The sequence below is a fragment of the Scyliorhinus torazame genome, chromosome 14 (genome assembly GCF_047496885.1).
Source record: "Scyliorhinus torazame isolate Kashiwa2021f chromosome 14, sScyTor2.1, whole genome shotgun sequence".
In the NCBI taxonomy this organism is placed as follows: Eukaryota; Metazoa; Chordata; class Chondrichthyes; order Carcharhiniformes; family Scyliorhinidae; genus Scyliorhinus; species Scyliorhinus torazame.
In genome coordinates this window covers 194,125,071-194,269,249 of record NC_092720.1, presented here as the reverse complement: position 1 = coordinate 194,269,249, position 144,179 = coordinate 194,125,071, and the positions used below count along the sequence as shown (strand labels likewise).

At 44.3% G+C, this 144,179-nt stretch overlaps 1 long non-coding RNA gene across 1 annotated transcript; it reads left to right on the top strand.

Annotated features, from left to right (window-relative positions):
* Positions 1 to 27,860: 27,860 nt before the first annotated feature.
* Positions 27,861 to 130,299, top strand: LOC140389397 (uncharacterized). The gene is made up of 5 exons (XR_011934376.1): positions 27,861 to 27,889; positions 29,950 to 29,976; positions 31,287 to 31,304; positions 113,281 to 113,316; positions 130,277 to 130,299. It is a non-coding gene; the product is annotated as an uncharacterized lncRNA (long non-coding RNA).
* Positions 130,300 to 144,179: the final 13,880 nt, after the last annotated feature.

Below are 144,179 nucleotides of genomic sequence, written 5' to 3'. Positions count from 1 at the left end.
TCTCAAATTTTCCTTCAATTGCTCTGTAATCCAATTACCATAAATAATGCACAAAATGTTCTTCTGATTCTAGTCTGAATCAATAGTATTCGCTTTTATTATCTGGTTACTCGTTTTTGCATGTCCTTCCAATATTTTCACAAAATCAAATCTGTTTGATTTTTTTCTTCTGTTCATTCAGTTTCTCATTCTATTGTTTCGTTTAATTTCCCTAATATACGTTTCACTTGTTTGTTAAAACTATCAATTTTGCATGCATATTTTGTAAGTCCAAAGTATTAAAAATCTTCGTTCCTGCACTGTACAGTTGGCCGTATCATTTTCCACACCCCTCTTTCTTCAACTCTTTTTCCCGTTATTCCCTAATTCTTGGCCAAAGAATATTTTAGTCTTCAATTATGTAGTCTCTTGATCTGGGAAGGACACTAATCCGGGATTCCTGTTTTTGGAATAGTTAAAACTCCGAATATTAATTCATAATGTACATTATCATATAATATGTTAACCATGTTTACCACTATCAGTCCATTATTGCGTCCCACGGTTGCCTCTGGACACTTAAATCGATCCTTTGTCTACCAAATTCCTGCCATTTTACAGTTCTCACCGTCTATTAATTTATGGTGATGTAACCCATGGGACTGTGTTTCATGCATTCAGCCATCTAAGCATCATGAACTACAACGAGCCTTAGTTTTCTCTTTACAAGAGTGAACACATGGTAGTCAGACCACTCCTCATCACAGACTGTACTCCGCTTTTGGCAGCTCCTTCCTATCAGGTTCGCGCAAGCTGACGGTTTATTCGGGGTCCTTGTTATCGCCGTCATTCCTGTGGTTAAAAAGGCACGTGGTCCATCGAATTCCTTGCTACAAACATCAAGATCACATCTATTAGGGGCTGGTTTAGCTCACTGGGCTAAATCGCTGACTTTTAAAGCAGACCAAGCCAAGGCAGGCCAGCAGCACGGTTCAATTCCCGTACTAGCCTCCCCGAACAGGCGCCGGAATGTGGCCACTAGGGGCTTTTTACAGTAACTTCATTGAAGCCTACTCGTGACAATAAGCGATTTTCATTTCATTTTCGTACTTACATTGTCAATCTTGGTAGCCAATCGGCCATTTTGTCATTTTGTCTTCTTTGCTTCGATCGTGAAGGACGAATTAACTCCAGGTTCGCTATTGTTTTTCAAACATGAGGGCATAATGTGACATCCCCATCGTGATTTTACCTTTCAGCACCTTCTTGTCAAAATATGATTTGCGGCCCTTGTGTTTCTATCCATTTCAACCACAACGGCCAGATGGGCGGCTTGGATTTTTCCATCAATTGTAGTGCACCCTTTTCATGGCGGCAGCTATCAATTCTGTCCCTAAAATTTCCAATCCTACAAGGATTCCACTACGGTCTTGCTGCGCACAGTCAGCAGGACATCAGGTGTAAAGGCTGTTGAGGGGGATACAGTGTTCCGTATTATTTTTCGGATAAACGGCAGAACCACTTTCCAAGTAACGTTACTTTGTTGGACAGTTTTCCGCAACATGCAGTTCAAAGTTCTGTTCAATCTTTCCACTATGCCGCTGGACTATAGGGGTAGGCTGTATGGATTTGCTGTTTATTCCGAATAGATGGATTGAATTCTACAGGACGTGAGCAGTGAAATTAATTCTTTGGTCTTCGTCATTGCTACGGGAAGGCAACATCTGGTGACCACATTGCCTTTACTTTTGCTATGTTCATGCTGGTAAGGAATATTTTAATCTATTTACTGAATTATCAATCATGATTAAAATGTATTTGTGTCCGACCTTACATGCTGGCAAGTGGCCCATATAGTTTATTTGTAAATTTGTCCGTGACGTATTTACCAACATGCTGTGTCTACGCTCTCCTTTTTTAATATTGCGGGCTTCATTCTTTGGGGAACAAACCAGACATTTTTCCACATAATGCTTTATGTCTCCATCTACTTTGGGCCACCGACATAAACTTTTAATTCTTCCCGTAGTTTTATTTACTCCCTGGTGTCCCTTGACACCGTGTTAGATATTCTGGTTGCAATCCTGGGTCAGCACCAAATGCCATCCGTCGTTCAGGACAAAACCGACATTTATCTCTCTGTTATCTCTCCATTTGTTACAAAATGCCGGAAACACCTCATTCCTGATTTGTTGCAAATCCTCCTTTACTGTCTGCGGCTCTACCAGGTTCTCAGTCTTAGTCTAATTAACTGTAATGGTGTTAATTTGTTCGTTGATTTGACATTGCCAATAATTCCCTTTGGTGGAATCCTGTTTGTCCAAGCCATAAATTCTAATGTTCGCTCCGGGTGATGATTCATGGTTGTGCTTCCACATTGTAATCCTGTATTTCTGTAACTGCGCTGGTTGAATTAAGTTCTTCATAGTGGTGCATATAGCAAAGCCTCCTGTCTGCTGATAAAAAGCCTCTTCCCTCTAACAGGGGCAGAAATGATCAGTCAAACAGCTGTTCATGTACATGCTATCTGAGCTTATGTCCACTGGTGGGGAAAATGTATCCGGTGACTCACCACATAACCAACTGCTGCTAATTCGGCAGATGGGCACTCATTTTGTCTGATAGTTTTAATGTCGCCTCTAGTAATGGTGTGCCTTGGTGATCTTCCACATAGATAGCAAAAACTGTGTTCCGAATGTTGTCCTGCACCATGGAGCAGCCGTCCCCAACAACAGTAGGGTGGGGGGCGCCCGGGCTTTGCCCCCATGGCTTCCCCCCCTTTTGATTTGGAACGAAATGGTGCGTTGGGATGGTTCCCTTTCAAGGCCTGAGATGTTTGCTGTTTCCTCTTCGTAATTGAGAATGTCTGCACTAAGGTATGTGTTCTGGTTTTCGTAACTGTAATGATAACGTTTTGGAGCTCTGGTGTCGATCCAGCTCTACGGTTCTTGCTTACTGTCCCGTATTTAATGCACCCATCTAGTAACAGCTGCAATGCCGTATGTTTCCTGAGAATACTTAAAATGTATAATCCGAAAATGTATGCAAAATACTGGACTGTTCAAAAAACTGTTAACAGATACCGTTCACAAACGGATCCGTTGTTACAGGCATAATTTCGCAGTGTGCCTGTTTACGGAACTGTGCTGCTTCTGCACATTGGGTCCTGGGCCTAGTATCTCAATTTCTCCTACCATTCGATCAGAGTTGTGTTTGCGACTTGCAAGTGCCTTAATATGATGATTAATAATTTATAGTGCTTGTGGGTCATCCATCAGAGCGGAGGGACAGACCCACAACTCTCCAGAAGGAAATATTCGCTCGAGGAATGGCTGCTGTGGGAGCCCCAGGTAGGCTTCTCTCACAATCTCCATTTGCCAAATACAAAAATCAAAGAATTTACAGTGCAGAAGAAAGGAGGCTATTCGGCCCATCAAATCTGCATCGGCTCTTGGAAAGTGCACCCCATTTTTGCCCACGGCCGCAGCCTGTCCCAGTAATCCAGCAACCCCAACTAAGGGACATTAAGAGAAGTTTATCATGGCCAATTCACCTAATCTGCACATCTTTGGATTGTGGGAAGAAAACCGGAGCACCAGGTGGAAACCCACGCAGGCACAAAGGAAATGTGTCGACTCCGCACAGACAGTGACCCAAGCCAATAATCGAACCTTGGAGCCTGGAGCTGTGAAACAACTGTGCTAACCACTGTGCTACCTTGCTGCCCATATATTACATTTTCCCATCAGGTTGGAACCAAAATATATGTTCTTCTTCATCATATAGATTTAGTAGAAAGCAAACTAAACCTCATAATCTGGATTCCAGTGGGGCGGTCTCCATTCTTTGCTATGAGTGGCCGGTTAATTAATTCAAAATTATGTATTTTTCTGTGCGTCAGGGTAGGTGTTCGATTTTGGGAGTTTTTAGGTTGATGCGGAAACCTGCAGTCTCGCACGGGAATTCGGTGGGGCGGCCTCCTACCTTACCTTCCATTGGGGTTCGTCCCCAACATCTCACCTGGCATGACACACCCAAATCGGATACGCATCACACCATCACACATTGGCTTCCTTCCGAGAATTCCGAATTAATTTTGTTTGTCAGCACTGCGACGGCGGCCATTGGAGTATTTCGCCGGCCCTGCATCTGTGGGCCCTCTAATTGAAGGGTAATCAGCAGACTGTGCCCTAACCGCTGCTTTGCTGATGCTGGCGTGGTTTCTGACATGTCCGGCAATAGTGTGTAATACGGCCACAGTTCTAACATCTTATCCCCGGACTACGTCCTTGTCCTCTCGAATTTTTGCCCTGGTTCGATCCCGCTAATAGACTCGAAAAAGTAAGCATGATTCAGGTGTGGTAAATCCTTCCAATATATTTCTTTGGGAGATCTGAAACGGCCGGGACACCAGTTCTGCATTATCCCCCAGGTAACGAGTCAGGCAAAACGTATCTCGGATCACAAACCACGAGAGCACAGGTTATCTACACTTTTAACATGCTCTCTCAATCCGCTTTGCTCCTGTCACTATTCTGTAGCTTGGCTTCTTCCTAACAAATAATGTTTATTTAAGACCCTCACACTTTCCACAATGACACAATTATCCTTAATGCCTTAATTTACTTGGACTCTCCCATGACCTTTAGTTTTGGTAACAGTGCACGCTTCCAGAGATTTGCTGGCCAAATACTCCTTCACCCTAAAGGGGAAGACCTCATGGCTTTCAATTCCTTCCCCGTGATAACTGCTAATGCCAGCAGTTTGGATTCATATGGGAAATTCATATCAGCCATCTCGCCACGAGCCCTCAAATAGCTTCTTAATGTGAGTGTTAAAAACTGCACTAGGTCATTTTAATTTTAATTTCAAGGATAATATGGTCACCATTACGAATTCACAGAATATTATAAAATGATTATACTAATTATACTTAAAGTTATATAAAATGTGTTCTTAATATAAGTGTGAAGCCATAATTACCATTTGTAAAGGGTATGCATCGTGAATTCATAACATCAATGTATTGCATTTATCACAGTTTATACCATGACATTCTGCATGGCTTCCTACATATCTTTTAGTTAATACATAGCATCAGATAATAACAACCCGCTAAATCTTGTGGCATTACAAGTTTACGAAAAACCAGAGTAATAAATGGAAAGTAACACTTTTGTAACACTTATCAAAAAGATTATGATGTTAATATCTATGATTCTACTTCAGGTCTCGTCTGTCGCAATCCTCTAATTGCTGTTTCTGTTGCAGCAAAACTGCAACAATCCAAATGCCTTGGACGATTAACACTGCTGTTATAATTGTCTGTCCTCTGTTAACCTGGTATCTGGCTTTAAATCAATGGCACAGTAAGAAGTCTGACAACACCAGGCTAAAATCCAACAGGGTTATTTGGAATCACGAGCTTTCGTAGCATAGTTCCTTCATAAAAGGAGTGAAGGATTTACACTATAAAAGCTCGCGATTCCAAATAAACCTGTTGGAATTTCACCTGGTGTTGAAAGCCTTCTTACTCTGCCCACTCTAGTCCAAAGTGTGCGTCTCCATATCATTAAATCAATTGGTTCACAGACAGCATTTTGGTTTAATGAAGGCCTACTTGCAGCTCAGCCACTGAGCTGACACGTACCCTGCAAACGTTACATGTTCTGTTATCTGAAGCGGAGGCCCTGTCCCTTGCCTCTGGGTAAGATGCACTGCCAAACAAACAAATCATGCTGAGGCAAAAGTTAATGTATTTCCTGTCAGAAAGGCACAATTATTATTGGAAGCAATGGAACAAGAACTGATCATGAGCAGGGGCCAAAGTCAGATTGCCATGAGCTATTCCTGTGAGTCAGCATTACAGAAAAGGTGGAGGGGCGGCGGACAGCCTGGTTAGGTCATATCGGGTTTGCATGTTGTAGCACCATCGATCACACACGAGGCGAGACGTAGAGAACTTCAATCGAGGCTTTATTGAGAAGACTTGTTCAGACTTGTTCACCAGCAGCTCAGTCACATAATGCAGCTGCGGGGAGTAAACCGTGTTCTTATACTCTGCCTATCTGGGTGGAGCCCAGTAGGCGGCAGATCCAATCGGGGCCCAGCATCTGTCCTCCAATTGCTCCTCGGCATTCATGGTGTACCGTATTACCCCTAATACATACCACCACACATGTCTTGTACAAAATGAAGTTCAGCTAAAGTAACAGTCCGTTCTGTTGCGACCTGTACAATAGGGAAGAACAATCAAAAATGGAGTAAAACGCAAATTCTGAATAATTCACCTGTTTCTGATTTCTACTCCCGTTTCCTTCGTGGAGTGGAGGATTTTCACTTCCCTTCCTATTATTCACCCCACTTCTACCTTAAGTTTCATTTGTCCATACTGTTCCTGGATTGTTCTTGAGCTGATACATTCTTCCCCAGTCTGTACTGTGCTGGTCAGTTTGCCCACAGTTTGTTGTGCTTTCCCAATTTCATTAATCTCCTCATTCCAACCTGTTTGAAGTGCTCCAATAGCCACGTTTCTGTGAGGGCTGCGGCGGCCGGGTTAACGGCCTCGCACGCCTTGTTTTTCTCTTCAGCAGAATGTGACGTTGAAATTCGAGTCCATCGGGAAATGAACAAGCCTAGATTTTTCGCGTCCAATCTGGTCCGTATACCTAGTTACAATTTAGCAACGGAAGTGGAATTTTCCACTTTATTTTGCCTGCACTTGTTTAGAGTTTCTACCTGATTGGCCCCATTGTATCCCACAGCTGTTAGTAAAGTCCCTTTAATTTCCTTGAGCGTCCCCCTCGATGTTCTGAGGGTCTGGTGAGGCTAAGCGAACAGCCAAACCTAAACACATCACAAAGGGTTTATTCTTCTGATCTACAACTGAACCGTGAAGAACCCTCTGATGATGCACATAATATCATTTTAAGATTAACCATATTACGGGAGATTTTTTTTGCTACGTTTGATACTGGACCACTACATGTGGCGTATAATAACGTCTACGCCCGGTCAGTCCTTTTACGGATTACATGGGAATTGTTTCTCCCTGCTTTGCGGAGGGAATTGGGCTTTGATGTTCAATCCGCGAAGGCGAACAGTCAGGACACTTGCCTTCATTCCGATCGCCATAATCTTGCGTATCTTCGTCCAGTTGACCCCCATCTACTTCACCTTCGTCCATATTCTCTGATTCTCCAACTCTCAGGGTGCACATCAGATTCCTGAGCATCTAGAGTTGCAACTTCAACTTATCTATCTCATACTGGTATTTCAAATGGTCAATGTTTTGATTTCGGAAAGTTTTACACGTTTGATATAACACTTTTACAGTTGCTTGTGAATCTTTAAACTTTCAATTTCTTTCTGAACGAAACTTCGTTCACAAACAACTCATTCACTTTTTACATAAGGTTTCGTAGTTCCCCTTTGGATTTGATTCACACATACCAAATGCATCTAATTAGTTTGCAGCTCTGTGGTCATTTATCCTGATGTATTAAATAATTCTAATTCAGCAGCTTTCAATTCATGTCTTAAATTTTCTACCTCCATTTCTTTGACACTTAATTCTCGGCTGCCAATGAGTATTATAATGGCGGTCTGGCATTTTAACGCGCATGTTCCTTACTCTGAGTGGGCCCCTTCCCACTGCCCGACGGGTCTCAGGCGTTTAATTATTTCCCAACACTATTAATTTGAGCCATTTACTCTTTCGGTATTACATGAGTGCCGTTTCCGATTCTGGACGGGTCTCAATTATTTCTCAGAACTCAGTTAATCAACACGGCAATTGATCGTTTCAGACAACAGCCGCAAAAAAGGCTGAGAGGAAGAGAAGAGAGTGTCTCTCCTTAGTCCTTTCAAACCTATTCCAAGATATCTTTATCGCTAACGTCCAAACCATTTCTCCTCGTCTGTGCACTTGACGTTTGCTTAACAACCCTCAAAGCTTTTTTTGGATGTTAATTCTGACTATTAACTGTTAAAACCTTAATATTTTCCAAAACAATTTGCCTGCAACATCGGTGGTTCGAGCACACTCCCAAAACCCATATGTACCAATTATATCCTCGCCATCCCATTGGGTTCAGTGCCCTCTTAATTCAAGCTATAGGCGGCTAACTGAGATCTTAACTCTGGACCGACAGCGGTTTATTTAGTTCGTGCCGACAGAAGCGATGCTACAACTATTGCTGCCTCTATTGACATCAACTTGGGAAACCATCAATTCAGTCATAATTTTGATTGTGCTCAAAAGAAACTTGATTGTTTACAGTTGTATCTAAGTCAGTAATACGTCTCACAACAGGACAACGCAGAATCGCCGAACAGAAACAGATAGCCAAGTTCTGCACGCATGAGTACGGCCACAAACGCACCTTGGATTCATTGCGCACTACATTCACCCCCCTCCCATCATCGTCCCTGTGCTGTGCTTGCGAAATTCTACCAACTGTCCTGCCTTGAGGCAATTCACACTTCTTTAAACTGTGATTATCCCTCTCTCCAGTCGCACCGTCTGGACATGTGAAGACCCAATTACCTGCAAAGACTCGCATACAAAGCATCATCGTGCATCTTTGAATTTGACTATATAAGTGCTGTGGAACCCACCTCTTCATTTTCTGAGACAAGAGCTGCGCTCCGAAAGCTAGTGATTCGAAACAAAGCTGTTGGACTTTACCCTTGTGTTGTAAGAATTCTTACTCTGCCCACCCCCATCCAAAGTCGGTATCTCCACATCGTATCTAACTCAGTAAGGCATTAGACGTGCGCTTATTGAACGGTTAGATACCTTTCAAGGCTCAACTTCAATTTAAAATACTACCGGATGGAGAAAACAGGCGAGGCCCGCTCTGGAAGTTTTTTTTTATTGCTCTCTGAGTTTCAAACGCAGGCCTCTTCACCGCGAATTTGGTCCCGATTGTTATCATTGTTGAATTCGCGGAAGTTTAATTCTTTTTATGAGGTTTCAGCGGTTTTTTTTACACAATCCTATACAACGAACGCATCAGTTGCCCCAGGAGATTCTTGTTTTTACTGCATGACTACAAAGTGTTATCAGTGAAGAGACAAGATATACAAGTTAGTGTTTCCACTTTTCCTCAAAACAATAATTTGCTGAGCTGCAGCTTTTCACGCACAATCTGTTAGGCACGTTTACCATCATGCCTCATGGCGCAACATTAGCTATTTCTCTGTCTCATAATAAGCATCAACTGCTGAATCAGAAAAGTACAATTTATATTTCTCACAAGAAATGTGATAAGTTCTGTAAACGGATGGAGTGATATCAGTGATGGCCTTTGTGGAACCTATCAGCTTTTCATTGCATTAATTAACGGCGGAGAACAAAGTTACGGTCCAATGTAGCATCCAAGAAATACATTTTGCCCAGACATTTACAGAATTTTTTTTTTTTAGCGAAATTAGAGGAACCCCAGCAACCCTCTCTCACTTTCGCTCCTTATGAATGTCAGCATTCGTATTACGAATCAGCGATCTTTAAAGCAGCGTCGAGAAACTGGGATTAAATGACGCAGGATTAAAATGTTTGCTGCCCTTGGCCACATTTATTCAAGCTTAATTTTGCGTAACCCATACGAGTGAAGATTAGTGAATATATTGTTATAAACTATCTACAGTGCACTGGCTTTATTGTGAAATAGTCGGCAAGAAAGATTGCGTCCATAGAAATAACGGGAAGAAGGATGAGAGACGTGCACCTCTCGTTGGATATTTCGAAACCAGATTACACTTTCTCGTCAAATCACTGATTTGCAGTAGTCACCATGTCATGCAGAGTACAGACGCTCCAAGGAACTGCAATGTGATGATGACCATCTAATCTGTTTCAATGATGTTGATTTAGGGACAGCTATGCAAGATAGGAGGGGAAATGGCCATTAGCTCCACCGAAACTGCTCCGAAAAGCATTGTGAAAATGGTTGATCAAGCAACTTACTGACCTGTACCCAACTTACCCATATAATTTGATATTTTGGGCCCAAAGAGCTAAGTCCAACTCTCCTTGTAAACAAGCACAGTTTCTGCCTCCGCTGTAGCGAATGCCACAGTCCCCCACTCTTTGTGTGAAGATATGTCTCCTCAACTCAGTCCTAAATGATCTAACTCATATCCTCAGGCTGTGACCTCTGGTGCTGGAGCCCCCGCCATCTGTGTTACGACAACCTGGGCTCAATTCCAGTCCCACTTGAGGTCAATTCCAGTCCCACTTGACCGGGAGTCACAACGCAATTAAAATCTTCTTTTAATTCTCAGGAAATAACCGAACTTTGCTCTTCAGCTGCACAATGACTACAGCCTTCAGGTTTGTAAATATAAACATATAAACACAATCAGTGTTTCTTAATAACAATAACTATAATTCCTTTGGCAGGAAATGCAAGTGATTAACAATGATCTAATTATTATTCTCCATTCCTTAACTCATCCAGCTCCTACACACACATGAGACAAACACGCCAACAGTGGGAAGGGGGTTGAAAGAAAAAAGAAGAAGAAAAAAAGGCGAGAGATTTATGGACGTCTTCCAGGTTGATTATTTTGTTCTATGCCTTCAGTTAGTGAGATATTTGCTTTCAGTTTTCCATGAATTTCAGTCTAGATTTGTCATGATTTCAAAATGTCTTTGAAGATTCAGAAAGCGCAGCCACACAAACGTTTTGGAGAGAGAGCGAGTAACTCAAATGTTCTTCTCTCGGTTTCCGGGATAGCACTGAATGCCTCCCACCTGAATGAAGCCAACCACGGCCTGCTGCTGGACAGAATCCTGGCTTTGGCAGGTTCATCGACCACCATTCAACCAATTGAACAGAATCCTTCCGATTTCTGTGGTGCCAGAATGTGTAGGTGCTTCTGCTGAAAATCTACATCTTCACATGACCGTGTACTATTCTGCATCTATTGAGTTCCTCACTTTCTTTCTTCGACTTTGAGGTGTATATATCATTTGTATGTAAATGGATCAATTAATAATAACACAAAGTAAAGTAAATGGGAATCAACACGAAGATCCCTTACATCTGTCTATTGTTGTTCGAATTTTATAGAGTTCTACGTCATCCGTCATCATTCTGTCAAACTCCAAAGAATGTAGCGCTAACTGAGGCAACCTGTCCGCAGATGTCTGTCACGCATTCAAGGAATCAGTCAGGTAAAATTTTATTGCACGTCCCCCTATCACGAGGGATAACTTCCCAGCTCTTCTCTTTTTGTTAAAAATAAATTTAGAGTATCCAATTGTTTTTTTTTTCCATTTAAGGGGAAATTTAGAGAGGCCAAGCTACCTAACCTGCACATCTTTGTATTTTGGAGTGAAACCTACGCAGACACGGGGAGAATGTGCAAACTCCACACGGACAGTGACGCAGGGCCGGGATTCGAACCCGGGTCCTCAGCCCGCAGTGCCACTGCGCCACGTGCTGCCCCAGCTTTCTTCTTTGTGGCATCATGGAATTATGAATTTACAGCTGAGAACACAGGTGTGGCTTCGGTTTCATTTCTATTCGTAACTTAAGCCGTATGCATTCCGACAGCATAGAGTTTGAAAGTCAGTGAGAAGCTTTCTTCACCTAGTTTCAAAGAAGACTCGCACTAGATTCCACTGTAAAATGAGGACGACACATTTCTACGGCCAACATTTGGAATCATAGAATTTATCGTGCAGAAGGAGGCCATTCCGCCCAGCGAATCTGCACCGGCTCTTGGAAAGAGCACCCATCCCAAGGTCAATACCCCCACACTATCCCCATAACCCAGTAACCCCACCCAACACTAAGGGCAATTTTGGACACTAAGGGCAATTTATCATCGCCAATCCACCTAACCTGCACATCTTTGCACGATTGTAACGTGACATGCACTAATTAAAATCATTAATTTCTAATTCAGAACCGCACATAATAAAACGATCTCTTCAGCAAAGAAGCACACATAACTTCCTTTAAAAATACTCCTCGGCATTCTAACCATCACCTCTTTCGGACATTACTGAGAAATATTGCGTGATTTCACCTTCTTAGGTTGTTCCCCGGCGTTGTGGATGACTTGGTGCCACAGCGAAAATGATTTATCGAGTAACTGTTGAGTCCAGAGTGCGACCTATAGCCTCTCTTATAGTTTCAGGCACGCGGCCTTTGGAGGACAGGGTCTGTGAGTGCTGAGGTTGACACACAGGGTGGATCGGGGCCCGGGTTAACCAGGACTCCTTTCACTTTTGACGCTTGGCTTCACCTTGTTCTCAGCGAATAACCCCATAGTGTTCAATTCTTTACTGGACGATATTGTTGAGGAAAAGCAACGGAATCATTTTGCAAATAAGGAGCATTCGTTCCACTTTTCTTGTGCCAGATCCTTAAAGAGCTCTTTCCCCTTTTATTTTTCCATAAACCAGAAACATGTCTGGTTTTCACTCCACTATGCACGTTGGCAATTGTTGGGAATGCGGAGCAGATCTTACAGTTATGGAGATGCCTCGTTTTTAATGTTTCATTAAACTAGACCTTCACTCACTGGCAAAATAACAAATCAACGCAAACCTTCACAAGTAAATGCTTTGAAGAGGCCTGTCAATTTATGGCAGTGCGTGAATTGTGAATCACTACCATGCCAATGAATATAAACCACAAACAGGGGCTGGAGATAGTTTTGAACATAATTGAAGATTTTCAGAAATATAACTTCGGGTAGCATGATGAATGAAAATACCGAACCGATTTCGCAGAATTCAGTAGATTAGTTAATAACACTTGCCTGTTACGCTTACATTTCCAGAGCCCACTAATTATGGAGAAGGAACAGGCTTTGAATTTGAATTGATACCCCCACCTCAAAGAGATATACCCCGGGATTGAACTGATTAAACATGTCAAAAGATGGGCTGGCTATCTGGGTAATCACTGCACCGATTCCGTCCAATGATCCCATTGGAGAAAATAAGGAAATAACATATTTTTGAGTTCAGTTAATAATAAAGATTACAGGACGGGTGCTGTTTCATGGCTTCAGAATATGGGAGCTCGTAGATAAACCTGGAGTCTATGATAACCGCGTTGATAGTAAATTCCTGCAGCATTTTCTATGAGCAATAATGGAGCATTTTGATAAGCTGGAGGGCGAGTTGCCGATACCGGGCTGCTAGAAATGTACCTCGAAAATCCGGACCAGAAAGCAGTCATATCCTTTTGTTAGCACCACCTTATTTGCGTTCTGGTGGTGCAGGTGGGTACAACTTCAATATGGACAGATAAGAGTTTGAGATTGTGAGAGTGAAAGAACATTGCCCCTTGCGAGAGAGCTGAATATTTAGGCTCTTGCCGGAGCCTACAGCGAGGTCTGGAGATCGAATCATCAGGATGACCATGGGCAATGATAAAGGAAACAATTCAATATTGGAATTTTAAAGAAAATTTAGTGGTTGTGGCCTACAGTCTGAGTGGGCAGCCACCCTTCTCTGCAGCTGCGAATATGAATCCAGAAAGCGGTGTCTCCTGCAATCTGCAATGCTGCAAGATTTGTCGGCCGACTGGAGGAAAATAAAAAGTTGGAGGGGAAGGTTTCAGTTGTTGAGGTTGACGTAGGCAACGAAGATATGGGTCCGATTAGAAAACAACTTCTACGGAGACGGAAAGGAGTAGGCAATGATAATAATAATAATCTTCATTATTGTCACAAGTAGGCTTATATTAACATTGCAATGATGTTACTGCGAATATCCCCTACTCGCCAAATTCCGGCGGCTGTTCGGGTACACTGAGGGACAATTTAGAATGTCCAATTCACCGAACGAGCGCGTCTTTCGGGACTTGTGGTCGGAAACCAGAGGAAACTGACACAGGCACAGCGGGAACGTAGAGACTTCGCATAGACAGTGAACCAAGCGAGAATCTAACCTGGAACCCTGGCGCTGTGAAGTAACACTGCCAACAACTGTGCTACCGTGCTGCAATGGTTTTACCAAAGTGAATATGAAGCGTGATAATTCCTAGATTATTATGCGACCTTTGTCCAAATTGTTATAGGACAATTGTGATTATACAAATAAATGCGTGTACAAATGACTGGCGTGGTGAAAATGGTTTTCGGTTGGTGGGACATTGTTGGGAAAATTGGAGGTGGTACTATTTTGACGCACTTAATGTGAAGGTTGATTCGGATAGTCATATAACTAGAGAATTGGAACGTTATGGGTCTGAGGAAAGAGGGTATATGGAGGGGCGACTGAGTTATCTGAAGAAAAATTACAATTCAGAAGAGTACGGTAACAATAAATGTTATGATAACAACATCTGCCAGAGAAGGAAGTGAATTTCGCAGCAGCTTTATCAAATTGACTGGCGTGCTCAGCAATTTCAGTGCATTGGTGACATTCAGCCGCATTGTGTTGCGTCTGGAATCACATTTTGGCCAAACTAGTGTAAGACGGCAAATGGACGCCCCTAAAGGCCACGAGAAAACATGATTAAATTTCGGACATTTGACGAGGTTGTGCAGACACCAACAGATTTGATTTTAATACCATGTTTATGCAATTGTTCTAAATTCCACCAGATGCAATTTTGTAATTGGAATCCCTGCCTCCAAAATATCAGCCTTGCCGTTTGCATTTGCAAAACTGTGAAATTGCCATTACTCCACTGGCTTCACCTATCTTGTGAACGACCGCTGCTTGGATGACAGGGAAATAACTAGATTTTGCATGTTGGAGTCGAGTAAATTCGCAGTGAATTGAATGGAAAAAAACGATCATATGTATTGCTGCCATAAAAAACATTTGATGTGTCCGCTTTGTGGTTACAAAATAATACAAACTGGAGTTACAGAAAATTGACATTATACATTATGCATACGTCGTGGGCGATTGAGACTGTTCCTCTCACCCAATCATGAAAAACTAAAATTGACTTTGTTCGTTTCGGAGTAAACGTTTCTCAGCAGCAGTGTACAGATGGCAACATGCCTAGAAAATGTTGAGGTGTGGTGGATGGATGTGGGCTGCGCCTGGCGACTGGTGGTTTGGTACTTTTGGAAGATGGTGCACAGAATCCCCAGAAGAACAGTGACAATGAAAATCAAAGCCAGTTGTCTGATACTGAAGCAAACAGAGATGGATGAGATCTACTGACATTTCATGCCCTCACCTTTTGTTTTCAATTCAATTTTTAAAATGCTTATGTTTCAAAACAGGCACCAGGGCAAAGAGACAAGAACTAAATGATGGTGAGGAAAATGGTCTCATTCCACGTACATGGATATTAATTATGGATCTGTTGTCACAACATCCTGGCACACTGAGTGATCAATTACATCCCCAGTTGACCCGGAATTCCAACACCGGTGAAGCAAGGTATTATTTAACACAGCCGAGATCCTTGGATGAACCAATAAAATAGTCAACAGATTATAACTTGAACTCTCGTAACATTTTATTATGTACATAATACAATTAAATGGAGAGAAAATGTAACCGAATATCTAATATCCTTTTCCCATCCTTCTTCCCTAACTACTCTCACTCCCTCTATGCACACAGAGACAAACAGCACAAATGGGAGGTTGTGGTAGTAAGGGAAATAAAATATTAGTAAAATAAAAGGATATGGATCCTTGTTGAGCTGGGATAATTTCGAGTTAGTGTCATCCTGAGGATAATCTTTCATTTCAGCAATTCTTCCTTCGAGGCTTGCAATGGGTTACTCAGGCAAGGTTGCCGACCTGCTTTGAAGACTCAACTTCATTTCAACTTCACAGCAAAGGATGTGTCCGGCATTCACTGATTATCGAACAATAAATCAGTTATTTTACTTCATCAAGGAGGAGAGAGAGAGCTCTACTTTCACTTCCAATACCTCAAAGTGTCTGCATTGTTCTCGAAGACAGCATCACGTAGGAACCAATGACTGACTGTTGTCAGGTCGAAAACTGTACCTGGTCACCCCACCGTTTCCCTGCTTAAATATCAATTCTACTCTCTCAACACCTGATTTTCTAAAATCTATTGGGTACCCCGAGCATGGCGTCTCCACTTCAAAACAAAACTTTGGGGAAAGTGTCCCGAAAGAACGATGCTTCAAGTTGTTATGCTCTGCTTAAAGACACATTCCTATTGTAGGTCCATGGACTGAAATTATAAAATAACATTAAAAAATGACACCAAAGGAAATAAACAGAGCGTGCTTTTAAATACCACTCCTTTTCAGGAAAGGCATTTAATTTTAAAGAGGTCTCATTGCAGGTCATTGGACACAAACACAAAAACAGACAGCCATTTATCATTCCTTTCCCCTTGCATACTTTGCCGAATTATGTCACTTTTCAACGCTTAAACTCCTAAAAATGTATCTTCAATTATATGTTCCCTTCCAGGACTATGAACATTTTAATTTGCACGTCTGCAACAATAAACTCCAACGAAAAAATCTTGCATTCCTAGTTTTAACTTTTTCCACAATTGCAAGCGGACGATGGTCAGTATGGACTGGGATTTGCTTATTATCATGGAGGACAGAGACATCAAACTGCTGTAGGGCTGTTAGCAATGCTCATGTTTCCTTATCACAGCTGGAGTACTTTCTTTGCACAGACTTACTTTATTTGAAATATATCCCCTCGGCCTCTCAATTCCTGACAAGTCGTCCTGTGGTAACACTGCCCCAACTCGCAGGTCGCTGAGAGCCTTGGCTTTTTAAAGTGTTTGGAAAATAATCAGGGGCGACCAACATGAGTGCATTTACCAATATGGTCCTCAGTATCTCAAAAAACGTTTGGGCGTTTTGTGGACCGCGGCATTCTTGTTTTTTTTTTTGCAATACATTAACCAAACGTATCACTATGGAACTAAAGTTAGGTACACATTTTCTATTACATCCACACACGCCTGGCTACATCATAATCTCCCGTTACGTTTTGGGAATGGGAACATCTTGTAACACTCTTACCATGGCAGTTCTGGACAGGGCTCCTTTCTGTCCAGCAACGTGCCCTTGGTAGGTCACTTTTGCTTTCGAAACTTGCTTTTGGACAAACTGCTGACGAAATCGGCTAACTACAGTTGTTTTAATAACTCATCCAATCACCCTACATGGCCCTTCCATATCTGACTGTTAACTATCGCATCGTCCGAATATACGTCGCACTTGCGTACCCTACCCATTATATGATGCATGGGTCGAGTCTTAAATACAAACGGCATCATCTAACACTGAAACATTCCCTTGTAGTCACATGGGCAAATATCACTTTAACGTTGACATGTAAGGCATGAAAAGAACCTGTCAGTAGCCTGCAGCATTTCTAAATTCAAAGGCATGAGATTCTGACTAGCAAAGAACAAACAAAAGTACAACAAAGGAAAAGGCACATCGCCCCTCCAAGCCTGTGCCAACCAAGCTCCTCATCAGTCCTAACCTATCTACACTTCCGGGGTATATAACCCTCTATTCTCATCCTATCATGTGCTTGTGAAGACGCCCCTTAAACGTCACGACCAAACCTGTCTCCAGCACATCCTCTGTCAGCGAGTTCCAGGCACCAAGTACCCTCTGTGTAAAACACTTCCCTCGCACATCTCCTCTAAACATTGCCCTCGCACCTTAAACCTGTGTCCCCTAGTAATTAACTCTTACAACTTGGGGACAAAACAAACTTCTGACTATCAATTCTGTCCATTCCCTTCATAACTTTGTAGACTTCCATCACGTCGCCTCTAAACCTCGGTCCTTACAGTGAGAACAATCCAAGTTTATCCAACCTCTCCTCACAGCCAATGCTTACCATACCAGGTAACATCCTGGTAAACCGTTTCTTTACCCTCTCCAATGCTTCCACAATCTTCTGGTAGGGCGGTAACAATATTGGACACGAAATTCCAAGTGTGGTCTACCAGTCGATTCTGTCCCCAATCTTGGGAACCGAACAGGAATCCATCTTGGTGATGGCATTGTCATTCTGGTAGTTTTACAGAAACGGGTTGTTTCATCCGGCTTAGATATTAACGTGACCAGTGACCTTCAACTACCAGGCTCAATTAAATGAATAGCCAGCATGTATTGCATTTCCACTTCGGTCTGGACTAGTTTACGTGGGTCATGTCGATATGAATACTGTTGGATTGGGTTGCAGTCCCCCACCTTTACATAATGTCCAGTTACTGTAGTACACCTGGTGTGGCGCTACCAATCTTGTGCTACTTCTGCAGCATCCTTACGAAATATTTCAGTTGCTCTTTTTCTAACTATGTAAACTCATATCTAACTGCGCTCGTATTACTGTATTTGCTAGTCGTACCTCAAGAGTCTCCTTCTGTGAACTTTCGATCACTTCCTCTACCGCATTCTTACCCTCTCTGTCTTCTATTAAATCTGCCAGCTGACAAATTGATTCTTTCCCATCTGTTTCCCTCCGATGATATTTGTTCAACATAGCTACTTGGCATAATTTTTCCTTCTTCTGATGGTGGAGATCTATTATGTTACTCACCTTATTCCGTCTCCTTACTACCTTACAGGGGCTGGTGCATTTGACTTTCAGCAATTGCCTCTGAATAAGCGACAATACAGACAACTCATCTCGAGCTTGAAATGTTCTGGACCTGATACGTTTATCTGCAAAATTGTCATTCAATCACCGAAACATGTTCATGGTCTTGGGCAGCCTGAGAATTTCCCGAGAGCTGTTCCAGAATGAGGATTCCTCTTTTTATTCATGAAAATTCGATTACATCAACATTCGTGGACGCCATTCAAGGCCATCGACCAATTCAAATAGGATAACCCCAGTATATTGATTCAGAGAATCCCTGATATGGAGATGCTGGCGTTGGACTGGGATGAGCACAGTACGAAGTCTTACAACGCCAGGTTATAGTCCAACAGGTTTGTTTCGATGTCACTAGCTTTCGGAGCGCTGCTCCTTCCTCAGGTGAAGAGAATCTCCGGTGGCAACTCGGAAAACATCGAATTCTTCCAGCCAGGAGACTAATGGTAATAGATAAGAAACAAGGTTTTAAAAATGTTAGGGTATAACTCCAAAGCTCCCTAGTTCTGTGGGTGAAACTCGCTTTCAGTTGTTTTATAATAAAACTATGAATTATGCCCTGGAAACTTTGTGACATAAAGTTAGGACCCTCTTCAGATTGCATCCTGTTGGTAGTCCATAGATTGTGAACAACTGCGCCAGCGTTTCCATGCTACAGTAGTAGTATTTTGTTCTGAGAAGATAAAGTTTCCGGAAATCAGTTGATCATATCCATGAGTGTAAGAATGTACTAGTGCCATGAATTCATTTAAAGCAATGGTCCTACACAATCTACCAATGCCCAACTAAACATTTGGTAAAATACAGGGTGGAACACTGAGCGCGGCACGGTAGCACAATGTTTTGCACTGATACCTCACATAGCCAAGGACAGAGGTTCAATTACAGCCTTGGATGACTGTCGGTGTGGAGCTTGCCCATTCTCCCCATGTCTGCGTGTGTTTCCTCCGAGTACTCGCGTTTCCTCCCACAGTACAATGATGTATAGGTTAGGCGGATTCGCCATGCTAAATTGCCCCTTCGTGTTCAAACCCTGCTGGGGTTGCTGGTTGACGAGGATAGGGTGGAGGCGTGTTCTTAAATAGGTTATCATTCCAATGGCTGGTGCAGACGCAATGGGCAAATGACTGTAGGGATTCTATGAATCCGTATTGCAATATTCACATTGTTGACGATGTAATTGCATGCTGCATTTATCGATTGTCCGACAAGTATGACATGTTCCACAGATTTGCATGACATCAGTATGCTGCCCTTGCATTGAAAAATGTCTGCTGATTGAGGACAGATTTTCCCAGATTCCCACTATCCGCCATTGTACCTCATGAAGAATCATCAGTATTTCCTCATGATATGTAGACGGCACTAGTATCTTATCAACAACCATCCTTTCGTCGTCCACGGGTCCATTAGAATGTTTGCACTTACTCAGCAGAACTTTATTCTGAACGTTATAGCACCCTGAAACCCGTTCAACTTCAACTCCTGTGAGCGCTGACTCGAACTCTATGTAACTTTCGGTCGACCTCCTGGGCCTACACTAATCATGTCATGCCAAGAACCTTCTCGCAAACATCACCATCATCAAGGACATATTAGGCTTTGCTGTCATGCAATGATTTTGGGCCTTCAATCTATGGTTGTGTATTTTTTTCCAACCATTGCACTGATCACAACACGGGGACGGTAAAGTGTCTTGAATTTGTTCCTACAACTGTTCCTTATCTTCACTCGCTCTCCTGCGTATTCATGGTGAAGCGACAACTTTTACTCCTGCCAAATAATTTGTAAAAAGTAAGTCTATTCCATCTACTGGTTACGTCGTTGCCACTCTGACAACTACTGGATGTCATAATATCACACTATATTCGTATGTTATACAAGGAACTGGGCTATAATCTTCACTTACCACATTTGCTATCACTTTAGCTTTCATTGAACTCTCTGGAGGGAAGGTATCATCTCTTCAGTAAAGGAACATGAGTAGTCAATGCGCCCGTTAACATAGTTATGGGGTTGTCTACATCATTGAAGGGAAATTGTGTGATCTTCCCTGTGGACAGAAACCTGCATATCCCCCAGCTACCGCATTGCCAGACTTGCTCCCATAGTAGTGATTACCTCAAGTCTCATCCTTCTAGCTAGAACAGCAGTCTGCAATAGGCTTCACTTACGGTTACTTTTAAGAATCCTGCTTAGCAACCACAAAACCTCGATGGAACTTCCTTGTAACTTCTAACATGTAGAACCAACATGTCCCTCTTTATTAAAATGGTAACACATAGACATCCTTATCTCACCTCCACTTTCAGTGACTTCCTTCTGGTTGTGAAAAGGAGATCTCAGAGCGTGCCCTGATATCTGTATCTTGCCTTAGCTACCTGCTTTTGTTTTATCCTCCCATTTTCTGCCGTTTTCAAAATTAGGGGGGTGATGGAACAAAGGTTCCGATTTCTGCATTAGACAAAATAATTAGCCATTAGCGCTGCTTGTTCAGCGGTCGTAAACATTTGGTCATTAAAGTGGATTCTTCTGACAGAAGAGAGTAAATTCTGAAATCCTTCCAAGAAAATATTTTCTGTTAGAGGCTCATTGGTAGTTTCAACTCACAATCCTCGTACCCACCAATGTAAATTCTTCTGCTTTATACATTCGAAAGCAGCTGAATAAAAGCAAATTACTGCGGATTCTGGAATCCAAAGAGAAAATGCTGGACAATCTCAATACTTTGACGAAGTGTCGCCTGGACTAGAAACTTTAGATCGTTTCTCTCCCTACGGATGGTGCGAGGCCGGCTCAGATTTTCCAGCATTTTCTCTTTGGTTCCAAGTTCAACTTCTGTCTGCCCCAGCAGCTTCTGTGAATTCCGAACCATTTGCACAGATGGGTCCATAACGAATGCATAATCACCCAGAATAGTAAATTTACCATAGCAGCACTCAAACTATATTATATTGAAACTTTCCAGTCAATTCGTGAACGTTAAAATTTTATAAATGGTGCCTCGTCGTTTGTGAACCAGTTTACAACCAGAAGTGCAAGATAAGGATGCAAAAATAATAAGTTTTACTTGGAAGATTTCTCACATATTGTTCTCTGAGGGTTATATAATGGTATTGTAACATTTCTCTGTTCACATTTCACAGTCGTTGTCTTGTGTCCGACACAACAGAAATGTCATTGTACGCCTGAATATCAATTTGTGTGATCAAAACAATCCTACTGGTTGGATCATTACATGGCGATTTGTAGGTTAGGGCCACACATTCTGTTTTTCAATGTAATTATTCCGGTTCCATTCCAGGTGAACTGTGCGAAAGCTCCTTGATTTTAAAATTGCGCAAGGATTTATCTTTGGTGAATAAATTTGCTTCTTTGCATTAGTTCCGGTTATTCTCTAGTCAGTGGTCTTTTCTTTGATATTTTGCATTTGACTATTATTATTACTTGTATACATATCGATTCTTTCATTTTGTCCCTTCCGCCGCACACCACACCCCCCTCCGTCCCAGACCTACACATAGCCCATTCGTTAATTACATTCCATTTTAGGTAATTAGTTTTAGTTCTAGCACATGGAATGCCTACCGATATCAATTTATTGCAGTATTGTTTGTGAATATAATGTCATTGCTCTACATCTGAGCCGACGAAGATTGTCCTGAACTATTCCTTACAATGCACAGATTGCAAGATGTGTTGACGAAATAAGTATATTTGATTGCTTACATGTTATTCTTTCCTACCAGTGAAATGCATTTGGAATTCACTCAGAAGTTGTTTCAATGCAACAAACGATCGCGTTGCATTCTCTTTCAGATTTGGGACGCCTCCGGACACAACTCCGTAACGTATTGGTTTGAATTTATTATATTTTGCTTGGTGTTCTCAGAAGCTCCTGCGATATATGTCAGTCTGACTGTTTAAGCGTACTGTCTGAAAAATATTAAATCAGCCTATGCTCTCCGATGAAACTTTACCAGTTTTCCCATGGTCACCAGTGCGTCTTTTATTCATACATTGATTACGTAATCGTCCTTTGCCGAAAAGTAATTTGCATATTGTCGACTTTGGAGGATTTATCATTTTTCGTGCTAATGAAAGCTTCCGATGATTTTGTTTGATAACAGCAATATATGACACATATGCAAACAGTTGATGCTTATTCTCATTGACAAATCCATCATGTTTCACGGGAGAATGAGTTACTTTTGGTGAGATTCTGATTTGAATCTGTATTGTGATACAAAACTTATTGGTCATGCTGCGATGATTTGCGAAATTTCGAACTAGAGCAGGAGTACGTTATTCGGACCCGAACCCCTGCTGAACTATTCGATAGGATCCTCGCTGATCTGATTGGAACTTCAGCTCAATGTTCTCGCCTGTCCTTCTCAACCTTTGACACCTTGCTGGTCAATAATTTACCAGCTTCGTCTGTATATTCAATTCCCATATTCGTGCCACCTATTGATTAAGAGAGGTCCAAAAGTTCGAAAATGCTTCGAGAAAAAAATCTCATCTCTGCCCTGAATGGATGATCTCATATTTTAATCAGATACAATTTTTCTATATTCGGCTCGCAATTCGTCCTGTGACGAGCTCTCATGATAGCCTGTGGTTCACTGGCGTCACGTGTTACCCTTCCAAAACTTAACAGATACAATCCCCGCATATACAACCCTCATCATAAAAAAACGAGGAAAATCGAGGTGTCAGTCAATAAAGTTTCTCTGCACTGATCCAAGACATTTACATATATTTATTAATAAGGAGACCAGTACTGTGCAGAAACAGCAGATTTGGTAACAGCAACCGTCAGTACAAGTGACGATCAATCACTGACTTTTGTACTTAATAACTCTCCCATTAATGGATAACATTCTGTCAGCTGCCATAATCATTTGCTCTAACACCTACGAATCATCAGTGAAACATCAGTGCCCCTGAACCTCATTTCTTCACTGTCTTACAATTTTAACTGTAGTTCACTGGCGTCACGTGTTACCCTTCCAAAACTTAACAGATACAATTCCCGCATATCCGACCCTCATCATAAAAGAACGAGGAAAATCCAGGCATTGCTGCAAAAGCCTCAGTACTCAACACCGACAACTGTCAATCTCCAGACGCAATTCTGCAACTCACCCGCTTCATTCTGGATCACAACGACCTCCTCAGAAGACAAACATGGGACACAACCGACAGAATACCCTTCGTCGTCCAGTACTTCCCCGGAGCGGAAAAACTACGTCATCTTCTTCACAGCCTTCAACACGTCATTGATGACGATGAACATCTTGCCAAGGTCATCCCCACACCCCCACTACCTGCCTTCAAACAACCGCGCAACCTCAAACGAACCATTATTTGCAGCAAGCTACCCAGTCTTCAGAACAGTGACCACGACACCACACAACCCTGCCATGGCAATCTCTGCAAGACGTGCCAGATCATCGACATGGATACCACTATTACACATGAGAACACCACCCACCAGGTACGCGGTACATACTCGTGCGACTCGGCCAACGTTGTCTACCTCATACGCTGCAGGAAAGGATGTCCCGAAGCGTGGTACATTGGCGAGACCATGCAGACGCTGCGACAACGAATGAACGGACATCGCATAACAATCACCAGGCAGGAGTGTTCCCTTCCAGTCGGGGAACACTTGAGCAGTCAAAGGCATCAGCCTCTGATCTCCGGGTAAGCGTTCTCCAAGGCGGCCTTCAGGACGCGCGACAACGCAGAATCGCCGAGCAGAAACTTATAGCCAAGTTCCACACACATGAGTGCAGCCTCAACCGGGACCTGGGATTCATGTCGCATTACATTCATCCCTCACCATCTGGCCTGCGAAATCCTACCAACTGTCCTGGCTTGATACAATTCACACCTCTTTAACCTGGGGTTACCCCATCTCTGGATCTGTAACGATTTAATCACCTGCTAATGGTCGCATTCCTAGCATTGTTTGGCATCTTTGAATTTGTATGTTTCTGGAACATACCTGTTCATTCACCTGAGGAAGGAGAAGCGCTCCGAAAGCTAGTGACATCGAAACAAACCTGTTGGACGTTAACCTGGTGTTGTAAGACTTCGTACTGTGCTCACCCCAGTCCAACGCCGGCATCTCCACATCATTACAATTTTAAAGAATTGAAAAAATATTTTTGGACAATACTGCATTCTTGAACACTATACTTCATTTGCCAGTCTTTGCCCACCGCTTTATCTTTTCTATATGTATGTGTGCCTCTTAACAGCTTACTGTCCTCTCCATATCCGTGTGTTTAACAAATTAAGCAACTGTAACTTTGAATACTTCAGCCAAGTAATGTATGTAAGTTGTCAATAGCTCAAACAACTTCAGTGCCATAACGTTTCTTACAGCTTACTAATTTCAGAAAGGCACATTTATGCTGAATTTCCGTTTACTGTTGCTAGCCAATTTTCTGACCATGTCAGTATGTTACCCCAGAGACTAATAACTTTCACTTTCTGCAGTAGCCTTGCAGCACTTTATTAAATGCCTTTCGAAAATCTGTGCAGTATACCCAACGTTTTCCCTTCTTAAATGCATATGTAGCTTCTTCAAAGTACTCCAATACGTTGGTTGAACATACCATCCCTTCCAAGAAGTCATATTGACTTTTCCAGATTACCTAATTTATTCGCCAAATTCCTGCTGAAACGTTTCTTATAAGAACTTCTATCTGTGGCAGATATTAAGCTAACTGGTCTATAAAGCAAATGATTTAATTCACCTTGATGTTTGCGTGAAGGAGTGGTATTCGCTATTATCCAATCTGAAAGAGCCTTGCTGAATTAGGGACCTTGTTTTGCAAAATTAAAGCTATGCATACATGATCCCACTAGCCGCTTCGCTTGAGACCCATGGTTGACGTCCATGAAGATCCAAGAACCTGACAGCTAGCAACTTAGACAATTTTCTCAACACTAGTTCCCTGCCCACTGTAATTTTCCTGATAACCTCTGTCTGTATTGCAACTGTTTGTACGATGTTACTTTTACGTGCTGTGTTGCAGATCGACGCCAAATACGTGTGCAATTGAACTGCCATATATGTTTTTGAAATTATAAAACCGGCAGTTATTTTCTAACGAAGGATTTTGAAGAAAGTTAGGGCCACATATGTATCAGTTCTTTATAACGATACTTTCGAAGCATATATTTTGCTTTCACCAGCACCCGCCCCCAACCTTTGTGACACAGCTCCCACATATACAGACAGCGGGAAGTAAATCAATAAATGTTTTTATAAATTCAATGTACAATGTTTTAATATCGTGATATATTTTTGATCTATTAGTTGAGAAATCGATTCAAATTAAAGGTACTGAATCTAGAACACATTCACTTATTTGTATTAAATGTGCCTGAGTTTTTCAACTCGATGGAAACGTCAGAAATTTCGATTAGAAAAACGAACCACCTTCTGATATTTTCCAGCGTTTGATAACGTAACGGCAATTTTCTTCATTCGTAGCCCATATTACACAAACATAATCTGGCACTGCGTGCATCCTGATGCGGAAACACGTAATGTATAGATTTATACAACCTTGCACGAAATGAAACGCTTGCGAAAGTTGCGTGAATCGGAAGGTTTCATACTATCTGTTGAAGAATACAATGGATTCTACAAAACGCGGTCTCTATGTGATATATTCATACTACATAATTTCACATGTTAAGAGCTAGTCAAATATACTGTTATCGAAAAAGCTTCGAAAAAATCTACTGCTCATTCATTATAATACTCACATGTTGCGAAAAAATACTGCTTCTGTATTTCACTGAAAATCAATCCCTGCAGATGATAACAACTGGTGATTCTATTAACAGTCACAATTTTCCAGAAGAAGCAATTTCATTTCTTATTGCCGCGTTGACCAATGGTATCAATCCCATATTGACTACTGGATCAGTCAGAGAATTCCGTGACAAAAGAAAATTCTTGACCTGAACAACACATTACATCTCCGCATACACAATCGACAAAATACAGTTTAGGGATTCAGGCCTACATATATATATTAATGTTTATGTTTCAGACAAGTACAGGTCGGTAGTATTCCATACGACCCCCATGCATTTGTGCTACATTTATTCAGATGTATTTACTTAAAATCCCCATAAAATACGTAATCCATCCACATATAAACCAGTCTCACCAAAGATGCATTCATGGTGCTCCTTCAGAAAATAAGGTACACAGTTATATGACAGAATGCTTGTTATGGGGTAATGGGATACTTGTTAGGGCACCCCAGGAAGCCAGAAAAGGCACCGGAAGTGAAATACAGTGTCAACGAGACAAATTATGATGTTTCATCTGTACAATTTTATTGAGTTCTTCACGATTTATATTCGTTTCGAGAAATACCTGTGTAAGCTCTCGAAACAATAGAAAGCCTGAATTTAGCATCTTTCCAGATGAAAGGAAAGCATATCCTGCTTCAGGTTTGATTTGCATACTGTTAAGTGAGGTCCCAATTTTCGACATATGTGAGACCCTTGTGCATACAGTTCTGGAAACAAGACAGACTGATCATTGAAGGCAGCTCCGTGGATAGTTTTACGAAGTGTTTCAGAATAAGGCTGCCAATATATTGCCATTGATTAATTGCGCAACCCAATGATTGGTTTACAAGCCGATGGCCTGTGCAAAAGTGCAGGGTAATATGTATTGTAATAATGGTTGAATAAACCTCAGCCGTGACGAACAGCCTGATTTCATCAGCGCTGTAAATTCTTGCACATATAAATATTCCCTAAAATAGTTCCACAGAATGAAACAAACTGAACCAGATGTATCAGTTTGGTGAATAAATGTCATTCTGAAAGTGAAAACGTATTACTTAGCAGCTAGTGTAGTCTGCAGAACCCAGGCTAGCACATGGAAACAATCTTTAATTTGTACAAAATTATCTCCTGGGACCAAATGACGCCAATGCAAATGAGGTGAAAGGGATATTTTAAAATCACAGTTGCACAACTGTTAAGGAAATTATGCTTTTAAAAAATTAACCATAAGGGCACCCATATATAGCAGAGAATTATGCAGTATATCTGATGTCTCCCGATTTTCATTATTTGCCTCCACATCTATACGTTTAATTAAGTCGGGAATCAAAAATGCATAATAGCGTATAAATATATTAATCAACTGAGAGCTGTAACGTTATGTCAGGGCTGGCCTTATAAAACCAAATACCTGGAATATTGAAATATCTTCTATCACCCACTTTGGATACTGACCATCTATACTGATTTGCGTTTTTTTACGTTTTAGAATTAGAGAAGAAAATTTATAAGTTAGGTAAGGGAAATAGTTTTAAAATAATTGCTCCAGTGTTGTCTTCTAAAGTTGTTGGCCAGACTGTCCTGAAAAGTTACACCGTAAAATGAGAAGAACTAATTAAAGCACGTTCGAGATGTAACGTCTGAATTACGATCAGATACTCATGTGTGGCTGATAAATGCAAAATAGCAAATGATGATGATGAAGACGATTATCATTTTTAGTATTATTTCATGGTATGTTAAATGGGCGATTCTAGCAAGTCAACCAATTTTTGCATATCCTGAATTTCCAAAGGTAAGGTGCATGCGAGCTGCTTTCATGACCTGGAAGACGTAAACCGTCAGTGGTTGTCGAAACAGGGTTTCCGCATTTTTATTCAGCGACAGTGAAAGAACGGCGACACCATTCCATGCCAATATTGTGCGTGTGTGAGAGGAAAACATACAGGTGGTGGTGTCCACGAGCATCGCTTGTTACTTCACTGCTTGGCGGTTCATCTCTGGTTCGGTAGGTGCCATAACGTCTCAGTGAGTAGCAGCAATGCATTTTATATATGGCACACAATGCTTTATGCTGTGTGAAGGAGGGAGTCGACTTTTAAAATAGGAGATGCAGTGCTTATCGCGTGGAATGTGCTGCCGTCAGTAGTGGCCAGCTTCATGGAGTCACAACTTTCCAGGCAAGCAAAGAAAATTCCATCACAGTCCGGAAGTGTGACTTGAAGTTGGATAACTGACATTGGGGACACAAGCGGTGAGTCACTAGGCTCAGGTGTGCCTGTGTACTACGTGTTCTTGTAAACAAGGCATATACATGAAATATCCAGTTAACCGTCCGGTCAACGTTAACCACCATGGTTTATATTTGGGGCGTTCAATGACAGCAATTTCACTGGAGATCAAAGAAAGATGTTTACATACTGTCCTGCTGAAGATATTAAATTCCTAGCATAACTGTAGCGCGCATGTCAGTTGCAAAGCTGGCTTATGCTCACAGAGCTCTATGCCGTGTTGAGCAGGTACACGGACTGATTTTGCATCTGACCAGTTGTGAATATTACAGGGCATCGTTCAGTTATAAGGAAGCTTCCAGACATCTGACTTGACACCGAAAAGAGCGTCCTTGAAGCAGCAGTTGAAGATGCATGAAACTTGGAGACAACTGGTGGAAATCCAACACGGATGCTCTGGAATCCAAATCATTCGCCAATAACCATCATAACCATCTAACTTGTTCGCGCTATGACTACAGACAATTGGAAGTTGTTTCACCACACCTATTGACTTAAATGTTGCCGAGGCTCTTGATGCTACACTGCATGAAATGTCGCCTTGATGTCACGGACATTTAATATCAGCTCGAATTTTGAGATCATCTTCTCTGTCCATATTTCCCTGAAGCTTTTGAGATTTAGTTACTGTGTTCGGTCCCAAAACCAATGGTCCGTGATCAACTGATGGTTCTCGTTGTGGTGATAGATACTTCTGTTGTCAACACTTTCCATCTCTTTGCTGATGATCTCGACAAGGCGAATTGAATAACAAGAGATGTTCATGTTTTTTATGAATTCTTTTCACTTTAAACTCCACTGCCTTTTGCAGAAAAAAATATTCCACATAGATTGATGTTTCGGCTTGTTATCCGTGCAAATAACCGTCCAATTTACTTTCAGTTGTTTGGAAATTGGAAACGTAATCAACATGGCCCTCGATATTACCGGGCGTATTACGTTTCGAAGCAGCCCAAGGATGAACATCACCATATAGTTTTGAGAAGTCTTCAGATTTCAAATAAAGCCACGCTATCTGTATAGAAGCATCGTGCTCACTCCAGATGTCAAATCGAAAAGCGATTTCTTTTCATTTGAAATTCCTCATCTGCGAAATAGCTGTCAAATGTGCATTTGAAGGAGCACAACTAGCCATTGTGATGAAGCTTCAGCATGGAACAAGCTTAATATTTTGTAATTAGGTCAAAACAATGTCCTTTTTCTCCTTCGATCAACATAACTTCAATTAATTATTTATTTTGTCGCTTTTGTCATTTAAAGCTTATACTGGGTTATTATTTTGCAGAGAACAAATTAAGAGAAAACGAAGGAGGTAACGTAATACATAATAACTTTAATCGTTAATTTATAGAGCCGGGGGGAAATCGATTCACATTAATACAAGACCACCAAAATTTAGAATCTCAAAGCAAGAGAAGACCGGAACATCGCCATGACGGTGATCTGCCACCTGTCTTTTGGTTTGCATAAGCTTCGACCATCTGCTCTGTGATATGGGAGCCGAGAGACAGATAAGTAAAATAAGTAGGAAGAGCATCTATATTCATAAATATGGTTTTTTTTATTAAAGAGGAAAATTACTGTGGCCAATCAACCGACCCTGCCCATCTTTGGGGTGTTGAGATGAGACCCACAGTAACACGGATAGAATGTTCAAATACACGCGGACAGTGACCCGGGGACTGAATAGAACCCGGGTTCTGTGAGCCGTGAGACAGCAGTGCTATGCACTGCTCCACCTTGCTGCCCTGATTCGTAAATATGTATGCTTCCTGCAGGTTCAAGGAGCAGGACTGTCTCTCCCATTTCCCCTGGTCGCTGCCTCTATGACTCGCTCCACAATTCCCTACGACCTCCTGTTCATTACCTCTTCGATGCATCGGAGATAGAAACGTATGGTCAAAACCTTGACCATCTTTATACTCTGCTGATTCCATATTTCCCGAAGAAGAGAAACAGACTTTTAATGCATTCTCATCATCAGTGGCCCGGTTTTATTCAGTAAATTAATTTATTCAACTGCTTCACTCAGCCTGACTGTGTTCCCAATAATCAACACCTGACCATAAAGCTGGACAGCAGTGTCGAGGAATTTGATCACGTCAAAACATAATGACGGGGAACATAGATGCAGTAAATGGCGAAAACCTAAACGTGAGCCGTATCTGAATGACACTGAGCGCTTTTGAAATGAATTATATGCAGTAAATTTAATGCTGTACCTAGTCACCTCAAATGACACCAAGTTCAGGTTTTGCGATTCCAACCACGAACCCTGAAATTACTGCAAGCATGTTAATATAATTTACGGAACAGGGGTAACTGAGGAGGAGCCCCTGAGGTTAGCCCTGCGGCGGGGGGAGGGGGAGGAGTCCGCGGAAGAAACCCTCAACGTTTCATGGTAAAGGAAAAATGCTGTAGCAGATATTAACTAAAGGAAACTAGCAAGTTAGTTGGTGTATTGTTGTTGGATATGCTGAGTACACTTATTTGCGCGTCCCCCACACTTGGCAAATAGAGCAGATGATAATACTGTCCTGCCAGAGAAGAGGTCTAGCGTGAAAAATATAATATTGATGTCAATGTATTTTCATCGCATTAACATAATATTTATTTTTACAGCACACCCTGTACGGAAAGGTAAGGATGTGTTGAAATAAGAAAGCATAATGCTTTGAACTTCGTTCAAACACTGGGGAAATTTGCGCTGAAATTTAACGGTGCCTGTGCATAATGATTGGAAGTTGGTACAACGGTTAAACGTAAGACAGATTGTTGGACTTATGTTTTTACGTCGTTAGGATATTTTTCTTTTCGTTTACAACAAGGACCTGATGTTTTCTGACAAGCCAGAAGTTTTGAGTGTGATTATCGAAGAGGCATATATATTTGAGCCAGGGAGTGTGCGGACATATCTGCAAGCTGGCTGGGCTCTGACCATCTCCCAAGAGTTTCGATGACTTGACAACATGCGTAAACCAGAGAAGATGCTGCAGGACGGATGAGAAAATTGACCACAGGACCATACGAGCGATGCTGCCGAAGTGACGCAAGCGTGAGAGGTGGGGTACAAGAATTAACGTTTCTTTTCAGTCAACAGTCTGTACTGATCGGGTTTCCAGGCTGGTCCCATACGTGAAAACAGATCTGGAGAGTTTGAGAGGAAACAGAGTTGGAACAAAGGTATTGTGGCCTTGGTGGATGCCATCTTCATAAGCGGTAAAACGAAATGGTCTCTGCGGGTTGACTATGAACAACTGGAAATTACATTTGGAAGCAGGGCTATAAAACGATTCACCTATAGATCACTGGTTGAGCTATGAGTAAATCAGCATCGGATCAATTATATTGGAGAAAGGACTGTCAGAACCGTATATTGGTGCCGTTGAAATGAAATAGAATGTATTGGACATTGATGCGGGCCTTGGAAAAAAAGGGAACTTACCCGCTGCGTCGGACTTCATGTAGGGGGCAATCAGCACGTTGGCGAATCCTTTAAGTTCGGTTATATCGAGGTTGATAAACTAAATGTAGGAGAGGAAGGTCATGGAAACGTGTACAATTACATAAAAATATCTCTTTATTTTCCAATACGTGGTACCGATACGGACAATCACACAGATTGTGAACGCAATTACAAGTGTCAACAGAAACTCAGAAATTGGGTTAAGGGTTACGTCCGCCGGCAGGCAGTGATGGCAATGAAAATGCGTATAAATGTTTCAATATATTCACCAAATATAAATGCTCAAGCGACAGAATCACTCTCGGAAAAGAACACATCATTCGTGAAACTAACGAACTTAAATATAATGCCATACTAAAAGATGAAACCTGCGCTCTGTGAACATTACTGGCAAGTCAGATAGTTGGTTGATGGACGCACACAGAGACAAATGTATATAAGAGAATAAACTCAGTGCTGGCCATCTAGTTAATGATACTGTAGATTTAACAAAAGGTACAATGAAACGGCGCTTGCTTGGGAACTATATATTTTGTCAGTCATCACTGTAGGAGACGGAAGATAAATACAATTACAGAAACACTTGTAAATCAAGAGGTGCAATGGGTAGGTGAACTAAGAACAAGCACCTTCAACAGAAAAAAAGATTGTAATTCACATTTCCCGAGCAAAAGGCTTAGGAGACTCGGGGATCTGTTTGATGCCATTCTTTGCACTTCAGATGAGCCCTGCAGAAATATTAGTTGCGTGGTTTGAAACAAATCTAAGTTCCTCTGTTCTGGAAAGGTTTCGTCAGATTGGAAAATAGCGTATATAATGCCTGTGTTCACACAGAGAAGGATAATGAAAGCAGGAAACTATGTGCTGCTTAGCCTAATAGATACCAGGTACAAATGTTTTAATCTATTACGAAGGAGTCTGTATCAGGGCACTTGAACATTCTTAACGCGATCACTTATATTCCACATGGTTTTCTCGTTCAGGAAATTTCAGAAAACATGAATGAAGCAGAACACGCATTTGTTTTCATTCGCGAGGCCAAAAATCCAATGTGTGCCCGAAAACTTGGCATTTCCACGGTGATGTTAAATCGACTATGATGACGTCTGGAGAATTCCCGATGTCATCATCCTGGATCGTGAAAGAACGCTGGGCGGACGTGCTCGACTGTGAACATATCACCGATGTCAGTCAATTGGCCAAATGGCTTATTAAGAGAGTGAACATCAACTTTAAGAGGCCCAGCAATTTCTACAGTCAGCGCAGGGTTAACGGGACAGTGTGATTATCAGCTTTCAAATCCAGTGTTGGACATTATGCTCAGGAGTAAAGGGAAAGTGAGGGACAAAGGGTTCAAAGTTGTTGGATGAAGGTGGGAGCTCTGCTTCACCCGTGAATCATCTTGGAAAGTCCTCGTGGGACGTATGGGATAAAATTATTGTCTACGTTTTTTACAGACGGGTCTCAAAATGATAAAGACGGAATTTCAGCAAAGCAGATGGGGATAGCATTGGGATTGTCAATTCAGGCAGTGTGTCTTCCATGAGAGGAATCGAGCCGGTCGGACGCATAATCATAAAATCTTCAGACAAGATCAAACAGCAAAACCTTCAGATGTTGAACATTAGCCAGACTTGTAAGGGAGAAAGGACAAATACAGACGCCATAACCCCACTGGGATAGTTAACAGAGATCTATACATTTATCTTGATATAGCGGCAGGGAAGTTACGAAGAAGGGCTCACCAATCAAGCAAGAGGAATCCTTATTCTGCGAGTTGTGGGCATAAGATCTAATCACACTGTGTACGTTCATACAGAATCCCACGTCCATTGGTCGCCCTCCATTTCGATGCCTCATCACCCTCCCAAGGTTCTCTTAGTGATGGGTGTGGTGTGCCATATTCCACAATACACATACTGCCCAATCATCAGAAAAATGACGGAAGGGATAATGTAAAGTGCTATTAAACGACACTTGCTGGGGCATAACCTGCACACTGAGGCTCAGTTCGGATAATGCCACAGTGACTGAGGCTCTGACTTCATTATAGCCTGGTGCAAATGTAGACCGAACAACTAAAATGCAGAGGTCAGGTGTGGGTGTCTACCCTTGTCATCAATGCCTCAATTGACAGATTTTGGCGTCAAGTAAACCGAGAAAAACGTGAGTTAATAGGTATCACGCTAGCAAGTCAATTGGTTGGAGTTACACATAGATTAGTGGTAAGAGGCAAATCATCTTAGCTCCAGGATGTTTTGCAATACCTCCTCGGGGTACGGTCCTTCAGTCAGTCATCTTCAGCTCCTTCCTCACTGACCCTTCGATCATAATATCTGAATTCTAGAGGTTCCTTGATTACTGACTAATGTTCAGCACAATTCGCCACTCTTCCCATACTAAAGCAGTTGCCATGCATTTTTCGAGTAGCAGCAGCGATACGAATTTAATAAGATACATTGGATGAGATTTGTTCAGGAACGTGTAGAAATCTGTATACTATTACACTCGAAAATGCAGACAAGGGTCAAGCCTGGAATTGTGTTCAGATATTTTATTGAAAGTCTTGAAACAAATGGGAGAAAAGGTTTGCCTATACTTCGCGCAAAGAGTCAGCCAGCATCACCTCGGCTTCGAAACACGGGAACCGAATTTATATCCACTTTTGTCCCGTTGTACGGTACCTCCCATACCTTCTATCATTCTGTAGCCTTGCCTATTGCCAGTAAGTAGTTCATAATGCAAGTATTTATTATCCCAAATCTTTACGAAGTGCCCTGTGAGCTTTGTAATTGAATGCAGGTCACATCCCCAGACATTTGCTAGCCTGAGACTGCTTCACCCGAGATGCGATGCAGTGATAGCTTCCAGGCCCTGCAACAGACGGTCAACAGCCTGTATTCCTATTCTCATCAGTTCGGAATTACAACCCACAGTTAATAGGCATGCACGTCCACCTGCAATGACAGAACTCACGGCGCCAGCAGGAGCAGCCTCACCCCTCCCCCTCCCGCCTTCTGAGATTGGATTCACAAAGGCGTCCTTTAAAATACATGCTGCCTGTTGTAATTGTTAATTTAAGGCCGAAGACCAGGCTAAATTTACATGACGAACAAATTAATCACCTACCAGAAGTTTACTCCTTCAGAGGAATGGGAGCATTCAGATTTGGTATCAGCAAAATGAATAGCTGAAAGGGGACAGCAGGCGCCATGGAGGGGAGAGATCGAGGGCAGAATCACTCAGCAGCTGTTCAAGAAGCAGAGGTTATTGAATGTGAGACCCTGGACATTTTCACAGTAGCCTTGTTCGCGGCGCTAGGCCTTTGTTTTTACCTTTAAGACAAAATAAGGTTTAGTTAACGTTCGTGGCTTTAAGCATACATTATAATACTGGTATGAGAAGATTACAATACAAAGTATACTTAAGGTTATACAGAGTGGGTATAATAAAACTAGTGTTGCAACAGTCACAGTTTATAATGTGACATTCTAAAGCAGTTTCGTTACATTTAATTAATATACAGTCTTAAATTATAACGATCTAAATAATTGTATTATTATCCATACTCTTTACAACATATGTTTTTAAAAAATTCATGTACGGGATGGGAGCGTCGCTGGTTACGCCAGCATGTTTTGCCGATCCCTACCTACTCTTCAGAAGGTGGTGGTGAGTTGCCTTGTTGCAGTCCTTGATGTGCAAATGCACGCACTGTTCCGTGATAGAGAGTTCCAGGATGTTGCTCCGTCAACAGTAAAGGAACTGCGATAGAATTTCAAATTAGTGTTGTAAGTGACTTCGAGGGGTATCTCCAGGTGCTAGGGTTCCCAAGTATCTGTTGGCTGCCCTTGGCTTTCTAGATGGTCGTGGTCGTGGGTTTGGAAGGCGTTGTCGACGGTGCCTTGGTAAGTTAATCCAGTGCACTCATTCTTCATCGGTGGTGAAGGATTTGATGCTTGTGGGAGGAGAAACAATCATGTTCTGGATGGTGTTGAGCACATTGACTGTGTTTGGAGCTGCACTTATCCAGGCACGATGGAGCGGATTCCTTTACACTCTTGACTTGTGCTCCGTAGATGCTGGACATGCATTGGAGGTCAGGAGGTGAGCTAACCGCCGTAGGTCTACTAGACTTTGATCTGCTCTAGTAGCCACAGCATTAATACGGTTGGTCCAGTTCAGTTTCTGATCAGTGGTAACCCCCGGGATGTTGAGGGTATGTAATTCAGCGATGATAATGCCATTGAATGCCTAGGGGAAGTGGTTAGATCCTCTCTTGCAGGAGATGGTCATTGCTTGGCACGTGAGTGGTGCGAATGTAGCTTGCCACTTATCAGTCCAAGCCTGGATATTATTCAGATCTTGCCACATTTGGACATGGACTTCTTCTTTACCTGAGAAGTCACGCGCGAATGGAGTTGAACACTGTGCAGATACACTTCTTCTGACCTTGTGATGGACACAAGGTTAGATTAAATATCTCGCTGTGTCACGTATGAAATAGGCTCAGCCATAATGAGATTCTGTGCTTCTTCCCTGGATACCTCCCCTCCATGGCGGCTGATGTCCCTTATCAGTATTTCATTTTACAGATACCAAACCTGAATGGTCACAAACCCTTGAAGGAGTAAACTTCTGGTTCGTGATTACTTTGTTCTTAATGTATGTTTAGCCTGGACTTCGGCCTTAAATTAACAATTATGTATTTTGGTGGCAAAATACATGGCAGCATGTATTTTGATGGACGCCTTTGTGGATCCAAACTCTTAAGGGGGGCGGGGGTGAGGCTGCTCCTGCTGGCGCAGTGAGTTCTGTCATTGCAGGTGGAGGTGGAAGCCTAGTAACTGTGGGTTCTAATTACTGTACGTCTGAGCAACTGTTCTTGAAGCAGAGGTAAATGAAGTCTCTGTCAATAAGGTCATGAGTTACTTCTGAAGCCTAATGGGACAAATGTCTGCAAACAAGATGCATTATCAAATGGCCCTGTGTTAGGCCTTGAGGTGCGCAGGTCGAATATGGATGACATCTCATAGATTATCATAGATTATCATAGAATTTACAGTGCAGAAGGGGGCCATTCGGCCCATCGAGTCTGCACCGGCTCTTGGAAAGAGCACCCTATCCCCATAACAGTTTCTATTCTGATGTGATGTCCAGTATCGAGTCTATTCTGCGCAGTCCAAAATGGAGCAAACCCAGATCTAGATTCCTTCAGTCCCCCATTTCCTCTCCAAACACTTGACCATAAGCTTGTTTTAAGCAGTACCCAGGAGGAGGTATACATAGCGGTATCAGAGTGGCGATCCAGGGCGCTGGGCCTCACAGTCATTGGCGGAGTGATTAAAATTATGTCCGTGCGTGAACCAGAATCCGGGTAGCAACAATGATCTCAAGGGGTTGCAGTGAGTAGAGAGGTCACCAGAAACAAGTAAACATAAAAATGGGCGCCACGATGGCGCAGTGTTTAGGGCTGCTGCCTCCCAGTGCCGGGGGCCGGATACAGGTCAGGCCTTATGCGACTTTATGGAGTTGGCACATTGACCCCGTGTCTGCGCGGTTTTTTCCGGGTGCTACGGACCTCCCCAGTCTAAAATGTGCTTATTAGGTCCATTTACTATACTCAATTACTGGCTGGCGTACACGGTTGCGGGCGAGGGATGGGTCTCGGGCGGGTGCTCTTTCAGAGGTTCGGTGCCGACTCGATGGACCGAATGCCCTCCTCCTGCACTGTACTTATTCTCTTAAGCTATGATTTGCACACAGAGGATGGACCAATTATCGCAGCAGTAAAACCTGCCGCTGTCCATTGTCGATGTCGGCATGCACAATCCGACGGCAACCGCGGGCTTTGTTGCACAAAACACTGGTTTGTGGAGTGCATGTGCGATTCGTTCACTTGACTTTGGGGTGCAGATAATGTTTCGTGCACCCCGATATCGACTTCTGCGCACAACGAGGTGGATGAGTAGTGAAGACCCCGTAAATGTGAAAAGGATGCAGCGAGCATACTTGAGGATGGTGAGCTGGCCACGAGCTATGCACCCGTCCACTCGGTTTATGCCATGACTCCCTTTTTGCCCAAACCCTCAAGCAACATGCGCTTACACGATAGCATCAAATGCTAGCTGTTCCAGGTTGACTGGTCAGCGCTGGGGCAGGCGGCTGGGGGCTAACTTATGTTAAATTGCATTTTATTACATATTCTACTGTCAATTTAGTGCGATTTCTGAATAATTAGATTGATACCCCTTGCTCTATAAAAATCCTCTTCAAATCAACTAATTCAATATTGTTCAAAATAACAACTTCGATGGACCTGATATATTCTCCAGCTCTCCATTTATCTTTATCCATCTTGTGGATACTTTCACCACCTTTATTTCCGACCAGGCTATTAATTAATCCAATGCAAATGACTTCACCTTTCACATTCATTTTATTCATTCTTGACAGCTTTCAGTGTGCTTGGTTCGATCCCAATTGTTGTAAAATCTGTTTCTCTATGGAGTACGTTTCGGTGCCTTGATAATTTTGAAACCTGTGGTTTCACTCTATTTGCCCCATGAAACATTCAATGCTCAGTATTTTGGCAATAATGCGCATGCATGCGGCCTGTGCTTCAGTGCACTTTGGCAAGGAATTTTAAACACTTCAAAGAGTGTAGTTTGTGCTGGTTACTGAACACAGACAAGGACACAAGCGTTACAAAGCGAAAGTATATCAATTTACTTGTCTCCTCTAGCGTGTCCCCTTGAATTGTCCCCAGTATTCTAATTCCCATTTGCGGGTTGAATTTCCGGTCGCTATTGCCAAACCTCAATTATTTAATTCTATGCCCATCACGAGCCCTCGAGAATTGTTTGCAGTCCAAAACTGAAAAATGTCTATTTGCAGAAACAGGTGATTGCTTGTTCTTCGTCGTAAATTACATTTGTTTTCTGAAGGTAACTTGATAAATTAGATTGCTTTGAACATCTCTGAATTTCCCAAATACACACAACAGTGCAGTTGTTTCCTTTCAGATTTTCATTACTCTCTACTTCAACGCTTCTCGAAAATATGCTTTGTCTTTGTGTCCATGGTATTCATCTAATCGTTGTGTGTGTTTACCCTTGTCTTCTTAAAATCCCTTCAAATGTCTTTCTTTCCAGCATCGTTCTCGTTAACCATCAAATAGATTCCACTTTTAATTTCATCCCGCCTGATGTAACTACTGCCCATCCTGGTCTATGCTCTTTATCCACTTCTCCGCAACCTGTCGACAGGCAGTGTCATAATGAGCTCCTCGAATGCCGCTTCCTCTGCCCTATTCACTTCCTCAACTCTCCGCAAGCCATTCTAGCCTTCGAGATAATTTTCAATCTTCAGATATTATGAATCTGTACAAGGGGCGTTCTGAATGGATTTTCTATATCGAGCAGCAACTGTTGATTGTTTGTCGGAGTAATAGACTAGAGGTCGCATATAATCACAACTTTGTTAGGTCAGCACGGCGATGTCGTTATTCGCATTATTATGGTCATGGGCAGCACGCAAGCACAGTGGTTAGCATTGTTGCTTCACAGCTCCAGGGTCCCAGGGTAGATTCTCGGCTTGGGCCACTGTCTGTGCGGAGTCTGCATGTTCTCCCTGTGTTTGCGTAGGTTACCACCGTGTGTTCCGGATTCATCACACAAGTCCGAAAAGACGTGCTGTTAGATGAATTGGACATTCTGAATTCTCCCTCAGTGTACCCGAACAGGCGCCGGAATGTGGCGACCAGGGGCTTTTCTAATAACTTCATTGCAGTGTTAAAGTAAGCCTGCTTCTGTCAATAAAAATTATCATTATATATGTGGAAGGGAACAAGTCAATTGTCGTATCACGAATGCCGGCACCGTGGTTCGCAAGTGTGAAAAGGCTGGTGAATGCAACCTCATACTACTCCATGCATTCTGTCTCGTATAACGTCTCACTAAAATTCCCACTCCCCGCCCCCTTTCACAGTTATAGTAAAAAAGGCAAACTATTGCAAAATATTGAAAGTATTACAAAGGGGCCAGCACGGTAGTTAGCCTTGCCGCCTCACAGTGTCAGTGACTCGGGTTCAACACAGATTTTATGTGACTGTGTGAAGAATTCGCTTTCTCCCCGTGTCTACGTGGGTTCCCCCAGTGCTCCCGTTACATTACACAATCCAAAGATGTGTAGATTAGTTGTTTTTAATGTGATCAATTGCCCCTTAATATCTAAGGATGTGTAGGTTAGGTGGGTTTATGGGAATAGAGTGGGTGATTGGGCATGGGTAGGATGCTGTTTCACAAGGCCGCTGATGACCGAATGGGCAAAATGGCCTTCTGCTGCACTGTAGTGATTCTATGTCGCTCTGATTCAATGAAATTCATTCTGAAATTCCGAAAGCTACTCTAAAAGGTTTTCTACTTGCAGTGATCTGTGAAATAAAACACAAAAAGATCCATTCTATTTTGGACCAAATAGATTAATTAATATGAACATATCTGACAATTCAAAGTTATCGTTTTGTAATTCCCACCTCGTGCAAAAATATAATTCTGAATACAACCTCATCTGGTAACGAGCAGGGGTTAATTTTCGGCTAGTTTGTGAATGGATGGACAAAACGTTTTCAACTGGACGTCATTAGGTCACGTCCTCTCGTTTACTCGACCGAACCAGAAAATCCATCCGGACCCGTTTGTTTAATATTCTCTCTGTTAGCCATTTCTGTTTCTCAGAACTTTTTCTTTCTTTATTGTTGTGTCAGCAGTGTCAGGAATAATTTTATTTGTATCTGACAAGAAGTTTTAGCACAAGGTCAATCCAACATAGAATTGGCCATAATCATTTTAGATATCGCAAATTGCAATCAACGATATTGAATTAAACTGATTTCATTTGTATCAGGTTTAAAATTCCCACATGCTTATCCTGGATGCATGCCTCTGGTTTGAAAAAAAAACACGACTTCAGGTTTTGTCAACTGTTTGACGTGAATCCCTTGAACTATAATCCAAATATCCCAATTTCAGATAGGAAACATTAATACCTGAAACAGCCACAGACGGATATCACTGATAGACAAACAGAAAAAAATATCAAATACTTTAAAACAATAAACAAAATTAACTTTATCCGTGCCATTGTAAATGCAAAGCAAACTTTCAGAGAATCTAGAATTATAAACAGCAGACAAAGTTATTTCCCCAGAGAGATGGTCGATGGAAGTGGGGATTATCATAGATTATCATAAAATTTAAAGTGCAGAAGATGGTCGACAGTTTTAAGTTCCTGGGATCACCATCACAAATAGTCCGTCCCAGTCAACCCACCTTGATGCAACAGTGACGAAAGCCCAACAACGTCTCCATTTCCGCCTGAATCTAAAGAAATTTGGCATGTCTGCATCGACACTCACAAACTTAAACAGATGTGCGATAGAGAGCATCCTATCCAGCTGTATGGCAACTGCTTGGTCCAAGATCGCAAGAAACTGCAGAGTGTGGTGAACTCATCCCAACGCATCACCCAAGCTTGCCAGACGCACATTGATTCTGTATACACCTCCCGCTGCCTCAGGAAGGCAGACAGCATTATCAGACCCTGGCATTGCCTTCTTCCAGACCCTTCCATCGGGCAGAACGTACAGAAGTCTGAAGACGCGCACATCCAGTCATAGGAAGAGTTTCTTACCCACAGCTAAAGACTCCTCAACGACTCCGCCCTCGGACTGATGTGTTCCCTGTCAGACACCATTCACGACGCCCTATGCTGCTCTTGCTCATGTATTTGCTTTGCCTGGCACCGTGTTCCGCATTGTAACCGATCACCGTTTGTCGCTCTACCATTTGTCAATGTTCTTTGTTGATTATTCTTTTGTCTACTATGTATGTACTGTGTACGTTCCCTCGGCCGCAGAAAAAATACCTTTCATTATACTTCGGTACATGTGACAATAAATCAAATCAATTAAGAAGAACCTTAACCAACGTTGTCCAAAAACAATAGGAACACAAGTATATGAACATCCCCATAAAACAAACGGAACACACCATTCCAATGCTTGTAAATTTCAAACAAGTATTCATCCGACGTCACTGGATGCTATTGCTTTTTAAAAGACAAAGCACTGCAAGATCACATTCTGTTAGCTAAAATAATAAACAAGACCTTCCATTCTTCTTTACTTTAAGACTTACATTAATTCTTTCATACATTATGTTTCCTTGTTTAATTTAAGCCAATCTCCAATAACTCATTTAATTGGCTAACCAATTGTGTTCAACGCCACAACGTCGGGAAACCGCCGTGCTGCAGGCGCAACGCAGAATTTCGACAGCGGAGAATGCCGAGCCTGTTGGCTAACGGGGCGGGAATGGGGTGGGGCAGGGGTGCGGTGATTTCATAGCTACATTTGTTTCAAATTCTTCAAGTGCGTGCTTATAATTTGCACTGGTGTTACTGAGTTACCATAAATCCAGTTAAACCTTATATAAATTAACATACACGAATACATAAACACAATTTTGCAGGCGATTTGGAACATGTCAACTGTCTTCTGAAATGCTTAATTTTCCTTCAGAGGGGACAGCGGTCACGAAACTTGGCAGGGCATGCTTCCCTTCACATAATTTATTCAATTAATTGTCCGCGAGTTTCTGTACTCTATCCTTTCTTGCGCGATACTGATCTCAATTTCAGATATTTCAGTGTTTAAGAGAAATCTTACAGTATTCTTTACACTCCAATGTTTGATAGATTCTTAATCACTTATTGTCACAAGTAGGCTTCAATGAAGTTCCTGTGAAAAGCCCCTAGTTGCCACATTCCACCGCCTGTTCGGCGAGGCCGGTACGGGAATTGAATCGGCGCTGCTGGCATTGTTCTGCATAACAAGTCAGCTGTTTACCCCACTGTGCTAAATCAGCCCCTGCTGCCAAACTGCGAGCTATCTCAGCTTGACGCCGAACAGTATGTAAGGATTGTTTCACATGAGTCTGAATTTGGTTTTCACATCAATTACTATTTTATTTTATCATGCTTTTGTGATAATATTCACAGTGAAGAGCGTGTTTGAGTTTCGTGTTCTTCCTTAATTGTTCATCCAGCAGCGTGTTGCAATTCAGCCTCCCTTTCCATTTTATGAAGTGGATTGCTTTTGGACAAGGTAAACGGTTCCAGTTCGGTAAATAATCCCTATGACTTGAGGATACCACAGACGCGAGTCTCGACGCTGTGCATGGGTCTAATTACTTGTCCCCGAGTGACGGGTGTCCCACTTTATTTGAAGCAACCGGCCCCATCTGACGTACCCAACTACAATGCAAAGCAACCCCAAATTTCGATTTTTGTTCGTCACTTTGTTTCTGCCACCAATTAACCTGACCTATAACTGGCTCAGTTTCTTTCCAATCAAGCTGTAACATAGGAAATTGGAGTTTTACGTCCTTCTTTTGAATATTTTGGATCACAGCTTTCAAATCAATAAGTTCCCAGATCCACTTTTCGCCCTTTAGTGACACAATTGGAAAATAATTACACCAAATCAATTATCACTACACCCTTGCCAGGTGTCGGGGCGGCTCCCTGTCCGCCCATGCCAACCTCAAACCGGGTCAGAGGATTTGTCGTTGTCGTGATATCATGGTTGTGTTTTAATTCGCCGACTGACTACCAGGAGTCTTACTCGTATACAAGGGAATGTTACAATCAGCTGACACCTCAAACTGCCGAGAGGAAATATAAGAGAGAGGCTGTGGTGCATGATTTCAGTCTTTTTTCATCTGTTCTCTTGTATATATGTTACCAAGCTTTATGTCAATAAATCGTTTATAGCTTTAACTACAAGTGATATTGTAGTAAATAAGGCCATCGGACAAAAACAGTACATGGTGCCAGGGCTCTAAGTTATTAACCGCTGAGAAAAAACTATCAGCCTGCAACAGAGATTTGAAGATTTTTCAGCCTGTAAGAATTTAACAACAGAGCTGTTCACGCCACGAAAGAGTCTCAGCCTAAATGGTAACGTGACAGCAACTGGCGAGGGGTTAATCAACAGGGCAGCACGGTAGCACAAGTGGGTAGCACTGTGGCTTCACAGCGCCAGTGTCCCAGGTTCGATTCCCCGTTGCATCACTATCTGTGCAGAGTCTGCACGTTCTACCCGTGTCTGCGTGGGTTTCCTCCGGGTGCTCCGGTTTCCTCCCACAGTCGAAAAACGTGCAGGTAAGGTAGAATGTGCAAACTCTACACGGACAGTTACCGGAGGGCAGGATTAAACCCGTGCCCTCGGTGCCGTGAGGCAGCGGTGTTAAGTACTAGGTCAGTGTGCTGCCACTTAGATCATATTTCATAACACTGGTATCGGAAGATTACAATATAAGTTATACTTCAGGTTATTCACAGTGAGTATAATATGCATGTGTAGCAATTGTCACTGTTTACAATGTGACATTCTAAAGCAGTCTCGTCATAGTTTACTTAATATATAGTCCTGAATAATAATGATGTAAAGAATTGTACCAGTGCCCACACTTTTACGAAGTCTGTGTGATCACACATGACAGACTTACTTTTGAGAAAAGCTCACCCATAATGAGCATATGTGATTCTCCCTCGCCCCCCTTCCCAGGCGCCTGCATTCTCCTATCAGTCATTCTTTCTGCTGATACCTAATATGAATGGTCCCATTCAATCGAAGGAATGCACCTCAAGTGATTGCTTCATCCTTCATGTAAAGTTAGTATGGTATTAGGTCTGAAATGAATAAGCATCACATGCATCATTTACTGTTAAATAACGCCTTTATGAATCCACTAGAAGCAGTTACTGCCTGGATAGCGAGTTTTTTTCTTGCAGGTGGAGGGCGATGTCTGTTAACAATGGCTTTTTTTGGCTGCAACCACCAATTTTCCTCCTGCCATTACCGCTGCACAGGAGATGCTATATAACGGGCCCTCCACTCATCCCTGGAGCATTTCGGCAAAATGGACCGCTATGTCAGACTACTGTTCATTGTCTACAGCTCCGCCTTCATCATGATAACGCTAGCCAAGCTCATATCCAAACTCCAAAACCTAGGATTCCTCCCTCTGCAACTGGATCCTCTACTTAATGGCCCATATACCACAATCAGAAAGGAGAAACAACGGCACCTGCTTCATGATATTCGTCAATGCCGGGACACCGTAAGGCTGCGTACTTAGTCCCCTACAATACTCCTTATACGAACACGATTGTGTCACAGACTTCGCGTTCAACATCTACAGGTTTGCAGATGACACGAGCGTGGTAGGTTGGATCTCAAACAACGATGAATCAGAGTGCAGGAGGAAGATAAAGAACTTAGTGGAATGGTGCAATGTCAAAAATCTCTACGTCAATGTTCGCAAAACTATGGAGCTGGTCATCGACTTCAGGAAGCAAATTGTCGTACATGCCCCTTTCTGCATCAAAGTTGTCCTGGGGAGGTAGTTGACAGCTTCAAATTTCTGGATATAGACATCACCAACAATCGGTCCTGGCGCACCAAGTCGACGGTGGGAGCAAGAAAGCGCAACGCCGCATATACTTGCCAAGAAATTAAGCAAATTCGGTATGCCCACGGCAATCGGACCAATTTTTAAGTTCTGCCATAGAAAGCATCCTATTTGACTGCATTGCAGCTTCTGACAACTGCTCAAACCAAGACGGTAAGAAGCTACTGTGAGTCGTGAACACAGCTCAATCCATCAAGCGAACCCTCCTCCCATCCATTGGCTATCTCTGAACCTCCCGCTGCCTTGGGAACGTCGTCTCCCACCCGTATTATTGTCTCGTCCAACCTCTTCAGTCGGGCAGAATCTACAAATATTTGAGAACACGCAAGCACCAATGAATTAAGCCTCTTCCCGCTTTTGCCAGTCTCTTTATTGGCCCTGTTATGGGCTGAAATAGTCGTTCTCCGGACCTTCTGTAGAACTATAGCACTATATTCCATATGCTTCACCCAATGTCGATGTCTATTTCCATAATGTAGTTATGGTATGTCCTATGTTGTTCCTGGATGGATCGACCTGCCTGGAATGTAGGCGTAAGGATACTTTCCACTGCACCATGGTACGCAGTTAACCTAAATACATATACTGACCCATAGAGTAATTGAAACAGCAGTAATGATGTTTCTGCCAAAAAAGACATGAGTTATTGCCCAAGGCGAATGGTACCAATGTTCATAAAACTAGAAGCATTATCAAATTACCCTGATTTTTGTCTGGGAGTTCGCAGCTCATAAAGAAGGAACGCTCTATAAATTGCATCTATTGTATTGTGGTATCCAAGACGGAGTCTTTTCTGTTCTGAGAAATCCAAAATAGGGAATATCTATTCGTAATCTTTCACTTGGGACGGCTATCAAAAGGAAGTGTGAGATGCATGATTCACAGGAGCGTTAGTGGCTTCTTGATTTAACCTGCTGTGACTCTCCTGTTATTACCGACAGCTTACCAAGACGATTGGAAGATCAGTGAAATATACAGAAGCTAATTTCTGGAGTCGACAAATGTGAGAGTAGCAGGCAGCCAAATATACAGAATGCAGAAGGATCAAAGGCGAGAAATGCTGCCATAAGCATCAGAAGCAACTCCGGTCAATTCAGAGCGAACAGCCTGGAAACAGTTTCTACCTCGCACTATAATAATTTCACCTAGCATCCAACAAGTCCCGTTTACGTCTAAACTCTTCTGGGTCTTCGAGCAAGGCAATGGAGAAACCTTCGTACATTCAGTTGAAGTATCTCCGCTGGACTTGGAACAGATATTTCAAAGGCTTGCTCGTCTCCCCTTTGCTGTGTGGCAACTATAAGTAGGGTTTGGCTGATAAATTGATTGCACTTAAATATGGCTTGGTGAAAGAAGAAGTCTTCCACAGGTACCGAAATACGTCCTGTTAGATAACTTGGACATTTTCAATTCTCTGTCCCCTCGAAAAGGCGCCGGAATATGTGGCGACGAAGGGCTTTTCACAGTAACTTCATTGTAGTGTTAATGTAAGCCTGCTTGTGATAATAAACATTTTAATTATTTTTATTAAGGCGTTCTGGGATCATAGATATATTTCATAAAAGGAAACAATCTGCATCCGTGTTAGTAGTTCATAAAGTTAATTGTCTGTGTGTAGGATATCCATGTCCCTGTGTTTGTTTATTTTCCTTAATTGAATAGACAGTGTTTAATAATGCCTGCACGGCTACTGGGCCGTTTATTCTCACTGCGGTTTTGTTTGACTCCTCTCACCATTCCAGAAACAAAACTATACACGCCAACGACTCAGTGTTCAAAGTTGGGACACCTTGCAGGTAACATCAGCGAGGTTCGTGACACAGAACATGTCAAAATGCTGGACAATAAGTAGGTTCGAGCTGACAAGTGTAAATGAGCATCTTCAAGAAGGTAAAATATAACAATCGCGCCATTACATTCAAAGGTGATACCAGCGTTCAATACCCACCACTATTAACATAATGTGGGATACCATTGACAAAAAGCTGAACTGACTGGGTAAATCATCTCCGGACTACACAAAGCTCGTACAAGCTGTGGCGTTTAATAGACCACGTTCCACTTGCCTGGATGGGTGCAGTTCCAATAATGCTCAAGCAGCTCGACAATTACCAATTCCGCTCGACATGTGACTGCCACAAGCCTTAACACCCTCCACCACCAACGGAATTCGAGGACAGTATGCGCCATGTGCAAAACGCCCTGCAACAAATCTCCAAATGTCCTTCAGCAGTGCCACCCTAGCCGACGGCGGCTAACTTCGAGAAGGACAATGGCGACAGGAACCAGTGAGCACCTCCAGCTGGTAGCTTCTCTCCATTGAACGCAGTATGCTCATTTGGAAACTGATATCACTGTTCCTTCACTGCCAATTGGTCAAAATCCTGGAATCCTCCCGACCAGCACTGAACCTCAGGGGCTTGATCGGTTCAGGAAGGCAACTCACCACCACCTTTTTCCAGGGTAATTTGGAATGGGAAATTAATTCTGTCCGAGCCAGGGCCGCCCAAATCCTGTAAACGAGTTAAAACTATGCGAATACTGCCTTCTCGAAGTAGAAGCCACCTAGGTCCCAGAGTGTTATTTCGTACCATATGTAACAATAATGCAGAAGAGCAGAGGCGTACAGATGAAGATGGGTGGTGCGCAAAAATTTGGTTCTGCATCCTAAATCTCGGCACGAAATTCGAAATATTTACAACGCCCAGCGGAAGGGTGGACATCTGCGTGCCATAAGATTTTATCTTGTATCAGTTGTCCATTTGACAGGAGAGCCTGAAGTCCGACGTATACGACGTCTAAAAACCTGTCATGCCAACCAAGTTGTATGAAAGCGCCGGGGTGTTATTAACCAACCCCGCGCCAGAACAACCCAAAATTTGCTGTGCCTTTCATGTGAATGTTGATAGATTATTTGGGTGAACTGCTCAAAATAAAGGACAGTTAAAATCAACTCATAACGTTAATGAATCTAGGCATCAGGATCTCTGCAGCTATTCTTCTCCATAAAGTCACTGCCAAGGAAGTGACTGGAGGACGCCCTCACGTCTTCAGCTGGTCCAATTGCCGAAAGAGATCCAATTGCTCTGCAGTCCGATCTACTCCATAGAGTTATGTGCTTCTTAGTTTTAACCCATCAGAAGACCTAACATATCACGCCACGTTCGAGGCGGCCGTCGGCTGATATCAATACACTTTTAAAACCATATTTAGGGATTAGTCGACGGAAGATTCGTAAGACTTGAGTAAAAGCGCCGGTTTCCTGCTTTTAGCTACCAGGGACTCACTCAACTTGTCAATTCGATTCATCTCTTTAAAACCAATTCGCATGCAGGAGTTGCGGAGCTCGTTAATAAAGATTAAACATAAATTCCTGCAACCCACTAAAGCCTCCCTCATGTTGACAAATTTCTCCAGCTTGCGGAGAGTGCGTTTAGATATAAATGCTTTGACTGAAGGTCATTTTCAATAATCTCAATAGATTACCAAAATACAAGCAGTCCGATGTGGGCAGGTTGGTAATCTTCTCACTGGTGAGCATGAACTAATGCTGTTGCCTGAACTATTTCTTAGCTGGTTCAATGGTCTATAACTGTGCGCAAAAAATACACAGAAGTTATGACCGTCAAATGCACCCCAGATATAAGTAAAAACACTAGTGTGCCATACGCATTCTATTAGAGAAGACACACTTGTGCTCATTTGCGGAAGTTGGGAGGTACCGAGGACAAGCTGGAGGTCCATGCAGAGCCGTGGGGACTGGAGGGGCAATTTGTTAAACCCTCACACCCCAAGCAGGCAAAGGAGGTGGCCTTGAAATGTCAATTTCGTCCACTTGGCCGAGGAACAGAAACAAAGAAATACAATACTGCTGGAAAGATATTTGGGGCAGTTAGCGACTCGCCTGAGGTAATGCCCGTGCAGTCCACAGCCTGACCTGAGACACACGCCATCAATAAAAAAAACAGCTGGACACGTTGAGCCCTTCAACGCTGGCTCAAATCCGAAAGGGAATCCAGGGCACGATAAACAATGACATAATTGAGACCAAACAGAATAGCTGGAGCTGTATTATTGTTATAGTCCCGACGCCATAAGTGCCAAAATCTAAACGTCGAATAGGCAGTTGAGCCTACCATTTCTCATCTGGAAGGTAACAGAAGAAAGTGCAGTGTCCACTTTTAAAACTGCCTGGCCCTCAACTGCACCAATAAGAACTAGAATATTGGAGCTTCTGTATTTTTGCTCCTTGCTCTTATCAAAACGCCTTTTCCTACAGTGGAGATTTTTCTTGTCTTCTGTAAACTAAGATCATACTGCAACAGCTGCTACACGTTAAAATAATACGCTATTCATATTTTGATTCGGTTCTGTGTCCTCACGTGAAACAATGACATGTTTCCCCCTGGCATTGCCTTGTAACCCTTTTTTCCATTGTCCTTCTTCGTCTGACTAAATTTCGATTACTCAATTGTTTTTTTTTCAATTATGGGGCAATTTGGAATGGCCAATCCACCTCCACTGCACACATTTTGCGGTTGTCGGGGTTGAACGGTTTAATGAGTAGGTGCATCGCAAAAGGACCGGGTGGATCGCGCGAAAATACTTTCCTTCATTGTTTTCTGTGCAAAGGAAATCTACCCTCTTAGTTAAACCTATCTTGCGTGATTTATACAAGTATGGATCACGCCAAACCGTAAAATGTGGGGAAATGTGCCAACACTTGCAACGGGGATAATTAGAATCAAAAATACCTCCTTAATGGAACTGTAGACCTGCCATCCGCTATTATCTAAAAGATAAAGATAGTATCCAGCTTAAAGGACAATCATGAAATGTGCGATAATAGATGGCAAGTCCGATGATTCGAACGAATATTGAAAAGATAAAAATAACGAAAACATTGGTAAGGACAGCAAATTTCAATTATGAGTCCAAGCTAGCAAAACTATTAATGTATACAATAGAAATATATAACATCTAAATAGGTGATTTTTGGTCCTTTAGCAAGTTAGTCTGGGGAAAGAACACTGAACATTATTGAGACAGCAGATTAATTCAACACGCATTAAGCTTCGGTCTTCACGAGAACGGGCATATGGAACATCCCATAAATAATTAAAAATCTGGAAATGGAATCGGAGGTGGAAATCAAGAGAAAGAAAATCACCAGCGAAATGCCAGTGAGAAGATTCTTGGAGCTTCTGGATGTCAACTCCCCGGGGCCTGATTAATTTCATCCAAGAGTCTAAATATAAATGGAAAAGAAATTGGTTTTAATTGAAAAACATCCTAGATTCGTAAACCCTCAATCAAAAGTAGTGCAAGAGAAACTTGGACTTTAAAACTAGGGAGGTGCGCACAAAAGTGAGCAATCGGAGGTGGGAGCTCATAAATATCTGCTGCCACTTGTGCCCGTGCTGAAACTCAGTGGATGGACCAGTTTGGGAAAATATAGGGTTGCATCGGATGAATTTGGTAAATGATTGTTTTATCGATATATCATTGTTTCTGTGTTTTCATAGTTATTCTCATTGCGTTTTAACAACAATAGTAACAGTGCATAAAGTAGCGTTCATTACCGCAATAACTTAATAAAAATGTTCTTGGAAGAGAAAGATAAAGCACAGGGAATGACAAAGAGAGGCAGGAGGAATAAGGAGAAGAAAGAAAGGCTAAACAAATGAAAAATACTGAGGGGCAGCACGCCCTGATGGACGGAAAGAACAGGTTTAGAGTACATATCATGCCCACAGACGGAACTGTAGATGTCAATATTTTTATCAGTTGTTTGAAGAGTGGATAAAAGTTAGTCCCACTCCTCTCGATAAAACGCTTTATCCACATCCATAGTTTTCAGCTGCTTGCGTATAAATATTACTAAATATATGCTACTAAGCACTGATGAAAACCTACCTTACATTAGAGGTTTGCCTGCCCTGCGTGAAATCTGTCTGGTCCAGAGAGAACATAGATGGAAAGGTATGCAGCAAATAGTGGTCTAGGGTGTTACCTGGTATATTGGCATCCCTATTTAAAAGGAAATAGGCCTTTATAAAACACTTGGCAGAGTGCCTTACCCCACATTCAGAGAGCAAAGATGTTGCACATAGCGGAGGAGAAAGTGTCATAGAGGGAAAACATGAATTAAACAGTTCAATAGTAAAATAAGCAGTTATGAATAGATTAAATATAAATTATTAAATATAATTCGATCAAAAAAACATCTGGCCCTGGTGCCTTAGTACGTTGCCGTATTTAATGACGGACAGTATTTGACTTTGGAAATAAATGCTCCTGCCGCATTAATAATGTCAGACGTTAGATATGCAGTGTCAGTGTTATTACAAAAGGAAAGTGGACTAAATCAGGATCTGAAAAGAGTTGGTGATATAACGATTTGAAAAGCCCCAAGTTGCTTGTATTGCAGCCACATGTCATGTTCAGAGAATATACAACGGGATTTAAGTAAATGATTTTTGTTTTGTTTCTGAGCGAGAGGTTCAAATGCTGTCTTCCAACCGCAAAATGCTTTGTGGAATGCTCGGCCACGTGGATGCTGCTCGTCCACTCAGATATTCCTGTTAATTAATTGGGGCAATTTTGAGGTGGTGGGTGAGGCACGGGGTTGGGGGGGGGGGGGGGGGAGGAAACTGTTGTGGAGGACAGCCTGCAAACGGCGTCCCAGAAGATAGTCGCAATGAAAGAAGACGGTATTGACTTTCAGAGAGTAAAGGGGCGGAACAGAGATCAGAATGCCAAAGACGTTGCCATTGTAAAGCAGGGTTGTTGTTTACTGCAAATGTGGAACAAAGCACAGTTTCTAGCCCGGTCAGCAGACTCACGGCAGCTCCATTCTGGAGGAAGTTGTTGATACAGTGGATCGAAAACAGATACAGTGGTACCATGTGCAACGTATTGCGTAGGGTTGGCACTTTTATCAGCAGCGAAGAGCGAAAGTTCAAGGCGGCGGTGTTAGAAGAGTTCAGGACGTTTATTCATCGCTGGAGATTTCGGCGGGAGCGGTGCGCAAAGGGACTTCTGGGAGGTAAGTTTTTACTTTAAAAGCACTTACCTGGTCCCGTTTCTGTTCTTCCTTTTCTGTTTTATTTTGTTATATATTTTTTATAATATAAGGCGGGAACCGGAAGTTCGACCCGCGGACTTCTGGGAAGCCCCCCCCCCCCCACCAACCAATAAATTCTGGTGGAGAGGAAACCAGAGACACTAAACGTGTAGTGTCTCCCACCCACCCTCCTCCTGTAACCTAATAATAAGACCCATTGGTGTGAGGTAAGTGCCATATTATTATTATATATATATTTTTTTAGTTATTTATTAACTAGATCTTGGTTGGAAGTTAGAGGGATGGCAGGGAAGGGAGTGCAATGTTCCTCCTGCAGGATGTTTGAGGTGAGGGATGCCGTTAGTGTCCGTGCTGATTTTACCTGCAGGAAGTGCAGCCATCTCCAGCTCCTCCAAGACCGAGTTAGGGAACTGGAGCTGGAGTTGGATGAACTTCGGATCATTCGGGAGGCAGAAGGCGGTCATAGATAGCAGCTTCAGGGAATTAGTTACACCAAAGATTGGCGATAGATGGGTAACTGTAAGAGGGACTGGAAAGAAGCAGTCAGTGCAGGGATCCCCTGCGGTCGTTCCCCTGAGTAACAAGTATACCGCTTTGGATACTTGTGTGGGGGGGGGGCTTACCAGGGATAAGCCATGGGGTACGGGCCTCAGGCACGGAGTCTGTCCCTGTTGCTCTGAAGGGAAGGGGGAGAGGAGCAGAGCATTAGTAATTGGGGACTCGATAGTCAGGGGCACAGATAGGAGATTTTGTGGGAGCGAGAGAGACTCACGTTTGGTATGTTGCCTCCCAGATGCAAGGGTACGCGATGTCTTGGATCGTGTTTTCCGGGTCCTTAAGGGGGACGGGGAGCAGCCCCAAGTCGTGGTCCACATTGGCACTAACGACATAGGTAGGAAAGGGGACAAGGATGTCATGCAGGCTTTCAGGGAGCTCGGGTGGAAGCTCAGAACGAGAACAAACAGAGTTGTTGTCTCTGGGTTGTTGCCCGTGCCACGTTATAATGAGATGGGGAATAGGATGAGAGAGCAATTAAACACGTGGCTACAGGGATAGTGCAGGCGGGAGGGATTCAGATTTCTGGATAACTGGTGCTCTTTCTGGGGAAGGTGGGACCTCTACAGACAGGATGGTCTGCATCTGAAACTGAGGGGCACAAATATCCTGGGGGCCGGTGCGGGGGGAGATTTGTTAGTGCTCTTTGGGGGGGGGGGGGGATTAAACTAATACAGCAGGGGCATGGGAACCTGGATTGTAGTTTTAGGGTACAAGAGATTGAGAGTATAGAGGTCAGGGGCACAGAATTGACTTCGCAGGAGAGGGCCAGTGTTCAGGTAGGTGGTTTAAAGTGTGTCTACTTCAATGCCAGGAGTATACGAAATAAGGTAGGGGAACTGGCAGCATGGGTTGGTACCTGGGACTTCGATGTTGTGGCCATTTCAGAGACATGGATAAAGCAGGGACAGGAATGGTTGTTGCAGGTTCCGTGGTTTAGGTGTTTTAGTAAGCTCAGAGATGGAGGCAAAAGAGGGGGAGGTGTGGCGCTGCTAGTCAAGAACAGTATTACGGTGGCAGAGAGGATGCTAGATGGGGACTCTTCTTCCAAGGTAGTATGGGCTGAGGTTAGAAACAGGAAAGGAGAGGTCACCCTGTTGGGAGTTTTCTATAGGCCTCCAAATAGCTCTAGGGATGTAGAGGAAAGGATGGCGAAGATGATTCTGGATAAGAGCGAAACTAACAGGGTAGTTATTATGGGAGACTTAACTTTCCAAATATTGACTGGAAAAGATATAGTTCGAGTACATTCGATGAGTCATTTTTTGTACAATGTGTGCAGGAGTGTTTCCTGACACAATATGTTGACAGGCCAACAAGAGGAGAGGCCACATTGGATTTGGTTTTGGGTAATGAACCAGGCCAGGTGTTAGATTTGGAGGTAGGTGAGCACTTTGGGGACAGTGACCACAATTCGGTGACGTTTACGTTAATGATGGAAAGGGATAAGTACACCCCGCAGGGCAAGAGTTATAGCTGGGGGAAGGGCAATTATGATGCCATTAGACATGACTTGGGGGGGGGGGGGGAGGGACAGGTTGGAGAAGTAGGCTGCAAGTGTTGGGCACACTGGATATGTGGAGCTTGTTTAAGGAACAGCTACTGCGTGTTCTTGATAAGTACGTACCGGTCAGGCAGGGAGGAAGGCGTCGAGCGAGGGAACCATGGTTTACCAAAGAAGTGGAATCTCTTGTTAAGAGGAAGAAGGAGGCCTATGTGAAAATGAGGAGTGAAGTTTCAGTTGGGGCGCTAGATAGTTACAAGGTAGCGAGGATGGATCTAAAGAGAGAGCTAAGACGAGCAAGGAGGGGACATGAGAAGTATTTGGCAGTTAGGATCAAGGAAAACCCAAAAGCTTTCTATAGGTATGTCAGGAATAAAAGAATGAATAGGGTAAGAGTAGGGCCAGTCAAGGACAAGAATGGGAAGGTGTGTGTGGAGTCTGCAGAGACAGGCAAGACACTAAATGAATATTTTTCGTCAGTATTCACTCAGGAAAAAGAGAATGTTGTGGAGGAGAATGCTGAGATCCAGGCTATTAGAATAGATGACATTGAGGTACGTAGGGAAGAGGTGTTGGAAATTCTGGACAGGCTGAAAGTAGATAAGTCCCCGGGGCCTGATGAGATTTATCCTAGGATTATCGGGGAAGCCAGGGAAGAGATTGCTGGGCCTTTGGCTTTGATTTTTATGTCATCATTGGCTTCAGGAATAGTGCCAGAGGACTGGAGGATAGCAAATGTGGTCCCTTTGTTCAAGATGGGGAGTAGAGACAACCCCGGCAAATATAGACCGGTGAGCCTCACGTCTGTTGTGGGTAATGTCTTGGAGGGGATTATAAGAGACAAGATTTATAATCATCTAGATAGGAATAATATGATTAGGGATAGTCAGCATGGCTTTGTGAAAGGGAGGTCATGCCTCACCAACCTTATCGAGTTCTTTGAGACGGTGACTGAAGAGGTAGATGAGGGTAGAGCAGTTGATGTGGTGTATATGGATTTCAGTAAAGCGTTTCATAATGTTCTCCACGGTAGACTATTGCAGAAAATACGGAGGCTGGGGATTGAGGGTGATTTAGAGATGTGGATCAGGAATTGGCTAGCTGAAAGAAGACAGAGGGTGGTGGTTGATGGGAAATGTTTAGAATGGAGTTCAGTTACAAGTGGGGTGCCATAAGGATCTGTTCTGGAGCCGTTGCGGTTTGTCATTTTTATCAATGACCTAGAGGAGGGCGCAGAAGGGTGGGTGAGGAAATTTGCAGACGGCATTAAAGTCGGTGGTGTTGTCGACAGTGCGGAAGGATGTAGCAGGTTACAGAGGGACATAGATAAGCTGCAGAGCTGGGCTGAGAGGTGGCAAATGTAGTTTAATGTAGAGAAGTGTGAGGTAATTCATTTTGGAAGGAATAACAGGAATGCAGAATATTTGGCTAATGGTAAAGTTCTTGGAAGTGTGGATGAGCAGAGGGATCTCGGTGTCCATGTACATAGGTCCCTGAAAGTTGCCACCCATGATGATATGGTTGTGAAGAAGGCCTATGGAGTGTTAGCCTTTATTGGTAGAGGGATTGAGTTCCGGAGTCATGAGGTCATGTTGCAGCTGTACAAAACTCTGGTACGGCCGCATTTGGAGTATTGCGTACAGTCCTGGTTACCGCATTATAGGAAGGACGTGGAAGCTTTGGAGCGGGTGCAGAGGAGATTTACCAGGATGTTGCCTGGTATGGAGGGAAAATCTTCTGAGGAAAGGCTTATGGACTTGAGGTTGTTTTCATTCGAGAGAAGAAGGTTAAGAGGAGACTTAATAGAGGCATACAAAATGATCAGGGGGTTAGATAGGGTGGACAGTGAGAGCCTTCTCCCGCGGATGGAAATGGCTAGCGAGAGGGGACATAGCCTTAAACTGAGGGGTAATAGACAGAGGACAGAGGTCAGAGGTAGGTTATTTACACAAAGAGTGGTGAGGCCGTGGAATGCCCTACCTGCAACAGTAGTGAACTCGCCAACATTGAGGGCATTTAAAATTTTATTGGCTAAGCATATGGATGATAATGGCATCGTGTCGGTGAAATGGCTTTTGTTTTTCGACTTCCCATGTCGGTGCAACATCGTGGGCCGAAGGGCCTATACTGCCCTCTATCGGTCTATGTTCTATGTCTATTCTGACCGGGGGGGGGGGGAGGGGGGGGGGACAGTGTGAGATGAATGTAGCAAAGCATTTAAAAACAATGAACCAGAGTTTCCATATGTATTTTAAAGGGACGGGAGGAGTCAGGCGAGTTCATCTTCTCCAGAATCGGGATTCAGCTCTGGAAGAAATGGAAACGGCAATTGAAATGAATCCATTGCATGATTTTGACCTCACTGAGTAGATTCAATTTGTTTTTTTAAAATCCAATACTAGCTGTCAATCGGGAAGCTTAAGTGTGAGCGGAACTTGATGCAATTCGAAGCAAGTTGATCCATCTGTAGGAAATGAGATCTGCCAAGTCTCCAGGTGTTGATGGATTTCGTCCTTAGTTCTCGAACGAAATGACTAATATGGTAATACGTGGTTTGACGAATGTGTTGATATGCGTAAAGCATGTTTGTATATTATCTTATCATAGCATTTACAGTGCAGAAGGAGGCCATTCGGCCCATCGAGTCTGCACCGGCTCTCGGAAAGAGCACCCTACCCAAAGTCAAGACTTCCACCCTATCCCCATAACCCAGTAACCCCACACAACACTAAGGGCAATTTTGGACACTAAGGGCAATTTATCATGGCCAATCCACCTAACCTGCACATCTTTGGACTGTGGGAGGAAACCGGAGCACCCGGAGGAAACCCACGCACACACGGGGAGGATGTGCAGACTCCGCACAGACAGTATCCCAAGCCGGGAATCGAACCTGAGACCCTGGAGCTGTGAAGCAATTGTGCTATCCACAATGCTACCGTGCTGCCCTTAATGCACGACCTCCGACCACTTCATGGCATTGCAATCCCATCAGGTGACCTTGTGATCTGGGTGTTGGGAGTCGGTCTTGCTGGAGGAGAGACGTGATGGCAATAGGTCCACAACAGTTGATTAGTGTTCATCATTTACTATTTTATGTATCCGAGTTATTTTATCACGCAGTGGTTGTACATTAAAATATTTTAAACTACAGGTTCCGCACTTCAACATTCACTTCGGGCAGTCTACAAAACATGACATTGTACCAGGATGGATGATTTAACAAGAATTGAAGATTCTGTCCGAACAAACACGAACCACTGATGCTAAATTTACAGGGGCTGTTTAGCACAGGGCTAAATCGCTGGCTTTGAAAGCAGACCAAGGCAGGCCAGCAGCACGGTTCAATTCCCGTAACAGCATCGCGGAGCAGTCGCCGGAATGTGGCGACTATGGGGTTTTCACAGTAACTTCATTGAAGCCGACTTGTGACAATAAGCGATTTTCATTTCATTTTTTCACAGGATAAGGAAGGAACCATATATTTGCGAATGACCTTGCACGCTACCATCCTCTGGTGCTCAATGTGCATTAAAATTTCAAAGTCTGGAAAGTAAGCTATTAAAGCACTTCAGCAGCTTTGGTTACCGGTAATATAGATGACAATTGGAGGGTATTTAAGCAACAGTTTAAACTTTATGTTGCAGCCCTTGGTTTGCAGGCAGAGCCCGATGAGAGGCATATCATGTTTCTGCTCACTGTAGCAGGTCCCCAAGCAATTGAAATCTTTAGCACTTTGCATTCGAAAAATAGGCTGAAAGCAAAAGCTTCGACCAAGTGCTTAAACAATTCAATCAGCATTGCTCCCCGAAAAAAAGCGAAAACTTCGGTCGCTGTATACTCCGTACACATATCCAGAACGCAGGAGAGGCATTCAACAGCTACCTCACTGACTTTGGATTGGAAGTGCAATCGTGCAATTTCAGAACACTCCAGCCATCAATGATATGAGACCGGATAGTTTTTGGAATCTCTGTTAATAAAGTGCGTGAGCAGCTTCTGCGGTAAACAGACATGTAACTTGAAAGTGTGATTCAAATATGTCATGCTAGTAAGCATGCTACAAAACAGCTCAACACGTTGAATCTCCGAAATGTTGGTGCGAAGGCAGAAGATGCAGCATCTGCTATTAGTGTGGTGACGCAACTGAATACGAAAGTGCTCCCAGTGCGGTCGGCCATTTTGAGTGGCTCACCCAATCACCCATTTTGTGTCTGCGATGTGCCAAATTGCATATGACACGGCAATACCCTACTTATGGAACAAAATGTGCCATCTGTAATGGCAGGACTCATTTTGCAACATAATGTTATAAATAAAAAGGACATAACCAAAAAAGAATATTAGTGCTATTGATGTGGTGTGTCAAAAGAACATATTGGGCGGGATTCTCCTATCCCACCCTGGGTTGGCGAATCGGAGCGGGGGGGGGGGGGGGCGTGAATCCTGCTAGCCGCTCCGACTTGTCTGCTGCTTCTCCGGTGATCGGATAATCGGTGTCAATCCCGCCGCCACGGTCGCTGCAGCGCCGGACGGGGGCCGTTGAAAGCAGCCAGCGCACAGCGATTCTGTGCGCTCGGGTCGAGTGCGCGCCGCGTTCCACCGAGCCCTGCTGGCGTCGTTTTCATATTTCCCTCCCCGGCGGGACCTTGGCGTTCTGACTGCCGGCGCCGTCCTGGTTCGGGGCGGAGGGCGAGGGGAGCCGTCTCCGGGGGCGGGAGTGGGGCGGCGCGGGGGGGGGGGGGGGGGGGGGTTGGGGTGGGGTGTCTCCACGGTGGCAAGGCCCGCGATCGGGGGCAACCGATCAGTGGGCGCCTCATTTCGGAGTGAGGCTATGTTCCTCCGCGCCAGGCCCCTGTAGTGCTCTGCCATATCTTCATGGTGCCAGCGCAGAGACTCCGGTGGCGCGCATGAACAGACCCGCGCCGGCCATGGCACGCATGCGCAGACCCGTGCCGGCCATAGCGCGGGCATGCGCGGACCAGCACCTTCCGAGCCGGTCCAGACTTTGGCGCAGAGCAGCGCACAACACTCCGGCACTGTTCTAGATCCCTGGAGGCCCACTGACGCCGGCATTGCTCGTGCCGCTTTTGACGCTGGCGTCAACACTTGGCCGGGGTTTCACAGAATCCCGGCCATTATTTGTAGATGGGATGTCCAGCCAAGACAAGGAGACTCAAGTTGTATCAAGTACAAAATATATTCGTACCAATCTGCAGCAATAGTAAATTGAAGGCGGTTACTCATAAAGACAAATGGACGGTGCCATTAAAGATAAATGGCACAGTGATAACAATCAAGCTCAGCACTTTTGCGAAGGCCAACCTCATCAACCTGCCTGATGTAAACAAGCTGCAAGTTCAACCGATATTAATTACCAGAAATATATTATCAAGAGATTATGATGTGAATTAAAACTCGACAATCTTTAATTGGACTGGGGCATGTGAAGAGGCACTGCTCATCCCATAAGTCCACAGTGCACTTAATGCTGCACACGCTCTCATCCCTCAGGAGGCTCATATAGAATGATTTCACTGAAGGTTTCCAAGGCTTTGGAACGTTACATTACATGTACAAGATTCAATTGAAGGAAGAAGGAAGATACAAAGCATATGAACCATGCTCCGAGACGTATGCTGACCCCATTTGGGGATAAACTAAACGCATAGCTGAGGGAATGACTGCGTTTGGGTGTCATTTAGCGTATTGAAGCCACTATAAATGGGGTTAGTTCCATGGTTTGTGTAAATAAACGTAATGCGGTCCTAACAATCTGCATTGATCCGAAGATTTTAATTTCAATATTCAAAAGGAACACTACCCTACACTGAAAAGGGAGGAGATAACTTGTGAAATGGCAGGAGCACCCTGCTTCAGTAAATTAGACATGTCACAAGGCTTCTTGACAATTGAAGCTCGATAAAGGAAGCACACAAATGTGCATATTCAACACAACCTTCGGGAGGTATTATACGAGTGACATTTGGCATCGTCTCGGCTTCAGCGATATTTCATCATGTGTATGCCCGTGTGTAAGTGGATAATTCAATTATTTGGGCGTCGACCCGTTAATAACATGATAAGCGACTTCTAAGCGAGCATTACGAAAAACGGCTTCATGTTAAACAGGGCGGAATGTCAAATCGGGGTGCATAGCATCACCCCACTGGTAGTCACACTGTCCGCACAAAGGTTTTCAGCCCAAATAAGACAAGATAAGGTGCATAAGTATGAATTCCGAGAAGGGAATTGGTAAGCTGCCATATCAGAGGTGTTAAATTGATATGAGTATGGATAGACGATTGACCAACTGGCTTAAAACAGCGAGTATGGGCAACTGGGTATTATTTTCCAATTGAGAGAATGGACCTCAAGGCGTTCGTAGGGATTGCTGAATTATCAAATTGAAAAGAAAAATTGAATCATTCACTTGGGTGACGAAAGCGAATACATGGTGCCGACATTTGTGAATGACTGAAATGTACCTGGGAATGCATTTTGTGATGTACACAAGTTCGTTGCAGACGGTAAGATTGTCTGTGTGAAACATATCTACCAGATGGAGCATGTTGTGGGAAAAATTGAAGATCACTCGAGCAGGAAGAATTAATTAAACGCTAGGGTATCACTGATACCTCCTGCCGAATTACGAGTGACAGAGCGATTTGGGAGTTCGCGTCACGTGCCACAAAAGATGTTTATGCAGGTACAGCATCTAGTTAAGAACGCAAAGGAATTTAATGTTGTGGGCTGGATTCCTTGGTCCCCAGCCGCGTGCTTGTCAGCCTGTTCTGTTGACTAGTGACGAGATTCTATCATCCCGCCATTGTAGAACGGAATTTTCCATTGAAATCAATCCACGTCGCCGCGAATCCCATTGGTTTGACTGTGCTAAAATGAAAAAAAAAGTGAATCGGAGCGACTGGCGAATCCTGCCCAGAGTCCAGTCATAGTTCGCTTTTTAAATACTTGCCACTATTATCGGAGAAACATGAGGATTCATTTTCTCTCTCATCGGATTTTAAGTGCATGGAGGGGGTGAGGCCATTGACTTTTGTGAGTACAAAGTTGCGAGACCTGTACTTGGTAAAATAATCTAACAATTTCATGGGTAGATAAAATTGTGAATTTCAAAACACAAACAAATGAGCAATAATCTGATTTTACAATGAACCAGGCTCGAAATGACGAATGACCCACTGCAGCAGATTCTTGAAAGAGAAAAGAGAACAAAGAAAAGTAGAGCACAGGAAAAGGCCCGTCGGCCCTCAACGCCTGTGCCAATCATTGTGCCATAACTAAAAAAAAAAATCTGCTCTTGCTCGGTCGTTTCATTCTATTTCTTCCCTATCCATATACTCGTCCAGGTGTCTCTTACATTTCTTAATGCGCCTAATACCACCAGATTCTCTGGCACCGTATTCAAGACTGAAACCACACCCTGTCAGCAAAACGTACCCCACACATCTCCCTTGAGCTTTCACCGTCTCAACTTGAACCTGTGCCACATTGCTTTTGACACTTCTACCCTCTCTATGCCTCTCAAAGTTTGGAGCCCTTTATGAGGTCTTCCCTCAGCCTCATCCTTCCAGTGAACATGATCATAGTGGGCAGCACGGTAGTATAGTGGTTAGTATAATTGCTTCACAGCTCCAGGGTCCCAGGTTGAATTCCCGGCTTGGGTCACTGTCTGTGCGGAGTCTGCACGTTCTCCCCGTGTGTGCATGGGTTTCCTCCGGGTGCACCGGTTTCCTCCCACAGTCCAAATATGTGCAGGTTAGGTGGATTGGTCATGCTAAATTGCCCTTAGATTCCAAAATTACCCTTAGTGTTGGGTGGGGTTACTGGGTTATGGGGATAGGGTGGAGGTTTGGGTAGGGTGCTCTTTCCAAGAGCCGGTGCAGACTCGATGGTCCGAATGGCATCCTTCTGCACTGTAAATTCTATGACCTATGATAGCTTATGCAACGTCTGTTAGCCAACACTCTCGAGACCAGGCCAGATCCTGGTTGTCCTTCTTTGCACTCTTTCCAAAGCTTCCACGTCCTTCTGATAATGTGGTGACCAGAAATGCACATAATACTCCAAATGCGGCCTACCCAAGGTTGTATATTGCTACACCATAGTTTCTCAACTCCTGTACTGCTGATGAAGGCAACCATGCCATATGCCTTCTTAATCACCTTCCGTTTGGTCCTTTGTTCATACGTTTACGTTATCATGGTGTATTTGGAATGCAACTACATTTTTCAAAGAGAAAAAAAGTGGAAAGCAGAACACTGGGAGCCAGTGAGCTGAATATCCGTCTTGGGGATAATGCTAAAAGGTATTATTGTGTAAGTCTACTAGGGCATTTAGTCAAAATCAAGGCTATCAGGGAGTCATCGTGGTTTTGTGGAGCGTCGTCGAATAGGCTTTATGGCATGTATTGAAGGTCTTTCAGGGAGTAACTGGCACCATGGATAAAGAGGAACAAATACAACTTTCTACTTGAATTTCCAGAATATATTTGCGACGGTGCCACATGAACGTGTATTGCAGGGGGAAAAACCCTTGTCATGTGTGGTAATTTGTTTACCTAGGAGATTGACTAGGGAACATAAAAAATAGATTGGGCATCGGTCCGTATTTTCTGATATTTCAGATGTACTTCATAGTTTGCCACATGGAGCACTGGCAGCGCATCAATTGTTTGAAATTGACATCAATTAGTGGGGTGGAGGGACTGAAGTTGACACTGCTAAATGTGCTGCTGATACAAAGATAGGCAAGAAAATACTTTTCAGGTGATATGGAATATATGAAGTCATATGCACAGGTTAAGCGAAAAGCAAAGAGCTGGACGGCGGGATGGCACAGTGGTTACTACAGCTGCCTCACAGTGCCAGGGACCCTTGTTCAATCCTGGCCTTGGTTGACTAGGTCTCGAGTTTACCTTTTACCAGTGAGTCTGTGTGTGCTTGCTCTGGTTTACTCCCACAGTCTAAAGGTCTGCAGAATAGGTGGATTGGGGCTAAATTGGCCCCAAATGGAGTTACACGATTTCTGGGGTCCGACGGGAGAATTGATCTAGGTAGGATGCCCTTTCAGATACGCTGCTGACTCGATGGGTCGTATAGACTTGTTCTGCACAGTGAACATGCTTTGGTTCTGATAAATAAGCAAATTATGGGAAAAATGGAAACTCTATATTTTGATGGGGCGAGTAAAAAAGGAGCACATTGTGTAATGCTGCGGATTTCAGACTTCCACGATGGAGAATGATCTGGGTTGTCTGGTGCATGAAACACTATCTCCAGTGGACACAGTTAGCAACTAATTCAATAATATGCAAAGAGTGCAGAAGTAGACCGGTCATGTTGCAGTTTCAGAAGGCATTACTGTGATGACATTGTATTACTCTGTACAGTATTGGTTTCTTATTCCAAGGAAAAATGCGGATGTCCTGCAAAGAGGTGAGAGAAGATTCAAGACAGAAATGCGTCGGAGTGGATGGTTGTCTTAAGAAGAAAGATTGCATTGGCCACTTATATATCCTCTCCAGTTGAGAAGATGTAGAGCTGACCTGACTGTGATTCTCCGACCCGCCAGCCGCGGTTTCTCGGCCGCCTGCCATTACCTGACAGTGGAAATGTATCTTCCCGTCGATTGCTGATGGGATTCCCCATTGTGACCACCACATGGCTCTACGATACCGGCTGGAGGATGTGAGCTGCTGGTAGAAACATGAATCACACGACTCAAGAATTCTGGCCACAGGATGGCGGCACAAAATAAATGAATTAACGACAGACTTTGAGGTAATTGGGTATTATCTGATAGCCATTTCGAAGACGTGTTTATAACGAGATCACCGTTGCGAACTAAGTATTCAGGGCTGTTAGACTTATCATAAGGAGAGCTCACAAGGCGCGTATGGAAGCTAAACTTCCATTAACTTAGATTAACTTATAGAGGATGACTAATTAATATAAACAGACAGGTTCGATAAGAGGGACATTTTGATGATCATAACCTTCTAATGAATAGAGAGTCATCGTCATTGCAATGGAAGATCATACTCCAATAGTGGCAAGGATAGTGGATTGAAACCCCACTATTCTAGTATATTTTGGAAGACTTTGGGTGGAAAGAACACTTCCCTCCACGTTTGATTGCACGAATAAATTAGGATTTGGCATTTAATAACAAACTGTATTGTTAACACAATATTAAATTCATGTGAGAGTACCTTAAATAAATGAGTGTTTAAGAAATGTAACTTTAAGAAATGGGTGTTTATCAGTGATGGCAGAGTGTGGGCGGATATGGGCTGTCTGTCAACTTTTTACTTTCGTCATAGGCTGTTTGCTTCAGTGTGTGTTTTAATTTCGTGTTCAGTGTTGGAGCTGAAGCCAGACAGAGCAGGAGTATTGTTGATCTCACATACATGAAAAGACTATCTCTTGATCATTTGGTGAATTCAGAATTACAAATGTTCTCAGCAGTGAATGTAAACCTAATGTGCTTCTGTTAAAAGGTGTTTATTTTGTCTCCTGGATGTTGTTTTGGAGATTATTAAGGATTACTCAGTGTGTATTTTTTGGGGGTTGTATTTGAATTGATGGTTGCTAAGACGTTCACTGTATGTTTTAAAGAAGATTAACTTGAGTTCATACAATAAGCATGTTTTGCTTTAAAAAATACTTTTCAATTTCTGCTGTACCACACCTGTAGAGTGGGCCGTGTGGTCACCGTGTCAAAATCTATTAAACGTTGTGGGTCAGGTGAACTCCATGATACACTTTGGGGTTCTCTGAACCCTGGCCCATAACAAATTGGGGGCTCGTCCGGGATAAATGTCTATCTATTGGATTGGCTTAGTGAACTTAAAGACAGTGAGGGGTGAGCATATTGTGGTTGCTTATCAGGTGTGGTATTCTAGTTTAAGTGGGGAGTGTGTTGTGGACAATGGCTCCTTCAGAAGCTCTGAATTCTTTGGGGGTGGAGACGGTCACACGCAGTACCTTACGGACAGAGACTAAAAACAGACTGTTAGATTTGGCAAAAACATTGGAGTTAACATTCCTGGCAAAATTAGGAACGATGAGGTAATTATGGCGGTGGCTAAGCATTTAAAGTTGCCTGAGATACAGTTTGACTCATTGGAAATGGCAAAAAATGCAATTACAACTTAAACAAATGGAACATGAGAAAGAATGAAAGCAGCTTGAATACGAAAGAGAGGAAAAACAAAGCCAGAGAGAGGAAAAAGAAAAGGAGCGAGAAGAACGAGAAAAGAAAGTATACCCCGAGCAGAACAAAAAGAAAGAGAAAGGGAGATACAGATCAGGGATAATGATGAAGAGAATTCATAGAATCTTCAGTGCAGAAGGAGGCCATTCGGCCCATCGAGTCTGCACCGGTTCTTGGGAAGAGCACCCTACCCAAGGGCAAACGTCCACCCTATCCCCATAACCCAGCAACCCCAAGCAACACTAACGGCAATTTCGGACTTTAAGAGCAATTTATCATGGCCAATCCACCTAACCTGCATATCTTTGGACTGTGACAGTCAGTTAAAATTGGCAGACGTAAAGAGACACGTACAGTTGGATGATAGTGATGATAGTGAGAAAGAGCACCAAAGTCGAAGGCTTAGTGCGCATCTTTTGAAATATGTCCACGCATTGACTAGGTTTGACGAGAAGCAGTTGGAAGCTTTTCCATTTCATTTGAGAAGGTGGCTAAACAAATTAAATGGCCACAGAACATGTGGGTATTACTGATTCAAACAAAGTTGATAGTTAGTGCTGGTGAACTTTTTCCATCAGTAGCAGAGGAGATATCTGGGACGTATGAGGAGGTGAAAAAATCCATATTAGTTGCATACGATCTAGTGCCTGAAGCCAACAGACAAAGGTTTAGAAATTTAAGGAAAGAACTTGGTCAAACATACATGTAGTTTGAAAGGCTCAAACAGAGTAATTGTAATAGTGCATTTGAAAATAGACCAAACGTATGATGCTCTCAGAGAAATTATACTTTTGGAGGAGTTTAAAAATTCAATTCCTGATGTAGTGAGAACTCATGTGGAAGAACAGAGGTTTAAAACTGGGAGAGTGGCAGCAGAAATGGCAGATGATTATGAATTAGTTAAAAAATCAAAGCTTCGTTTCCGACATCAGATTCAGCCTGCGAGGAATATAAACTGGGGACATGAGAAATACTCAAGTGGTAAAGGTAAAGATGATCTGATGGGAGACAATATGGAGACTGTACCTTCGATTAAAAAATAAATCCAGGTGTGTGGAATAGAAAGGAAGAGTTTCAAATAGTTTTACTGCAATAAACTAGGCCATGTGAAGTCACAGTGAGGTGGTTGAAGAAAAGCACTGGACAGGCTTATGTGGTAAAACAGTATACGACATTGGGGTTTGTTAAAGTGGTCGAGGAAAGCCCAAGTGAAGTGAAGGATGTGGAAAAGAGTGTCTAGCCTGATCAAGTGGTAATTGATAAGACGGTGCCAGATCTCTTGAAAGAATGTACTTGTGCAGGAAAATTTTACTCATGTGTATCAGGAGGAGCAGGTAAAGAAGTCATAATTTTAAGAGATACGGGAGCTAGTCAATCTTTAATGGTAAGATACACAAATAATATGCCAGTGACTGATGGAAATGAGGCTGTGACAGGTGGGACCTTGAAGTGATTGTTATCACTAAGGAGAGAGTGATGGGCAAGCTAATGGGGCTAAAGGTAGACAATTCTCCTGGCCCTGAAGGAATGCATCGCATAGTGCTAAAAGAGGTGGCTAGGGAAATTGCAAATGCACAAGTGATAATTTACCAAAATTCACTAGACTCTGGCGTGGTCCCTGTGGGTTGGAAATTCGCAAACGTGACATCACTGTTTACAAAAGGGGCAAGGCAGAAAACGGGTAATTATAGGCCAGTTAGCTTAACTTCGGTAGAAGTGAAGATGCTGGAATCCATCATCAAGGAAGAAATAGCGAGGCATCTGGATCGCAATTGTCCCATTGGGCGGACGCAGCATAGGTTCATTAAGGGTTGGTCGCGTCTAACTAATGTAGTGGAATTTTTTTGAAGACATTACCAGTGCGGTAGATAACGGGGAGGCAATGGATGTGGTATATCTGTATTTCCAGAAAGTCTTTGACAAGGTGCCACACAAAAGGCTGCTGCATACGATAAAGATGCATGGCATTAAGGGTAAAGTAGTAGCACGGATAGAGGATTGGTTCGTAAATAGAAAGCAAAGAGTGGGGATTACTGGGTTTTATCTGGTTTGTAATCAGTAGCTAGTGGTCTCCCGCAGGGATCAGTGATGGGCCCACAATTGTTCACAATTTACATAGATGATTTCGAGTTAGGGACCAAGTGCAATGTGTCCAAGTTTGCAGACGATACTAAGATGAGTGGCAAAGCAAAAAGTACAGAGCATACCGGAAGTCTGCAGTGGGATTTGGATCGGTTAACTGAATGGACTAGGGTCTGGAAGATGGAACACATCATTGACAAATGTGAGGTTGTCCATTATGATAGGAATAACAGCGACAGGGATTATTATTGACATTGTAAAATATTAAAACATGCTGCTGTGCAGAGAGACTTGGGTGTGCTCGTGCTTGAGTCGCAAAAAGTTGGTTTACAGGTGCAACAGGTGATTAAGAAGGCAAATGGAGTTTTGTCCTTAATTGCAAGAGAAATGGAGATTAAGACGAGGGAGGTTATGCTGCAATTGTATAAGGTGTTAGTGAGGCCACACCTGGAGTATTGTGATCCGTTTTGATCTCCTTAACCGAGAAAGGACGTACTGGCGCTGGAGGGTGTGCAGAGGAGATTCACTAGGTTAATCCCAGAGTTGAGGGGGTCGGATTCCGAGGAGAGGTTGAGACTCCTGGGACTGTGCTCGTTGGAATTTAGAAGGATGCGGGGGCGGGGGGAACTTATAGAAACATAAACATTTATAAAGGGAATAGATAGGATAGATGCGGGCATGTTGTTTCCACTGGCGGGTGAAAACAGAACTAGGAGGCATAGCCTCAAAATAAGGGGAAGTGGATTTAGGACTGAGCTTAGGGGGAACGTCTTCACCCAAAGGGTTGTGAATCTATGGAATTCGTTGCCCAGTGAATCAGTTGAGGCTCCTTCATTAAATGTTTTCAAGATAAAGATAGATAGTTTTTGAAGAATAAAGGGATCAAGGGTTCAGGCCGGAAAGTGTAGCTGAGTCCACAAAAGATCAGCCATTATCTCATTGAATGTCGGAACAGGCTCGAGGGGCCAGATGGTATACTCCTGCTGCTAGTTCTTATGTTATATTTTTTTGTTTATGAGGTGTTATGTAGATTGGGAAGAATGTTGCCAGAAAAGGTGGTAATACGTAGAATTCAGGGTGAGAGGAGTAGTGTTCCATTATATAAGTTCAGGTTGGAAAGTCCAGTGAAGAGTGGTGAAGTGGTACTAGGAGTAAAAGAGGAACTCTCTTGTCAAGGCATAGTTTATCTTGGATAATGATGTAGATGGATCACAGGTGGGAGGGATGCCTACTGTGGTTGATAAGCCAGTTGAAGGTCAGACAACTGAAGTGTTGAAGGACGAATATCCTGGGATTTTTCTGGAGTGTGTAGTCACAAGGTCGCAAAGTCACAGGTTAAGGCAAGAGGAGGAATGAGAGAGTGAAGATAACGTTGAAGTGCAATTATCAGAACCGATATTTTTATCAAATGGTTGGAAAAGAACAGGTGGAGGATGAGGCGGATAATTTTAGTTCAGGAAAATTGGCAGAGTTACAACATAAAGATATAGAAATAAACGGGATCTATCGGAAAGCATACACGGAAGAGGAATCTTAGTGAATACCTGAGTGTTATTACCATCAAAGTAATTTCTTGATGAGAAAATGGAGACCTTTACATAGGCAGGCTGATGAAAAGTGGGCAGAGGTTCATCAAGTATAGAAAGGAGGTGTTGCGAGTTGCACGTGAGGTACCAGTGGGAGGTCTATTGGGAATAAGGAAAAGTCAAGCTGAAATACAAAAACGTTTTAATTGGCCTGGTCTACGTAAAAATGTAGTTACATTTTGTCAATCATGTCACACATGTCAAGTGATAGGGAAACCTCAAGCAGTGATAAAACCAGCGTCCTTAATACCAATTCCAGCATTTGAGGAACATTTTACACGAGTCCTAATTGATCGCGTAGGACTGCTTCCGAAAACGAAAAGTGGGAATCAGTATCTTTTGACGTCAATGGATGTGTCTACTCGGTTTCCGGAGGCCATTCCAGTAAGTAATCTTACATCTAAAAAGATAGTGGAGGAATTACTTAAATTCTTTACTAGATATAGACTACCCACAGAAATACAATCGGATCAAGAATCAATTTTACCTCCAGGTTGTTCAAATGAGGTATGGATACCTTAGGAATAAAACAATTTAAATCAGCTGCTTACCATCCAGAATCGCAGGGAGCGTTAGAAAGGTGAAATGAAATGAAATGAAAATGAAAGGTGGCATCAGACATGAGAGACAATGTTGAGGGCTTATTGTCAAGATGATCCATAAGATTTGGATAAAGGAATTCCATTCGTAATGTTTGCAATTCGGGATGCACATAAAGAGTCAACCAAATTCAGTCATTTTGAACTAAATTTGGTCATGAGGTAAGAGGACCGCTTAAATTGATGAAGGAAAAATTGCTGAGTGAGGAATCAGAAATTACATTATTGGACTACGTCTCAAATTTTAGGGAACGATTAAATAGAGCAGGTGAATTGGCGGACAGCAGGTAGAAGTTGCACAAAATATGATGAAACGTGGATTGGAGAAGAAATCCAAAGTTCGTAGTTTTCCAGTGAAGATAACGTTTTAGTCTTGTTACCAGTGGTAGTTGAACCTTTGAAAGCAAGGTTTTGTGGACCTTATCAGATTGAAAGGAAATTAAGTGAGATGAATTATGTGGTTAAAAACACCAGATGGTGTGTCATTTGAATATGCTTAAAATATACTTTGAAAGGGAAGGAGAGAAAAAGGAGTTTTTATGATTCCAACTCAAAGTGAGGAACCAAATCCAGATGACTGTGAATTTGACACACCTCAAATTAAATTGGAAAACGAGGATGTTCTTCAAAATTGGGAGAAACTGTTGAGTTACCTTCCAGAGGAAAAACGGACTGACCTGAAAGTGTTCTTGATATCACATGGGCAAGTTTCTGGAGATAAATTGGGAAGTACTGAAATGGTTATACATTATGTAGATGCGGGAAATGGTGTTCCAATCAAACAACATCCATACAGCCTTAACCTTTTAGAATTCGCACAGGCTGACAAAGAGATTGCGCGTGTGCTTAAAAATTGCACAACTGAGGTGGGTTGCAGGCAATGGAGCTCACCCATAGTGATGGTACCTAAACCAGACGGTACCGAACGGTTGTGTGTGGACTACAGAAAGCTTAATGCTGTTACAATAACTGACTCTTATCCTATCCCACATTTGGAGGATTGCATTGAGAAAGTGGGACAATCAGCTTTTATTACGAAACTGGATTTATTTAAAGGTTACTGGCAGGTGCCTTTATCCGAAAGGGTGAAGGAGATTTCACATTTTGTGACTCCAGATGGTATATACCAATTAAAATTTAAGCCACATTTCAACGGTTAACTAACAAAGTCGTTTCAGGATTACCCGATGCAGTATACATCGACGATCTGGTCATTTTCAGCCAGAAATGGAAAGAACAGTTAAAACAACTGATGGAGTGATTTGATCGATCATTTATGAAAAATCTTTCTGGTGTGGTTGCTCCACTGACAGACTTGCTGAAGAAGCGTAACAAATGTCAGGGGGCAGCACAGTGGCGCAGTGGGTTAGCACTGTTGCCTCACGGCGCTGAAGTCCCAGGTTCGATCCCGGCTCTGGGTCACTGTCCGTGTGGAGTTTGCACGTTGCCTCCGTATTTGCGTGGGTTTCGCCCCCACAATCTAAAAATATGTGCAAGGTAGGTGGATTGGCCACACTAAACTGCCACCTAATTGGAAAAAAATGAATTGGGTATGCTAAATTTATTTTAAATATATATATATCAGGCGACAGCGGACCTTTAACAGGCATTTGACTGCCTGAAAGTTGTGATAACCAATGCTCCTGTGTTGGAGATTTACAAGGGACTCTGTGATCCGATTGAACTAAAATATCTGACTTTAAAGAGAAATGCCGAGGCGTAGAGAAATGGACGGATCGTGCAGTGACCTTCTTGGTCAAAGAGACTGTCAATCAAGATGGATTTCAGTTGGACGAAGAACAACAAAAATGGACTATATTAGTGTCCCTGTTCGCGTGTGTTTTTTTTAAACAAAAAAGTATATTTACTGTGTGCATTTCTTGAAGGATGGTGAAAAGGTGAAAAATGAAACCATCTTGAAGTTGTGGGTTTATTTTTTTTCTTGGGGGGGGGGAGTTATCATGTGAGAGTACCTTTAAGAAATGGATGTTTATCAGTGATGGCAGAGAATGGATGGAGCTGGGCTGTCTGTCAGCTTTTTGCTTTCGTTTTATGCTGTTTGTTGCAGGGTCTGTTTTCGTTTCGTTGGAGCTGAAGCCAGACAGAGCAGATGTATTGTTGATCTCTCTTTCATGGAAATACTATCTCTTGATCATTTGGTGAATACAGAATTACAAATGTTCTCAGTCGTGAAAGCAAACCTATTGTGCTTCTCTTTAAAGGTGTTCCTTTTGTCTTTTGGATGTTGTTTGGGAAGATATTATGGATTACTTAGTGTTGTATTCTTTGGGGTTTTTATTTGAGTTGATAGTTGCTGAGATGTTCACTGTATGTTTTAAAAAGGTTAACTTGAGTTCATCGAATAAACACTGTTTTGCTTTAAAAAAATACTTTTCCATTTCTGCTGTACCTCGCCTGTGGGCCGTGTGCTCCCTATACCATAATCTATTAAAAGTTGTGGGCCAGGTGAACTCCATGATCCGCTTTGGGGTTCTCTAAACCCTGGCCTATACCACTCTGCGATTACACCGGAAAATACCTTATAACGACACGTAATCAATGCTACTCAATGCAGTGAACACAATATATTTCATTACACTCTCTATTACCAATTACAAGACAAGAAAAAAACCACATTCAGCTCTCAATCCAGCCTACACCATCATGGCACAGGTTAATACTTGCTTTCCAGCATAATTGTGTTTCCTGTTAGAACCCCTCCAGAGTCTGGCTGTGTGCCTTCAAAACTCTGTTCCACCTGTTTGTTTCAGCACCCACCTTGTCCACAGACAAGTCTACACGACATAAAGTAACATTAATCTTGGTTAGCTATTGTATTGTGAGAACAAAATACTTTAGGTGTGGTCTAAAGGATAGGCAGAGCAGAACTCATCTCAAAAGCATTCTTAAAATGTCTGAACACCTTAGGTCCCCACAGCAATATCAACATCAGACCAATCGTAAAACACATCGACCATGAATGAGTTCCAGGATTTCTACTCTGGTCAATTTCACCGCTGGCTCCAAAATTCGTTCTGGTCTTGCAAAATAAGATTCTTTTTAACATATTAGTACTGCAGTCAAACATACACGTATCAACCTTTTTAACGATTAAGTAGCCAAATGGCTATGATGCATGAGACCATAAGACCAGAACACATACGATATTCAATCTTGGCAGAGATTTCTCTGATCCCCATTTTCGTGCCTTCTCCCCATAACTCCGGATACCCGTATATTCAAGAACCTATCTATCTCTTTCTTAAAGACAGTTAGAGATTTGGGCACCACAGCCTTCTGCGCCAGAGTACCCATATATTCACCACACTCTGGCTGAAGAAATTGCTCCTCATCTCTGTTTTGCATGAACGCCCCATTAGTCTGAGATTTGCCCTCTTGTTCTAGTCTATCCAGGTCTCGCAGTAACAGGTAAGTTTCAACTAGATTCCCCCCTCATCATTTAAACTCCAACCAGTAAAGACCCAGAATCTTTCAACCCTTCCACATACGACAAGCCCTTCAGTCCAGGGATCAGTCTTGTGAACTTCCTCTGAACCATTTCCAAGGTCAGCGCATTCTTCCTTCGATACGGGGCCCAAAACTGCTCACAGTAGTCCAAATGGGGTCTGACCAGAGCCTTGTACAGACACGGAAGTACATCCATGATCTTATATTTTAGCCCTCTCTACAGGAATGCTAACATTGCACTGTTCATCCTAACTGCCGACTGAACCTGCACGTTAACCTTAAGATAATCTTGAACAACGACTCCCAAGTCCCTTTGTGCTTCTGATTTCCTACGCATTTCCCAATTTAGAGAATAGTCTATGCCTCCATTCCTCCTTCCGTAAACTCACTTCTTATTCAAGCTGCCACTTATTTGTCCACTCTCGTAGCCTATCCAAATTCCTCCACAGCCTATTGCTCCCTGAATACTACCTGTCCCGCTGTAGATCTTTGTAGCATCTGAAATTTTAGCAGCAGTGCCTTGAGTTATTTCTTCCAGGGCATTAATATATACTGTGAAAATCTGTGGTCCCAGCACGCACCCCTGAGGCGCACCACTAGTCACCGGTTGCCATACTGAAAAAGACACCTTTCTCCCTACTCTCTCTTCCTTCTGTCAGTCAGCAAATCCTCTGCCCATGCCAGTATCTTACCCTTAGAACCAAGGGCTCTTAGTTGGTTTTACAGTCTCCTATGTGGCACTTGTCAAAGGCCTTCTGGAAATCTAAATGAATCATGTCGACGGGTTCTCCTTTCTCTAAATGCCATGCCCACCACGGTCACGTCCTTAATAATGCACTCTAAAATCCTACAAATGCCTGAAGTCAGACTAACCGAACTATTACTTCCTGTCTTCTGCCTTCCACACTTCTTTAACAGTTTTACTCGCCACGTTCCAGTCCTCTCGGACCCTACCTTCCCCCCGTGATTCGTGAAAGATCACCATAAATTCCTCCACAATCTCCTCAGTTGTCTACCTGTTTTAGATCCCGGGGTGCAGTACATCCAGTCCAGGTGATTTATTATGCTTCAGACCCTTCAATCTTCCCAGAACTGTTTATTTCCTGACAGCCACTGCACTCACCTCTTATCCAGATTGTCCTGGAGCTCTAGCATCCGATTGGTATATTCCACAGTGAAGACTGATGCAAATAGCTATCCAGTTCCTCTGTCATTTCTTTATTTCCTATTATTACTGCTCCAGCCAAATTTTGCAGTTGTGCAATGTCTATTTTTTCCTCTCTCTTACCATTTATATATTGATTAAAAAGTAGCTGAAGTCCTTCATTCGTCACACTGTGATCAGTCATGGGGCATGTTAATTATATTTCTTGGAGTAATGAGTGTACTATTACGAAGTTTGGGTTGACAAAAAACAGGTATGAAGACAAGCGGTAAGACTGACACAAATAGTATACAAAGGGAAGTAGACTGGACATGATAATAGGCAAAATTTTGCAGACGGAACATGATGAAGGAAGTTGTGAAACTATGCCTTTTGGGTGGAGTATAAATGAAAAGGACTGTAGAAATCTGCAACATAGCGTGATTTGTTGGTTCTCGTTCAGAAATCACAAAACGCAAGAACACATGTTCAGCATATTATAGGGAAGGCAAGTCGAATCTTGGCCTTCATAAAAATCAATGAAGCAGGAAAATAGACAAGTGTTGATAATAATATGGAAGACACTAGTTATACCACACCTTGGATAATGTGAACAGTTGTGGGCCCCTAATCGATGCAAATAGAAGGTGGCTCACGAGATTGTCCATGGACGGTTCAGTCGGTTGATTCCGAATATGGAAAGAGTTTAGAAGTTATATTTTGAATTAATCAAAGTCAATTTTATTGAGATATGTAGGTTTTACAGTGGACTCGGAAGGTCAAATGCAGATAGGTTGTTTCACTTGTTGGAGAGTCTCGGGCCAGAGGGAAGCATCTCATGGGGATTCGCCCTGTATTTCAGGCAGGGAATAAGATGTGTTGTTTCGTTCAGAGGATAGCGAATCTGTGATATCTGTCATCACATAGGAATGTGTACGTTTGGACGTTATGGGCCGCATTGCGGCACAGTGGTTAGCACTGATGACTCACAGCGACTGAAACTTGGTTTCAATTCCAACCTTAAGTTACTGTCTGTGTGGAGTATCACATTCCGTGTCTGCATGCATTTCCTCCAGGTGCTCCGGGTTCCTGCCAGAGCCCAAATATGTGCAGTTCAGGTGGGTTGGCCATGCCAAATTATGCCTTAGCCCGCAAATTTGCGCACGTTAGGTGGGGCTACGGGGAAATGGCGGGGGAGTGGGCAGGAGGGGTCGGCTCAGATATTATGCGCCGAATCGCCCCTTCTGTACTGCAGGAATTATATGGCATGTTCAAGGCTACGAAAGACATATTTTCAAAGATCAATGGTTGTGGGGATCACGAGGAAAAATATACTTGGCGGTTAACATACCAGATCAGTCATGATCTCAGTGAATAGCGGTGAAGACTCCATGGGCCACAGGTCCTAATTCTGCGCCTACATTTGTTGATCTGAGTGTCTCATGACCTTGTTTCGCATCATCCAATGAGCGATTGATTTTCCATGAGGCAGGGCTGCCGGCAAGCATTGTTAACCAGCGAATAACGGGTCAAAACGCTGTGTGCGTTAAGGGTACTTTTGGTCAATTGAATTAATAGATGGAGAGTTAATACTGTATGTCAATTGTACGGTCCGAACGCACCCACCCGCCAGTCTGTGGAGTGATCAGATTCCTACCTTCATACCCTAATTTTTTTCTTCCATTTGTGGTGCAGATTCAGAAAGAAAAGACTATAATAGGAAATAAACCCTCCTCGGAATAATAATGTTCTTTCTTTCGCCTGTGCTTGTTCTCTTCCATTTATTCCCTTTTTATGTACCATCTTGCTTAATTTGCTGCCATTTTCAACTTTCCATTGTGTCCAGAATATGCACATGCAATATTTGAAGATATTGTAAAAGTCATCGGCTCCTCTCTTAATGAAATGCCTTAATATCGCGAAACGCCACTGCTTCAGTTCAATGCCTTTATTTCCAAGCCAATTTATTTCATGCGATTTGTGACTTCAGATTAAATTCTTAACTACTGATGCTTTTCTTCAATTTCCCTAAGAGTGACAATTGGAGTAGATAATCAGTGCATAATTTTGAACAACTGTTTTTATCTACCAGTTGATACAGTGACCTACAGCCGAGTTGGACAATCGAGTCATCCTCAGATTAGAAACGTTGATGCAATCCATGTGGGGGAAATGCGATCTTGTAAATTAGATTTAAATGAGGCAGAACAATATGCTCTGGGTCCAAAATTACATTCACAATGCGATTGCCACTGCACTCCAGGCCAGTTGAGAAAGGCGATGCCGACCTGCTGCGTTGGCCGCTTTAATACAGAGCATCAGGCTCGGAGTAAGTAATGCCACACCAGACATTTGCGTGCCAAAAACACGGTACATTAGAAATTCCTGTTTTTATTTGCACGTTGACAATTGACGGAGAATATATATATGATAACTTGAGAACACTAAGTAGGTTGTTGAAAGGGTTGTTTGAAAGAAGGAACTTCTTAATATATGTTTTAAATAATAGCAGTAACTCAGAAGAAAAATGCTAATAGTAAGACGTACAACATCGTGGGCCGAAGGGCCTGTTCTGTGCTGTATTTTCTATGTTCTATGTTCTAAGACGTACGTAAACATCGGGTCCAGTAAAATAGATCGTCATTACAGGGCATCTCTTGCAGGTTGAAGAATCAGCCCACAGGTCACACGGGCTCAGCAGCTGCAACCGATGCCAGTAAAAGCAATTACATATGAAAAAGCTGTACGCACAACTCGTGGTCAAAATCACATACCGTATCGCACAAAGGGTCGGCACGTGCCCAAGTGGTTAGTATTGCTGCCTCCGGTGCTGATGACCCGGGTTCGAATCCTGGCCCTGGGTCACTGTCCGTGTGGAGTTTGCACAGTCTCCCCGTGCCTGCGTGTGTTTCACCCCCACAACCCCAAGATGTGCAGGTTAGGTGGATTGGATACGTTAAATTTCACCTGAGCTGGAAAACAAAAAGAATTGGGGACTGTACATTTATTTTTGAAAGGAATAGGAGAAAAATCGGAAGCATTGTGGATGCAGTCGTGGGTCGGTCACGATGGGATCGGGATGGTTGAATGGTTCGAAGGTGCGTTTGATAGGTCGATAACGCATGGGTCGGGCCTAATTTGGATTGGGAGAAGGAGTTGGGTTACCAGTGACGTCTGTGTTATAATCATGGGGATTCTGGACATTAGTCGGGCAAATTAAGGAAGACGGCAGGTGGAAGGACAGACTGTGCGGTACAGACAGTTCGGGTGGTTAAGAGTGTAATAGGAGTTATGATGGGTTTCTGGGACGACGGGAATGTTGTCGGGGCTGTTGGTCAGCTCGGACGAGATATGGAATTCTACGTTACGCGCAGATATTTGCCACCGTGGTGATAAGCGGATGGTGCCTGATTTTTGGATATTAGTCACAGTGCTGCGATAGTCTCTGGAGCACGAGAAAATCTGCAAGGTGGAGTGGCAGTAATTCTGTGTTTTCTTCGAGGGATATTCGGGTGGATATGTTTATGTATGTATACAGTCAAAAGTCAGCCTTAATGAAGATGTTTCAAAGAAGAAGTAGTGACTTGTGTGTCTCGGAGTGATGGCGACTGGCGTCGTCAGGGACTGACTGTGAGATTACGCAGCATTCCCGGTGAATGGGGGTATTCGTGTCATCACACGTGTGTTAGGGGATCCAGGGCCAGTCCAGGGCTCTGGACGAGAGAAGCTAGGGAGGGGGGGATCCGTGATCCCTCGTGCGTTGGCGTGGCCATGGGTCGTGGGAGTGATGGTTAATCGTAGGAGGGAGGATAAAGACAGAAGGATATTCATTTACCGCAGTTAGACAAGAGAGTCACAATTATTTTAATCATTCCAAACGTTCTGTGTGACTATTATGTAAAGAGGTTCACATTCATCTGAACGCTACTAATTGAACAGGAGATTCAATTTTCCCAGTGCACTGTAATTGTTGATCAGAGATTTGTACTTTCCAGACAATTGTCCGACAGACATTGCATCGCGACGTCCAGGAGTCTCCAATGCACATTTTTGATCACTAACTGAATGCGATACGCTGGATATATAAAATCTTGGGGCAATGACATTTCAATTGCGCTTGCATTGTAATTCGCTGAACAATCAAGCACCATTCCAGTTTCAAATTTTGGATATGATGGATCATTCTCTATTAAAGCAGGGATTGCAGAATAAATAATCTCGCAGCGGTGCAGAATAATATCAAAAAACAAGCGATCAGTTTTACTGCATTAATCAATTTGTTTGGATAACTAAATAAATAAATCGTGAATTTTCTTTTCATAACGTCTCTATTTGGGCAATTCCACTCATGTTTCACTTGAAAAGCAGGTTTGGAGATTTAGTTATCAACCGGGCTAAATATTTATGTCACATAATTCTCTGGGACTTTTCTGAGGGGACAGTCTCGAAGATGATCCAACAATTGCGTGTACAGTGCCTGGGGGAAGAAATCTGTTTCGGCACATTTACATATTTCCCGAGTTAAGGTTTCCTCTATATTAATTTGATTCACATTATGTATTCGAAATTGATATTTTAGGTGAGAAGGGAAAAATCTTGTGACACACATCTATAAATCGTTCCATGTCACAGTACATTTTCTGTTGAGCTAAAATGCATATACGTGACTTAAATTTATAAAACGTTGAACAGAATATGGAAAGAATGACAACTCCACGCTATAATTATTTTAACTAGCAACTTGGACTCAGTAAGATTCACCTGGACAAGTCTGAACAATATACCTGAAAAAAGACTTTTGAAATAGATTAGCCCCGTATCTCGAAAAACATGCACATATTTCTAGAGTGATGGATTTTGGCTCTGAGTATAGGCCGGAAAAATCAGGATCATCCTGACTGCAAAACAGACGATCCTTCGAAATCTGATGGAAGACATTTGAGATGATGAGGGGTTGATGGAACATTTCAGAAAAAGAGATAATTCAAAGAACTTAATGAAGGAACGATCAAGAAGGAAGACGTGGGGGCGGCATATGGTGCACCGATTAGCACTGGGACTGCGGCGGTCGAATCCCGCCCTGGGAAACTGGCCGTGTGGAGTTTGTACATTCTCCCAATGTCTGCGTGGGTTTCACCCCCACCACCTAGGGTAGGTCGATTGGCCATTTTAAATTGACCCTTAATTGGAAAAAATAAATTGGGTATTCTAATTTATTTGTAAAAAAGAAAGAATACATGAACTATTTTGTAATGGCATTCATCGTGGTATCAAGCGTGGTACCGCGTCAAATTGTGAATCGTAAATAAAAAATATTTGACAGGCATTCAGCTTAAATAACGAACAGTATTAGCATATTCAGTGAGGCGTTGGAAAAAGCACCATGCCATAATTACATTGTCATACAGTTAGCCGTACTCTCAGCTTCTAAAATATTGTGAAACAAAAAGTCATTACTGCGGAAAGTGGAATCTGGAATCAAAAAATAAAATGTCGGAAAATCTCAGCAGGTCTGGCAGGATCTTGAAGATAAGAAAAGAGCTAACGTTTCGAATCAAGATGACCCTCTGTCAAAGCTAAAAGGCACAGGAAGTGGGTGATATTTTTAAGTAGGGTGATGGAATAAAAAGGGAATAAAAGATGAGCCGGCACATCTGAAACATGGAAGAAGTAAAGGGGGAGGTGTTACATGCTCTACGTTTGTATGGGAAGGTGCCATGAGTGATATGAGTGGTATTGTGTATGGTACAGGAGTGGACCAGATTATCCCGGAGGGAAGTGTGCAGAATTTTGACAGAGAGAGTGAAGGGAAGACGTGTTTGGTGGTGACATCACGCTGGAGTTGGCGAAAATGGCGGAGGATTATGCTTTGCTTATGGAGGCTGGTAGAGTGAAATGTGAGAATGATGGGGACTCTATCCTTGACCTGAGAGGGAGATAGGGGCGAGGTTACTGGTGCGGAAGCTGAACCGCGCGCTGTTGAGTACGCTATCAAAAACGGTGAGCCGTCATTCTGCCCGACAGTTGTTGTCAGGGCCCTCAACATGCATTGCGAAATGTAATCGATTATGTAGTAACAAAGGTGATTTCATATTTTGTGAGAATCCAAATCCCGTTCCCAACCAGTGGCCTTATTTTAACAGCAAATGTGCTACTTTTTTATTCTTCAAATGTGAAAAATAACAGGTAATTTATAGTAAGTCATACATCTGCGCCAGAGAGAGTAGCAGTGCTCCCGTTAAATCCGTGGTACATGTAACATTCAGCATGTATGCAAACCTGCTGCTATTCAGCCCGTCAGCATCTTCAAGCAGCATTTAATTTCCCGTTCTAAGAAATTAATGTTCAGGGACATCTGGAGTAATCCTTATTCGCTGTCAAATCTATATCACGTTTTTCACTTCAAATCACAAATATCTGCACGATTCAACATCGGTATACATCATGAAAGTACAATTTAAGTAAAAAAAGCAATGTTTGATCACGGTCGCTTATTTTAATGTGTTAGGAACATGATGAGCGCATTAACCCATCTCCTCAGAATTTGCTAAAAGAAGGGCGAGGTTCTCCATTCCTGAGACATCGTATTGTCACCCGCGCGGGACTAGTGTGCTGTGCGACAACAGAACTGGCGCTACAGCTGCACCGATTCAATCACCTTTAAGGGGTTCGCATGGCGCCACGTGGAAGACAATTGATTCCAATGGGAAATGATGATTGATTCGCCGGATCTGAATTGGTACTCAGTCGGCTGACAAGCTGCAGACGCAGAGAAACAATGCATCCGCAAACACACCAAACCAATGAACAGAACACACGTCTTGAGATTTACGGAGTGGGAAGAAGACTGCCAGCCGGCGCGCTTCGGTGCACCTAGGCACACGTGGCAAAGCTGATCAGCGCCCTGGGCAACACCGTCTGGACTGGAGAGCAGTGCAGAAAAAACTTCACGACCTCCTGAGCGTCGCCAGGTAAGTCGGCAGCATTGTGCCACTAGCACCAAACACGCCCCACACCCTGCCCCCCCCCCCCACCTGGACCGTGGATAAACTGCTACACTGCACCAGATGCTGCAACCCATACCGGCTACCATGGCCGGGTGCCCTGGCCACTGAGATCACCACCAATAACCCTCAATGATAGATGCATCGGATTGTCCAACGCAGTGTATTTTCTGTTCACAATCCTCTCCTCACCGCCCCCCCCCCCCCCACCCCGCCAAGAAAAAGGCTGCGCACAACTGCAGATAACAGGTGAAGACAGGAGGGTGGTGACTGGACCTGTGGCAACTCACTGCGGAAGAGCAGAGGGCACTAGATGTGGTGGTAGGCCTAAAGATATGGCAATTACTGTGGCGGAGGTCAGCATTGGGCGAGTAAGTGAGGCCCCGCTGAGATGCCGTCCCCTATGGCATGTGTGTCACCACCCTGTCACTGCGCCCACACCATGCCCACTTCCCCACCACACCGAAGCCCAAACCAACGCCATGCCACTGCCACACACCACCCCTACTCCCTCTTTACCCGGCACCTGAGCTCCAACAACAATACCTCCAAACCCCTCAGTACTCATCAACACCCACCGTCCGCCACACGCACCCAATCGCCAAATTGCCCCAGATGTCTGGAACTGATGGTCTCATCGATCAAGGAGTCGCAGAGCCAATGACAGCTTCAGGGGATGCCGATCAGCATCGAGCACCTGCAGCTATATTTGGAGGAGTCAAAACACAAGCAGCAGCATGAACTGATGCCGATCATGTGTGCCACCCAGACCAACACTGCACGACTGTTGTACACATTGGCGTCCCAGGGGTGCAAAGGTTTCGGTCATTGTTCAGGATGTCCAATGTTTGACGGAATCCGTGTAGGCCGTGGGCGATGCAGAACAGAGATGGCCAATCGCAGGCAGCCGTGTGCCAGAGCAACCTGGACATTGCAGTGACACTCCTGAGAGTGGCCCACTCGCAGCGGGCCATAGTTCAGAGGGCTGGCGGCATTGCCCAGGTGGTGGCCTGGGTGGCACAGATCCATAAGGAGGTCGTCCAGTCCCTGAGGGAGATGGAGAAGTCACGGGCCGATGTTGTACAGACACAGAAGGTGAAAATACAATCGCAACTTGATGAGGTGCAGTCCCAGACGGAGGTGGTCCACTCCCTGTGCTCCAAGGCCGTGAGAATGCAGAGATGGCAGCGGGCCATCCATGAGGAGGAGCGCCATTTGTCGAAGGCGCCTTAACGGTTACCTCTGCTCGTACCCTCGGCTCGTACCCTCGGGGACACCGGGCACCCGAAGGAACAGAAGGTGATGCGGCACGTGCCAGTGGCTTTCGCAGTAGAGGTGCCGATGCACCGCATAATTTCGGAGACCTCTTTCCATGCCTGGCACAGCTCATGGGCAGCGGCATAACAGTGTGGCACAAGAACATCTGGAAACCGGGTCATCTGCCGGGACCATTCAGGCCCGGTCGTCATAGAAGACGGCCGCCAAAGGAAAACGAAAGCAGAGGGATGGAATCGCAGCAGCCCGCTTGCACTTCTCATGTTCTATTGGGGATCTATTTAGGCGCTACGATCGGGCCCATAAGGGCAGAAAGGTGGACACTGGAAAACGTTAGGGGCTCGGGTAAAAATTTGTATGTATTCTTTCACATTAACCAACTGTGCACAACATTACAACCAGCCTTGGTGCTCTGTCAGAAGTGTATAAGTGGTGGTGTGGACCAGACTAGCCGCAGATGGGCAATCGGGGGCAGCCGTTCTCCTGGTGAGCGGGGGGCGGGGGGGGGGGGGCTGGTGGGGGGGCGGTGGTCGACGTTGGGAGCGCGTTTCACAAAGGCACTGCGGTGTCGCCATCGCTGGCAACGTATGATAAAACGGCTAGCTCGCATGTAGGGCTCACCAAGATCGACGGTGGTAAATGTTCCCTGAGGGAGGAGGCAGATGTTTCCAACTGATACAGAGCAACATAGCTCAGTGTAGGGCGAGTTGTTATCATCCTCAATCCCATGGGCTGCTGTTTCTCCCAACTCATGGACTGCACCTTGCTGTGGGGCAGGTGTGTATAACAGAGGGGAATTAAGGTGGAGGGGGGAGTGGCTGGGGGAGGTGGGGGCTGGTAGTGTGATGCGTTGCCCATGCCTCTGGCCATCCTCCCCCACAGTAGGTGACCCTGGAGATGCTCTGAAAATTCCCCAACGTGTTCGCTACTGGCGAAATACCCTGGCCCATATCCTTCCAATCATTGCCCTCCACTGTATCATGCTTCTCGGAAAGGACTGGCAGTATTCCTCCTCCTCCAGCACGTCTCCCTCTTCTGCGTGATGTTGTGAAGGATGCAGCAGGCCACGACAATTTGGGAGACATACGTAGTGCTAAAATGGAATGCCGTTCCTGAGCGATCCATGTACATCAACCGCATCTTCAGGATGCCGAAGCTCCACTGAAAGAGATTAGGAAACATCAAGTATGCCAGGATGAAGGCGTCATGCAGGTTGCGGGGTATCGAGCGTATGATGCGCATATGATGCTCACGCACCACATGCGCGTTCATCGAGTGGAATCCTTTTTGGATTGTGAAGAATGGCCTGTAAACTGCGGGTGATCGCCAGAAGACGTGGACCCCACCAACACCCGTGGACCTGGTCTGTTCGGTCCACATTGAAATGGACATAGTGTGCCAACACGGCATATAAGGCCTCCGATACGGCACGGATTCACATGTGCACCAGTTCTGCAGCCAAAAGGTACCTAAGTGGCACGGAGGGACTCTGTGGCAAAGAGGTTTAGAGCTACTGTCAACTTGATGGCCACTGGGAGCGGGTGTCCTCCCGAATTACCCAGGGTGCCTGACGCGCCACAATCCAGCAGATATGTCTCACAGTCCTCCTGCTCAGCCAGTTTCATCAACATCATGCCCGGTCCAGCAGGTCCTCAAATGACAGGCACTTCCAGGTCACACGAGGTCTCATGCGGTGCTTCCTTTGCACCTCCGCCTCCTCGACGTCTTGGGTGGCCGGCTGTCCATTCCCGCCGGCTGCTTCCTTTTTCTCTAGGACAGGCGCCACTGCTGCAATTTCCTCTATCACGAGCAGCTCCCGCTCGTACAGCAAAAATGCATCCACCGTGGCTGCTGTGACGAAGAGAATGGTGACCGTTGGTGGTTGTATTCCAAGATCCATTGCGTGCAGGATCTGAAGGACCGACATGCTAGCATGGTGCGTAGCCCCGTGCCCAATAAGGTCTACTAGGATATATAGTGACCCTGTGGTCACTGGGCCCTCATCTCCCAATCCCACACCCACATCCCCGCTCCCTTGGCTCCGTCAGTGTCCAGCATGATGTGGACCACTGGCGTAGTGCTCATTGCTGTTGCTAAGGCTACCTTCGTCAGCTGTATGCTACGTGGTCCCCGTCCGGCGCCCCAATGTAGGGGCGACTGTGGGAATTGTCCTTGGGTGAGCCACGTGACGTCCCAACGGCGATTGGTGACCAGTCCAGTCGGGGTTCAGCTAGGCCAACGGCCGTTCTTCATTATCCTTGCCTGGCACTGGCAGGCCTCCGCCCCACCCGCCGCCAGGCAAGTGCCAGGCATGCCAGCCCATGGTCGCACCACACCGCGTCCTACCTGCCCTCCCTCCCTCATCAGCCACAGCGCTTCTTTACGATTTTTAAAGGCACAAGTGAATCACACCATTGGGAGTTCCACACAATGGAGGCGGACAATCGCGGAGATCCCTGAGAATACCGGGTCAGACAGGCTAATAATATGCAAACGGCGTTTACTCATCTTTACAACATTCTTATTTCAATAGCTGAGGATATATTGGACATCGACTCACCAGTTACACAGTAACCTGATCAATCAATCATCCTACCTGTGAGGAATTAAACAAACGAATGTGATATAAAATAGTTAGTTCAAATATTAGTTACAATAATGTAGTTGTGAGCCAGTCTGATAGTAGAGTGTTCACAAACAAAGGACAAAGGGATTCAGAAAGCATGGCAAGGGTGGGGAAAAGGATGCTGGGTAACAAGAGGCCCAGGGTTAAGGAATGCGAAGTGAGCCAATCAGGAGATATGGCCAGGTCAGGAGGTGTATAGGATGACATATGAGAATCTTGTATGTGAAACTTGATGCCATTTGAATGAGATTTGTAAAGATTTCTTTGTCTCCGATGTCACTCGGTTCTGGAGCTCCAGGAGACCACTTGTGTGTTCTGAATCTCTGTGGAGCGAGTCAGCCTTGCAAGTTTGTTATAAATAAATAATACTATACCTATAAATCCATCTCGAGTTTTATTGAAGCCAGACTGACGGGTAAAGAATTCAATATTGTCATTTGGTGCCTAAACCCGGGATTTCTTCAGACGGTCACCGGCCAACTTCGAAATCAGAATGAGACTGATGTTGGACAAGGAAGGTGGAAATGGGCCTGCAATGTGTTTAGCTGGAAGATTACCACATTGATTTTCCCCTCTTCTCATGGTCTGATTTGTCTGGTCACTCGTGGTTGGTACGGAAAGATCGTCTCGATGAAATCAAAGGTCAGTCTGGCGATTCTAAAATTAAAAATTCAGTCGATGTAGGTGCGACTCAGGGTTAAAAAGTCCTGATAGGATATTATAAGATTGATAGTTCAGTTTTGAGTTCACTTTGGAAATGATGGGTCGTCGGAAAGACGGTTTAATTCCACGTGTATGTGTTTTGGAATTGATGGGACGTCGGAAAAACGGTTTCATTCCACGTGTGTGTGTTTTGGAATTGGTGGGACGTCGGAAAGACTGTTTCATTGCACGTGTGTGTTTTGGAATTGATGGGACGTCGGAAAGACGGTTTAGTTCCATGAGTGTTTTGGAAACTACAGTTGATTAAGCTGAAATGTATCCTTGGACTGTAGTGGCGAACAACGCAGTCTTGAGGACTAGTTCGAGATTATGGGGAATTGCTTGGATAACACGAGTGATCCAACCAGTTGATTGCAAATATTATGTGAGATTGATCCAGATAAAGCGAGGTATTTTAGAAAAATGTCAGCAACATTAAGGAAGAGATTGGGTCACGAATGGCTACTCGGGGGCACTAAATATCTGGACATCATCAAGAAAATTCAGGGTGACATCTGGAAAAAGAGCCAAAATATGAAAGCAAGGATTATGGAGACAATATTGTTAAGAGGAGATGGATAAAATCATGTTATCACGTTGGCAAGAAAATGCCCTTAAAATGGGGTTCCAATTAGTGAAGGGGGAACCAGAAAACTCTGGAGATCTTGAAAAAGGAGTGTGCATTCAAAAAACGCGCAAATAAACAGGGAGAGACACCTAGCGGGCAGACTCGAGTAATAAAATGGGCTACGTAGTCCAATCGCTGGCCTTGCATTGACAGAGGCAGATGATGACCTAGAGAATTGGACCATGTCGGGTAGAGTCACGACTGCACCAGTAGCATTGTCTGCGCTAATTCTAGAACCACGAGGGTATCATAAATTATATCCAGTCACTGCTCCCCAGATTGAAATCATGCCAGCTTCTCTAGAACTTCGGTTGACAGTTTGAGACATATTTCTGCACCTTCACCGTCTGTTAGAGAAGGGGAGCTCTGTTCCACAAGCCCAGTTAGCTCTAGGACCAGATCTCGGACAATGAGAGCTGGGACTGATCCTATCCAGAAACAATTACGCATACCACCTAGATCCCATAAGACCGATATGGTAGGACAGAAAAGTATGAGATCAAAGAAAGAGGACGTGAATAGTTCTGAGGAGCCAGAGCTCCCCCTATCGGAAGAGAAGGACGTTGAAGTCTTTGAAGAGCCAGAGGAATCCGCTAAAGCGCCCCCTAGTGAGCCTCTGAGACCATTGCCGATTAGGAAAATACCCAACCCGGATGCTCCAACAGCAGCAGCCCAGCCCACGATAGACGTTTATTTCCCATGGAGACCCACTGAGATGATGGCTATTCTGGCTGCAAGCCCAGACAGGAATAAATCTCCTGCTGCTTTCGTGGAAGATTTGAGAATTATCATCTCAGTTTATCAAGCTGATTCAAGGGACCTCTCGGCCATAGTCCAGCAGGTTTTAACCTCAGCAGAGTACCACAGTCACTTCAACCATTTGAATTATGCTAGCCACGCCCATGTCTTGGGCGATGATAGACGGGCACAAATTCTGAATGCGTTGAATGCCACATTCCAAAAGCCCATAAACATCTCTGCTGCCTTAGACCTCAAACCTAAAAAGACTGAAGAGCCAGGGGAATTTCTGGAACGTTTTAATTAAATCTACCGTGGGCAGTCAACCGACTTGCTGTACCAAAATGGTCAATAGCGCGCTATGTTAATGCATTGCCTACCACCTTCAGTGGCTACTGCCGTGAAATGCAATAACATGAATTGGACAGAGAACGACCCTTCCCAGATGGCCCGGGCAGTCAGATTTTATTGGAAGGAGGGTGTAGGCCAGGAAGGAGGCTCAGTTACAAAGATTAAGACTGAGTATGTCATGAAAAAGGATGGTCTGAGACCCCAACAAGCTGCAGATACAGTGGCGTTCGAGCTGGAACCCCAATATTGTGACCATGGGTGGGTGGATCAACACGGGGGGGGGGGGGGGGTATATTAAATCCACCCAAATGGACCTTTAACCCCTCTTTATGGCCCACCGTATGCACCAACAGCTTTACAACTGCCGCCCCCTCTGAGGGGCCATTGGTCTACTGGGAAAAGAGGATGGGGCAGATATAGAGGGGACAATGCATGTTTTAATTGTGGCCGTAAAGATCACTGGCATCAGGCATGCCCCACCGACTTCTCCCAGGCAAATCCATTCCGAGCACAAGATTGACTAGCTAATTTAGTCATCAGGACTCTCCAATCGGACAGGGAACCTACTATCTCTCTGCAGATAGGAGATCAACATTGCCCATTTATAATCGACACTGGAGCAGCCATGTCTTCGGTGCAATCAGAACTTCGACTAGCACTATCCGACCACGCCCAGCATTTGTCGGGGTTCCAAGGACAGGTGTGTGAGTATTCTATTTCTGAACCTGTGACAGTCACTTGTGAGACTAAGTCTACAGATCATCAGTTTGTGGTGATTACTGGATTGGACTGTAACTTATTGGCCCAAGATTTACTGTGTATGTTCCAGCTACAGCTTGAGTGCGGAGACGAAGGGCCAATGGTTCAATCATGAAGGATGAGACAACAGTGCTATATTTCTATCACACCCCAGTCGTGGACGTTAGACATTGAACATTCACTGCACCACGTTACCCTGGCCTATGACAGAACCGGACAGAACAGGGAGTTGACGGACAAATACCGGCCGTTAATTGGGACCGAATGGCCAGTCAAGATTACAGCCACAGTCACGGAAAAAGAAGATACAGCCGATTTTGTAACAATACCACCACATTTATGGCCACAGTCAGCTTCTGTAGGCCCTCTTATTACACGTCAGGTCCACGACCAGTACCATGCCAAGGATCTGGGGCCTATGGTAAGGAGGGTAGTGGATCATTCAGACCCAATAGAGATCGCCGTGTAAATATTTATACTGACTCACGATATGCCTTCGGGGTACCTGAAGACTTTGGACGGCTCTGGAAGAATAGGGGATTCCATACCTCGGCCGGCACGGATATATCCTACCAGGGTTTAGTTAATGACCTACTGCAGGCCCTCCTTGTGCCCGCGCAGATTTCCATCATTAAATGCGCTGCCCATGCAAACGGTAATGGCAAACGGTTGACGTTGGTAATGAACGAGCAGATTGTGCAGCGCAGACAGCCGCGCAAATTCAGCAAGTGATGGTGCCTAAAATGTTAAATCAGACGAAACGTTCTGCAATAAATAGGTCTGCTCTGACAAGCCAATGCCAACCATCCAATACGTCATAAGGTTACAGGAGGACGCTCCTGAGAGTGATAAACAAATGTGAAAACGGTTGGGTTGTACATATGATTCTGTTTCCTCTTCATGGACCACACCAGCACATCAGTCTTGTATGTTTGATGTACTGGCTTAATGGGTCTTCGAATGTGTACACTTTGTAACTCACTGTGGGGCTCGCGGGACTAGTAATTTGTTGCTGGACACTTGGTGGCACCCTAAAATGCAGGTGTTGGCCCAGAGTATCAGTAATCGGTGTTTGATTTGTCAGCAATAGAACACCGGCAAAGGCATCCCTTGTCGTATGGGGCAAACCCCGTTGCCCAGCGGTCCCTTTGAGATGCTCCAAATGGATTACCTTGAGTTGGAAAGGTGTCAATGTTATAAATACGTTTTTGGCATTGTGGATGTGTTCAGCAGATGGGTTGAGACGTATCCGACTACCGATAATAAAGCTGCTACTGTGGTTAAAGTTCTGATGTGGGAAACCATTCTCCGGTACGGTAAACCAGCTCAGTTAAGTTCTGATAACGGGCCTCATTTTATTGGACAGATTAACAAGGAGTTCTGCTCCTCGTTGGACCTACGCCAGCAGTTACACTGTGCGTACAGACCGCAGGCTGCCGAGGTGGTTGAGAGACACAATCAGACCCTCAAAACTATTAAGAGCAGGCACGGGACTGACATGTCTTAGGTTGCTTCTTGGTGCCCGCTTCCAGCTGCAGGTTATACCTGCGGGACCGGACCGGCTCTCTCCTGCCGAGATCATTTATGGCACGCCCCTTAGAACGCCCTGGAACCTGCATGTTCCCAGACTGGTTCAGTTTCATCATATGACTGAAAAAATGACAACCTATGTTCTAGCCCTCACTAAGGTCCTCAAGGAGCTTCATGGCTCACCCGTCACCGTCCCCATTACCTAGCTCGCTTTCAGTGCAGCCTGGTAGTTATGTCATGGTCAAAAATTGGACTCGGAAACGGTCAGAGCCACGATGGGAGGGGCAAATCCATGTTCTCCGTACCACACCCTCTGCAGTTAAAGTGGAGGGGCGGAGTGCTTGGGTCCACCTCCACCACTGTTAAAAGGTCCGTCACTTACCTCCCTCCCTTCCCCGGCTCTGTTTTACAGGTGTGGAGCATGATGGGGTGGCTACGCACCACCTGTGTAATCTTCGGCCTCGCCTCGCTTGGACTGCCATCGGCAACGGAAATGGAAAAAGGAATTATCACCTACATCTGTAACACCAACCAAACTACAAGAACATTTCACTTATATGCCCCCCATATACGAGGACATGGTATCGACTCATGGACGGTCATCACGTTCATGGACAATGCGGGACTCATGAAGGAATTGCACTGGTCATGGCGATGGGAAGAGGACATTGCATGGACATTGCCTTGTTTTTGGAGTACATGTAGATCTGATTTTGGATGTGTTAAGATTGGTGCCATAAAGGTAAAGGCGGACCGTACGGAGAGCGTAGGAAGGGGTTGTGAGAGAGAGGGGCACTAGAGAAAGGACGGAGCGAGTGAGAAGCGGAGTACAACTAGACCGTACGTTATCAGGAGCTTTACTTAATTTATTTAGGACCGAGAATGAGGGAAACCTGGGCAGTATGAATCTCTTCTACCAGATGTACCATCGCTTGTTTGGCCATGGACGGGTTGTCTGCTCCCCGAATCCCGCATCGGTGGCGAGATTATTTTCTGTTTCACCACTTTTGGCCACTCCCCAAACGGTGGTTCATTGTCAGCGTTCAGAGCCACCACCCGAGCAAGTCACTCTTCCTTACGATCCGGTTCAGCACCACCGATTATTTGCCTTCCCCTTCCCCGGGATAATTCCCACTCACAGTAAGATAAACTGCAACGGTGGAGGGCGTACATACCTAGCCACTTCACCCCCAATAGTGATTCCTGGTCGTACGAGAAATGTTTCAGCAGTGACAGGTACGGCTGTTTGCCGGTAGAGGTGGAAACGAATATAACATGTCTGTTTGCCACCTGTACAGACAGGAGGTGTCATATCACCCAGGCGTCCGGCCAATGCGTTGGTTATAACACCACATGCGTTCCATTCAACGGCGGCCTCCAGCTCCTTTGTGGCTGGACGAATGTCTCTCATATCACTGTTGGGACTAGGGCTTTCTGCATTGCTAAGAGGCCAGAATGGACGTCCCAAAGCTGGATAAACTGGGCTACTGGGGAATTCCTACTCAACCAATATACTGATTGTGATGCTAGTCTGCACACGGAGCAAAGATACTACTTTTTTTTTACTGGCACAGCGACCAATGTTTTGTCACCCTCATTTCCCCGCCAAATTGCCATCGGGACTCGAGTCCCTACGACAGTCCCCAGCCCCTCTGCGTGGATACTGCACAATCAGTTGGCACGCCGGGCAGTCTCAGCAGAATTCTGCAAGAACTGGAAAAAACCTCAGGTTCTAGCACCCAACCGGGGCCAGTCAGCCGGATGATGACTTCTGAGCGTCTTGACACTGGGAGGTGTGGGGGGTTTCGAATTTTATTGAGGCCAAACTGACGGATAAAGAATTCAATATTTTCACCTGTTGCAACTCTGTCAACCTACCGACCTACAACCTTGCTACACTTCCCAATACACTTTCACATCTGCCACAATACTATTTCACGGAACTTCCACACCGCCACTAGCCAACAAGCGAACTACCAAAGTGGCAGAAAACCGCCTGGCAACGAAACTGGTTCGCAGGCACCTAATAAGTTATACAGCTGACACATTTACCCATCTGCTATCCACCTCAGCTACGAACACACCAGGTGCCCTTGTAAACAGTTCCCTCCTTACTTGACAAATCCCGCCTGATTCTCACCGCTATAGTCGCAATTCCATGGAATAGCATTCTGCGACTGAACAAAATATTTATCTCTGCCCATCAGTTGGACACATACAGCATGTTCAGGTCAACAAATCATTCAATAATAAAATGTTTGCTACTTTAGATTGTACGGGAAAAAATAATCGTCACTCCAAAGGATGATTTCATTTTCTCAACACATTTAGCATTTCTTCCCATATTAAGCTCCGGAAGAGCATTATTCTAAAAGGTACCGACATGAAAGGAGAATGTATTCGCCCATCAATCGGTATTGAACACAATGGTTCATTCCAATCTATTCTTCATGTTCCAAAGACCTTAACGGCTTTGAATTTTAAACTCTTGGAAACACAAGGTGCATAAAATGTTCCCGTTTATCGCCATGTAAAAATTGAAAGCATTATGCTCTCCGATTCGCAAACAGTTCCAACACAGTCAAATATTACGGTCGGTATGACTAATTGTAGGTGAAGGACTGTTCGCAACATATATTTCGCCCTGCTGCAAAGCTAACACAAAGGAATATCCATAGTTGAATGCATCTTATGATTCTACCTCTTTGTTACCAGACCTGCTATGTTTTCACTCCAATGCATGTTCTCTTAATAACGCCGCAGCAATAATGATATCACTCGCGTCAATTACCAACATAAACATTTATTTAATTTGGTTTTGCTAGAGAAGGTGAAGTACTCATCACACATTTAAAATAGTCGAATACATTCTGACACTCAAGTGACCATTGACATTTGCTGTTCCTCTTTAACAGCACGGTGAATTTAGCAACTACAATAGCAACATTTGGCTCATACTTCTGATAAAATGCGCTTAGCCGACTAAAGTCAAGACTGCCGGGTTATGGACACGAAAAGCTCGACAATGGCTATCTAATTTTGCACTTCCTACGAGAAGTTAACCATGTCTAACAATGTGGCCTGAAGTTGTAACTTGTGCTTTCGCAAACTAATGTTTTGCCCACTTTACAGCGGCACTGCCATTTTGCAGTATTCTAAGCAGTGTATTAAATGAATTGCCAATGCTCCTCCCGCGTTTCTCGAAGACGTCCAAATTAGGAATATGCAAACGGCGTTTACCCATCTTTACAACATTCTTGTTTGAATAACTGAGGACATATTGGACATGGACTCCTCAGTCCTGCTCTCAGCGTGTTTGTCAATCTTTGAAACGTTGGCGGCGCGTTCTTCGTAACAAATAGCACAACTTGGACTGATATTGACATCTGATCTTTGGCGATTCCAAATGCAGCTTCCCTTGTAATTTAATGTACACATGAAAATCATTCCGTCAGTGAACTTGAGTTTCTCCATTTTCTGCTACAGTATCCGGAGGGGGGGGGCATTTGATCTCATGGGGATGCATCTTTATGTCATAAGACAAGTGACTGCTTTACACAAAACTGACGGACAAAATTCCGAATGTACCTTTTGTAACAACCTTACTTGCTTAATTCCGGATGGAATTTACAATGGATAAACAAAGTGCAAGTGGTTTCGTCACCAACAACTGTTAACTATTTCTGTCTCGCATTCCTTTTTTAATTTAGAGTGCCGAATTAATTTTTTTCCAATTAAGTGGACCAGAGCCGGGATCGAACCTGGGAGCTCGGCGCCGTGAGACAAAAGCGCTAACCACTGTGCCACCGTGCTGATCCTCTATAGCATTTCTGAATCACTTGTCTGAAGGTACGCACACAAATACTGCCCAGGAATTGTCTTTATAGTGACCAAAAGAGCTGTATTGGCGCACAATTGCAGATTATCTGACAATAGTTTGCCTCAATATTCATTTCTTACAATCTCATTTTGCGGCATTGCAAATTAGATAAGAAGATAGAACTGGAATACACAAATACTCTTAGTTACAATGCAATGCGTATGTCCCTGAAATCCGCATATATTTAATTTTATGAAAACTTGCACAGTCTATGGAAAGCAAGAAACTGAACGCAATATTTTTAAACCCCCAGATTAACCTCATTTAGCGTCATTTGGACAATTTTGCGTAGTGCACTTGAAATAAAACAAACTTTCAAATGGGTTACTCCACTATAGAAGAATATACATTTTCTATTCGAGGCAATGGAGTTTTGCTATGAGGAGAGACTGGAAACGTTCGTCACACGCCATTGCCAATTACGAAAAAAAGACTGCGGATGCCGAAATCTGCAAAAAAATACAGACAGGAATACAGAAAGAAACATAACAGGTCGGGTAGCATTTGTAGAAAGAGAGGAAAACTGTGAACGTTTTACGTCCGCATGACTCATTCGGAGTTAAAGAGAGGCAGTACTGTGACTGAGAAGAATGGTTTTCTGTTGCTAATCAGATGTTTAAGCACAATCTGATGCACATTTGAAGTATTACGAACGTTGATGAAGCAGTACAGGCATTTATAAATAAAGTCCTCCCGCTTGTGGGTTGCCGAACAATCGGGGATAATAAATCAAATTGATCTAAATCAGCAAGATTAAGACGGGAATGTAGGAAGAGGAGGAGTAATATTTATTTTCACAGCCTAACGAATGTTGCACGTGAAAAGGTGAATAATGAAAGAAAAACATGTGGCATGCCCGATGGGTGAACAACTTGCTACGTTAGGATAAAAAAATGGCATACCGGAATACGTACCACTGAGCAAGTAAGGTGTCAATACAGCCAGCCATACTGTAAGTTTCAAAGATTTTACCCTCTAAAATTGGAATTTTATTTCATTGTGAGATAGGCATTTTGGATGCCGCATCAATTCGCCTCCCGTGTTCCTCAATAATTCCGCAACAAAAAATAAACGTAAGGCTGCCGGAATTAATGCATTCGAACATGGGTACCCCGTAGATTGAAAGATGATATCGTATTTGGCGAAAATTCAAACCTCGGTGCCGAACAACGGCACCAGTTGAATATTGTTGAGCCGAGAGGCCTGAAATAGCGGAAGGTAATACGCATGAGCGGAGAGCGAACCAAAATTACGTTTCAGGTCGGTCAACATTTATTTGAATTGAGGTACATGTAGCGATCAGCAAATGGGCAAACATGCTGTCATTCGATGCACTTCAGGCAGCCTTTGATTTTTATGTTTTTATGCTACTTTTAAAGGGAAAACGTGGAATGTTGCAGGGGCGCCAAATATATATCGTATTGGATATATACCTTAATTCTCTGCAGACTATTCAAGCACAGACGTTATATAACATGAAAATGCCATCTAAATATTAACTTGCCAAACATAATCGCCTGATCTGTGGATACAGGGAGCGATGAACGATTGAACGTAAGATCTTTGTGCGCGTGCGGGACGACACCAGCTGTGTGACTATCCGTGTCTGTGTGCGCCATACTTGCAGTGACTGCTTTCTGCTTCCCTGAATGACCCAAGATTCAGTTGAACAGTCGTTGGAGATGACCATACTGATACAGACATTCCACATGATTCGATTTCCGGATGGTTTGATATCGGACACATTTCAGGAGATGCTCTCCGAGAACTACTAAACATCCAAACACACAGATTCCAAGGGAATAGACCGCGACATGTGTAATTCCAAAGGCCAATTCCCCTGCCTGGCGGTACACTTTAAAAACGTCACCAATTCTAATCCGAGGAATGATTTCTATAATGCGGATTGCCTTAATTGAACAGTTCAGTCATTGAAAATGGTTAAAACTAATTCTAGTCTAACTCCAAATGAACGACATAACTGAAACACTGATCATTCAGACTCAGCCGCTCATCATGCATTTCGCGTTGACAAACGACTGAATGGCGCGACGGCCTTACACCCACAGCATGACTATCACCCAGAGCAGGTCTCTTTAGTCCAAAAAAACAGTTGTCTCACACAAGCACACTGTCCCAATCCGACATGATGTGACCTCAGATACGAACTCTCCCGACTTCTCGACTCATATTTCCCACCTGGATTTTTTAGCCTTCCATATTTTGCCATCCAGCACCAGACTGTTCCTCCCCAATACGGACACTCATCGTCTGGTCGGACCCCACCACGTACACACCCACAGCCTCTGGACAGAATCTCAACAGTCGCAATTTCAGGATTGCCACCAGCCTCACCGAACTGGCATTTAACATGACGACATCTTCTCACCCGAACTATCGAACTTCTCAACCACCTGTCACGTCATCAGTTGCCATCACGCGACTTGCATTCTTCGGCTCAGTCATGTCCTACCTCGGCGACCCTCACGGCCAACAACCAGCTGTCTGCCACACCGCCCACTGATCATCCAAACTGCTGCCACTCTGCGAAGATATACAGTGGCACGCCTGCTATACTTCACAACTGCCACACTCATAACAGCTACCACATATCCCGAGCACCTTACATAGCTGTTACCGTCCCCACATTCCCGTCTGCTCATCTCCCAGTCGCTTCTGCTCCCGTCTTACCCAATTTCGGTCCTGTCACGTAACCCTCTGGATTCCCCTTTACCTTGGACAGAGAACCTCGCTTGTTAGCTGCCATATTGCCAATTCACAAGAAGCAACATCTCCATATTCGGCGCTGATATCGGACCGCCCTATTCCATCTTTCTGTATCTTTTCAAAGAACCTCTGTGATTATGAAAATCACAAATTAAAGGACAGGTAAAACGTCTAGGGAGGATACTGAAGGTTGTCTCCCTTGCGCCCGCCGACATCCCGATACTTATAAAAGGTGAAAATAATATGTATTTCGATTTCGTTTTTCCATTATTATGCTCGGAATTGGGAATGAAACAATTGAAGTAATACTCTGGCCATTATGGTTTTCTCATTTACCTTCAATGATATGTTCATACCTGCAGAGGTCTCTTCAAATGCGCAATTTTAAACAAATCATCTGGTATCAAGACATGCCAATCCAGCGCAAAACAACACAATGCAGATCACCTGCCGTAAATCCGACCCTCTTCTACAAGCAGACATCATCCACCTCCCGAACCATCATATTCAAGATAAACCAGTCACATAGCTTACCTCTCTGGTCATTAATCCCCGACATCCCCACTGGACGGTCACATATCTCATTTGTCCCCCATCTACCCGCATCTGCAAGGACATACTGGCACTGGAGCATGTCCAGCGGAGATTCACACGGATGATCCCAGGAATGGTAGGCCTAACATACGATGAACGTCTGAGGATCCTGGGATTATATTCATTGGAGTTTAGGAGGTTGAGGGGAGATCTAATAGAAACTTACAATATAATGAATGGCTTAGATAGGGTGGATGTAGGCAAGTTGTTTCCATTAGCAGGGGAGACTAGGACCCGGGGGCACAGCCTTAGAATAAAAGGGAGTCACTTTAGAACAGAGGTGAGGAGACGTTTCTTCAGCCAGAGAGTGGTGGGTCTGTGGAATTCATTGCCACAGAGGGCGGTGGAGGCCGGGACGTTGAGTGTCTTCAAGACAGAAGTTGATAAATTCTTGATTTCTCGAGGAATTAAGGGCTATGGAGAGAGAGCGGGTAAATTGAGTTGAAATCAGCCATGATTGAATGGCGGAGTGGACTCGATGGGCCGAATGGCCTTACTTCCGCTCCTATGTCTTATGGTCTTATGCAGTTACGCCACTCATGTTGCTGAAGACAGCTTGATGATTATAAGGCACCAGCAGTTTTATTCACGAGAATACTGAGCTACAGCACCTGACTGACCAACAAGACTCACTCTCCAACGTGTCACACAACCCCAGTAAGTTTCTCATCCCTCCGCACGTTAGTCTGCCCGGAGGTGACCATAGCAAATGTGTTCCCGATCCTCTTCCGACGCCTTTCACCCAACCTCATAACATCTTGCCGAAACTTAATTCCGAGATGTCAGATCAACAGATAAGGAAGGAAGCGACGTTGTTCCAGTGACCTGAAATGGAGTGGGATGAGTAGCTTTCGATGAAAACACTGGTCGGTGACATGGAAAGAAAATTGCGCTGTGACCCTTGATAAAGAAGAAGGTGCATGTATTGGGCTAGAGTGCGGAGCTTTATTAACATCAGTGACTTGTGAGAAGTGTGCTTTCGCCGGGCTGCATTGCTGGGGTGGGGGGTGGGGCAGAGCGGAGGGGGATGGGTGCACTATCTTTGAGAAGCTTCAGCTTTTGTGGGAGTACGAACTGTGCTGTGCCGTGAGGGACGGAGAATATTATGTAGCCTATTCCTGGAAGCCGTGCCCACTTGGAAGGAAATGCAGAATCATAATTCAAATGTATTGGTAACCAACTTTATCATTCCAAATGTAGAAGTATTTAGATGTTGAACAGGTGGAATGATATAATGGCAAAAAAATATTTAGTTTTAAAATGAGAGCAACCTCCTTTAAAAATAAAATATAAACTGCACACCCACCCTCTACCCCTCAGAACTCCAGCGAACTTGCAAGTAGGAATAGGTGATTGATTCGAGCTTCGAGGTAACACATAGCCTGGCATTAATAGTCAAGCTAATTCTCACAATTCAAAATTATATATTACGTTCTATACTGAACGACGATCAGAAATCCGCTGTTTCTGAAGTGAACGGAGAAAAAATAACATCGAAGTAATGCACATTTGGGAAAGTCAGTAAAATAGGTTAATTTGAATTCTGGTAAAATTATTATCGGGTTGAGCGGAAGAAAAGAAACACATACACAGTGTTTCACCTTTACCACCTGCTGTTATGACGCTGCGCAATAGTGAAGCAAAAGAGCCAGAAAAGGAATGAGTATGAAGAGTTATTTTAATTATCATCGATATTTTAATAGTACCAGTGATTGATTATTTATTGTCAAAAAGCCAAAAAAATAACAACAATAATAAAATTACAATATCAAGAATAAAATGGATCATAATAAAGATAATACAATAATTCGAAACGTTTCAATAGCTACCAGCAAACCATCCAGGGAGCATTGGTCCTGTAACTCAATAACGAACATGGTTCGTCCAATTGTACAAGAATCAATTTTTAAAAATTCTACGATTTTCTGTTTTGTTGAACATTTAGTTCCATCGCCTGTTTTCAGTGTGAGTGCTCATTTGACAACTTGCTGCTGAATTCGAATGTGTGAAAATAACTTTTCATCCAATCTCCATAAAAAAATGAGAAGAACAAAAGAACTAGAAGCAGGAGTAGGCCACCTGGCCCCTCGACCGTGCTCCGCTATTCAATGAGATCATGGCTGACCTTTTTTGGACTCAGCTCCACTTTCCGGCCTGACCACCAAAACCCCTAATCCCTTTATTCTTCAAAAACCTATAAACCTTTATCTTAAAAACATTTAATGAAGGAGCCTCAACTGCTTCCCTGGGCAAGGAATTCCATAGATTCACAACGCTTTGGGTTAAAAAGTGCCTCCTAAGATCAGTCCTAAATCTACTTCCCCTCATTTTGAGGCTATGCCTCCTAGTTCTGCTTTCACGCGCCAGTGGACAAAACATGCCTGCAGATGTCCTATCTATTCCCTTATCATTTTATATGTTTCTATAAGATCGCCCCCTCATCCTTCTAAATTCCAAAGAGTAAAGTCCCAGTCTACGCAACGTCTCCTCGTAATCCAACCCATTCAGCTCTGGGATTAACCTAGTGAATCTCCTCTGCGCACCCTCCAAGGCCAGTACGTCCTGTCTCAGGTAAGGAGACCAAAACTGAACACAATACTCCAGGCGTGGCCTCACTAAAACAGCTTATACAATTGCAGCGTGACCTCCCTAGTCTTAAACTCCATCATTCGAGCAATGGAGGACAAAACTTCATTTGCCTTCTTAATCACCTTTTGCACCTGTGAACTAACTTTTTGCGACTCATGCACTAGAACACCCATGTCTCGCTGCACCGCGGCATGTTTTAATATTTTATCATTGAAGTAATAATCCCTTTTGCTTTTATTCCTACCAAAATGGATAACCTGACATTTTTCAACATTGTATTCCATCTGCCAGACCGTAGCCCATTCACTTAACCTATCCAAATCCCACTGCAGACTTCCGGTAACCTCTGCACTTTTTGCTTTACCACTCATGTTAGGATGGACACATTGCACTTGGTCCCCAACTCCAAATTAACTCTGTAGATTGTGAACAATTGTGGGCCCAACACTGATCCCTGAGGGACACGATTAGCTACTGATTGCCAACCAGAGAAACACCCAGTAATCCCCACTCTTTGTTTTCTGTTAATTACCCAATCCTCTATCTATGCTACTACTTTACCCTTAATGCCATACGTGTTCATCTTATTCAGCAATCTTTTGTATGGCAAATCGTCAAAACGTTCTCGAAATCCAGATATACCACATCCATTAGCTCCCCGTTATTTACCGCACGGGTAATGGCCTCAACAAATTCCACTAAATTAGTTAGGCACGACCTGCCCTTTATGAACCCATGCTGCGCCTGCCCAATAAGATACTTTCTATCCAGGTGCCTTGATGATAGATTCAACCATCTTCCCTACTATCGAAGTTAAACTAACAGGCCGATAATTACCAGTTTTCTGCCTCGCTCCTTGGGGATAACAATCATCTCAAGGCCCTCACCTGTCATAGCCTCATTTCCATCAGTCACTGGCATGTTATTTGTATCTTTCACTGTGATGGCCGATCAAAAGAACCTGATCAGTTCCTCAGCCATTCCCTCAACTCGGATTATTAAATCTCCCTTCTCATCCTCTAAAGGACCAATATTTAACTTCGCCACTCTTGTTTTATATATTTGTAGAAACGTTTACTATCTGTTTTTATATTCTGAGCAAGATTACTCGCATAATCTATTTTAGTCTTATTTAAAACTTTTTTAGTAGCTTTCAGTTGCCCCCTAAAGATTTCCCAGTCCTCTATTCTCCCACTAATCTTTGCCTGCTTGTCTGCTTTTTCCTTCAATTTGATACACTCCCTTATTTACTTAGATATCCAAGGTCGATTTTCCCTGTTACAACCATGTTTCCTTTTTGTTGGGATAAACCTTTGCTGAGCACTGTTAAAAATCGTTTGGAAGGTTCTCCACTGTTCCTCAACTGTTTCACCATAAAGCCTTTGCTCGCAGTCACTCTTCTCTCGTCCCATTGTAATCTCCTTTGTTTAAGCACAAAACACTAGTGTTTGATTTTAACGTCTCACCCTCCCTCTGTATTTTAAATTCCACCATATGATGCTCGCTCCTTCCGAGGATCCTAACTATGAGGTCATTAATCAATCCTGCCTCATTACACAGGACCGGATCTAGGATCGCTTGCTCCCTCATAGGTTATATTACATATTGTTCTGCGAAACTATCGCGGATAGAATCAATAAACTCCTCCTCAAGCCTGCCTTGACCGATCTGGTTAAACCAATCTACATGTAGATTAAAATCCCCCATGATAACTGCGGTACTATTTCTTCAGGCATCAGTTATTTCTTTGTTTATTGCCTGCCCCACCATAATGTTACTATTTGGTGGCCAACAGACTACTCCTATCTGTGACTTTTTTTCCTGATTTCCACCCAAATGGATTCAACCTTATCCTCCATAGCACCGATGTCATCCCTTACTATTGCCCGGATGTCCTTCTTAAATAACAGAGCTACACCACCTCCTTTACCATCCACTCTGTCCGTCCGACTAGTTTGATACCTTTGGATATTTAACTCCAGGTCGTGACCATCCTTTAACCATGTTTCAGTCATGGCCACTAAATCATAGTCACTCACGATGATTTGCGTCATCAACTCATTTACCTTATTCCGAATACGACAAGCATTCAGGTAAAGTACACTTATTTTGGCTTTTATACCTCTGTTTTGAATCTTAACACCTTGATCAGTAACCACTCCTAAGTTATTTTCCTCTGAACGTTTCTCCAAATTTTCGTTGGCGTTGAACCCATATCCTCATGTAACAACATGCTGCGCCGCTTTCCATTTATGTTTTTACTTCCCGTTTTATTCCTTTTAGTATTATTGGCCCTATTCACTGGGCTCCCCTCAGTCAATGTACCTTGTTCGTCTCCCTTCATGATATTTGGCTATGGCTTTTCTGCCTTACACTTTCCCCCTTACTGCATTTTGTTTCTGCCCTTGTTTTACTACCTTCCGACTTACTGCATCCCTTCCTATCCCCTGCCACATAAATTTAAACACCCCCACAACCGCTCTAGCGAATAGGACATCAGTTCCAGTCCAGCACACGTGTAAACCGTCCAGTTTGTACAAGTCCCACCTCCCACAGAACCGGTCCCAATGTCGCCGGAATCTGAAACCCTCCCCCGACACGATCCCTTCAACTACGTATTAATCCTATATATCCTGTCATTTGTACTCTGACTAGCACGTGCACCAGTATTAATCCTGAGATCACCACCTTCGAGGTCCGATTTCTTTACTTCTTTCGGAGCTCCCTGTATTCTACATTAAGGACCTCATCCCCCTTTTTTTTAAACCTATGTCGTGTGTACCGATGTGTACCACAACCATTGGCTGATCCCCCTACCCCTCCAAAATGTCCTGTACTCGCTCCGAGACATCCTTGACCCTAGCACCAGGGAGGCAACATTCGATCCTGGAGTCTCGTTTGCGGCCACAGAAACGCCTGTCTATTCCCCTTAGAATTGAATCCACTGTAACTATTGCAGTATCACACTTATCACCCCTCCACTCTGCAGCAGAACCAATCGTGGTGCCACAAGTTTGGCTGGTGCTGTTTTCCCCTGAGAGGCCATTCCCCTCAACAGTATCCAAAGTATCCAACAGTATCTGTTCTGCAGAGGAATGGCCACAGGAGACACCTGCACTACATGCCTCGCTCTCTTGCTCTGCCTGGTGGTCACCCACTCCCGTCCTGCCTGCGGAGTCTGAGCCTGCGGTGTGACCACCTCTCTATACGTGCTATCCACGATGCTCTCCGATTCGCGGATGCTCCACAGTGCCTCCAGCCGTCAATCCAGCTCTGAAACACTTCCTGCAGACATGTTGATCCCAGTGACTGGAACTTTCCCCAGCCTGCCACCTGGAACAACAAAAGCAGACCACGCCTTGGATCTGTCCTGCCATGATTTTTTCCTTTAAAGTAAACTTTTGAAATTAAATTTAGAAAGATGTTTTTGTGTCCGATTGTATCCAATCGCCTGTATACTATTTAATTGGGTTATCCCTGAGTATTTATCTTGCTTGATCTGACAACAAATTCAACAGTTATTTAATTGAAATAAAAAAAGTTATTTAACTAAAATTTAAAACGTTATTCAAATCAACCCAAAATAGTTATTTAAGTGAGAATTACAAATTTAAAAATAGTACTACAAATCAACTTAAAAATAGTAATCTAACTCAAATTTTTAAAACTAGTAATTCAATTCAACTTAAAAGTAGTAATTTAAATCAAATTAAAACTAGTAACTCCACAAATATTCAAATTTAGCGCAGTCTCCCTTTCAGCCAATCCAGTTTGATGTGCGGCGATCAACAGACATTGCATGACACCAAAACACGACACTCGTTGGCAACGGGAAACAAACAAAAACAACTTTATTTATTTTTCCAGACGGATTGTCCAATGAGAAATTAGGACTATTTAATGTCTTTAGATTCCTCTTCGGAATGTGCTAAGAACCTGCAAAATCTCAATATTTAATCTGCCTAATTTGTTTCACATGATTTGAACTGAAATAAGTAATTCGAGGTGTGGCTGTGTGTGTTGCTATGCAATCGTTAGAAATGTCACGTATTCGGATATCCAATTTCAAATCCAACGTTATTTTCGTTGCTGCAAACGGAACAAGTCATCAAAAAATATACTCTGCATTTAAACCACAGAATACAATGTTTTACTGTTGAATATTAATATCTGGATACCTTCACATTTCCAGCGGGTGTCATTTGAAAACAGTGTTGCCAAGGAAAATATATCCTGGGCAGATTTCTCCATTGGCTGATGCGATTGGACTGAAATAGGTTCCGATGCCAAAAAGTGCGGCGGGCGTCAATTTGACGGCAAATTGCAATTCTCCGTCACCTCGACATGGCGTCACTCGGGTGAGGAGAACGTACAGTAATACCTGTTTGCATATTATTAGCAGGCCTGACCCGGTATTCTGTGGGGCTCCGCGATTTTCTGCGTCCGATGGGTCGAGTTCCCGGCGGCGCGGCTGAGGTTTGCTTTTCAAAACCAACGTCGTGACTGATGAGGGAGAGAAATACGGAGTAAGATAAGGAGACATGACAGTGGAATGCCCGGCCCTACACTGGCAGGGCTGGATGGGCTGCGAGAGCCCTGCCAGGGCCGGGTGAGAGGGGTGATGTCTGAAGAGGCTAAGTGGCAGGGGTGAGCCTCCTTGGGACAGGGGCGGTGTTCCATCACAGATCGTCATTGCGGCGGCCTGCACGGCATCCATATTACTGCACACCCCACTGATCATCAGCCATAGCCCCTGGATTTGCAGAATAGCACTTGCCGTACGGGTGTCGCCACTCCACAATCCCCACACCAAACACACCGCAATATGCACCCCCCCTCCACCACCACCCCCAGCCGGCTGCTGATTTGTTATGTTCTAGATGTAACATAAGCGGCTTCATTGTGGTGCACTTGACAAAGAAAGGTTCAGACGTGGTGATAACTTCAACACGTTTATTAACCTATTAACGCTTCTATTACTTGGGTTCGACACTGCGGCTAGTCCTACAAATGCTACCCTGACTGACTCACCAGTTGCTGCAATCCACGTGGTGGGAGTGTTATTGAATCAAACCTGTGTCTCTACGCACTGACTGTCTCCACTGGAAAGAGGCAGCTCATGTGTGTGTGGTGTCCTTTATATATGGGTTGGTGTAATGCCCCCCTGTGGTGGTGTCAGCTCTGTGTGTAACGTGGATGTCCATCGGTCGTGTCCTATTTAACTGATCTATTGGTTGAGTGTGTGTGTGTGATGCCACTGGTGCTCCCTCTAGTGTCTAGCTAGCCTACATGCATTTACATTGATGCACATCACCACAGCCGCCACCTACCGGCGCTCCGCGCAGAGCATGTGCCTTAGGAGCCCATACAGGGATGCCGGAAGAGGGCTTTTGAGCATACCGCTGGCAAGTGCAGCGCCGCCCATGGTACACCTGGTAGCAGAGAAAGGTGCCAGGACCTCAGGCCCCAATGGTGCCGTGGTCCAATGGGGCCAGGGGTGAGGCGATGGAGAGAGGGAAATGTACGGCGGCGGAGATTGCAGTGCCAAATGGGACCCCCATGCGACCTGGTTGGGGACGGGAGTACACACCATGCTAACATTGTAGCCTTTCACCCCTCTGCTCACAATAGATCATGGGATTTAACTAGTTACGGTGGCCTTACTGCTAATTGCTACTGCCGTCGGATATGCCCTATGGCAGTACGAACTGGTCTTGCTTGAGAAGGAGGAACCTGCTGTAGCTGAGTGTGCACCATTGGAGGGTGCCACAGAAGAACATGACGCAGCCGCCCACGTTACAGAATTGGCCGACCGGCAGGTCAAGGTTAATGACGTGCAAAGGAGGCACTGCAGTAAAGGACCTGCCAGATAGGGCATGTGGTTCAAGACTCTGCCTGAGCACGGATACATTGCGACATATCAGCCACAATATCGCATGCTTGGCGCTGAAGGACAATGGGTCAGGACACCCGCTCCCAGTGGCCGTCAAGGTGACGGTCGCCATTATTTACTTTCGGCGGGGTCAGCGAGTGGAGAGGGAGGGACGAGGGTACTGCGTGTGTAAGGCAGGTTGGCTGGTTATGGTTGTTTGGTAGAGGGGGGTTGTTATTTACGGATTTATCTTTCCATTTGCAATTGTTGTTACAAAATCATAACAGCCTGAACAAAATGTTCTTTTTTTAAAAAGGCGATGGTCGCCAGGAACGTTTACACCATTGCTTTAAAGCTGGATTTTTGAATGTCCATTAATGCACAGGCAACTTCAGTTTGATTTGGGGCTTAATTTCCTGCTCCCTGATGGGATGTCTACATTTTGTGGTTTCTTAGTGCATTGTCTCTCTGACGATTAACTATTAAATAGAAACATCTGCATATTGAAATAGATGCACATTATGGGTAGTCTAAGTTTATTTAGCATTGTACGGACCCGAGCCATTCATAAGGCAAAAGCTTTGTAATGCGAGTGTTTATTGTTTAACTGACATTTATTTCATAGGCTTAAAGAAACAAATATATTTTTCTATCAACAGGTCATTTAAAAACGCTTTTCTCTTTCCAAGAGCTACTGTCAGTGATGGTGCTCTGACATTTCCCGTTGTCCTATTTTGTAAAATTCATAATATGTTGTACAAACGTTATTGTTTTGAATAAATGCACTTGCAGTTGGAGGACATTTCTAATAGCTTTATGTTGCATTGCTCAAGGTATTATTATTGGTGAATAAAATAAATGATAGGTTACCTCCTTGACTTTAACAAAAGCAGGTTCATATTGTACATGTTACTTAATTGGAAATGTGTGTCTTCCAATTTTGGAACACTGACAAAATTCTGATTGTTTATTTGTTATTATTTACGCAGGAACATTATTGCTTGGTGATTGTCGCGCAATGTCCGTTCATCCTCCTTCCCTTGCCAGTTGCAGAGTTATCCAGCTCTCCGGGCAGGAATGTTCCCTTCCAGTCGGGGAGTACTTCAGAACGCAAGAGCATTCAGCCTCTGAGCTTCGGGTAGCATTCTCCAAGGATACGCGACAACGCACAATCGCCGAGCAGAAACTTGTAGCCAAATTCCACACACATGAGTATGTCCTCAATCTGGACCTTGGATTCATGTCGCATTACATTCACTCCCCCCGCCCCCCCCCCCCCCACACTACCATCATCTAGCCTGAGCTTGCTGAATCCTACCAACTATCGTGGCTCTGTCTGGACCTGTAGACTTAATTGCCTGCCAACACTTGCATTCAAAATATCGTATTGCATCTTTGACTTTGTCCTTATCTATGTTTCTGGAAACCACCTCTTCATTCACCTGAAGAAGGAGCAGTGCTCCAAAAGCTAGTGATTCGAAACAAACCTGTTGGACTTTAACCTGGTGCTGTAAGACTTCTTACTGTGCTCACCCCAGTCCAACGCCAGCATCTCCACATCATATATATAAATAGATATTAAGTTTCGATTTCGGCATTATAAAGCAGGAAAACGCAAAGCAAACTGCTACTCGTGGTTTAGAGGTGGAATTTTCTTCACAACGATTTACATAGAATTTACAGTGCAGAAGGAGGCCATTCGGCCCAGCGAGTCTGCGCTGGCTCTTGGAAAGAGCACCCTACCCAAGGTCCACACTTCCACCCATAACCCAGTAACCCCACCCAACACTAAGGGCAATTGTGGACACTAATGGCAATTTATCATGGCCAATCCACCTACACTGCACATCTTTGGACTGTGGGAGGAAACCGGAGCACCCGGAGGAAACACACGCACACACACCGAGGATGTGCAGACTCCGCACAGACAGTGACCCAAGCCGGAATCGAACCTGGAACACTGGAGCTGTGAAGCAATTGTGCTATCCACAGTGCTACCGTGCCGCCCCTCGCAAAGGAGCGAGAATTTAGACCCATACTACATTTCAATGGGGAGTGCATCCATCGAAATCTGCACCGAAATGCTTACCAATATAAACAAAAGTCGCCAGGATATTAAATTGGACAAGAATATTTTTTTCTTTTAAAAATATTTTTATTCTCCTCCTTTTTCACATTTTCTCCCGCATTTACACCCATCAACAATAAACAATAATCAGCAAGATATGTCAATCCCCGTAATAACAACAATTCCATCCTCCCATCAAACCCTAAACAACAGCCCGCATGTTTACATAAACAAATGACAAACAGGAATCAGGGATGACACGTGGTCACCCTTAGTCTTCTCAGCCCCCTCCCCCCCACCCCCCCCCACCCCCCCCCCCCCGAACGAATGTTCGATGTCATCCAGTTCTTGAAAGTGCATAATAAATAGTGCCCATGGCTTGTAGAAGCCTCAGAGCTTCCCCTCAGTTCGAACTTAACCTTCTCAAGGGTCAAGTATTCCAACAGGTCCCCCCGCCACGCCCGGACACTGGGTGGAGATGCTGCTCTCCATCCCAGCAGGATCCGCCTTCGGGCGATCAACGAGGCGAAGGCTATGATATCTGCCTCCGCTCCCGTTTTCAACCCTGGCTGGTCTGACACCCCGAATATGGTCTCCTGGGGACCCGGGTCCCGTTTCACACGCGCCACCTTTTAAATTACCCTAAACACCTCCTTCCAGTACTCCCCTGGCTTTGGACAGGACCAAAACATATTAACGTGATCCGCGCCCCCGCCCCCCCCCCCCCACAAACCCGGAACGCTCTCACACATCCTCTCCTCTACTCCTTCAAACAATCGGCTCATCCTCGCCCTCGTGAGGTGCGCTCAATATACCACCTTCAGCTGTATCAGCCCCAACCTCGCAAATGAGATGGAGGCATTCACTCTCCAGAGCACCTCACAGCAGACCCCCTCCTCTATAACCTCTCCCAGCTCTTCTACCCACTTTGCTTTGATCCCTTCCAGTGGTGCCGTATCCTCTTCCAGTCCCTGGCGATTTATCCGCCTTTTATCCCATCAATTTTACCAGCATCATTTCTCTACAATACATATCTCGTCCAATGCTTCATTCTCACTAAATCTTGGATTATCCAACACTTCCGGATTTATGTAATCTTTTATGAAGACAGAACCAATGCATGTATTCACTTGCTCGGCCATTTCGTTGTCCCCTAATATATATCCCCCGTTTCTGTGTGTCGGCGACCTACCTTCGTGTTCACGAATATCTTTCACTTTACATACTTATAGAAACTCTTAGTGTCAGTCTTTATGTCCCCTACAAGCTTACTTTCGTATTGCATGTCCCCCTTCTTATTGAATCCATTGGTCATTTTTGCTTAGATCTAAATTGCTACCAATTCCTCAGTCTTATTATTTTTCTTGCCCAATATGTATGCTTTTTCCTTGGATCGGATACGTTCTCTAATATCTTTTTTAAACCATGGATTGGCCCTCTTACCCATTTTACTTTTGAGCCAGACAAGAATCAAACAGATTTTGTAGTTCCTCCATGCGTTCCTTGAATGTTTGCCATTGCCTATCTACTGTCATCCCTTTAGGTAACTGTCCCCAATCTATCAAGGCCAACTCATGCTTCATATCTTCACAGTTTCCTTCATTGAGATCCAGCACCATAGTTTCCCAATCAAATACTTCATTCTCCATTTTGATTTTAAAAACTCCATCATGTTATGGTCGCTTATCACCAAAGGGTCCCGCGCAGCGAGATTGGTAATGACTCTTTAGACAGAACCCAGTCTTCGATTATCTGCTCTCTAGTTGTTCCTCTGTATATTGGTCAAGAAAACTACGCAGTCTGCAGTCCAGGAATTCCTCATCTATGTTACTGTGGCTAATTTGATTTGCCCAATCTATGAGCCGATTACAATCACACATGATCACAGATATTCCCTAATCACATGCATATCTAATTTCCTGTTTGATACCTTTCCCAACATCACCACTGCAGCTTAGCGTCTATATATGCCACTCAATAGTGGTTGTTGCCCCTTGGTATTTTCCACTCTACTCATACAAACTCCACATTGTCAGAGTTAATATCCTTTTTCACTATTGTGTTGATTTCCTTTTTAATCAGCAATGCCACTCCACCACCTTACCTTTTTCCCTGTCTTTCCAAAATACTGAATATCCTGGCGCATTCAGTTACCCCGTCACCCCGTAGCCATGTCACCGTAATCCCCATTATATCGTACCCGTTTATAGCTATCTGTGTGATTAGGCCATCCATTTTATTGCACATTAAGGCACAAAGCTTTCAGCTTGTCGTTTTAACATTGTTTGTCTTGTCTCCAATATTTTCTCCAGCCCTGTTTTAATGTTGCCCTTGGTTTCTCTTCCTATCACTTTTGTTATTCCCTTTTCTACTTTTCATTCTTCTCCTTGCTCCCTCCTTCTCTGACTCCTTAATTAGCTTCCCATCCCTATGTCACAAAAATTGAAACACTCTTGCAAACAGTCCTCCTGGGACATCAGTCCTAGTCCTGCCTAGGTGTCAGCCATCCAGTTTGTACAGGTTCCACCTCCACCCTTATCGGCCCCAATGCCCTAGGAATCTTAACTCTCCCCCCCGACAGCTTCTCTTGAGCCACCTATTTATCCGACAGATCCTGTCATTTCTACTCTCACTACTCTCACTAGTATGCTCTTGATCTTTTCCTCCTGTCCTTTAATGTCAACAAAGTCAAATATATTTGCAAATATGACGAAAACGTTTGGTTATTTTCTGTGCGGAATTTGATTTCTCTGTATCTCATGGCTTCCATGAAATGCCTTGAAATGTAAAACATTTCTCTCAGATAATTGGCCAATTCAGATTGGATAATTATGATCATTATTTATTTCAAATTATCCAGGAGCGACAATTACTTTTCCCGTCGGAAGCGCACCCCAGCCTGCGAGTTTCCCGGCGACGGTATGAGATGCCTTCAATGGGAAATCATATTGGCAAGCGGAGGGAGGAAAGAAATCCGCCAACTGAGAACGGCACGTCACCGAGTAACACGCGGCTGGGGAACAAACCCTCTGGCCCACCATGAGACAAAGTACCTGAAAAGAGATAATGACAATAATAATCATTATTGTAGCAGGCAGGGATACATTAACCCTGCTACGAAGTTACTGAGAAAAGCTCCTCGGCGAAACATTCCAGTACCTGTTCCTGGACAAAGAAGGAGGACTGTCATTTAACACCTTTTTCCTTGTATAAGTCAGCATCTTTTTCCTGCCACAAGGGTCTGGTATTAAAACTGAGAGAGGTGAAGCGTACTTGGGTGCCTGGCCGTCCAATGCAGAGCAACAGTCTATCGCGAATTCACGCCTGGTATTTTACGGTTTGGCTGTATGAAACCCAGTGTGCGAGATAGTCTCTGAACGCAATTGCACATTGACAAGCTAGAAAGAATGTGGATATATGAAAAAGATAACGAGTATAGAGGGACGTGAAGTGGGGTGGTTCGGAACAAATTGATAAGATGCTTCAGAGAAGCGTGTTGAAAGTGGGAATTAGAGGGTTTAGGTCGGGGTAAGATGTGATCGGAAGAATGGATGAGTATTTTGTCCGGTTGGAGGTTCAATTAGGAGTGTGCTGTTGGTAAATTCATTGGGCACCTCAAAGGAAGGGGACAGTCGGTGAACTTGCCAAGTAGTCGGATAATCAATAGGACCGTCCAGGTTAATATGTTGAGTCGGGAGGTCATGAGAGTAGTCAGAATGTGGCATTTATTCGATGATATGGAGGATGTAGCGGGAAATCCGGCGCTGGGCACAATGAATTACAGCCGTGCAGTTTGTCTTGGGCTAATTATCTATATTTTCTGGTCAAGAAGGCATGAAGCACAGGGCTGGTCGGCACAGTGTGGTATGCCCGTTTTGAGGTCCTGATGGTGTGAACCAGTTGTTGGGTGGATTTCAGATGCCGGTTAGTTATGGGGTTGGGACAATCCGGATGGTAGAATGCAATCTGCAATGTGTAGGAAGGAGTAGAAGAGATGAGTGGTTTTCTAAAGTAGTCGGACATCAGTGAAGGGTATTCGCACGGGTTGGAGGGGGTCTTGGGGGGAGGGGCAGAGTCGCTTGTTTATTATTTTCTATTTAATCTGCAGAATGTAAAATGGTGGAGTAGTCTATGTTATCGGCGGGGCAATGTGGGCACTTGACTGGATGGGGTACTTGTCAGTAGAGGTGGTCAGAGTGCTGAGGGTCTTCTGTGAATACTCATGGCGATTCGGGAGCAGTCACAGGATAGTCGCGAGGTCAGAAGGATCGTTGGAGAGGCAGAGACCTGCCAGGTGTTTGGCAGGATATTGAAGAGAGGCGAGTTAGTCGGGTGTTTGAGTTGTCGCGTCGTCGGGAGTTGATCGGTAATAATAATAACAATCTCTTATTGTCACAAGTCGGCTTCAAGCAAGTTACTGTGAAAAGACCCTCGTCGCCATATTCAGGCGTTGTTCGGGGAGGCTGGTCCGGGAATTGAACCCGCGCTGCTGAATTGAACACCTTATACTGCATTACAAGCCCGCTGTTTACCCCACTGTGCCAAACTACCATCCTGGCCGAGGCACATGGCGTCCATTAACCACGAAATTAGTAACCCAGGAATTTACTCTTTCCAACGTATTCGGTAACACACACTTAATTGTTCACGCATCTGCCAGCACCCGCAGCTCAACCCCTGACATTGCTTATCATTGCTTATCAATGCTGAACACCCTTCCGCAAGAGTTCAGTCACTCTCGATAATACACCACCAATCGTACCTCACTCCCAGCGATGATCAAACTCCAACGCCTAACTAAAACTTCATGAAAATTCTCAACCCATCGCAAGGCAACAACCCATTAATGCCAGCACACTCGAAATATTGTGGCAGTCAACTTTTTCAGTCGAACTACAATAATACTTGCACATCCTTCATTCGACAGCACCAAATATTATTGCATGTTGTATTTAAGTGAAAAGAAACCACCTGAGTATGTGAGTATCTAAGTATTTTACTTACAGATATAAAGATGCTAACGACCTTGCTAAAAGAAACAGGTGACGGCACATTATTGTTCTGCGTTTCGTGGTAATGGAAAATAAAGTTTTATCGTTAACAGTGACTCTAATTACGTGCGCTGACAATTCTCATTGACTTGCACCATTTAATATCGAATGATTATTAGAAATCAAGCTTTTCTGAAGAGAAAAATGTGAAACGGACTTCAAGAGAAGTTTGAGAGGGAAATGTTTATCAGACGGGCAATTCAAGTCCAATTTGGTTTCGTATGGTATGGAGTTTAATGCTGTTGTTCCGGTACACCAGAACCTGACAGGATGGGAGCAGGTGACCAGTCGTGTGCCACAGGGATCAATTTTGGGACCACACCTTTTCGCAATTTATATTAATGATCTAGAAGAAGGAACTGGTGGAACTGTTGCTCCGTTTGCAGATAATACGAAGATATGCAGAGTGGCAAGTATTATTGAGGGAACAGGATGGCTGCAGAACTTCTTTGGTCGGCGAGGAGTGGGAAAAGATGGGTAAGATGGCATACAACGGGGAGAAACATGAGCACTGTGGTGGGGAGAAAAGAGGCACAGACTATTTTCCAAATGGGAAAAGGCTGAGGAAACCAGAAGCACAAAGGGGCTTACAAGTCCTCGTTCAAGATTCTGAAAAGATTAGTGCAAGTTCTGCAGCAGTTAGGAAGGCAAATGCAATGTTAGCACTCATGTCGATCGGCCACTGTACAAGAGCAGGGATGCACTTCTGATGCTGTATTAGGCTCTGGTGATGCCCCCGTTGGAGAAATGTGAGCATTTTTTGTCCGGATATCAAAGGACGGATGTCTTGGAAGAATTTCAGGGGATTTCACAAGACCGAATCCTGGAATCAGATGCTTGTTATATGATGAGCGATTGAGAACTCTGTGTCAGTAGTTATTGGAGTTGATAAGGATGAGGGCGGATCTTAATAAAACGTATGGGTCGCTGAAAGGCTCACATTGAGAGGATGTGGAGAGGATGTTTCCAATAGTGGGTAAAACTAAAACAGGAGGGTACACCTCAGACTGAATTGATGACACATTAAAACTGAGCTGAGAAGGAATTTCTTCAGCCAGAGGATGCTGAATATATGTCATATGGTGGAGAGGAAACCCGAGACACTACACGTGTAGTGTCTCCCACCCGCCCTCCTCCTCTAACCTAATAATAAAACCCATTGGTCTGAGGTAAGTACCATATTTTACCATATTTTATTATTGTTATTAATAATTTTTATTCTTTATTTTTTTTTTATATATAAAATTTTTTTTTAAATTTAGTTGTTAGCCAGATCTTGGTAGAAAGTTAGAGGAATGGCAGGGAAGGGAGTGCAATGTTCCTCCTGCAGGATGTTTGAGGTGAGGGATGCCGTTAGTGTCCCTGCTGATTTTACCTGCAGGAAGTGCTGCCATCTCCAGCTCCTCCAAGACCGAGTTAGGGAACTGGAGCTGGAGTTGGAAGAACTTCGGATCATTCGGGAGGCAGAGGGGGTCATAGATAGCAGCTTCAGGGAATTAGTTACACCAAAGATTGGAGATAGATGGGTAACTGTAAGAGGGACGGGGAAAAAACAGTCAGTGCAGGGATCCCCTGCGGTCGTTCCCCTGAGAAACAAGTATACCGCTTTGGATACTTGTGGGGGGGACGACTTACCAGGGGTAAGCCATGGGGTACAGACCTCTGGCACAGAGTCTGTCCCTGTTGCTCAGAAGGGAAGGGGGGAGAGGAGCAGAGCATTAGTAATTGGGGACTCTATAGTCAGGGACACAGATAGGAGATTTTGTGGGAGCGTGAGAGACTCACGTTTGGTATGTTGCCTCCCAGGTGCAAGGGTACGTGATGTCTCGGATCGTGTTTTCCGGGTCCTTAAGGGGGAGGGGGAGCCGCCCCAAGTCGTGGTCCACATTGGCACTAACGACATAGGTAGGAAAGGGGATAAGGATGTCAGGCAGGCTTTCAGGGAGCTAGGATGGAAGCTCAGAACTAGAACAAACAGAGTTGTTATCTCTGGGTTGTTGCCCGTGCCACGTGATAGTGAGATGAGGAATAGGGAGAGAGAGCAATTAAACACGTGGCTACAGGGATGGTGCAGGTGGGAGGGATTCAGATTTCTGGATAACTGGGGCGCTTTCTGGGGAAGGTGGGACCTCTACAGACAGGATGGTCTACATCTGAACCTGCGGGGCACAAATATCCTGGGGGGGAGATTTGTTAGTGCTCTTTGGGGGGGGTTTAAACTAATGCAGCAGGGGCATGGGAACCTGGATTGTAGTTTTAGGGTAAGGGAGAATGAGAGTATAGAGGTCAGGAGCACAGATTTGACGTCGGAGGAGGGGGCCAGTGTTCAGGTAGGTGGTTTGAAGTGTGTCTACTTCAATGCCAGGAGTATACGAAACAAGGTAGGGGAACTGGCAGCATGGGTTGGTACCTGGGACTTCGATGTTGTGGCCATTTCGGAGACGTGGATAGAGCAGGGACAGGAATGGATGTTGCAGGTTCCGGGGTTTAGGTGTTTTAGTAAGCTCAGGGAAGGAGGCAAAAGAGGGGGAGGTGTGGCGCTGCTAGTTAAGAGCAGTATTACGGTGGCGGAGAGGATGCTAGATGGGGACTCGTCTTCCGAGGTAGTATGGGCTGAGGTTAGAAACAGGAAAGGAGAGGTCACCCTGTTGGGAGTTTTCTATAGGCCTCCAAATAGTTCTAGGGATGTAGAGGAAAGGATGGCGAAGATGATCCTGGATATGAGCGAAAGTAACAGGGTAGTTATTATGGGAGACTTTAACTTTCCAAATATTGACTGGAAAAGATATAGTTCGAGTACATTAGATGGGTCGTTTTTTGTTCAGTGTGTGCAGGAGGGTTTCCTGACACAGTTTGTTGACAGGCCAACAAGAGGTGAGGCCACATTGGATTTGGTTTTGGGTAATGAACCAGGCCAGGTGTTGGATTTGGAGGTAGGTGAGCACTTTGGGGACAGTGACCACAATTCGGTGACGTTTACGTTAAGGATGGAAAGGGATAAGTATACACCGCAGGGCAAGAGTTATAGCTGGGGGAAGGGAAATTATGATGCCATTAGACGTGACTTGGGGGGGATAAGGTGGAGAAGTAGGCTGCAAGTTTTGGACACACTGGATAAGTGGAGCTTGTTCAAGGATCAGCTATTGCGTGTTCTTGATAAGTATGTACCGGTCAGGCAGGGAGGAAGGTGCCGAGCGAGGGAACCGTGGTTTACCAAAGAAGTGGAATCTCTTGTTAAGAGGAAGAAGGAGGCCTATGTGAAGATGAGGTGTGAAGTTTCAGTTGGGGCGATGGATAGTTACAAGGTAGCGAGGAAGGATCTAAAGAGAGAGCTAAGACGAGCAAGGAGGGGACATGAGAAGTATTTGGCAGGAAGGATCAAGGAAAACCCAAAAGCTTTCTATAGGTATGTCAGGAATAAGCGAATGACTAGGGACAGAGTAGGACCAGTCAAGGACAGGGATGGGAAGTTGTGTGTAGAGTCTGAAGAGATAGGCGAGATACTAAATGAATATTTTTCGTCAGTATTCACTCAGGAAAAAGAAAATGTTGTGGAGGAGAATGCTGAGCTCCAGGTAAATAGATTAGATGGCATTGAGGTAAGTAGGGAAGAGGTGTTGGCAATTCTGGACAGGCTGAAAATAGATAAGTCCCCGGGGCCTGATGGGATTTATCCTAGGATTCTCTGGGAGGCCAGGGAAGAGATTGCTGGACCATTGGCTTTGATTTTTATGTCATCATTGGATACAGGAATAGTGCCAGAGGACTGGAGGATAGCAAATGTGGTCCCTTTGTTCAAAAAGGGGAGCAGAGACAACCCCGGCAACTATAGACCGGTGAGCCTCACGTCTGTAGTGGGTAAAGTCTTGGAGGGCATTATAAGAGACAAGATTTATAATCATCTAGATAGGAATAATATGATCAGGGATAGTCAGCATGGCTTTGTGAAGGGTAGGTCATGCCTCACAAACCTTATCGAGTTCTTTGAGAAGGTGACTGAACAGGTAGACGAGGGTAGATCAGTTGATGTGGTGTATATGGATTTCAGCAAAGCGTTTGATAAGGTTCCCCACGGTAGGCTATTGCAGAAAATACGGAGGCTGGGGATTGAGGGTGATTTAGAGATGTGGATCAGAAATTGGCTAGCTGAAAGAAGACAGAGGGTGGTGGTTGATGGGAAATGTTCAGAATGGAGTTCTGTCACAAGTGGAGTACCACAAGGATCTGTTCTGGGGCCGTTGCTGTTTGTCATTTTTATCAATGACCTAGAGGAAGGCGCAGAAGGGTGGGTGAGTAAATTTGCAGACGATACTAAAGTCGGTGGTGTTGTCGATAGTGAGGAAGGAAGTAGCAGGTTACAGAGGGATATAGATAAGCTGCAGTGCTGGGCTGAGAGGTGGCAAATGGAGTTTAATGTAGAGAAGTGTGAGGTGATTCACTTTGGAAGGAAAAACAGGAATGTGGAATATGTGGCTAATGGAAAAGTTCTTGAAAGTGTGGATGAGCAGAGGGATCTAGGTGTCCATGTACATAGATCCCTGAAAGTTGCCACCCAGGTTGATAGGGTGGTGAAGAAGGCCTATGGAGTGTTGGCCTTTATTGGTAGAGGGATTGAGTTCCGGAGTCAGGAGGTCATGTTGCAGCTGTACAGAACTCTGGTACGGCCGCATTTGGAGTATTGCGTACAGTTCTGGTCACCGCATTATAGGAAGGACGTGGAGGCTTTGGAACGGGTGCAGAGGAGATTTACCAGGATGTTGCCTGGTATGGAGGGAAAATCTTATGAGGAAAGGCTGATGGACTTGAGGTTGTTTTCGTTAGAGAGAAGAAGGTTAAGAGGAGACTTAATAGAGGCATACAAAATGATCAGAGGGTTAGATAGGGTGGACAGTGAGAGCCTTCTCCCGCGGATGGAAATGGCTAGCACGAGGGGACATAGCCTTAAACTGAGGGGTAATAGATATAGGACAGAGGTCAGGGGTAGGTTCTTTACGCAAAGAGTAGTGAGGCCGTGGAATGCCCTACCTGCTACAGTAGTGAACTCGCCAACATTAAGGGCATTTAAAAGTTTATTGGATAAACATATGGATGATAATGGTATAGTGTAGGTTAGATGGCTTTTGTTTCGGTGCAACATCGTGGGCCGAAGGGCCTGTACTGCGCTGTATTGTTCTGAATATGGAATTATTTTGCCGCAAAAGGATTGGGAGTTCAAATCACTGGATGTCTTTAAGACAGAGGGGCGGGTTATTGATAAATAAAGGTAGCAGGGATTATGGGAAGACGCCAGCAGAAAGGAGATACAAAGAGAACAAAGAAAAATTACAACACAGGAACAGGCCCTTCGGTCCTCCAAGCCTGCGGCAATCCAGATCCTCTATCTACAACTGTCACCTATTTTCTAAGGATCTGTAGCCCTCTGCTTCCTGCCCATTCATGTATATGTGTAGATACATCTTAACTGACGCTATCGTGCCCGCCACTACCACCTCTGCCGGCAATGCGTTCCAGGCACCCACCACCCTCTGCGTAAAGAACTTTCCACGCAAAACTCCCTTAAACGTTTTCCCTCTTACCTTGAACTCGTGACCCCGAGTAATTGAGTCCCCCACTCTGGAAAAAAGCTTCTTGCTATCCACCCTGTCTATGTCTCTCATGATTTTGTCGACCTCAATGAGCTCCCCCTCAACCTCCGTCTTTCTAATGGAAATAATCCTAATCTACTCAACCTCTCTTCATAGCTAGTGCCCTCCATGCCAGGCGACATCCTGGTCAACCTGCTCTCCACCTTATCCAAAGCATCCACATCCTCTTGTTAATGTGGCGACCAGAACTGTATGCAGTATTCCAAATGTGACCGAACATGGAGTCTTATACAACTGTAACATGACCTGCCAAATCTTGCACACAATACCCCTCCCGATGAAGGAAAGCATGCCGGATGACTTGTTGACCACTCTATCGACCTGTGCAGCCACCTTCAGGGTACAATGGACCTGAACACCCAGATCTGTCTGGACATCAATTTTCACCAGGACATTTTCATTTACCGTATAGTTCGCTCTTGAATTGGATCTTCCAAAATGCATCACCTCGCATTTGCCCGGATTGAACTCCATCTGCCATTTCTCCGCCTAACTCTCCAATCTATCTATATTCTGCTGTATTCCCTGACAGTCCCCTTCACTATCTGCTACTCCACCAATCTTAGAGTCATCTGCAAACGTACTAATCTGACCACATGTACCTTCCTCCAGATCATAGAAATTACACTGCAGAAGGAGGCCATTCGGCCCATCGAGTCTGCACCGGCTCCTGGAAAGAGCACCCTACCAAGGTCCACACCTCCATCCTATCCCCATAAAACAGTAGCCCCACCCAACACTAAGGGCAATTTTGGACACTAAGAGAAATTTAGCCTGGCCAATCCACCTACCCTGCACATCTTTGGACTGTGGGAGGAAACCGGAGCACTCAAGGACACCCACGCTCACACGGGGAGAATGTGCAGACTCCGCACAGACAGTGACCCAAGCCGGGAATCGAACCTGCGACCCTGGAGCTATGAAGCAATTGTGCTATCCACAATGCTACCGTGCTGCCCCATTTACGTATATCACAAACAACAGTGGTCCCAGCACGGATCCCTGTGGAACACCACTGGTCACAGTTTCCCATTTTGAGAAACTCCCTTCAACTACTACTCTCTGTCTCCTGTTGTCCAGCAAGTTCTTTATCCATTTTGATGAGATGAGAGGAAAAACATATCAGCCATGATTGATTGGCGGAGCAGACCCACTGGTACGACTGGCCTAATTCTGCTGCAGTGCCTTATGATGTTATGGACCAAAGTCTCATGAGAACTTTTTGGTCATGGATAGGTTTATGAACGGAACTATGGACCAAATTCCTAACCGAAGAAGGGCGTAGGGGTGAAATTAAAACACGTCGAGCACGAGCAACAAGGCATCAGAAGTGGCGGAGGGAACGGCCACACCTATAACCCTCGATATGATGGCACGACTGGGAGCCAGAAAATAACAGAAATGTGGGAATAAATGGATGAGTGCTTCAAGAAACACGTTCAGGAATTGCCGGGTTCATTTAAATTACTGGCAGAGCAAGCTTTGGGCCCAGTGGTAGGTGTGCAGGCGGTGCACTTTAAACATATGGAGGAGGCGTTAACCCAGCGAAGACAGACTTGCATCCTTGAAGGCTGAAACGGCGACCGTCGGAGACAAGAACAGGGTCTTCAATGCAATGCTGGATGAATCAGAAGTTAGGACCAGGCGCATGAACCTGAAGCATGTGCCTCTGCCCGGGGGAGTTGAGGGCGCAAAGCAGGCCGAAAACATCTTTTCAAAGTTTTCCCTATTGATGAGCGGTGTGAGGTATTTCCTGCGCTCGCCCAAGATACTGCACACAGCGCCTTAATGCAGAAACAACGTCCAAAGGAGGCATCTGTAGCGGTGAGTATTCGGTTGTGTACGTTTGCGTGAAAGGCGCAGATCTGGAATGTACGAAGAAAGCCAGAAACATCAGCTTGGATGGAAAAATGACAAGGATTTACCTGGACATTGGCAAGGATCTGATGAAACAATGGGCAGCATTCAATAAGGTGAAGACGGTTCTGTTTAATCGAAGAGTACGTGTTGGTGTGATGTACCTAGTGGAATTAAGGGGCACGATTGACTCAAAGGATTTCTATTTCGAAACTCCCGAGTAGGCGGAGGAATTTATCAAAGATCCTGTTCAAAACATGGCTTGAGAATTGTGGATGGGCGGTTGGCTGGATGGGATGTTATTGTGTCACTGGTTTTAATGTTCATGGTCATGTTGTTAAGATGTTGAATAGATTTAATTGTGGACGTGTTTGGATGGAGTCACTTGCACTGTTCTTTTTTCTTTTAATTTTGCCATTCTTTCTGTGCGCAGCAGTTGCTGGGATGCCGGGGCGATGAGGTTAGATTATCTCAGTTACAGGCCTTTGTTTCTTGTAGATGGGAATATGGATCAAGGGGAGAAATTGGCTGAGAGCAGTTACGAAGCCGGTTGTTAAGAAATAGCTGCGATCTGGGGTGTGGTGGTCACCGTTCGAGCACGAGCAAGTTAGCAGAGGATGTAGGTGCGACTCATCAATCTAGTTTGGAAAATCTCGATGAGTCTGGAAGGGCGGGGATAGGGGATGGCCTAGAAGAGTCACAAGGCTATCTGTTGATCGTGAAAGGGGGGATTGATGTGACCGGTTATCTTTTTCTGCTCCACCATTTAGGTCGGATTGGAAGCCAATTTACGTGGCCCAGCACACTGGGAATCATCGATTAAGCTATGACAGTTTGCAGTGGTACTGCATGACTCGATGTTGGGGCAGTGATAGGCGACCAAAGTTGGTCACCTGGAATGTACGAGGCCGGGGGGGAGCTGGACAAAAGACCGCGGGCTTTTGCTCATTAAAAACTTGGGAGACGATGTGACATTTCTCCGGGAGACCTACAAGCACGAGCAGGATCAGGCACGATATCGGACGGCTTGGATGCGGCACGTTTGCCATTCCGAATTTTACAGTAGGGGACCGGATTTGGCGAATCTTATTAATAAGATGGTCCGGTTTTGGTCGGAGTAGGCATTAGGTACTGCAGTGGGGGGGGGGGGGGGTATATATTAATTAAATTTAAAATAAAAAATTAGGACACCCAATTATTATTTTTCTATACAATTAAGGGCCAATTGAGCGTGGCCAATCCTCCCGACCAGCACATCTTTGGGTTGTGGGGTGAAAGCCACGCCGAAATGGAGAGAATGCGCAAATTCCACATAGTCAGTGACCCAGGACTAGGATTCAATCCCGTATCCTTAGCGCTGCAGTCTCAGTGCTAATCACTGCGTCACGTGCCGCACTATGGGGAGGTACATACTATGCATATATAAGGATCAAGAGTGCAGCAAGATAAAGAGTGGATCCATTCAAGGACAATGGAGGGAGGATATGTGTGGAACTACAGGACGTGGGTGAAATCCTTAACGAGTGCTTTTTATCGGTATACACCAGGGAGAAGGACTTGACGAATGTTCAGCTCAGGGATCAGTGGGTGAACGCCCTTGAGAAATTTAGTATATCAAAGGAGGAAGAGTTGTGTATCCTAAATTGTATTAAGGTAGACAAGTCCCCGCTGCCGGATGGGATCTCTCCCAGGTTACTGTGGGAGACAAGGGGAGAAAAAGCTGGGGCCTGGACAGATATCTTCACATGCTCTTTAACCACAGAAGAGGTTCCATAGGACTGGGAAATAGCCAATGTTGTTACCTTGTTTAAGAAAGTAAGCAAGAATGACACAGTATATAAGAGGCCAGTGACCCTGACATCAGTTGTGGGTAGGCTTTTGTAAAATATACTGAGGGATGAAATATATGCGCATTTGAAGGAAAATGAACTAGCTATAGACAAGCATCATGGTTTTGTATGGTGAAGGTCATGTCGCACCAACTTGATTGGGTTTTTTGAAGAGGTGAAAAAGGCAATTTATGCGGTAAGGGCTTTGGACGTAGTTTATATAAAATTTAGTCAGGAGTTTGACACGATCCTACATGGCAGACTGGCGTAAAAGTAAAATCCCGTGAGGTTCGGGTGGGCTGGCTGAATGGATGCAGAACGGAGTTGGTTATAGAAGACAGATGATAGCTGTGGAAGGGCTTTTTCTGAATGGAGATCAGTAGCTAGTGGTGTTCCACAGGTATCGGTGCTGGGATCTCTATTATTTTGGTGTATATATCAATGATCTGGAGCAAAATGTGGGTGCTATGCGGTGCGTTTGCGGCTGACATGAACATTGGTGGAGTTGCTGGCAGTGCCGTAGATTATCAGAGGATATACCTGAAGATAGACAGATTGGAGACTTGGGCACAGAAATGGCAGAGAGAGTTAAATCCGGACAAATGCCAGCTGATGCATTTTCGAGGATCAAATCTAGATCTGAATTATACTGTAAACGGCAGAACCCTTAGGAACATTAAAATACACAGGGATCTGGGAGTACAGGTCCTTAGTACCCTAAACGTGGCAACACGGGCGGCCATGGCGATCAAGAAGGCACACGGTATGCTTGCCGTCAGTAGCTGGGACATTTTGTACAGGACTTGGGAAATCATGTTGGAGCTATATGAAACCTTATTAGGCCGCATTTGGAGCATTACGTGCAGTTTTTTCACCACATTATCATAAGGAAGCTTTGGAGGGAATGCAAAGAAGGTTCACCAGGGCGTTGCCTGCACTGGAGGATGTGGGCTATGAGGATAAATTGAATAAACTAGGATTCAATGGAAAGACGGAGGTTGATGGCGAGACATGATGGAGGTCTACACAATTATGAGAGAAAAAGACAGGGTGGACAGTTAGAGGCTTTTTCCAAGGGTGAAAGTGTCAATGACACGAGGACACAGTTTCAAGGTGAGAGGAGGAAGATTGAAGGGAGATCTGCGGGCTAAGTGGTTCACGCAGAGCGTGGCGTTTGCCGGCAACGTGCTGCCAGAGGATGTGGTGAAAGCAGCCACATTAGCAACATTTAAGAGGCACCTGGGAGTTGAACCGGTAAGGACAGAGAGTGTTCCTTTTTAGTTCGGCCATCATGATCAGCACAGGTGTGTAGTGCTGAAGAGCCGATTCGTGTGCTGTGCTTTTCTTTGTTCTTTGTTCTTTGCAATATGCTGCCGGGTGTTTTGATCCGGTATACTTGCCAGCAGCCGTTCCATGAACATTGTATCATCCTAATTTGGGGCATACTCACCAACACCACCACTATCCTTGCTAAATCCCCCGTACCTATAACATAAAAAAGATCAAATAAAAATGATAAGTACAGCACAGGAATGGACCTGTTCCTGTGCTGTACTTTTATTTGTTCTTTGTTCTTTACAATACGCTGCCGGGTGTATTGATCCGGCATCCTTGCCAGCAGCCGTTTCATGAACATTGTATCATCCTAATTTGGGGCATACTCACCAACACAACCACTATCCTTGGTAAACCCCCCGTAACTATAACATAAAAAAGGTCAAATACAAATGAGAAGTACAGCACAGGAACAGGCCATTCAGCCCTCCAAGCCTGCACCGACCATGCTGCCCGTATAAACTGAAATTTTCTACACTTCTGTGGTCCATCCCATCCTATTCATGTATTTGTCAAGATGCCCCTTAAACGTCACTATCGTCCCTGCTTCCACCATCTCCGGCAGCGAGCTCCAGGTACCCACTACCCTCTGTAAAAAACGTACCTCGTACATCCCCTCTAAACCGTGCCCCTTGTACCTTTAACTATGTCCTCGAGTAATCGACCCCTCTACCCTGGGAAAAAGTATCTGACTGTCCACTCTAAGCCCCTCATAATTTTGTAGACCTCTATCAGGTCGCCCCTCACCACCTTCGTTCCAGTAAGAACAAACCAAGTTTATTCAACCTCTCATCATAGCTAATGCCCCCATACCAGGCAACATCCTTGTAAATCTCTGCTGCACCCTCCCTAAAGCCGCCACGTCCTTCTGGTAGTGCGGCGACCAGAAATGAACACTATAATCCAAGTGTGGCCTCACTAAGGTTTTATACAGCTACATCATGAAATGCCAATTTTAACACTCAATGCCCTGGCCAATGAAGGCAAGCATGTGATATGCCTTCTTGACTAACTTCACCTGTGTTACCCCTTTCATATGACCTGTGGACTTGTCCACCTATATCTTTCTGACTGTCAATACTCTTGAGGGTTATATCATTCACTGTATATTGACTACCTGTATTCGACCTTCCAAAATGCATTACCTTAGATTTTTCCGGATTAAACTCCATCTGCCATCTCTCCGCCCAAGTCTCCAAACGATCTAAAGCCTGCTGCATCCTATGACAGTCCTAATCGCTATCGGCAATTCCAAAAACCTTTCTATCGTTCGCAAACGTACTAATCAGACCACTTACATTTCCCTCCAAATCATTTCTATATATGACGGACAGCAAATGTCCCAGCACTGAACCCTGTGGAATACCACTAGTCACAGTCCTCCAATCAGAAAAGCACCCTTCCATTGCTACTCTCTGCCTTCTGTGGCCTAGCCAGTTCTGTATCCATTTTGCCAGCTCACCTCTGACTTCAACATTTGTACCAGTCTGCCATGAGCGACCTTGACAAAGGCTTTACTGAAGTCCATAGAGACAACATCCACTGCCCTACCTGCATCAATCATCTTTGTGGCTGCCCCGTAAAACTGTATGAAGTTAGTGAGACACGATCTCTCCTTCACAAATCCGTGCTGCCTCTCGCTAATACGTCCACTTGCTTCCAAATGGGAGTAGATCCTGCCTCGAATAAGTCTCTCCAGTAATTTCCCTACCACTGGCGTAAAGCTCACCGACCTGCAGTTCCCTGGATCATTCTTGCGACCCTTCTTAAACAAAGGAACAACGTTGCCTATCCTCCAGTCCTCCGGGACATCACCTGAAGACAGTGAGGATCCAAAGAATTATGTCACGGCCTCCGCAATTAACCTCTCTTCCGGGTAGACCCGATCAGGCCCTGGGGACTTATTCAGCCTAATCTTTTTCAAGACGCCCAACACCTACTATTTTGGGATCTCAATATGACACACACAATCTACACACCCTTCTACAGACTCAACATTCACCAATTCCTTCTCTTTCGTGGATACTGATGCAAAGTATTCATTTAGTACCTCACCCATTTCCTTTGGCTCCATACATAGATTCTCTCCCCTGATCTTCAGTGGGCCAACCCTTTCTCTGGCTACCCTCTTGCTTTTTATGAACGTGTGGGATTTTTCTTAACCCTATTTGCCAATGACGTTTCGTGATCCCATTTAGCCCTCCTTACTCCTTGCTTAAGTTCCTAAGTTATTATGCTTCCGTTGTTTGGGCGGAGACATGGATTATGTGGAAGACACAAGAGTAGATTGCTCTCGGCTCAGAGGCTGGCGCCAAGGCGTATGCCGATGGTTTTAGTTGTTTTTGTGGACGAAACGGGAGGGGAGACCCTTAGCAGTTTCGTTACCCGAGAGAAAAAGTGTTCTCGTTCTTCTCAGTACACAATGTCTTATTCATCATTTATTATTTTGTCAAAGGCAAGCGCTACTTGCTGGGATGTAGAAATCTAAGTACTCAATAGTGGTAATTTCTGACCATACCCCAAATTAGATGGACCTTGAGTTGGGCGGAGATAAAAGGCATCGGAAGAGGTGGCAGCTGGATGTTGGTCTGCTAAAGGACATTACGTTTCTGTGAAAGGATCGCAGGGTCTATCCGGGATTCGATTTTGAACAATGACAATGGACAGTTCTCCCACGACACTATGGAATGCACTGAAGTTTGTAATTAGATGTTTAGGGGTTCCTTGAAGAAAAGCACTTTGCCTCAGACGCTGAGACTGGCTGCGACGCCCCTATTCTTGATAAAAGACAAGGGCCCCTGGGCTGCAGGTCGTATCATCCAATCTTCCTATCAAATGTAGATGCGAATCTGTTAGCCAAGGTGCTGGCAATAAGACTGGAACATTGTCTGCCGCAGATGAAGGGGAAGGCCAACCGTGCTTTAATAAAAGGCTGAGATTGACAGCGAGCTTGGGAGGACTGTTGAATGTGGTGCTTCCTCCGGGTGAGGGTCGTGCCCCGGGATTCATAATCTCATTCGGCAAGGAAAAGACATTGGACCGGGTAGAGTGTAATTATCCAGTTTGGATTTCGAAAAAGTTGTATGTAGTCCGTGCTTTGTAGCGTGGGTGCAGCTGTTATATGTGTTTCAACTGACAAAGTGACGTCCAACCACTTTCGGCTTTACGGGGGCATCAGGCAGGGATGTCTGTTGTCACCATTGCTGTTTGCAATGGCAATGGAGCCACAATCTACGGCCTTGAGGTCCTCGATAAACGTGGTGAGGAATAGTTAGATGTGTGGCGGAACACAGTGCATTACTATAAGCCAACAACTTCCTCTTATATGTGAGGGGTCCGAAAGCGTCCATCGATAATATTATGGGAATCTTGTAGCGTTTTGCGGCCTTTTCTGGTTACAGGCTGAATATCGGAAAGAGTGAATACTTTGTGGGTTGGGTTTATGACGCGGTGTGTGTGTGAAGGGGTGGAGGGGGATGGTTAAGGGAGTGCGTTCCCGGCTAGCTGGAAGTCATATTCAGTATTTGTGTGTCCACATAGCAGGGCGCTGGGGAAACATCGAAAGTTGAATTATGAGCATCTAGTGGTGAACGACAAAGCTGACTTGCAAAGATGGGCTGGCCTCCCATTATCCCTGATGGGCAGTGCAATCGGTTAAAATGAACATCTTCCCGAGACTTTTACTCAGTCAAGTGTCTTCCGATGTTTGTACTCAAGGTTCCTTCAGAGCGTTTGACCGTCTGATGACTGGGTTTATTTGGATGGGTAATAATCAGGACGACTTTGCTCCAGAGGGAGAAAGAAAAGGGGGCTTGGCCTTGCCAAATGTTCAATAATATATTTGGGCAGGTAATGCTAGAATTGGTTGAAAACTCGGATGATCTTCGGGTTCGAGTGGAAGCAGAGTGTGTGATGGGAGCACGCCTAGCAGTGGTACTGGTGGTACCAGAGAAACACTCGTCCACCTTGGTAGTAGTAGCCACGTTAAAACCTTGGAGGCAGCTGCGCCATCATTTTAACTTGTGGGCCACATCTAGGCTTGCCGTTAGCTATGTGAAACTGTTATTAAAACCTCTTGGTCGGATGTGAATTTACAGAATGGAAGGACAAAGATTCAAATAATTTGGGTTATTAGTTTTTAGAAGGTCAGTTTGCTAAAGACGGTAAAGTAAAATAAAAAAATAAGCTCACAGATGCTAGTCAGTTATCTTCAGACCCGCAGCTGGGTCTAAACATAGTTTTCAGTCTTTCCGATGAAGCAGACTTCCACCCCGCTCTAGAGGATATTATCCTTATCTTGGCTTTATTGTCACGTGTACCGCGATCAGTGAACATAATTCTTCTGTGCACAGTCCAGCCAGGTCATTCCAGACAGGAAAAAAAAACATAGGACATACGATAGATACAGGATGCAAGTACATAGACAGATACATTATGTGAAGCATCCGGAGTGTAGTACTACTCAGTAAAGGATGTGTGGAGAAGTCAGTTCAGTTCATAACAGGGTAATTCAAGAGTCTGGTAATAGTGGGGAAGAAGCTGTTTTTGAATGTGTTAGTGCATGCTCTGAGATATGTGTATCTCTTGCCCGGTGTAAACGTTTGGAAAAGAGGAGATGGGCTCTGTCGAGGGTGTGAAGACGACGTGGACGGAGGAGCTGGGTCCGATCTTGAAGGAGGATGTTTGCAGTGAGACCCTGAGTATGGTGAACATTGACCTCGAGGCTGAGCCCTATGCAGCTGAAAGTGGAATTCCGAGCACACCTTACGATAGCTAGAGTGAATGGATTGTTTGAAGGGGTGGATGAGAGACGCGACCGGTGTCTGGGGGTCCCAGCACATCATGTACACATGCCCTGGTCGTGAGAGGGTCAGTCGAAGGGTTTTATCGCTGATAACAGCCGTTTATACATTAAATATTGTACTTTAAATTGTTGGTCATGGATAGCTAGGAGGGACGCGGGCGGGGTCAGGATCTGTGAATATGTGCGTGTGAGGGGGTCGCAATGTGTGTGGGGGACTGTGTACCTTGCTTTTGTTGTTGTAAGGGGTGGGGGAGGGGACCCTTACTTTTTAATTGTTACCATCTGTTATTGTTGGATTTATATTAAGATCGTCAAAATATTGAATATAAATAGATATTTTTTACTAACTATCATTACCGTTGGCAGAGAACCATTTACAGAAGACTGTGCAAAGGTCATCCGCATTCCAGAACGCAGGCTGTCAAGCTGTGGCCTGTAAGCTGTCGTGGAAAAAACATGGACACCGTCCTTATAATTCGTAATCGCTGGTGCATTGAAAAGCATCGGGGACGCAGTCTAGGAATGTGTCCTTTACCAAAGCTTGGGAGAAGCAATGGGATAAAATGACCTTAATGTCTGGTGGTACGAATCATATTGTCTTTCTGTAATATCAGCTCAGACCGCCATTTTACCAAGTTGTGGGCTTATCAATACAAATTTGATCACAGCAAAACAGAGATGCTGGTATATATTTATAAAGGGGGAAGCAAACGAAAATTAAATTGCATTTCCGGCCGGCTGCCTAGAGTAGGAATTAGGTTTGTTTAATTTAATCCAATTCCTGTTCACAGAAATTAATAAAACCTACGAATTATAAAGATCGAATTATGATAATCATTTTTTTTTCAAGCGATTACATTGAAGTCCTTCGCTTGAATCACAGCCATGACTTCTACTCCTAATATAGATACATTATGTGGATTGCAGCATTCAACTTAGTGTCAGAGATTTGAAAATCTTCCCATTGCTTTCTTTCCTTCACGTGTGGACATATCAATTCAGTTATTATAAAATATACTCTGCTTTGATGCTGCAGAATACGATGCTTTCAAATTGGGTGGCAAAGTGGTTAGGATGTCGCTTCACAGCTCTAGGGTCGCAGGTTCGATTCGCTGCTTGTGTCACTGTCTGTGCGGAGCCTGCACATTCTCCCCGTGTCTGCGTGGGTTTTCTCTGGGTGCTCCGGTTTCCTCTCACAGCCCTAAAATGTGCAGGTTAAGTGGATTGGCTATGCTACTTTGCCCTTAGTGTCCAAAAAAGATAGATGGGGGTGAGTGGTTTTCGGGAATAGGGTGGAGTTGTGAGATTATGTAAGGTGTTCTTTCCGCATGTGCAGACTCGATGGCTCGAATGACCTCCATCTTCACTGTAAATTCAATGATTCTATGTTGACCGTTAATCCCAAAGTACTTTCACATTTGCAAAGAGGATCATTTGAAAGCACTCATCGCGTCTACCAAACAATATTTTCGTATTTTCAGAAGAGAAGTTGCTGACGAGAGAGAGAGGTGAAGTGGTTTTAAACACCTAAATAATCATTGTAAATGTTCTCAATTTCCATAAGTGTTCCGTGTTCCCTGTGGTGTCTCTCAATGAATAATACGTATTCAGATATTTTATAGGTTTTGCATTATAATGCTATCGAGTTAAACGAAAAGTGCAACACCGACGGTGAGTCCGGTAGAGTCCAAATCGATCACATAATTAATAAAACTAGAGATTTAATTTGGTATCGCCATGATCAGAACATACATTCAAGGTAAAATAGCTGTCTCCTGTAGTATTGGCTGGAATTGTCTTGCGCACAAGATAGAGAATGACCGTCCACACTGCATCTCCAACATGCATACAGCTATCGAAACCTGCATCACAAATCCTTACCAATCTTAATAAACCACGCGATTAAGCAAGAATGGACATTTATCAACAAAAAACATGTTATTTATGCACAGCCTTTATGGTAATAAAATGAGCCACGACGTCCCACCAATTAATTTACCGAGCCACATACGGACTTGTTAATAGGGATTCACAACATATTTGTCAAAAGTTAGCTTCGAAGGCATGAGGTAGGGAATAATGTAACACCAATCGAGCCAGATAGGTTTTTGCTGGGTAGTTCGAAACTTGGGGCCATTCAAACACAAAGCAAAGGACGGCATATGCTACGTTTGTGACTGGAAGTAAATGGTGGTCGTACAAGTGTTGACAGGGATGAATGCAGATGCTTTGGCGGCATGTGCAGCTGAAAGAGGTTCTATTAATAAGAATCGCCGACATATTGGAGAATGTAGAAACTAGCAACACAGAGACAAATTCGATACTTTTACTCAGAACCAATTAAATCAAGGAAAACAGACGCTAATCGAGAAACTTGTTGGGTGCAGGTGAGGCTGAGAATTGAGTTTAGGAAGTGTAAATAGAACGATACAGCGCAGTACAGGCCCTTCGGCCGACGATGTTGCACCGAAACAAAAGCCATCTAACCTACACTACGCCATTATCATCCATATGCTTATCCAATAAACTTTTAAATGCCCTCAATGTTGGCGAGTTCACTACTGTTGCAGGTAGGGCATTCCACGGCCTCACCACTCTTTGCGTGTAGAAATCACATTGACAGCCAAGATAGCTTTTGGATGCTGAAGTCGAGATGCAGCTAAGACACCTACAGGAAATTTCAGAAGCTGATATGTAAAAACAGGAGGAAAACTAGACATGTTATGCAGGTATAAATAGGCAGTATCATTGGAGGCAGTAAGATGAGACTCGAAGCCTATCTTAGCCCCAAATGTGACCCCGAAAGTCGATTTCAGCGGGAGCGGAGCAGGTTAGTCAATTTCAGTGGGAGCAGTGCGGAAGTGATTTCTGGGAGGTAAGTCTCTCCTTTAAAAACACTTGTCTTTGCAGGAGCAGGCCAGTCGATTTCAGCGGGAGCGGAGCAGGTTAGTCAATTTCAGCGGGAGCAGTGCGGAAGTGATTTCTGGGAGGTAAGTCTCTCCTTTAAAAACACTTGTCTTTGAAGGGGCAGGCCAGTCGATTTCAGCGGGAGCGGAGCAGGTTAGTCAATTTCAGCGGGAGCAGTGCGGAAGTGATTTCTGGGAGGTAAGTCTCTCATTTAAAAACACTTAACTGGTCCCGTTTTCGGTCCCCCTTTGGTTTTTTTTTAATTTTAGTTTTTAAGGCGGGAACAGGAAGTTCGACCCGCGGACTTCTGGGAAGATCCTCGCCAATAAATTCTGGTGGAGAGGAAACCCGAGACACTACACGTGTAGTGTCTCCCACCCTCCCTCCTCCTCTAAGCTAATAATAAAACCCATTGGTGTGAGGTAAGTACCATATTTTATTATTATTTTTAAAAATTTAATTTAGTTGTTAGCCAGATCTTGGTGGAAATTTACAGGGATGGCAGGGAAGGGAGTGCAATGTTCCTCCTGCAGGATGTTTGAGGTGAGGGATGCCGTTAGTGTCCCTGCTGATTTTACCTGCAGAAAGTGCTGCCATCTCCAGCTCCTCCAAGACCGAGTTAGGGAACTGGAGCTGGAGTTGGAAGAACGTCGGATCATTCGGGAGGCACAGGGGGTCATAGATAGCAGCTTCAGGGAATTAGTTACACAAAAGATTGGCGATAGATGGGTAACTGTAAGAGGGACTGGGAAAAAGCAGTCAGTGCAGGGATCCCCTGCGGTCGTTCTCCTGAGAAACACGTACACCACTTTGGATACTTGTGGGGGGGACGACTTACAAGCGGTAAGCCATGGGGTACGGGCCTCTGGCACGGAGTCTCTCCCTGTTGCTCAGAAGGGAAGGGGGGAGAGGAGCAGAGCATTAGTAATTGGGGACTCGATAGTCAGGGGCACAGATAGGAGATTTTCTGGGAGCGTGAGAGACTCACGTTTGGTGTGTTGCCTCCCAGGTGCAAGGGTACGTGATGCCTCGGATCGTGTTTTCCGGGTCCTTATGGGGGAGGGGGAGCAGCCCAAGTCGTGGTCCACATTGGCACTAACGACATAGGTAGGAAAGGGGACAAGGATGTCAGGCAGGCTTTCAGGGAGCTAGGATGGAAGCTCAGAACTAGAACAAACAGAGGTGTTATCTCTGGGTTGTTGCCCGTGCCACGTGATAGTGAGATGAGGAATAGGGAGAGAGAGCAATTAAACACGTGGCTACAGGGATGGTGAAGGCGGGAGGGATTCAGATATCTGGATAACTGGGGCTCATTCTGGGGAAGGTGGGACCTCTACAGACAGGATGGTCTACATCTGAACCTGAGGGGCACAAATATGCTGGCGGGGGGGGGGGGGGAGATTTGTTAGTGCTCTTTGGGGGGGGGCGGTTAAACTAATGCAGCAGGGGCATGGGAACCTGGATTGTAGTTTTAGGGTAAGGGAGAATGAGAGTATAGAGGTCAGGAGCAGAGATTTGACGTCGCAGGTGGGGGCCAGTGTTCAGGTAGGTGGTTTGAAGTGTGTCTACCTCAATGCCAGGAGTATACGAAATAACGTAGGGGAACTGGCAGCATGGGTTGGTACCTGGGACGTCGACGTTGTGGCCATTTCGGAGACATGGATAGAGCAGGGACAGGAATGGATGTTGCAGGTTCCGGGGTTTAGGTGTTTTAGTAAGCTCAGAGAAGGAGGCAAAAGAGGGGAGGTGTTGCGCTGCTAGTCAAGAGCAATATTACGGTGGCGGAGAGGATGCTAGATGGGGACTTATCTTCCGAGGTAGTATGGGCTGAGGTTAGAAACATGAAAGGGGAGGTCACACTGTTGGGAGTCTTCTATAGGCTTCCAAATAGTTCTAGGGATGTAGAGGAAAAGATGGCGAGGATGATCCTGGATAAGAGCGAAAGTAACAGGGTAGTTATTATGGGAGACTTTAACTTTCCAAATATTGACTGGAAAAGATATAGTTCGAGTACATTAGATGGGTCGTTTTTTGTACAGTGTGTGCAGGAGGATTTCCTGGCACAATATGTTGACAGGCCAACAAGCGGCGAGGCCACGTTGGATTTAGTTTTGGGTAATGAACCAGGCCAGGTGTTGGATTTGGAGGTAGGAGAGCACTTTGGGGACAGTGACCACAATTCGGTGACGTTTACGTTAATGATGGAGAGGGATAAGTATACACCGCAGGGCAAGAGTTATAGCTGGGGGAAGGGCAATTATGATGCCATTAGACGTGACTTGGGGGGGGGGGGGGGGGGGGGGGATAAGGTGGAGAAGTAGGCTGCAAGTGTTGGGCACGCTGGATATGTGGAGCTTGTTCAAGGATCAGCTACTGCGTGCTCTTGATAAGTACGTACCGGTCAGGCAGGGAGGAAGGCGTCGAGCGAGGGAACCATGGTTTACCAAATAAGTGGGATCTCTTGTTAAGAGAAAGAAGGAGGCCTATGTGAAGATGAGGTGTGAAGTTTCAGTTGGGGCGATGGATAGTTACAAGGTAGCGAGGAAGGATCTAAAGAGAGAGCTAAGACGAGCAAGGAGGGGACATGAGAAGCATTTGGCAGGTAGGATCAAGGAAAACCCAAAAGCTTTCTATAGGTATGTCAGGAATAAGCGAATGACTAGGGAAAGAGTAGGACCAGTCAAGGACAGGGATGGGAAGTTGTGTGTGGAGTCTGAAGAGATAGGCGAGATACTAAATGAATATTTTTCGTCAGTATTCACTCAGGAAAAAGATAATGTTGTGGAGGAGAATGCTGAGACCCAGGCTAATAGAATAGATGGCATTGCGGTACGTAGGGAAGAGGCGTTGGCAATTCTGGACAGGCTGAAAGTAGATAAGTCCCCGGGTCCTGATGGGATTTATCCTACGATTCTCTGGGATGCCAGGGAAGAGATTACTCGACCTTTTGCTTTGATTTTTATGTCATCATTGGCTACAGGAATAGTGCCAGAGGACTGGAGGATAGCAAATGTGGTCCCTTTGTTCAAAAAGGGGAGCAGAGACAACCCTGGCAACTGTAGACCGGTGAGCCTCACGTCTGTAGCGGGTAAAGTCTTGGAGGGGATTATAAGAGACAAGAATTTTAATCATCTAGATAGGAATAATATGATCAGGGATAGTCAGCATGGCTTTGTGAAGGGTAGGTCATGCCTCACAAACTTTATAGAGTTCTTTGAGAAGGTGACTGAACAGGTAGACGAGGGTAGAGCAGTTGATGTGGTGTATATGGATTTCAGCAAAGCGTTTGATAAGGTTCCCCACGGTAGGCTATTGCAGAAAATACGGAGGCTGCGGATTGAGGGTGATTTAGAGATGGGGATCAGAAATTGGCTAGCTGAAAGAAGACAGAGAGTGGTGGTTGATGGGAAATGTTCAGAATGGAGTTCAGTTACAAGTGGAGTACCACAAGGATCTCTTCTGGGGCCGTTGCTGTTTGTCATTTTTATCAATGACCTAGAGGAAGGCGCAGAAGGGTGGGTGAGTGAATTTGCAGACGATACTACAGTCGGTGGTGTTGTCGATAGTGTGGAAGGATGTAGCAGGTTACAGAGGGATATAGATAAGCTGCAGAGCTGGGCTGATAGTGAGGCCGTGGAATGCCCTACCTGCTACAGTAGTGAACTCGCCAACATTGAGGGCATTTAAAAGTTTATTGGATAATCATATGGATGATAATGGCATGGTGTAGGTTAGATGGCTTTTGTTTCGGTGCAACATCGTGGGCCGAAGGGCCTGTACTGCGCTGTATCGTTCTATGTTCTATGTTCTATGAAACTTTCAAGCATAGTTGCCAGAGGAAATATAAAAAAAAATGTTGATGCATTTAAGTGAGTGGACGTCATCAAAAGCTTTCACCCTTGGAGCCACTTGAACTAGTAGGTCGGTGGAAACTGAAAAGGTCACATAACGTTATTACTTGCAAAGCCACGTTAACTACACTAGAACGTGATCTACAACGGGCAATATGTTAACTAACAATAGGAGGGAATGGGACAATCCCAGCAAGTCAGATAAATTGAGTTATGAGGTCGAGTCCAGTTTAGTCCCCTGGAAAACATTTGGGCCCTTATTTGATTCAAAGGACTAACTTGGGTTTACTGCTCGCACGTCCAAGCCTCTTGGGTTCTACTGTTTTTGATAACTTTATTTAAATTTTCTATCATAGGCAAAACTGTGCATTTAATTTATAGCTATAATAATTTTAGGGACCACCCGAATTGCATGCGTCCAAGTATTCTGATGAGATACTTTTGTATGGTATTCAACGCCATCCTCCTTCAGTGAATTCCAATTGAAGTCTAACCTATGCATGTCTCACAGTTCGCAACTAACGTCAGCATGGAACGGTGGGCGAACACTAGACATAAACAACGAAACAATCGCGAAACTATACATTGGAACCCACCTCGGTAAAATGGATAGGTGCAGGATATATTTCTGTGATGATTCCTGCAGCTAAGTGTTCCTTGCAGATCAAACTTCTGTAACCCATTGACGTGCTTGTGCCATTTTATGGCAATGTTGGCATAACACTCTTTCACTTTGTTCATTGTAAGAAGTCTTACAACACCAGGTTAAAGTCCAACAGGTTAGTTTCGAATCACAATTCGGAGCTCAGCTCCTTCCTCAGACGAATGGGGTTGACTGGTGTCGTGGTCGGTGAGGAGATCTTGGTCGAACTTGTACATCAAGATGTTGTCATATTGAGGTGCAGATTTGGTTCCCATGGCTGTTCCGTGTGTCTGGATGAAGAACCTGTTGTCGAAGGTGAAGACATTGTGATCCAGAATGAAGCGGATGAGTTGTAGAATTGCATCTGCAGATTGTCAGTTGTCGGTGTTGAGGCCTGAGGCGTTGCAACAATGTCGTCATCATGGGGGATGCTGGTGTAAAGTGCCGAGATGTCCATTGTTGCAACGAATGTTCTTGGCTCCTGGTCCAACTGGTCCATGGGTGTTGAGTATCTGTCAGAAGTCCGTCGTATGGCAACTAAGCTGGGCGTTTCTTGTACAATGGGTTTCGAGATGCCCTCGATGTAGCCAGAGAGGTTGTATATTTTCAGGAGGCAGTAGAGATCTCCAACGCGGAGATTACGTGGGATGAGTGCACACAGCATGCTACGGAGGTCTGGATCCAAGGTCTTGATCAGTCTGTTGAGTTGACGGGTGTCCTCCTTGGTCAGCTCTGGGGGTAACTGTCTGTGGTGTTCCTGGTTGTTGAGATGTCGGTACAGATCTTTGCCGCATTCTTTTCTGTTAAGTATGACGGTGGCCCCTTCTTTCTCTGCTGGTTTGATGGCGATGTCGTGGTTGGTCTTGAGAGCGTGGATGGCGTCGCGTTGTGCTTAGGTGACGTTCGGGGCTGCCTTGTGAATGCAACTGATGAATCTGGCATTGACGCAACTCCTGACCGCTTGAGCATACATGTCGAGTCTAGGGCTGTGGCCGTCCGAAGTGGTTCAATTCGACTCGATCCTCTTCAGTTACCGCACCGCAGATCTCTCGGTCCACTGTCTGATCCATTGGTTGTCTCATTGAGTTCGCTAGCGGCCTCTTGGAGTCTGTGGAAGAAGCCCCGGAGCCTCATTCCCCTGGGGAATTCCTCCGTGCCTGCTGAGAGACTGATGGGGTCCATTTTAGTGGTGGTGCAGAATTTGAACCCTGTGCTGAGGACTTCGATTTTGACAATAGATGTCCCTGTATTGTTTACTACTGTGCTGCCGGGTGGGGGGCGTGTGGGGGGGGGGGGGTGTTGCTTGGTTGATGCTGGTGGTGATGCCGAGTTTCTCAGTCTTCCTGGTCTTGGTGCCCATATATGTGGCGTAGTATCGTTGTCTCTTCTGTTTGGCGGTGTTCTGCAGCTTGTCTGCTGTGACTTACTTGAGCGCAAGTTCAGAATATGGGCTATCTTGTTTTCCAGGTTGCGACGTCTGTTATAGTACTCGTGTGTGAGGTGATTGAGGAGTATAACAGAGGTGCGACGGCAGAGTCTCTGAGAGAAGTCTGTGTTGTAGGTCGACTTGGAATGGGTTTATGATCTGCAGCGCTTTCGGGATCTTGTCTGCTTTCTTGCATCTTTCTAGAAACTTAATGTCAGTGTCTATATGCGCGATCTTAATGGAAATCATCTCCACCTTGAGCTGGCAGATTGTGGTGTCGATGGTAGCCATGATGTGGAAATCTCTGCGTTGGACTGGGTTGAGCACAGTGAGAAGTCTTACATCACCAGGTTAAAGTTCAACAGGTTTGTTTCGAATCGCGAGCTTTTGGAGCAGAACTCCTACCTCAGGTGAATGAAGAGGTGGGTTCCAGGTAATTAAGTCTACAGGTACAGACGGAGCAACTGGAGAGAGGGATAATCACAGGTTAAAGAGGTGTGAATTGTCTCAAAAAAGGACAGTTAGCAGGATTTTGTAAGACTAGGACAGATGGTGGGGAAATGTAATGCGATATGAATCCAGGTTGCCGGTTGAGGCCGTACTCATGTTTACGGAACTTGGCTACAGGTTACTGCTCGGCGATTCTGTGTTGTTGTGCGTCCTGAAGACCGCCTTGGAGAACGCTTGACCGAAAACCAGAGGCTGAATGCTCTTGACTGATGAAGGGTTACCGGACTGGAAAGGAACATTCCTGCCTGACGAGTGTGGCGCGATGTCCATTCATCCGTTGTGACAGCGTCTGCATGGTCTTGCCTGTGTACCATGCTTCGGGACATCCTTTGCTGCAGCGTATAAGGTAGACACAGTTGGCCGAGTCGCACGAGTCTGTACCACGTATATGGTGGTTGGTGTTGTCACATGTAATGGTGGTGCCCATGTCGATGATCTGGCACGTCTAAAGAATAAGGGATTCGGGGATATGGTGTACGGGCCGGAGAGTGGAGCTGTGTCCACACAGATCAGCCATGATCACATTAAATGGCGGAACAGGCTCGAGGGGCTAGATGGCCTACCCCTGTTCCTCGTTCTTATGTCTTGCACAGTTTTCCATGACAGGGTTGTGTGGTTTCGTGGTCGCTCTTCTGAAGGCTGTGCAGTTTGCTGCAAACAATGGTTTGTTTGAGGTTGCGTAGTTGCTTGTAGGCACTTAGTGGGGGTGTGGGGATTACGCAGAATCGCCGAACATAAACTTATAGCTAAATTCTGCACACATGAATATGGCCTCAACCGGGACCTTGGATTCATGTCGTATTGCATTCACCCCCCCCCCCCCCCCCCCAACAATCTGGCTTGGGCATGCTAAATCCTACGAACTGTCCTGGTTTGAGTCAACTCACACCTCTTTAATCAGAGATTATCCCTCTCCCCAGTTGCTGCTGCATCTGGACCTGTCGTCTCAATTACTAATTGGATTCGCATTCAAAGTATCTTCTTGCATACTTGACTTGGTCTATATATTTTTTTCTGAAAGCCACATCTTCATTCACCTGAGGACGGAGCTGTGCGCCGAAAGCTTGTTATTCTAAGCACAACGGGTGGACATAAATCTGGTGTTTTTGGACATCTTACTGTGCTCACCCCAGTCCAACGCCGGCATCTCCCCAACTTTGTTCATTAACAGAGTCGACTGATAAATTGATACTTTGCCCAATACGACGTATATTCATTTTTGTGTGCACGAAATCTGCAGTCAATTTCCCACATTGTCGTTCAGGCGGTCGTGGTGCAGCTCTGATGAAATAATAAGTTCTTAAGTGAAGACGTCAGTCGTTCTGCGCGAATATCCACTCTTGCATTCGTAATTTCGTGAGATGATTTGGAGTCGGTTGATTTCTTTGAAGACTAGAATCTGTCATGATATAAACCTCAGGAAGAGCACGAGTTGGATCTCGTAGTCAGCACTTTCCACTGAAGATAGGAATAAAGGCTTCCGCTGTGTCTTTTCCACTGATAGGCTAGGTTTTTGCATTTTGATGATGTGGATTTTTAAATATTAGCTGTTCAATTGTTTGCAAGCCGGCGACTGGCTGCAAAACGTCTGAACATTTTGACGCCATCGTTACTTCAGAAACTCTCTCTATCAGATCATGCTTGTTTGGACGACACAATGGCACGGTGGTTAGCACTGTTGCCTCACAGCGCCAGAGACCCGGTTCGATTCCCGCTTGGGCCATTTTCTGTGCGGAGTCTGCAAGTTCTCCCCTTGTCTGCGTGGGTTTCCTCCGGATGCTCCGCTTTCCTCCCACCAGTCCGGAAATATGTGCTTATTTGGTGAATTGGACAGTCTGAATTCTCCCTCAGTATACCCAAACAGGCGCCGGAGTGTGGGGACATGAAGATTCTCAGAGTAACTTAATTGCTGTGAAATAATGATGATGATATAATAACAATAGCTTATTGTCGCAAGGAGACTTTAATGAAGTTACTGTTAAAAGCCCCTAGTCGCCACATGTCGGCGCCTGTTCGAAGAGGGCGGTAAGGAAATTGAACCTGCGTAGCTGGCACTGACCTGCATTAGAAGCTATCTTTTTATTCCACTGTGATAAACAAGCCCCTTGCTTATGTAACTCTACTTGTGGCACTAATAACGATTATTATTATTATGTGTGCCATGCTGCCGTGTTGTCTCCCCCTTTAGCTATTCGAGCTGCTGTTCTAGGCTGATGCTTTGCAATTTTCATTGACATGGTTGAAATAATTTTCGTGCGAGTGTGTCTGAATGATAAAATTACCAAGCCCTGAGTATCATTGTGTTGCTGTAATCTATTCTGCGGACACGATGGACGTAAACGCCAAATGTAAGCAAAGATTAACACAGATAAATCTATTTACTTTCACTGCCAACATAGCGGCGTTGCCATCCACTTATCCCACCGGCAGCGAACTGCCGTCCAAGACTATCAAGGTGGCGTGGAGTCATAAATCCCATTAACAAGCGGTGGGAAGATTGAATACCGCCGCCAGCAAACGGCGCGCCAACGAGAAGCTCACAGCAGCCTAACCGGATAATCCCGCCCGAAACTCTTTCTTCCTAATGACTGGGCGCTGCTCACTCCTCGAAGTAATAGTGTTGAATGATGCTACTCTAGACGTAGCTTTCCCAGCGTGAAGTCAAATATGTTTTCTTCTTGCGTGATATTAATTTCGGAAACTGCTAGTCTCGCAGACCTGTCCTCTGTGACATCGCCATTTAGTCCAGAAGTGCTGTTCCCTTGACAATGTTGGTATTGAGCATTTATTTTGTTTAAGAAAATAGACGACCCAATTCATTTTTTCCAATTAATGGACAATTTCGCGTGGCCAATCCACCTTCCCTGCACATCGTTGGGTTGGGGGAGGGCGATACCCACACAATAACGGGAAGCATGGGCAAACTCCACACAGACAGTGTCCCAGAGCCAGGATCGAAACTGGACCTCGGTGCCGTGAGTCAGAAGTGCTAACCACTGCACCACCATGCTGCCCTGCATTGAGCATTTCTGTTCCTTCCCGAGAAATTATTACCTGACGTCGCTACCCTGAGTGTGTTTTACTATTTGTGTCAAATTAACTCCACGATTATTCATCGGTATACCGATAGGATGATTGGCAACCAGGATGATTTCTTGACATTGATTGGCCTGTTGCTATGTAACTTCATGAGTTACTTTATCAATGATGTGGGATCCACGGGTTTATGCCTCAAAAGTCGCATCTCTGTGGCGCCAACATTGGTGGGTCTGTCTTTTCAATGCGACAGCACATAACCACAAAGTTAATGGAAGGTCCGAGGACATTGGCGTTTACGTATGATATGATGCGGATGTGCATTTAAAGTTCCTCCTGAATAGTCTGTGCAACGGCGTTCGCATGATCGGCACAAACCGCCAGTTCTCAGGAAGAAGGATATTTGAGTATCTCCTCGGCAATGTTGCGAGGGTGATGTTGTTGCCGCTGCTGCCTTCGTGCTCACTGCTGTTCCATAGTTACTTGCTTCCACGTGCTATTTCCATCACTAAATTGAGTCATACGTACTGACACATTTTGACTTCGTTAGCATTTGCTCTGATTTTTTTCCCGCCAATTGGACCTAGACCAATTAGTAGGGTTTAGTATTATTTATAGTATCGGTTGCTTGGGATACAACAAAGTAAGGGATAGAACATAGGATGAGTCTCAGCATTTTCGACTGACTCAAATATGGGACTCCAGGGACGAATCCAATGTTTGAGGGACTAAAGAAATAATATTTTTTTGGTTTGAGTTGAGAAAATGTCTGTAATTTATAAATCGTCGAAACTGAGTGAATTTGGTGATTCGTTTTATGTGGACAATTTGAGACTTACAAGTGATAAAGAGAAGAGCTACTTTTCCATTCACCTATTTTTAAAATGACAATCCATCTAGTTCCTTATTTCATTATCCTAGACACTGTCCACTTGATGTAAAGCGTTGATGTAACATTTTTGCAATGTCAGATGTCGTCTGTAAAGGCGGATTTCCCCATATACTTCTTAGACATATGACAGCATGGCACAACAACTGCATATGCAACTATTTTATGATTGTTGAGAGTTAAAGGTTGGAGTTATGACTTGTTTAGCTACATTCCTAGCTGTTACTTCGGTTCAATACTAATTTGAAACGGGCGATGCAATAATTGGTATATAAAGGAAGGGCTGGGGCAGATACATAACCAGACTATGTAAGCATCTATTGTTGTGGGATATGCAATTTATGCATTTGTTGTTGACATTGATCACAATAGCAGTTTCGTCAACTATATTTTTGTGTTTCAGATAATAGATTTCTGCGTGGACAACTTGGTAAAGCATGCTTAGCTGTAGATCAGGCATTGTTCAGTTTTTTGCGTAATCGTCTAAGTACATGGTGTATTTCAATATAATGTCGTAATAATGCTCAGAAACATAAAAACAGAGAAAATAGACGTGGGGCGGCCATTCAGCCCTTAGAGCCTGCTTCGCTATTCAGTATGATCATGGCTGATCATTAAATTCAATACCTGATGCTGCCTCCGCCCTCACCATAATCCCTTCATCTATTTAGCACCAAGAGCTATATGTTGAAATTACATAACGTTTTGGACTCAATATCTTTCAGTGGCAGTGGATTGCACAGATACACCATTCACTGTGCGATGGAATTTGTCCTCACCTCAGTCCGAAAAGGTCCTCAATCCGTGACCCCTAGTTCTGGACCCTCCGTCTTCGGCAACATTTTTCCTGAATCTACCCAGTGTAACCCTGTTAGAATGTTATAAATGTATATGAATGTATCCGATCTGCTCTCACTCTTCTAATCTCAAATGCATACCATCCTAATCGACTGAGGCCATCCCACTGTGACAGACCCGCCATTCCATGAAACAGCATGGCAAATCTTCTTTGCCCTCCCTCCATTGTAAGGACATCCGTCCTCAGATAATGACGACAAATCTGCATACAATTCTAAGGTATGGCCTCACAAGTGCCTAATACAATTTTTAAAAATGTTTTGTTTCATAATCTTTATTGTCACAAGTCGGCTTCCCGAAATACTGCATTGAAGTTACTGTGAAAACCCCCCAATCCCCGCATTCGGGCTCCTGTTCGGGTACGCAGAGGGATAATTCGGAATGTCTAAATTACCTAACAGCACGTATTTTCTGATTTGTGGGAGGAAACCGGAGGACCCGGAGCATATCCACGCAGACACAGGGAGAAGGTGCATACTCCGCACAGACAGAGACCCATGCCTGGAATCGAACCTGGGACCCTGGCGCAGGGAAACAATAGTGATACCCACTATGCCACCATGCTGTCCATTTCAGTACCGTATCTTTATTCCTATACTCGAATCCTCTCCCTGTGAATGCCTACATACCACTGGCCTTCTTTACTGCCTGCTGTTCCTGCGCACTGTTTCAAGGACCAATGCACGAGGATTCCAAGATCTCGCTCAGCATCCAGCTCTCTCCATTTCCACCCAATGAAATTCTAATCGAAATCCTCTTTTTGCCACCGAAGCGCATAACTTCACATTCATCCACATTACACTGCATCTGCAATGCATGTGCCCACTGACTCAGGCTATCTAACACCTGCTCAAGTGCCTCTGCATTCACCGTTCCAGCCAACTTTGTATCATCTGCAAATTTGGAGATGATACATTTTGTTCCCTCGTCAAAATCATTGATATTTAACGTGAATAGTTCGGGTCGTAGCACAGGTCCCTGCAGTACCCCACAAGTCACTGCTTGCCAAACAGAAAAAGTCCAATTTCTTCAAATTTTTCGCTTCCTGTTAACTAACCAGCTTTCGAACCATCTAAATACACTACCCATAATCCCATGCTCTTTAACTTTACGTATTAATCTGATGTGTGAGACCTTGTAAAAAGCCTGCTCAAAGTCTAATTCAACTATGTACTCCGAGTCTCCCTGGTCAACACTACGAGTTACATCTTCAAAGAATTCAAGGAGATTCGTCAAGACTGATGATCGTGGGTAAGCCAATGCT